Raw genomic sequence first — 124,319 nt, 5'->3', positions numbered from 1 at the left:
CGCCCGGCGGCCGCCGCACAGGCGCACTGCCCGTCCCGCGGCACCTGACTCCGCGCGGCGGGGAGGAGTGGGGCTGGGCGCGGAGGCGGCTGCTTGGTGCCTCTCGGAGGCGGCTCCCGCCCCTCCAGGTGCTGCCACCGCCCCGCCCCGCCGAGCTGGGGGTCCGCGGCGGTGCGGTGCGGGGTGAGGAGCTGCGTGTGTCCTCGGGCGGCCCTGGGTGAGCAGCGCCTTTGTTCGGGTCTGCGGTGCGATCCGCACATAGGTGGCTTCGCGATGGGATTGTGCTTAATTTAAGAAGAAACAGAGAATTGGAGAGACGTCTTTTTATTTCTACACAATCACAGAATGGTTCGGGTTGGAAGGGACCTCAAAGCCCACCCAGCCCCATCCCCTGCCGTGGGCAGGGCTGCCCCCCACCAGCTCAGGCTGCCCAGGGCCCCATCCAACCTGGCCTTGAGCGCCTCCAGGGATGGGGCACCACAGCTTCTCTGGGCAGCTGGGCCAGCGCCTCACCACCCTCTGAGGAAAGACTTCCTTCCTTTCTTCCTAACATCTCACCTAAATCTCCTCTCTTTTAGTTTAAAGCCATTCTCCCTTGTCCCATCACTATCAGACCGTGTAAAAAGCCGCTCTTCTTTCTACTTACAAGCTCCCTTCAAGTACTGGAAGGCCTTTTCTCCTAAATATTTCTGTACTAATGGTCAAAAAGACCTAGAACTTTTAACACACTGCTTACAAATTCATTGCGCTCCTACCATCTCGGCTTTTGGAAACACTGGTTGAAAGCCCTGTTAGAGCCACATTACAGCCAAAGACTGTCCAGCAATTATGTCCCCATCCAGCTGAAAATTCAGACCATAGTCAATAATAGCCGGTGGAGAAAAGAAACATTTTTCTTTCTTCTTCTTCTTCTTCTTCTTCTCTTTTTTTGAAAGCATTTTCTTTGGTATTCCTGCTGTGTCTCGATGTAAATTGCTTTTTCTTACTAATTGCAAATTATTCTGTTGGGATTTGTCCTTCATCTACACGTTCAAGTACTCTTCCCATGTATGGGTGTGCACACCCCACCAGGGAGCTTAACCAGGCAGATGTAGCTTTCGTTGGTGCATATGGCAGTAACTATTCCTAATGATGTCACCTTATCAGTTACATATTTTATTTTTGTTGTATACTAATCTGTCAGATCTTATCTAATTCGACTGGCTACACTTCTATCCGGGAGTTTCCCTTACAGTGATTCTACTTGCCGAGGGATGGCATTGTACCACTTTGCTCACATTACAAAAGAAAATTCTTACATGTCTTATTGTAGGAGTGCCTCCTGTTTTCCATGGCCTCCTTTGGCAGTGCCCTCGGAAAGAAGAAGGACTCTCTGGGAACCTCAGTTTGTCTTCGTGGGAACAGCCAGTACAGCACAAATTGCATGGGTTTGGTATTGTGGGAAAGGAAATAAGATGAGTTTCCAGGACTGGGAATTAGGAAAACGGGATACAGATGCAGGGGATACAAGGGACAGGGATGGAGAAACGTAGCCGTGAGCTGGAGGAGGGGATGTTTGGGCAGGAGCCTGGACTGGACAAGAGGTATGGACAAGGCCACAGGAGAATGTGCCCTGAGGAATGTGAGCAAGCTCATGTTGGTGGCCGACCAGTTGTGAAGCCCTTATGCATGTCCCATGGAGACATAAGTAGTCTCCTACTGCTGTAATGTCTCTGATGGCTGCTCATGACCTGGCCAGCATTCAGCCTGAGAGCTCTGCGATGAAGAAGAGATTTTTAGAGAAAACTTAAGAAAGCTATTGTGAAGAGAATAAAGCAGCAAAGATAAAAAGCTCTTCTTCAGCACTGTAAGTTATGTGATGTGACTCAGTCTTTAAATCACCTTCACTATTTTTTCCCCAAGACTCCCGCCTCATTCAGTGCAAAGGATGGTGTTTAATTAATATATAGTTCTTCAGTGTTTGTCTTCATTTTCATCATGTAAAGTGGAACCTTTCATGTCATCTTTATTGTACATTCTTCAAACCTTGCCTCGAAGGCAGGCTCATTAATTTCCTTGATGGCTTTCCTGCGGTACTCTCATGTCATCATTTTAGCTCCTTCAAGCATTAATGAATTAACTTTATAACATCCTTCTAAGTCGAAGTAGTGCTATTATCATATTTAACACAAGGGGAAGAAATAACAGAAGGCAGTGGATCTGGAGTGCCCGTAGTTGCTTGTTAACTCCTTTATGTACTGGGGCTGACAGGTTGTTGAGCCATCAGCTCCCCACCATGAGTCACACAGCACTGCAGCTGTCCCCAGCATGGCCTATGGGACGCCATGTTGGGCACTCCAGCTGGGAAGGAGCTCCTCGCTCCCTCCTTGACTGAATCTCTGGTAACGCTTGTTCCGGATGGTTTTATTTTAAAGCATTTTTTATTTATTTTAAAGTATGTCATGTTCTTTCTGTTAAAATCAATAAAATGTTGGGTTGCTTTTGTGGAAAACATTTATAAGGTCTCCTTTTATGCATCGTAGCTTTTTTCTTTCTACCTTCAACTTTGTAGTCCAGCTCTTGGATGCCTCTCCTCCCTACTCACAGTCACAAACATGATATCCTCTTTCTGATAACTAATGTGCATGCTTACAGGTGAAAAAAGTGCTGCTGGGGGCAAAACCAGACTCCAATGAAATCCCAAATCCACACAGTCTCTCAGTGACAAAGGAGCTCCGTCTTGAGCCACCTATTTCAGCATGAGGGGAGGACTGATGAAAGTAGATTGGAACAACCTGATTTGAATGTAATAGGTGCAGTCATCTGCCTCTTACATACAGTCTATCTGAGATGGAACTTCCTCCGCTCCTTAGAGTTAATCTTCTTTTGCTGTCTGTCCTGAATCTTCTGACTCTGATGTCTGATGCTGACCTCTATGTATTTTTTTTTTAGAAATTTTCAGAAATTACTGCAAGTTTTCAGCAGGTGCTGTATTTAAACAGGTTTGTCTGGATATTCATACATGAGTTACAAAAGCACAGATGGGTCTTGGGCTGGGAAAATCTCAGAAGTTAATCTGCAGAAAGGTAAAGGAAAGATCTTATAGACGTAGTCTGGTAGGCTGGAAGCAGCTGGCAGGACTGTTAATTTTGCCTCCTTAGCAGACATTAAAGTAAAATCTATCAAAAGAGGTGTTGCTTTTTTTTAGTTTTGTTTTAATATCTTACAGTTGTATCTATGCAGCAAAATCCATCTCCTCCTAGGATTGCTCCTAAGGGAACACAGAATGACGAGCCCTGAGCGAAACAGCCAAATCTCCTACACAACCCCTCTCCCAAGTTTCTGCTCTATTCTGCCATTTTCAATCAACCAGCCTACCATCACTCAAAAGCTGCATGTCAGAGATGTAAAATCCAGTTCTCCAAAGCAGCGTTTGCCAGCTCTAGCTTCAAAATTGTCCTTTCCCTTCTAAAGCTCCCAGAGGACCAGTGCCTCATTGGTAATGCCTCATCTCTTACAACTTCTGAATGAAATTGAGTGCTTGTACCAAAGTCTTATTGCAGATAATACAAATTCACCTGGAGACAATTACTCCTCTTTGTTGGATAAGTTGGTGTCCTCTGAGAAAGTCAAAACACGACTGGAAAGCTGAAAAGAGAGTTGTAACACTCGTATAAGAAACCGAAGACAGGTGACAGGTATAGCTAATTATAGTTATTCCTGACTGTTGAATGATTAATCAACTTAGACGCAGTATGATCATAGAGAATATCTTTTTTTTCCCCAGTCTTTTGAAATCTTTCTATGAAATGTCCTGGTTGTGTCAATCTCAAAGCTACGTATCAACAGGAAAATGGTGTTCTCTTTCAAAAACACACTTTTGAAGAGTGGTATTTCTAAAGGACTTCTGCCTTTGTTTCTGAATGTTTTTAAAAATACAGCTGCATGTGCCCTGGTGAAATGGCTTCTACTTCTGTTTGTCTCTCTGTGCCTGAGAAGCCAAGGGCAGAATACCTGCAGGAATGAAACTGCATTTCAAGTTCCCCAACTTGAGGAGCACGACCAGCGTGTGGCTCAGTCTGGCGAAGCTTGAGCTACATCTGTCTGCTTTATTTTTAAATACTTACATAGCTATGAAGTGTCATTCAATGAATAATGTCAACCTAATGTTAAAATAATTTGTAGGATGAATCATAATGGCTCGCTTTGTATTTGGCATTTGGCTCTATTAAAGTATATTAGTTCTTCTCCACATGAAAATACAGACTTGAAAAAACCTACATTATGCTAAATCAGCGATCTCCTACCCTAATAGCCTATGCTGTATGTGATGTTGTACACTCCCCATGTGCCTTGACACAGGAGCATGCTCTCACTGGCGTCACACATTTATGGCACCTTTTGAAGTTCAGATGAAGCTATTTGACTTGGAAGAGGTTGACGCTACTGGTGCACAAAAATAAGTGAAAGTACAGAGAGATAACTTCTCTCATCACCCTGTCCCGTGTTATTTACTGAGGGCACAGGGATTTTAAGTCATGTACGAACACAGACCTGCCTACGCACACTGCTTTACTGAGCACAGCGGTGGGAGAAACAGCAGTGGAATGCAGCACAAACCTATTTCATACCTGATTTAAATGGAATATTATTTTTTTCATCAGTGTTTCATTAAAAGGATGATACATACAATTCTTCTTGTCCACCCTAAAATAAGCCTGTCCATGTGTACTGCCCAGTACCTGTTCTCCTCCAGATTCAAAACATCATGAGCCATGAACTGCAAGAGCTTTGTTATTAACTGCTTTGCAGATTAGTGTCCAGGTATCATTGGGGGGGCAAACAAGCTAGATTTAGATGCATTTTTGATTACTTTTCATTCTGAGATTGAACTAAAGGCTCCTTTCTGCAGTATTAGGCAAAGAAAAGGCAAACACTCTGCTTGCATTTCATGCTCTAACAGGATGTGACACAGTCATAGCATTTGCTTGGAGAGGCAGGGGAAGATAAGCCACACTGGGGAAGGAAAGAATGTCTGCCCTGCAGCCATAGAAACGCATTTCATATTTTATGTTTCTCTTCACCACCTGCTGAAGTGATTGATATTTGCCTGCAGTTATTTGTAGTATTTTTGTCGAACTGCACCAGCGTGCTTTGCCAGGAAAAAGAGCGCTCTTCCCCCAGCAGTGCATCTATTCATACAGGGAGTGGTTGTGTGTGGACAGGAACCGATCTGCATCTGTGTGACAGTGAGCTGTCCTCAAGGTTATGGAACATCAAATCCTAAGATACTTCTACTCTGATTGAATGCTCAAAATAGCATTAAACTAATTAAGTTTAGTTATCATTGAATAATAATTATACTGCGTTGAATGGCAGACAGTCAGTGAAGAATTTATTTTGTTTTACCTTTGTTATTAAAATAACAAAATAAGATAAATGCTCAAAAGATAAATGCTCATTTGGGCGTTTGGAACAGGTTGCCCGGGGGAGTGGTGAGGTCACCATCCCTGGAGGTCTTTAAGGAAAGGGTAGGTGCAGTACTTAGGGACATGGGTTAGGAGGCAACATTGGCAGTAGGCGGGCAGTTGGACAAGATGATCTTAGAGGTCTTTTCCAAATGTAATGGTTCTATGATTCTAAATGAGTCATCTTGAAGGGAAATCATGACTATGGCAGGGATGCAAACCTCTTGAACACAGAGTAGGTGTGTCCGTGACATATATGCCTGAGCACTACTGGAAACTATTTGCATGCTCCAGGAACGCTTCTCTGCAAACAACAAATAAGGATTTTATTTACTTTCATTATCAATTCTCATTCTTCCTTAGCTTCCACAGCCCAGCACATGTATTCATCCACGTGACCTGGTGCATTAAAACTGCACAACCACAACACCGGTCTCAGTGATTCTGTGGTTGCTTCACAGCATGATAAATCAGAATATGCCTATAGATCCAGTCTGAAGGTCTCCTAGTGATTAAAATGAGATCAATATTTTTGAAGCAAGTGGTATTTGAAAAAAGGTAGCTAAGCCTCAAATCAATGAGTATAGAATATTATACTGAACATTTAAACACCAGAGGGGGAGGGTTTTATTGACAAAACTTGTTCATCAGGAATGAAATGGATCCTCAGGCTGAGCTCTGCTAACTCCAACACGGTTACAACAAATCACACAATCTGTCTCTGAACAGAAGAATCAAATACTTTGGTTTATAATGCATAAACAATCAGCAAAGAAATCTGAACTATATCAGCTAAAAAGGCAAAATAATTTTACATAAGTTTCAGAGAGCTGCATTTAGGTGGTTGTACATTTCAAAATGTGAGTGAACACGAGATGTTAATCAAACATTAACTTACCTCAATTCTACGGGTGAAGGACTGCTCTCACACGACTAAGGACTGGTTTTCTTCCTCGCTACAAACTCAGCAATGCATGGATCGTGCCGCTTCCTCTGGGTTTGAACTATATAGGAGTTATAACTAAGCAAACATAATGAATGCCATCTGTAAATCTTTATGAACACAATTTAAAGCCTCTGTAGCTGACATAAAAGAGATCCAAAGATGAAATAAAAAGATCCAGTAGTTGCCAGTGAGTTAGATCGGAATTACAGATTCTATGGAAAGAACTCAAAGAACTGTGCCAAATCCATAGTGTTTTCTCAGTCACTCAGTGTATTTTCTGAATTCCAGATCTTTGACAATTTAGCCTTTTTTTTTGTCTGCAAATCATATCAAATTACATTTCATCTAAATACCTTGCAATTTGACAGTCTTACTTTTTAATTTTACTTCGTTAGACAGTTCAATGTTTTTTAAATTAATTTGTGATAATGACAAGAGAAGTCATTTACTCTACCTTCAAGCTCAAATTAAAAAAATAATCTGATACAGTTTGCTTAACTGGTTGGACAAATTCTGATCTTAGAGATGAGAATTTCTGTTCAATGGGAATGCTGTCATTTCAGAATTTATTCTCAATCCAATTCAAGCAAATGTAATGGAAATTACTTACTTGTGATAGCAACAAAAACTATTTTGCGTATGCTTCTGGCCATATAACAGAAAGCTTTCGTAGTGCTCTTACATGCATCTTGTTACTGCAGTATAGAGAGGCCTGTGAGCACATCTGGGAATGGGTAGGTCCTCTGGTCCACAGGCTTGACCTCTTCCCAATTAGTACCATTACTTGAGATGTGTCTTTTCTTTTCAAAATGGCATGACAGAGATCTCCATCCCTGCTTAAATCCAACCCTTAGACTCTCTTGTGTGCTGTTAGCTCTCAGTGATTCTTCGGTACAGTATTTTTATTATTGTTTTCTAAGTAATTTTAAGCTTATAGCTTTCTCATGTGAAGTGTGAAATTATGTTTTCAAACTTTAACTGCTGTTTATTGCTTTAAAAGCTCCTTACCTGTTTTAGCTGCAAAGAGGGGTGCTCTTTGCTGAAGCTGATGCATCTGAGAAGATGTCCTGGAGGCTGGGGCTGAATGGAAGGCTGGAAGGTGAGCAGTAGAGTTGAGACCCTGGACTTTGGGGAAGCAAACAGGACCTTGCTCATACATTGCCAGTCTGGATCCTCAGTGGAGCTACCGTGAAGGGGATGGGTGGGCTTCTAAGGGAAGCTTGATGAGAGCTCAGTAACAAACCTTCTTGTCATGCAGGAAGCCTGGGAGTTTCAGGAGCTCCGCATGGCCACCTGAGGAGCTTCTCAGTGAACCAGCACACAAGGAGAGAGCGGAGAAGAGGCAGTAACAAGGGCAGGCAGCAAAACAGGGGTTTAAAAACAGTGTTAGATTCTTAGTGTCAAAATCAGAAAGGCCAAAACCAACCTGGAGCTGAGACTGCTGAGAAGCACTGATGAGAACAAGAGAGATTCTGCAGAATGCTAATTAGAAAAGCAAGTTCAAGGAAAATAGGCTCATGGTGACAATAGGTGACAGTGAGAAAGCTAAATTACTCAATGTCTCTTTTTCTACCACCTTCAGAGCAAAAAGGTACTTCCATAGTGCCTGGATGGGACAAGAAATGGGCAGCCAGCAGGGGAGGAGCAACTTAGACACTGGAGAAATCGCGTCTGTTCAGATCCATTGTGTTTCCCCCCAGGCTGCTGGGAAGCCTTCCTGATCTTGTGGACATGATTGTGATGCCACTGCCAGTCTTTAAAAGAGGCAAGGAGAATGGCTCATGGAACTATAAAATAGTTAGCTTCACCTCAAGCAGTTTAAAGGACATGGAACACATAGTCAGGGGTAGTCAGCCCTGGAAGGTAAGTCTTGTATGACCTGCCTTATAAGATAAAATGGCTGGCTCTATGGGCAAGGGCAGAGTGGTGTAATGCTGGGTATAATGGGTGTAATGTAAAGGGTGTAATGTACCTTGATTACAGTACGCCGTTTGGTACAGCATCCCCCAGCCTTCCCCTCTGGAAACTGAAGAAGGATAGACCAGACAAACAGACTTTTAGACGGGTTGAAAGCTGTGTAGATCATCGGCCTGTAAGGATAGCAGTCAATAGGTCAACATTTGGCTGTTAATTAGCAAAGTTCCCTGGGGTCCGTATTGGCACTCATATTCATGCCTTTATTGACAATGTGACTGCAGTGCAGAATTCATTCCCAGCAGATCTGCAGATAGCACTAAATTAGGGGAAATAGAAAGTTCAGCCCAGAAGGGCTCTGAAAACCTTAAGGATTGAACAGAGATCTTGTGATCCATATAAGAAGTATGAAGTTCTACACCTGGAACAGCTGGAATAATCACCTGATTGGGTACATGCTGGGAAGTGACAGACTGGTCAATAGTCCTGAGGGTTACAGTGTGCTCCAGATTGAATGTGAATGCTCAACGTGCTCTTATAAAAGAAGCCATACACCAGGTTACTTTAGAAGTGTGGCCAGTACATCCAAGGAACTTTGCTGATCATCTCTAGCTGGTACTGGTGAGGCCATACCTGAAACACTGTGTTCAGTTTTGGATACCTCTTGTCAAGAGGGATATGATCGGAGAGTTCAGTGGAGATCTTATAAAAAAGCTATTGAAGAGAGGCTGGAGGAGCTGGACTTAGTCTGGTTAAAGGGAATGTTAGAAGTGATATAACAACAGTTTAAAACCGTTTGAAGGATTATTATAAAAGTGACAGACCCAAACTCTTCCTTGCCGCTATTTATGGTGTGGGAGGCTCAGGCTGGACATCAGGATAAAAAAGAGGGTAGCTGAGCAGTAGAACAGAGGGATGGAGGAACATTTGTCACCTTTTCAAGACTCAGGAAGGGCCTTGAGGAACATAATGCAGTACTGAGCTAATCTAGTTCCAAGATAACCTCAAGAGGTTCCTTCCAACCAGACCTTGCAGCAGGCCTTAGGTCTTCACAGTGTCTTACTACTAAGACCCTATTATTAAAATAAACTGTTTATTAACTTGTTCTATCTCATGAGTGGTGGTAGAAGATTGTCACCTAGCCTGTTTGGAAAGAGACAGTTTTGCAGATGGGAAACACCTTGGTGAGTTGTGTAACTGGGACAACACCTCCCATCAACCCACTTTGTGGAGATGATAGAACTGCAGGAAGAAACTTCAGCTAAGGAAAGGCATTCAAGCCACACATCCCTCATTCCCTTGCCATGGTACCCACTCATCTTTCTGGCTTAGATGACGTAGTCCCATACCTCATTAAAATGTGAAAATAGACTCAGTTGTTCTTCTGCCACAACTGAAACAAAGAGAACCTAAGTTACTAGTTAGTTTGTCTTTGGCCTTCTATTTTCAAAGCATTATCCACCTTCTTTGCTCTGTGGGAAATACTTTGGTATAAGTAGACTGTTTGCTACTGTGTAAGTAGACATTTTGCTGTGAACTACACAGATTCTATAACAACTCAGCCTAGTAGTTTCCCACACTGTGTGATACAGAAAACATGTCTTTTTCTCAACTGCATTATGTTTTTCTTGCTCTGTAATCAGATGTTGAAGATTATTGTTTTCCTCTAAATCCATGGACTGTCATAACTTCTTTATTACTTAGGAATAAAGTGCATAGGAGCAATAATGTTAAATCTCAATAAAAGATATTTTTGAAATTATGATTCTACCCTCGGTAAACGAGTTTTAGATCATCCTCCGAAGCAGAGGAAATTGAAGAAACTAAACCTATGAAGGAACTGTGTTCCTACCTCTTTGAATATTTATGTGGCCACGGACTTCTGTCGTGGTGATACTGGATGGTACAGAAGAGAAATCTTTCAAAAGGGAGTGAGCTGAATTTACCTGCATACTTTGGATCTAAAAAGAGAATTTTTGTTAATACTTGCAAGAGGCAAGTTGCCATGCTAATGAGAGTCCATGATTTCTATAATCTTAGGCAAATGACAATAAGGTCGTTCATAGTCAACAGGATTCACAGGTATCATCACTAGCAGAACTTGTTTTACCATATTCAGGGGAACACTGTAATTTGCTTGTCTTTGTCTAGAGGTGTGGGGTGGTTGTTTTTTTTTTTTTATAAAAACAAACAAACAAACTTCCACAGAGGGTAGTATATATCCATATGTTCTACACATCTGATTTTTTCCTTTTATTTCAGATTCTTCTTTAGATTCAGTATTATAGGTTTCACTGGAGACATAATGTCTCTGGAGGAGAGGATCAGAGCACCTGTGCTACAAGAAACTAGAACCAGATGCCACCTGATGTGATGCACCCAGTACACTCGCATGCACTGAGGCACCTGCCTGGTGTCACTGTGAGGCCACTCTTGCTAATCTCTGAAAGATGACCATGATCAGGGCAGGTTCCTGAGAATTAGGAAAAAAGCAAATGTCACTCCTATTTTCAAGAAGGGCAAAAATGAGGATTCAAGATGCTACAGGGATGGTGGCCTCATGTCAGTTCCTGAGAAGGTGATGTTGCAAATCCTCCTAGAAATGATTTCAAAACATATTAAGACGTTTAGTCAGAATCAACTTACAAAGTGGAGATCATTCCTCCCCTGTGATGAGATGATGTGAGTGGCATGGTGAAAGAAGGGAGGCCAGTAGATGTTTATTTATGTTGGTTTGAGCAAGACTTCCAGTGCACTCTCTCATAGCATCCTCATAGACAAAATGATGAAATACAGACTAGATAAGTGGACAGTAGGGCGGACTGAAAGCTAACCAAACTGCCAGGCTCAAATGGCTGTGATCAGTGGTGTGAGCTCCAGCTGGAGACCAGTCACTAGTAGTGTAACCAGGAGTCAGCACCTCCCAAAGTCTTCATTAATGACCTGGATGATGGGACAGAGTCTTAGCAAATTTGCAGGTGACAATACTGGGAGCAGTCGATACACCAGATGGGTGTGCTGTCATTCAAAGGGACCTCAGCAAGCTGAAGAAATGGGTCAACGGAGTCCTCATGGCGTTCAGCAAATGGAAATGCCAGGTGCTGCACCTGAGGAGTAATAAACTCATGCACGGGTACAGGCTGGGGGCTGACCGGCTTTACGGAAAATGACCTGGAAAATCCTGGTGGACAAGTTGAACATGAATGAGCCATGTGCCTTTGTGGCAAAGAATTCCAACGGCACCTTGAGCTGTACTAGGCAGAGCACTGCCTGCAGGTCAAGAGAGGTGATCCTTCCCCTCAGCACTGGCATGAGACAACTGAAGTGCTGTGTCCAGCTCTGGATTCTCCTGTACAAGGAGGACATGGACATACTGGAGTGAGTCCAATGAGAGGTCACAAAGAAACTAGAGCATCTGATATACAGAGATGCTGAGAGAGTTTGGATTGTTTAGCTTGAAGAAAAGAAGGCTCAAAGGATTTAATCATTGTTTATCAGTATCTGCGGGCAGTAAAGAAGATAGAGCCAGATTCTTCTCAGAGTTATCCAGTGAAAGGATAAGAGGTAACAGGCACAAATTTAAATACAGGAAAACTTATTTAAATAGAAGAATATATATATATATATTGCTCTACTGCTGATTGAACAATGAAACATCCTTCTATGGGCAAACTGAACAGCAGACTCTAATTTAAACAGGGGCGTTGAACTGGATGTTTTCCAGTGGTACTTTCCTGCCTAATTAGTCTGATTCTGTATCTAAAGGAGAGATGCCAAGCAACCACACTGGGAGATTCTAGAAGTGAAGTGCCCTAGGATATACTGGAACACTGGCATAGAATCACGGAATCATAGAATGGTTTGAGTTGGAAGGGACCCTGAAAGGCCATCTGGTCCAACTCTGCTGCAATGAACAGGGACACCGACAGCTAGGTCAGGGTGCTCAGAGCTCTATCCAGCCTCACCTTGAGTCTCTCCAAGGACAGGGCATCCACCATCTCTCTGGGCAACCTGTGCCAGAGCCTCACCACCCTTAGTGTAAAAACCTTCTTCCTTATATCCAACATAAATCTACCTTCTTTTAGTTTGAAACCATTTTCCCTTATCCTGTCACCGCAGACCCTGAGGCCGAAACTAAGCTGAAGACATGAGCGCATGTAATAATGGTCTCCTTGTGGAAGGCTGTTTATTCGTCTCAGGAATGTGAAGTGACAGTCTGGATCTCATTTCTTCTCCTTGCTAAGTTAATGGCCATTAACAAGACCAGTTTCAAAACCGCGGAGCTGAAGTTTTTTCAAAAATGATTCACAGGCAGTCCATGAAACAAGAGGATTGTGGTGTTCCTCCTGGTCCCTTCTCCAAAAAATGTTTTCAGGTCTGTGTATCCATGGATATGAGTAACCAACATCACCATCTGGGGGTGCAGTTTTCACAGGCACATTTGAAGATGAGAGCTAGTCTGGAGAAGAAAAAAAAGAAAGTGAATGTATACACATATTTGGCAGTACCTACCAATTGTGTATATTCACTTCGTAACTTCGTGCAACTCCTGCACTGAGACAGTCACTCGGTCACCATCTCTAACAGGGAATTCATCAGGAATTCTCTGATTCTTGGAGCCAAATTCTAGTCCTGTGACTCAGAGAAAGCAAATGCTGCAGTGGCTCAGTCACAGACAAACCTTCCAGGGAAACCTGAGACTCAACTTCAGAACATAAAGGCAATCTGTACGGAACACCCTGAGCGGGCAGGGGAACAGTGAGTGCTTTAGAAACTTCAGGCAATTCTCAGCCACTACAAATGTAGCTGACTAAAGTTACACTCCCTTCGGTAAAGTGAAGAATTAGATTAATAACATGCTTCAAAGAAGCACATTCATTTTCAAATGATGTTATTGGCATCCAGATTAAATAAGGAACGGTACTGTGGGGAGTGGAGCAGAAAGTTAGGTGCCTTCTAGGTCAGTGGGGAGGTGGAGAGGAAGGTAGAGTTTGGTGTATCTGAATGTGAGATTTATACATAGAAGCCCACCAGTACTTCTGCTCTTGAAAGAGCCTTAGATCTTATGAAGTAAGATGAGAAAAGAGATAGCCATACAGTATGATACCACAATTAAAGGAAGAATAATTACCAGCACTGCTTAAAATCATACACCAGATTCATGTTTCAGGCTTCATGAAGGATATTGTTATGTTGAGACTGAATCTAAACTACAACGCCCATTTTTGCTTATTTCTACTACTTATTTCTCACAAGTCAGCCCAATTTACATGCTTTTAGTTTTTGGATGAGTATCACCTCCTTGTGGCAGATCTTGAGCAGCTTGTAGACTGCTGAGAAAGCACTTTTCCCAACATATTTGTAGCATGCCACTATCTTTTATCTACTTCCACCTTACTTTGGTAGAAGTTAGGATGAAAGGGAATGGCCTCAAGGTGTGCCAGGGGAGGGTGAGGTTGGATATTGGGAAAAACTTCTCAGAAAGAGCGGTGAGGCAGTGGCACAGGCTGCCCAGGGAGGTGGCGAAGTCACCATCCCTGGAGGTGCTCAAGTACTGTGTGGATGTGGCACTGAGGGACATGGTTAGTGGGTAATACTGGTGGCAGATGGATGGTTGAACTGGATGATCTCAGAGGTCTTTTCCAACCTTAACGATTCTGTGATTCTATGAAATAAAGAATGAGCAAGTCCAGCAGAAAATAAACAAGATTTGTGCAGGGACCAGAGCACATGGCACTGACGAGAGGCCCAGAGAATGGGCTGTGTTCAGCCTGTAGAAAAAGAGTGCTGTGGGGAGATCTTACTCCTGTCTGCATCTACATAACTGAGGGGGAGTAGAAAAGAGAGTCAGACTCTTTTCCATAGCGTGCTTGGGAGGAATGAGAGGCAACATGCACAGCTTGGACAACAACAAAAAAATCCTATTTTTTTTAAGGGAAATTACTACTTCTTTTAAACCATGAAAGTGGTGAAGCCTTGGACCATGTTGCCCACAGATATGGTGATACCTCAGTCATTGGAAACATTCAGAAAGCAGCAGGACAGAGCAGAGGCTCTAAGTGGATGTTCTTTGCACAGGACGTTGGATGAGCAGCCGAGGTCCCCTTCCAACCAATACAATTCTTTGACTCAAACAACAATGGCAATGGTTTTTCTCAGCCTTCAGAAGTCATACTGGTTTACAACAGCCTTTCATCATAACCCCATCACTCCTCTTGCCTCACCGTGAACTTCTCCTTCAGCTTGGCTGGCACTAATGCAAAGTGAACAGGGGAAGCGGCCTCACTTAAACACAGATTCCATGGCAAATCCCAGCAGGCAGCTAGCAGGTGAGGCTGACACCCCTGTGTCTCTGTGGAGAGAGCGAAGATGTGAATTCTTCTCAGCTGGGGTGGGGAGCCTCCAGCAGGAGCCTAGAGAGAGGCCTGATTGAGATCTGAAGGTCTATCACTTCCCTAGCACGTGAAGAATTGACCCAAAGGTTTTCTCAGCTCTGAAAGAAGAACATATATTTCCCTTTTGTGACCTACTCTTCTAAAATAGCTCAATATTCTGCTAGCATATACAGTGCTTTCAGTGATTTACAGCCGCTTGTAACAGAAGAACAGATTTCACAGGGAAATCACTTTTTGACTAAAAAAAGACCAAATAAATCTTGTGCTGCCTGAAGCAACAACACTGAAATATGTATTTCTGAACGCTCGAGGCTTATGACCCCAGATTCATGTTAAAGGCCCAGGCCAGATTCCTGACAAGGCCCCGTAGCACACACATGTGCAACCTTGTCACTTGCAGAATCAGAAGCCTCTTACCTGTCTTTTTCAGAGAAAATTCCCTTTCTTACTCCCCATTTCCCTACCTGAAAAGGGAGGAATGTACCATGGCACAGTGAGCTCCAGCTGGGGAATCTCCAAATTGGTAAGCATTGGCAATAGGAGATAATAGAAGAGGAAAGATTTCATTTTATACGGCCTGTTGTCCCCTACATTCTTCTCTGTTTCTGGCAATTTCAGATTCCATGTGGCAGGGCCTGGGTAACCCTTTCAACCTGACACAGATTGGCTCATTTTCATGTTGATGAAGTGCTTAGGTGATGTTCCAAAGCTGAAACATTTCAAGATACCGCAAGAGACACAACACATTTTATTTAGAGACGTACTAAGATTAAAATGGGACTAGTGGGGAAGTGCAATTGAGTACGGTGGAGATGAGAGCCGGAACAAGGGCCAAAACCTTACTCTGCTTCCTCTGGATTTCTGAATCTGAGGTTAGACTTCAATGGAAAAAGATATAGAGTGGTGTGGGTGGAAAATCCATGCACAGTACATTCCAGATCTACTTACTGTGCCAGTGATTTCCCTTAGGCGCACCCTCTCATCACGCACGAGCAATAGGCTGTTACTAGAGGAAAGTTTTCAGTTTAACAGAAGAGTAACTGCAGGCTTTAGTAAATTGTCGAGATAAGGTACCTCAAACAGAATTATAGCTGGTGAGTTATGAGCACTCTTTGATATAGATGCCATACAAATCAATTTTGAAACTATATCTGAACAACATTAAGTTGCCTATGGCTTGACAAAGCATTTTCTAAATATGGTATGCACATTAAGTTATTCTGAAAAATAGTCAATTAGCTGTGGCACACAGCCAGCAATCATTCCTCGATCCTCTGAAATTTCTGGAAGAAGCCAGAAGATGAGCTGAACAGCTTTACCTCCATATGTCTGAGTTCAAATTACACGTATACACCCTCTGATTGAGGAAAGCATGATTTTGATTGACAGAAAAATGGAACATACTTAGAGATCTATTGGAGGGAGTATTGAGCATCATCTACTGTCACCAGGTTGCTGGGAAAACTGGTGACTGATGCTCTTACCATGCTCATCCATGGTGCGTTGAGATAATTTTTACAGGAAGGACACAGGAAGAACAATTATTATGGCATATCAAGCTGTTCGGAACAACAGGCTGTTCCCATGATGACAACACTTCTCATGATATAGATATCGGCAGAAGCCTCTTGGGAAATCTCAACAATAGGGAGAGCCTTACAAGTCTTCTGTTCTGAATTAACATTTGTATACCAGGAAAACGTGTCTTCTTCAAGTCTGTCCATTTCCATCACAAAAGCTGGATGGATAAAAGGTCTGCGTGAAGATTTTTTTTCCCTCTCAGTATTTTCAGACCTACAGGAAGCTACAGTGGGACATCTTTTGAAGAACACGGCAGCCCCAGCTGGGGTGGCTGTAGCACTGCAGGAGTGTTGGAAGAGCCTTCTAGGGGGGATGGAGCAGATACGGACAGAAAACTTCAGCCGCGGATCCAGTACTATGTAACAGAAAGGTGATATCGTCTGTTCTCATCACAGCATAGCTGTCCCTGTGGGAAGATTTTGCTATGACGCTTAACTGGACCTCCAGTCACTGAGTGGGAAATCACGAGTTCAAAAACTTTGCGCCAGAAGAAACGGTTTTTGCAGGAAGATGAAAACACATTTACTTGACCTTATTATGCGGTATGAAGAAAGAATGTAAGACTAAAATAACACTTATATGCTACAATAACGTCATGTGAATGACAAATTCAGGAAAAAATGAATGAAAATTTATCTGGAGCCAATAACAAAGATTATTTTGAAGGATGAAAAACTGAAGATTAAGTCAGAAGATGTCAATCTATACAACATGATCAGAAATAGTCAGGCTTTCTTCTGTCTAATTGAAGGCTACTTGGACTTAAGTTATTTATTCTAATTATTTCTGCATGCTCTAAACCAGACTCACATTTTCAATGTTTTTTTTTTCCCTGTGATTCCCCAACAGATGCATAGGCGACCACTGCTAAATAATCCTCATCTGCCTATGATAACACATCTACATCTACTGTCTTCTTGTATATCATTTTCCGTATCATCCTTTGTTAATTGTCATAGTTGATCTCGACTTCCACAGTCCTAAAAATTACATTTACAATAGTTTTGTTTAAAATCTTTTCCTCTCACAAATCAAGCCGATGTATCAGTAAAGGAACAGACTAGATCAAAACCTGAGATACTTTATGATGTGTGAGATGGCTCTTCCTACCTTTGCAGACAAAATGTACACCAGCAAAGCAATAGAATCAATTCAAGAATTTGTCTTTCCTCTGTAAGAACAGTGACTAAATACAGAAACTGTAAGGACTGTCATCACTGTCTCAAGGATTGTCACAAAGCTGAATCCATTCTGACAGAAGGTACCACTAGTGGTGCAGCATACAACCCAGGCAGGCACGAGTGTTCCACAGGGATCCTGCTCTTTATCTGCTGCTCTTCGCTGTTACTAGAAATCGAGGCAGCAGCACCCATCAAGTGTTTCTCTCACTGGCAGGCTTGCACCTCTGCCCATGCACACATGCTGGAATCAGCTTGTTCTTAAGAAACAGGGCAACCTACTTCAAGAATCCAGAAGAAAACACCTCCAGTGTTTCCATTCCTGGCAGTAGTTATTTGCAGACACCAGGCAGGAACTTCATAATCCCCAAAACTCTGTGACAGAAACTCCTTCTACTGAGGAAGTTGAGGCAATCTGCTCACTCTAATTTGCAAAGGTTGGTTGGTTGGTTTTGTTGTTTTGGTAGCTCATCTGCTCCCTCCAGAGGCCAAACATACAAGGGTATTTTGCCTGTTATCCTCCAGGAATCAAATCAGCCAGCCATGAAGAAGAGTAGGGCTGATAAAGCAGTACAGATACAAGTGACCACAGAACAGACTCCTGCAGCACAACAGCCTAGGCACACAGGTGAGAGGCACTTGCAGTTAAGCTGCCCACTTCTATAATAGGAAAGACTGTACACTTTTACACATTAAGTATTCCAAAAAAGAATTTATTGTTAGGAGAGTATGCAATAATAAGCCCCTGAATTGTTATCAAGCCTCTTTCAGCTTCTGATGAAGTTTTCCTTTCTTGAGCTAACAGCCTGAACATAAATAAAACCACTCTACAACTGTTCTTTCTTTATACAGACACATTTAAGAAAAAGAGAAGAAACGAACTCATAGGACAACTAACACAAAGTGCAAGAGGTCAGGCCTACCACAGCAGTCAATAAAGTGTGCAAACTACTGGAACCATGGTGCTGACATCCTGCACATTGCATAAGCAAGTGAGAACAAGAGACTGGTCGTTCAATTTGTCTCTATCTATAAATGTTATTATTATTATTATTATTTTGGTCACACTAGCCATTGAAAGTCCAAAAATGTAATCGGTGTAATTAAAACAGCTGGATCCCAAAGGTCACCCATGAGCAAATAAGCACTTGAAAGGAGAAACAAATGTTTAGATGCTTCTAGCAGTACTCTACTGCTAGTACTTACTTCCTAGACGGAGTTACATGAAGGTTCTCGCGCTTGCAGTTGGCCTCTGTCTGGTTGAGACTGTGATTATAAAAGGTCAATCTTCAGCATTAAATTTGATGGGCAAGATGCAGCACAAACAACCTCAACTAATCAATAGGAATACTTATGCTTAGTGTGATAAAGAGAGGGAGAAGGAAAGACATCATCCCTGCTCATCTCTCCCCTTTCCCAAAGGGCACGTACACCCAGAGAAATAAATCTTTACCATTCATTTTGTGTCAGAACGAGAAAGCACTGTCAACAATGACCTCCACAAAGGCCCCAAAAAAGGCACGAAGTTTAAAAGGGCAGGTATTTCAGACAGTAATACTTCCCTCTTCCCACAGGCCTTCCAACAATGCTGTGCTTATTTTAACTTTCAAGTCTTCATTTCCACGAAGCAGACAAGCTACCTACACAGCACAGCGTTTACAGGCAAAAAAAACTAGGCTTGAGCTACTGAACCAGGTTAGAGAGGTTCTCAGGTCCCACAGTATTCATGTTCAATAACAGCAAATGATTGGGGTCCAGGCTGACCACTCCTGCTGTTGAGCAAGTTTCAACACTCCATCTCAGCTGGAAACAAGATTTACCTCATAGCCCCGGGGAGAAGCAGTTCCAGCATCAGCTCACAGCTCAGGTAAACCACAGGTCCTATCACCTCATCACGAAGAACATGGTTAGGAACATGGCCAGGTACCACATGGAGCAAACTGTCACCCTGTCCTTTCCACCTGAAGGTGGAAAAACACTAGGGTTGTCCAAGCAAACGCACAGCTGCCACTCTTGAAAGGTGTTGAGACAAAAAAGATTTGGAACAATGAACAAAAAACTGCTTCAAAGTTCTAATCGCAAAACTCTCAGTGGGAAACATCTTAGAGAACACAGAGTTTACTCATCACTTGCAGAAAATGCATCTTTCGATTTCTGTGTTAAATTTCATGCTACAGGTAGAAAAACCAGCAGCAGTTCTCAAAGTCAAGCAAACCTTATTAAAAAAATTGTATAGAAATTATCACCTTTCACAGCGTTAGTCAGCAATCTTGCAATCCTCTACCTGGCAGCTGCTGCCTTCTTTGCATGCAGACACTGAAAAGAGAGCTACTTGTGCAAGCAGTTTTTTCCCCCCAAAGAAAAAAAAAGAGACAATATAAAGCTGCCCAGTTCGTTCTGTGAAAGGGGCTCTGGCAGTGGACAGAGAATGAGGATGTGTATTCAAGAAAGACCAAGTAGCCTAGCATGAAATCAGTGAGATGCTGTTGAGCCAGAGCACTAATAAGAAAATCACACTTGAATACGAATCTTCCCAAAGAGCTTTGCAGAGTTCTGGGTGGGCCAGACAGGAGCCTGTGATCAATAAAGACTGGAAACAATTCTGCAAGGAATAGAATTTCATCTTTGCCCCACAGCTGAAGCATCTTGTTCTACCAGAGAATTCTGGTACAGCAAAGTAAGTCTTGCAACAGCAATGTATTTGTCTCTATTTCTCTTACCGCTGACAATGTACTTCACGTTTTTCCTATATGTGTAAAAGTGTTTTTGGCAAGAATAAATTCCGTACTTGTATCTTTGGTAACCATTCACTGCAATTTAATCATTAACTTTTCTGCTGCCACTACTGCATAGAAATCTTCTGCACTCGGAACCCAAGCCCCGTTTTGAGAGTTTCTAACCCATGTTCAGAGCTGCTCGATGGTCTGTTCCATACGCTGAGGAAACCGGTGAGACAGGGTACGGCTTATAAACCTTGCCCTGAAACTTTACAACTTTTGTGCTGATTCACTATTGAACCTTATAGACATACAAAGACAGAAACTTCACATACTTTAATATCAGGGAAGGAGGTGTGCTACGTTAACAGCACATTTTCCCAGCATCTAGCAAGTTCTTACAATGAGTTTTTAAAATCCATGTAACATTTGGCAAAACTACTCAAGACTAAGAAATAGTTACCCTTGTACGGATATGATCTTCTTTTAGGAATAATAGATGCTATGAAGAAGGAAAAAGATAAAGAGATAAAGACATTTTCTGGGAATTCAAACCTAACACAGAAATCCTCCTTAAAAAAAAAAATAATCCCATAAAGCATGGAGGCCACTTCATATTTAAAGACATTTTGCTTTATCTATTGGGGTAGTCACTTTACATCATACCAAAAAGACTGTATAACGAATACAAGCGTCAAGAATCAGATTTTTATGGCACAAAAGGAAGTTTTCCATTAACCTGCTTTCAGAGTTGTTAAATACATGATTGGAGACAAACAAACTAAGGCTACCACAAAATAATATTTTCATGATGACGTTAGTCTTTATTCAGCTTTAACTGACTCCTCCAGTTTGAAGGTGGAGAAGAATCTTTCCATTACTTTGTTCCAGCGATTCAATCTGGATGAAAAGATTCTTTTCCAACGTTTGACACAAATTTAATTTCTCATTTATATTGTTATTCAAAGTTCACATAAGCTTTAACGTTGTACCTTAGGCTGTATGGAATTCAAGATTAAAATAAAACTCTACTCTTAACATAACCCTTTCTATAATGTAAAAATATTCTACACGTTTAACATACCAAGAATGTTAAGCACTCGCTTTGGGGAAAAACTATTTGAAGTTTTTTTCAGTACAGAACCAACTGTTAATGGTTTGTGTTAATGCATCCCAGTTATGTTGGGTGCCGCCCAGTGTTCACCTTCCACAACTACACCTTAACTACTGAACAGACAGAAGAGCTAAGCGTACAAGACAGTTTTTAACAACTGCAAATTTAAGATGCTGCTTTCGTTTTATCGTTACTTCTCCTCTACCCCTCCGCTGTGGCAAATTTACTTCTTTGAAATTATGAGTGTTCTTAATTATCAAAATCGGTATAAAAATAGCAGCATGCTACGAGACATGAAAAGCAGATTCATGCATTATGAATTAAAATGCAGATTTCTGCCTTCCTTTTATATTATCAAAATCTTTTAAAGTTAACATCAAGGCAAGGGGTATAAGGACAGACACTGCATAGTACATTTTAATACTAATCTGAACTGGGTATTTAATCAAAATTCATGATAATTACAGGGTAAACAATTTTTATTTCAAAATACAAGTTTAACTGGAATTGTAGTGATGAAAGCAGAAGAGGGAAAAACACAGTCCTTTACAGCCCATGTCTCTGTATCTCACTTATATCCGGAGCTAAAAGCTCTAATTGGTGAAGAGAAAAGATTTGTGGCATTTCATTTAACCTTTGTGATAATCCAGCATTATCCATTTCTAAAGAAATATAAATACTTTAAAACAAACATTGAAAATAAATCCTTTTGATGTAACAAACTACACTCTTTACCAAGAATTTTCAGTCTTCTTAAAAGAAAGGTACTTCACCCAAAAAAATAATCAAAATATCAATGTAGAACAATCCTTGGAGGAAGAAAGTTGGAATGTAAACCTCTGTTCCAAATTAGATCTGAAAAGTAAAAAGAAAAATAATTTTATTCACACACATCTTTCATCAGTTCTGTCTTCAAGCTATTTTTACATTTAAACAAGAAACTTCCTGAGCTCGATACAATGATGTTTTTCCCTCAGCGTGTATCCTGCTTTCTTAACACGTAAATAACTACTTTCCTTTTATGCCCTCACTACCAATGTTATGATACTACAGTTATGTAGGGCAACAACTATGCCAATATTCTCACAAGTAGCACAAGCATAAATAAGCCCACAATTCTCAAGAACAGACGCCCAAACTGAGTTTAAGGATAACGTCCCTAGGTACTGAATGTCGAAACAAGTTTAGTGGAAAAAATGAAGTTTTCTAACCATTCTTCTGACATAAGCAACGATGGAAAGGTTCCACCAAGTCTTTTACTTCGATCATGCCTTTCAAAGCCACGCTTCATTCTAGGTAGAGTGGGATGATCCTCGGAGAGATTGCTCTTATTTTGTTTCTTTATGTCTGTTCTTTTCTTACAGCATGACATTTAATATTATATAACATACCTGAAAAACCTGAAAACAATCATAGCTGCTCACTTGCATACATTATCCCACACAGCGATCCATTCGTTTGCAAGCTGTATTCTTGCAATAGTCATATAATGTCCTACAATGGCTGCATTATTAAAAGCAGATAGTACTAGAAAGTGTTTGCAGCTACAGTAAGCTCAACCACTGACAGGTTCAAAGTGCATTTTTCTAAAGTTTGAAGAAAAATGTATCGAGATTTTGGATAGTTTGAAAGAAGCAATTGAAATGGAGAGCCTCGGTGAGGTCAAAATAATGTAAGTGTAAGGAGAATCGTTCATATTACCAACTCAGAGAAACGACTAAAAAGATGAAGACTTAAAGCATAAGACGATCATTTGAATGGTCTATCCAATTAAGTTAACTCACTAGCTCAGTAAGTTACTAATTATCCCCTGAGCCAGCTGACCCTGCACACATTCATCTCTCCACTGCAAAATAAAGTGCATCATCTTAGGAAAGACTTTATAGCAGATTATAATTTGAATTATAGTAAATTTTACTACTATAAGAGTGTACAAAGCTACTATGGGTCAGCGATAAGCAGTAACAAGTGAACACAACAATCTGCAAATTCATGATTACCATTAACTTCAGTACTGCTAAGGTGCAGCTTTTATGATTTTTAAGAAATGCACAACGTGAGACAAATCCAGAGATTTAAGATCTTTTAAAAAAAATTAAAACAACAAAAAAACCCACAAAAATCTTTCAGTTATTTCTTACTAGATTGGCGAGGTTGTTAAAAGTACAGAGAAATCAGAAAGTTGAAGGCCACATTTTTGATGCAATTCCTGTATGAACTATGACCCGTTCCATACATTGTGTCCAATGTAGTTTGCATCCATATAATCCTTGGATCATCCCGCTTCAACTGGACTGGCCAAATCTAGTCTACGTGGCACAGCAGCTGACCCACAAGCCTTTGTGCAGGCTCCCTAGGAAGCCTTTCTAGCCTACACTGCAGGAGATGCCAGGAAATCCTAATAGCCTGCTAAACCTTCCTACATCATCTACTTTGCTTTCCATCATGAGCTTGTTGTAATAAGCTTACAGTCCAGAGAGCAGCACCTGGGGCTGCATTCAGCTCCTTCAATATCCAGCCGCGTCCATATATCTAGTTGGTGACTCTTGTAATTGCAGCTCCTCCCCCATACATCCATGAACACACACACAACTGCTTGGATAGCCAGTGCCACCTAAATCTGTGTCTTTGGGGTCAAACAACTTTGACTGTGAGCACCTTAAAGGAAATGAGAAGACTGCTGTCCATACAAGTTTTAATAGTATGAGACTAAGTACACATGTTTTGCGTAGAGGTCAACTAGAAGAGGACAACAGGACAGAAAAGAGAACAGAAAGCTGGTGTGCTCATGTCCACACCCCTTTCTGAAGCAGTCCCTGGCTCAAACATCTGCCAGGCTTGTCTGAGAAAATGCATTAAACTGCTTTACTCCAAAAAGGATTCCAGGAGCTGAGGAAATGAAGGAACAGGTCCCTGAAGCATGTAGATAGACTGAGCGCCGTAACACTCTTTAAGAATAAAATCCTTGACAAGGTAAGCTGTTCTGAACATTCACGTATAGTTTTACTTTCTCCAAAAAACACTGAAAGACAGTTTATTGTCAAAAGTTTCAAACATATCATACAGAACACATTAGGTCTAATACTTACATCATCAATATCTTCATCATCATCTCCAATATCATCAAACTGGATTTCATCATCATCTCCGGGACCAAATGTGTCTGTTTCATTGATTTTAGCTGAAAAAGCATTCAGAAAGTTAAGGAGAGCACTCCTTCCAAGTCAAGATAGACTGCATATTCTTGTCCAATATGAACTTCCAGTTTGAACCGGAAAGACTCTCACCATGTTCTGGAAGCTCCCCGTATGCTTTCAGACTTCTGGCTTCATCTGCATTATACTTTAGAATAACGTCAGCCTTGTTATCCTAAAGAAGAATTTATTAGAAGGTATTAGTCATTCATGATGGAAAAGAAACTCCCTAATAAATACAGTAAACTAGTAACACCTGTATTAATTATAGAACGGTAAGATCTTTTTCCTTCTTTCCCTCTATTTTTAATTCTGAGGTAAAAAAAGAAGTGCTCATTTGTAGAATGTCTTCACCTCTGCTGGGAGATATTCAATTTTGCTCTAATAGCTGTCACTTGAGAAGTTTGTTTTCATGTCTTTAAAATTAATCTTTCTTCAGAGAACACGCATAGTGAGCTGTTTGGTGGTCAGTAGGAAAATTCATAATTCCTTAGTTTTAAGCAATTTAATACATGCAGTGAACGACAACACACTGGATGTTTTACAACATCTAAGCAGAATTTATCCTTGAACAATTGAGGACAAAATTCTGAAACCCACGAGAAAGCACACAGCCAATGAAAATTTGACAGTCGTTTCCCATTTATCTTTACATCAGGTAAAGTTAAACTTCCAGAAACAGGATAATGTAAGTAGAAACTAATTGGTGATTAACTGGCTGGTCGAGGTAAATGCCTACCACCAAGGAAGCAAAATTCTGATCACTGCAATAAAATGTTTGGTGCTTGGTTCTGTCTTCCTTATTTCACAGGACCCAAGCATCAAACAGCTACACCCGGAAAAAAATAAAAGGTCCAGTGTGATGCTAATAAGGCCAGGGTGACTGCCAACAACATCTCAGGGTGCAATTAAATTTGGAAGAACAAGTTTAACCAGGATTTCTCACCTACTCAAGCCAATCTTTTAATTTCCTTGTGTTACAGAAAATCATGATTTAGCATAACCAAACACCAATTCGAACAAAATTAGATGTGAATTTACTCAGGATACCTGCTGTAACTTCACACTAGACAAAGCTGCTTGTAAGCTATTTCAATGACAAATTGCATCAAATGTTTACCTGGTAGTCTCGTAAGCCAACCAATATAATATCAGATGTATTTATCCAAACCTGAAAGAGTAAGCATATGTTATATTGTAGGAATTCAACTTTTTGTTGTTTAACACAAGACTCAAACACAGCTCATTTAATTTCACTGAGCAACATTAAGCATTTCACTGCAGTTACCATTTTCACTTTCTACCCAATAACCTGGAAATCCTAATTTTCTATTTCCACAGAAAAATCAAGCTCCTAAATACCAGTACAAATATTATTTAGCAAGTTACGGGACTACTATGAAGGTAAATCAGACTTCTTCGAAGAGCTTCTAGCCACCAAGGCGGTTATTAAGTCATTACTTCTCAGAGAACAACAGAAATAATACATCAAGCCGCCCCTCTGAGCAGAGCTCCACAACAGCCAAAAAAGTTGGTGAAAGGAAGGATGAAGAATCAGTCAGGAACCCAAGAAAACAAATGGAGCTGTTCCTAGTAACTGGCTCTAGTAATCCGTCAAACCAAAGCCTTCAGAAACCTGCAGAACAGGATATACTGATATAAACGCACGCAACAGTCCTATCCCACAGTAGCTTGCTTTTTGCAGACGGGGAATGTTTCTGTTTGGATTTTCTTTCGACATGAGGAATGGCTTCTGTAGTGACAAATGAGTTCTGCAGTACCCAGCATTTATCTGTGAACATTCTCCATTAGCTTCAGCAGTTCAAGCAGCAACACATTGCTGGCAGCCTGTGGGGCTCACAGTGATACCAAAATACGTGCAACCACCGGCCTCTGAAAACTAATGGGTACAACAATCCAGAATGAACGCAGCGACTGCCTATTTTTACTGGGAACAGAATGTGAGAGGAACGCCTGCATAGCATGCACCAGCAAAGGACAAAGCTGCAACACCCAGAAAGGGTAAGAGATAGCACCACACCATCCAGAGGTGGTGAAGTTAAGACTGAGAACGCATATACCTCCCTGGTACTAAGGAGCTTTGCAGATCAGCTTTGCATTAAAATATTTTAGGAACTGATGATGCTGACAATGAAGGGATGGCACCTGAGGTGCCTGCAGAAGCTGTAAGCTTGCCCCAAGCCCCCCGTCAGAAATGCTCTCAGATAAGTCCCCCAGTGAGAAGATGATAATAAATACTCAGTTCCTCTCCGGTACAAAGAATAAGAAAAGTATCAAAAGATGATTCAAGTTTCTATAATATGAAAAGTCAGCATTCCATGAGCAGCCCGATATCTCCTGTGAAGTACAAGCATCTACTGAAGGCGGCCCTTGAACTCTGGAGCTGCTCTAAAAAGCCAGAGTGCTTATTTTTGTGCCCAGACAACGCGGATACAAGAAAAAACAGTTTACTATTAAAAACAACATTTAAGGTATTAAGTACCAAATAGAGCTACTATTTCTACTGTAAAGAGCTAATTACTTTTTTGTTTGTTTACAATTACTTATCACTGATAATGCCACTGTCTCAGAATTACCTTTTTTCTTAGTTTCCCTCTGATATGACATAACCTCTTCACACCGTCAAAACACAATGCCTCCAGTCTTCCATTGCCTAACATCTTGATCACCTGGGCATATTCTGAAAGAGAGGGTAAGAGAGAGTAATGCTTCTACATGAAGACACAATGTAACTTCTGTCACAAAACCAAATTCTGAGGTAACATTTTATCAAACACAAACCTGGAGAGGACCTCTCATCAGCCACACTGGCAGATGAAGTTCTTGTATCTCTGTTGACACCAACTTGAAAGCGCTATGACCAATGGCCACACTTGACATTCAAGCTTTGGTTTCCTCTAAATGCTTCCTGAAGATAACTTTTAGAGCTAATGAGTCACATTCAGACTTTATTACAGCAGCACAGCTCCTGTCCTGCCAGAACCCCACTGATGGAATAGGAGGATGTGGCATGTGCTGGGTACTGTCACCACTGCTCCAAATCCTTTCTGAAGAGACTCTATGGATAAAGCTGTTATTCTTAAAAGGATGAATTCTGGTCTCACAATCTGTCCCAAAGGCATCCCTGTACTTACAGGCTTCGACTGCAAGCTGTGTAGTTTCTCTCCAACACACTATTAAAGCTTGCAACATAGCGTACTACCATTTAACACAAAATAACGTAGCTTTTGAGAATGATTACATTACCTGACCATCCCTGCTTCCTGGGAAAACATATATTCTCAGTTAGTCAGAGTTACATTTCAGTATTCTAAAATCTTTCCACAGCACAAGCTGGACAGTCCAACAAACCGCATCATGATGTTACAAACGGAGCAGATCTCATTACACAGATTTTGCTCGGGAGTTGAAAAGGATTTTAAATGTTATAGGTGCATCAAAATCGAGCCCTTTTGGATTGCAACTATCATGGAATATGAGCGACAGAGTAAAGAAACACATTCAGCTGTCACTGTCTTTGCAGCAATTTAAATCAGTGTTTCTCCAGTGCTTCTAATAAACTGTGGTTTACCTGGTCCCAGCACTTAGCTGGTGGCTAGGCACGCACTCAGGTATATGCAAGCCACAGCCACAGCATGACATGCAGGGCAGGGCGAGCCAGAGGGCAGGTGAGATCACTGCCACCAAAAGGCAGAGGACAAGGGAATCCTGGCCACCAACCTCCAGCTGAACACTCCTGTTGCTCACTGCACCTGACAACACCCTAAAAAGGGCTGCACCTCTTGTTCCTGCTCCAGTAGCTGCCAGGTGTCCCATCCCCAGCCGAGCAAGTTAGCGAAGCCAACAAGGGACAGTGAGCAAACACGGATTATGTTTTAGCCAGGTCAGTGACTTCAGAGATCCCACAGAAGACCCCAAGAAACCTTACAGCTGGCATAGAACAGGCAGTGGGACCGTGCATCCAAGGGACAATCAGGAGCTACCGGCAGCACCCGGACCAGCTACACACAGCAACCCAGGGGACAACTATCTTTATTCCCCACTGCCTTTGAGTTCCTCAGACATCCAGGTGCTGTCTTTGTTTATCAACTTCCAATGTGCAGCATCTGTGGTGACAGAACAAGGGGAAATGGTTTCAAGCTGAAAGAGGGTAGATTTAGGTTAGATATAAGGAAAAAGTCTTTTACAGTGAGGGTGGTGAGGTGCTGGAACAGGTTGCCCAAAGATGTGGTTGATGCCCTGACCCTGGAGACTTTCAAGGCCAGGCTGGATCAGGCCCTGGGCAACCTGATCTAGCTGTGGATGCCCCTGTTCATTGCAGAGAGTTGCACTAGATGGCCTTTAAAGGTCACTTCCATCTCTAAGGATTGTATGAATGTATGCCACTCACAGAATCTGACCAAAGCAACAGCACTGATACCATACCCAGAGACTCACCTTGCCCGTCTTCCTTGAACACCAGCTCTCTTTTTTCTGATTCATTCTCATTCTTACCTCGTCGTCTGTTTTTACCTCCTTTCCCTAAATGTTACAAGCAGAGAAAAGAATGCACATGACTACCTGTCAACACAGTTAAGAGACAATCAAGGGGACTTTGGTGCATGCGTTTTCTATACGTCAATCTTGAGCATCCTATTCAGATTTGAACATCTTTGTCTTTCAAGTTGTAAGCGGGTGGCGACACCCATCAGAAGAGCAGAGCTGCGGCTGTTTCAGACGCATCAGTTGCTCTGACAGCGTAGAGCAGGGATGTATTTATAGGGGATGGCAATTCACACACCCTGTGCCGCCCCACGAACAGCACCGGGACAGCCCCGCGCACGGAGCCACCGCTGAACCCAAGAGAATGGAGTGGAGCGGGGCTATCGCAGCACTGAATCCCTGTAACGCCGAGCTGCAAGCCCACGCTCCGTGACGGCGCTATTTAAAAGGCACACACGTGGCTACGGGATCAGGTGGCGTTGGTGGGGATGCAGAGGGGCAGCTCGGTGTTTCCCCCCCCACGTTAGAAGCCCGCCGCTGACGAACAGCGGGGCGGGATGCGGCAGGGATCGCGCGGAGGGGCCCGGCCTTCCCTGCCCGCCGTCCCCTGCGGCCGCCCTGGCCCACAGGCCTCCGGCACGCCGCCGGCCCGGGTCCCCCTGCGGAGCGGGGAGCGGGGCCCGGCCGGGCTGCCCGGGCCCTCCGTGGGGCCCTCAGTGCCCTGGCAGCCCCGCCCGCCGGCACCGAGCCGCGGGTGCCGGCGGCGGGCCGCACGTGAGAGGCGGCGGCGGGCGGCGAGAGAAGCCCCGGCCCGTCAAGCGCGGCCGCACCCGGGCCCGGCTCCCCGAGGCGGCGGCGGCGAGGGGTCGGGGGCAGGCCTCACCTTTATTCTTGGGCATGGCGGCGAGCGCTGCGCCGCACGGGGCTGGGTCGGGGCGGTCGGGCCTTCGGGCGGCTCCGGCGAGGAGGCAGAACCGAGCGGCGGCTGCGCGCGGGTTGAGCGGAGGGGCCGGGGCTACGGCTCGCTCGTGTTTTCCGGCCGCTGGCGCCGAGCTTCCCCCACGGCGCCCCCCGGCGGGCGGGAGGACTTCTGGGGGGGGGCAGGGGGGGCTCGCTGCCGCCTAGCAGAGCCGCTTGCCCCGCTCTGCGCACGCGCCTCGTGGGGCGGGGCGAGAGCGCGTGCCGCTCGCTTCCATCCGGCCCTCACTGTGGCGTAGCGATGGCGGAGCATAAGCTCCATAGGCGGTGCGAAAGGCGGGCGCGGGGCGATTGGCCGGGCGGGCAGCGGCGACCAATCGGAGGCTGCAAGACGCGGCTCTTGGCGGGCGCGGGAAGGCGCGTGCCTCCGCCCCGGGCAACCCAGGGCGCGGCTGTGCGCATAGGGGAGCGCAGGGAGAGCCCGCCCCCGGGAAACTCCCGCTTTTGATTGTGGGACAACGCTGCCACAAGCGATGAGCTGTTACAAAGGCCGAGCTGTGACTGCCCCTAACAGGGTTTTAGATATTTTTATATATAAATTTATATATTTTCATTTAACTGAAATATATATTTATGTAAATATATAAATTTATATATTTATAATTTCTTACATAATATATATGCATATTATATATATGCTCTTGCAGTTAGGGTGCTGCAAGCGTGGGTCAGTATTAGTGATGAACAAGTAACAGCTTACATAATTATTTTAATTAAATTAATTACCCAACAAAGCCATTTTTAATATGTTTGAAAGTTTATTCGCAGTAGAAATCTCGATTTCTTTTGAAGACTACAAAACCTGCCATTGGACAGGAGTACAAGCAATGATCTCTCTCCACAACTGCTCCTAGTTACATCTGGAACAGTTCTAATTACACATTAATAACATGATTGGAACATTTCCTAGATCAGACTCTGAATAAAACAATCATTTTAAGTATTCAGTACTTTTTTTTTTTTTTTTTTTTTACTAGCATTTCAACTCTATTATGACAGCAGTGCCAAGCATCTAACAGATGCTATTGTAATGGTCTCGCATAAGGTACAATACCCCTGACCTCCTGGAATAGTACCTTAGACTCATGTGCCATGCTGAGAAAACTAGTATAAAGTATGATTGTATAGAACTGTAGAAAAATATTTTATCTGTGATTTTGTCATTTTTTAAAAATGTTTTAAGTAGGCTCCCTCCCCCCCCCCTTCCCGGTTGCAAAATAATTACATCCCTCATGAGTACACCTTCCCTTTGATTAGGTCAAGAGTATCAAGATAAAGCTAATTTACATCATTTTTTGTAAGTGAAAATTCAGCTATTACCCATTGCTGCTTACCATGGACCAGCATATATCAAGTCCTTTCCTTCCAATAATAGAAAAGCACAGCTTTAGTTGGTACACCACGTTTACAAAGCAAAACACACACACACACAAACAAACCCAGACATGTAGATCTATTTTCTTATGCCCTTATCTCTTTAGACAAAAGTTTTAAATATTCTCTTGAGCAAAACTCGCAAGGAGTTTTTCAGTGTTACGGTGATTATGAATAAAGAACTTTACCCTTCCTGGATATAGGCGGCATTTAATAACTACTGCAACTGCTCTCTCCCCCGTGTTCTCTCATGCTCTCAAGTACAGTAAGCGGTTATTTCAAACAAAAGATGACCTATGCATAGGAAATCCACCTGTATCTGCAGTTCTCCTTTTTCTATTTCTCCACAGCTTGGTATCCTACAGTCATGTGTTAGCTTTGCACCAAGCAGCAGCCTGGCAGTGAATTCACAGTGTCTCACACACACACTCAAGTTCTAACAGAAAGGTGGTAGGATTCAAAGAAGCATCGCGTGGATTTCTTTGTAGCTTCTAATAACTGCAGCTACAAAACAAAACATGAAAGTTGTGAGCATGGCTCCAAAACCAGAGGTAAGATACTTAAAGCGCATGAGTCAAGCCTGAAAAAGGTATCACCTGTGAAGAAGGGCCATTTCCACGTTGGTTTAGAAAATAACTTAAAATACAGTGGCTCTAGACTTCAACTCACTCAAGTTGTTACGTATTGAACTGTTTTACTGGCATGTAAAGGTCCATCTTGTGCTGCTATATACAGTCTAGACTAAATTATCAGTGTATGTGAGAATTCAGGTATCTAAAATGCAGAAGTCAACATTGCTTGACTGTTTAGCTCATGACCAGTGAGCTTGAGGGCCAGAAAATATTGCTGAAATAAAATGACTGAAGATTCTGTCTTATTTTAAAACAGACATTGCCAATAGAGAAGCATCTTAATACTTCCTTTCAGCCTGTTCTGTGCCAGCTACTTATGCACGTGCACACAGAGAACATGGGAGAAATTCCTTCCTGAGCTGAAATGCCATTATCGATGCATTACAAAGTACTGCCATCCCTTCATTCCAACAGGACCCATTTTAAATAATTTGTTGGCTAGACGTGACAATCTTCAGGTTAACGCTTATTTTAAAACAGCTCCAGAAGGTGCAGTTTCTAGGATATGATATGCCTGACTTACAATCAGTTATAGAACTGAAATACATTTTCTGAAAGGCAAGAAGGTTTTTACTAAATCCCTCTGGAAATGCAGACACTGTCAAACAAAAAAATAAAAATAAAAATCAAGATAGCATTTTTCAGCCTCTGGTTAAAGATGTTTCTTGAACAAAGGGTAGATGCATCCATACAGCTAAAGGAAACTTCAGTGCTAGAGCACCAAGTAAGGGAAAAATACTAATTTCCATGAAGAGCTGTGTGCTTAAATTTCTGAGATCTACAGTATTTTAACTATCGTTGTTCCTAAAAGTGATTCCTCAACAATTACGGGCAATATAAGAATCTGACTGGGACAATTTTTTGTGGTTAATTATAATGACCCTTTCCAACCCCAGACAGATTATGATGATTCTCCTCCCTTTTTTTTTTGGCTATTAAAGTGATCTGAGGAAAAAAAAAAAGAAAAAAGACAACAGAACATTGGAGCCATTGGTTTTGCAATAAGAAATGCAGTCCAAACCTACTTTTTCTGGGCTTACTAGCGGACCTTACGTTTTGCTTTATCTTCAACGCTGCCTTTTTTCTATAATGCCAACATTCATTGAACAAATCCTCTGCAGCTTAAACAAAAGTGACAGAATAGAGCTAAAATATTAATAATGGATTATAAGCATAAACAATATAGAAATGTCCTCTATCAGAAAGTATTTAGCAATGATTCCTGAGTCCAGAAATTAGACGGGGGAAAGTAAAAAGGAGGAGGTGGGAACAAAAGGCAGTGAAATGGAACGAGTTATCTTTTCTCTCGGTTATATCATCTATGTATATATAGTATGGTGAGAGATCCACTGTTTGAATTTTGAATACCATAAACAGCATCCTGATTTTCATAACGTGACATGCAGCGTCAAAAACATGGAAATGTAGAAAAAACACAGGCAAGGAGAAATACATATTCATAGTATTACATTCAATAGCTGTTTAACAGTCAGGCTTCTTTTAGAGCTGTCCAACAATACTGATTAATCCAGGTGAACTGTTTAATCAGACTTAATTGTTAAAATGATTAATAATATCTAAGTAAAACAAGGCATGTATACATTAAAGAAAACAGCACAGAAACGTGCTGCTCATGAACTGTTTACAAAAACATACAAAATGTTGGATGGCACAAAGTATATAGTGCTAATATAAACAGATCGTTTAAGCTAAGTGCTTAACATAAACTGTCCATCTCTACCTGTAACAAAGAATATTTCAGGGGACAAAAATATTCCTTATAAAAATAATGCTATGTGGTGCAGAGTGCTTTATTCAGTGTATTTTTGACAGAGGTGGCATTCGTAATTCTTCTGGTTTATTCAATTGTGGACATGATTGTTTTCATTGCGTTTCCACTTTTCACTCCATTTGAAGCTCCAGTAAGATCAGTAACTTGCCATCAACAGTTTAAAGCGAGAATAGATGAAAGCAGTAGCAGCAGCAGGAGCAGCAGCATTATAGGTACCAGCTGGGACAGAGTGTGCTTGCAGGTATCTGTCAGATATGTGCTACCTGTCGCCATGATTTGTGCTATCATCTTATACCATGGTACCAATATCTGGTTGAGGTCACTTCACAGGGCTGTTGAGGTAATCTTTTTTATACCTCTCCTCTGAGCAAGAGTAGAACGGCCAACTGGCTCCAAAACTGGTGACTGATTACGATTCAAAGCAGAGTAAGTTGCTGCCATTGCACCCTGTTGTGAGAACGTGAGAGGGGAAAAGCAAGAAGAGTTCATTATGTACATCACTCACATTAGAGATCACACAGCATTAAGTGTCAGAAACTGCCAACAAGTTTTAACTTCCACTCTTATTTTCACCTACAAAACAGAAACACGCCGCTGCATTACTCAAATAACAGCAATGTTATGTGCGAGTTTTGTAGTGTAATAAATAATTTTCAGATCAACCCGAAGTGATTACATCCTGATTTAAAAACAAAACAAACAACAAAACCCAGAATGTATAAGAAATACTGGAAAACTAAATTCTCTCTCCATTCTGTATGAGATAGTTAGGGAATGAAATCCCACCAGTGGGTTGTCCCTGCTTGTAATTTACATAATCATTTACATTTTCAACAAAATGTTTAAAAGTCACACACGTTATTCTGCACATTTTTCTGGCTTTTAAAAACTCAAAGTTGTGAGCCATGGGATCAGAACTTGCTCCCCTTTCCACTTGTGATTTTGGATGTCAGGGATTCCTAATAACTTACTCAGAGGGAATGTTAATTATATTTTCCTTTTACGTTGCTTGACAGATTGCTTTTGTTTTTAATGTCAGATCAAAGGTACAGTGGAATACAGAGGAGTAGAATTAAATTATTTTGGTTATAGCTCCTTCAAAGTGAGAAGGTATAACATGATCAAAACCAAATCACGCTTCAGACCATGGAGTATGGAGTAGATACCATAGTAATACTACCATTTTGACTTACCTTCTCTATCTTATACTGTGATTGTGAATTATTTTATTTTCCATTAGTCAATGACAAGCTTCTCTAAAACTTTAGAAGTAGTTAAACCATTTTTTGTAGCTCCCTATATTCCCTATCAACATTTTAACAATCAGAAAAATGATTTCTATCCTCGTTTCTTAAGGAAAATAAGCTGACCAGCTTAAGCATAATAACTTTAAAATCTATGAAAACCAGAAGTCTTTCTCAAGCATTAGATTTATTCACAGCAAATGAGTTATGTTATTATATGTTAAAAGATTACTGTGAAAGCAATCTGTAGTCATAACTTTTAAGAGATACATAAAGAAAAAGTGCTACAATAATTAAAAAAATCCTTTTGTTTACTCTAATTTTGGCCAAACAGTACGATGAACAAATATCTACTTGCCTTCACTAAATGGGGAGCATCCTGCCTGTTCAGCTGGTATTGAGGCAACTGGTCACAGTGAACTATCCAGGGATGGCTAAGAACTTGGGCTGCAGTCAGTCTTTGATGTGGGTCAACATGAAGCATTTTTGAAACAAGGTCCTGTCAATAATATAGAAGGAGTCAATGTAAGTAACACTGCAGCTTTAAAGATGATAACAGTTCTACACTGAAAACTTTTAGTAGCATAAACATTTGTTCATAACATCATTTTGAAGCAGATGGAAAGCTGCCTGACAATGCTAACGCTGTGTCCTTCAGTTATGCAACTTAATGGCCATAAGGCAACACAAGTGAAAAAGAACTGACAGAAAATAGAGATGATCCTTCCCCTTGTATTTCTTACCAGTGTCCAGCAGTCTTTTAACAACTGTGCAAGCTGAAGGTTAAATGTTAGTACTAAAGAGAACAAACTGCTCAAGTCCTAATGAAAGAGTATGAGATGAACTGTCTTGGGTAACTCTGAAGAACTAGCCCAAACAGAAAATTTTTGAATGTCATATTTCCTCATCAAGTCTTATTACAGCATTTCTTGACACAGATGATTGCACATGTATGAAAATATACCATATTTTTAAGGACACTTTTTAGCAACTGAAGTATAAGGCATTCTCCTCCTACATGCAAGTAACTGTTGAAACATGAAAGGATCATAAACGGAAAAAATTCTAAGCATATAAAAATCAGCTCAGTAGTTAAAAAATAATGGATAATATTTATCATATATGATGTGATATATACATTATCAGCAATGTATTTCATTGAAGTCTATTTCTTATCCTTCACAGAACAAAAGAAATATACTTGCCTTAGCTGTATCTGAAACAGTGTTCCAATAGCCACCGCTCAGAGAGAATTTTCCACTACCTATTCGGGCCAAAATCTCCTCTGGAGTATCATCAGGACCATTTGCAAAAGGAGTGTAGCTATATAACAAAACAATTTTTAAAGATATTTAAAGATAGAAAAAGAAAAAGATGAATAGAACAATCCAGCATAAAACAACCTACTTCGCTGCTGTTGCACTTGCTATCTCTTGAACTCATGGAACTATTGTTTAATTAGTTATTTATCATCTTTTATACAAATCATCTCTTTTTCATATATACATGTATTTCTATTGCATTTATTATATTTTAAGTGCATCACTTCAAACTATCCAGTAGCTGAATTTTCTTCACAACTATGCCTTAAAGCACTGCAATTGTACTTGCAATGCATTTCCTACAAAATATATGCTGTTTAATCAGCTATTTTTCAGTCTGGAGAAGAGGAGGCTCAGGGGAGACCTCATCGCTTTCTATAACTACCTGAAGGGAGGTTGTAGTGAGCTGGGGGTCAGCCTCTTCTCTCTTGTAACTAGTGACAGGACGAGGGGGAATGGCTTCAAGTTGCACCAGGGGAGATTTAGGCTGGACATTAGGAAATACTACGTTTCTGAAAGAGTGGTCAGGCACTGTAACGGGCTGCCCAGGGAGGTGGTTGAGTCACCGTCCCTGGAGGTGTTCAAGAAATGTTTAGATATAGCGCTGGGAGACATAGTTTAGTGGGGTTGTTGGTTTTAGGTGGATGGTTGGACTAGGTGATCTTGTAGGTCTTTTCCAACCTAGCTCATTCTATGATTCTAATTCTCTCATGGAAAAAAAAAAGTTTTTACTCCTAAATCACAATAAAGCAGAAGTTAAGCACCTGAAATAGACGAGACGTCAGTTCCCACAAATTGGGATTTTACTAAAGGTGAAGCATATTTAACTTCCCCTGGAGTTGTAACTGAGATTAATCAGTGCCCTGCTAGAAACTTAGTCATAGTGGGCTCACATTCATTATTCTTTTTGTTTGCTATTATAAAGCAAAGGAAGCAAGCAAACAAACAAAAAACCCTTACCCAGTAAGCATAGTATAAAGCAGAACACCAAGACTCCAAATGTCACACGCAGCATCATAACCTTGCCTCTTTAAAACCTGAGGAAGACAAATATTTTTCAAAAAAAAATGCTTAGAAATGCTTTAATTTTGCTAAAAAAACACCAAGATCTCAGATTTTTAAATGCTTTTGCAGTTATTTCACTTGCTGCAGAAGAATGAAACAAACATCTAACTAGGTGTTCCCATCAAAAGTAGTCAAGGCATATAAGCTATCTCAGTATTTACCTCTGGTGCAACAAAATTTGCTGTATAACATGGAGTCATCAGAAGGCCATTTTCTGCTCGTAGTTGTTTTGCAAAGCCAAAATCACAAATTCGAATTGATTCTGGATTACCAGATTCATCCACATAGAGAATATTGCTGGGTTTCAGATCTCTATGGACAACCTAGGAAAAAAAAGCAACACAAAACAAGCCATGACATACAGTAAGCTTAAATCAGGAAAGGTTCTTCTATTATAATTATCTATTCTACTTAATTTCATACCTACCATCAGTAATAATTGTCCAATTTCCAGCTTCTAATATCGACTATGGCATTCTGACTGTGGTATCTGGGGTAGTGAAAATCTGATTTGGAAGCTTCACCTCCCCTTCATTCTACCCCTCAACAAAAAGGAGAACCCACCAAAAACAAACTACACACAGACAGTTCAAGATGACTTGTTTTAATGTTTGCATGCATTTCTTATTTTAAGATGCATACCATGCCTATAAAGCTCCTTAGGTCAGGAACTCTGGCTAGTAATATCTTTTGAAATCGTGGATTTCTGTAGCTACTGAAGCATTACTCGTCACATAACTACATAGCAGTTACTGCTGGAGTAACTTTCTATAATTTAGATTATCTGAATTGAATAATCTCAGTGCAAACACCTACAGCTTGACTGAGGAGGAATTTTAATATAGAATACTATAGTCTCCAAATGGACTAACATTTCATAAAAGCTTATACTGGCTTCTCAATGCCTGCTTTTTATGTATTCAAGATGTAAAACACTTGATAAAAACTGCAAAATCTGCTGAAGTTCTAGAAGAATGAACCCAGTCTTATATGAAGCTATGTTATAATTTGCCTAAATAAAACTCTTGAAGTGCAAGGACAGTCATTGAAATCAGACGGCATGTTATATCCATTCTATCTTCTGCACAAGACGAATTACCTTAAGGTTTCAAGAGACACAGCCCTCTGTATAGAGAGGAGTACATATGGCTCTAAGCCATATAATGGATTTAAACTTCTACTGAGAATTTAAATAAATCTACTAGGAAGGCCTTAATATTTCCGTCTTATTTTTATCTATTTAATTAATATTAAACACAGCTCTCCAAGGTTAAAGTTAAATAGAAGACTTGTCTTGCTCTTGGAAAAGATTGTGGTGAAATTTTAAGAGTATAATCACATTAGAATGAGGAAAAAAAACCAAAATTCCTAGAAGTAAGGACACACAGAATTACAAGCTATATGCTAGCAATGTTTCAGGAAATACAAGATGAAGTAGGAAAAGACTGCAGAGGGTCTGCAGATTGTACAGCCACTAAGCAGAGTTGAGTCTAATTAGAGACTTTTTAAAGTGCGTAAACTTTGAAACTTAAGATTTACGAAAATACTTGAAATTACAGAAATAAGCATCTTCGAAGCTGAAAAATAAAAACTTTAAGAAAGAATTAGAGTTGGCAGACACTCAGGGGAACGTGGCTTGACATGCCAGTGTATGAAAGAACCGACTCCTGACAGCCTCATTTTCTGGAGATCAGAAATCTTTTTCCTCTACCTAATGAACAAAACATCCCTTACTGCTCCAAGAGACAGAAGAAAATAGTTTTGTTCTAGTTGTTCTTGTTTGTTTTTCAAATAAATCCTAAAGAGGAGAAGCGGGCAATAAAGGCAGCCCAGAACTGTGGATTTTACAGACTGTTTTTTTTTTTTTTTAATAAAGGGAAGCAATTAAGTGCAAGAAAGAGTAACAGCCTAGTTTAAATCCAAATCCTACAAATATTCTTTAATATATATATTGCTTTAAAGTACCTTCTTGTACAATGCTGCTTTCCCAAAGGTGAATTTTAAAGAGATGTCACATTGTGTAGATTAACATTTCAACCAGAAATGACATTTTATTTTACAGCAAAAGGCAGCAAAACAATATGAAGGACATTCCAGCATTCCAGTTCTTTATTTCCTAGCATCGTGTTTTTGATTATCAATGTCACTCATTACCAGCATGCAGAATTATTTTGCTCCAAGACACAATACTTCCTGCTTGTGCTTTTCATTATGTCTGTTGTGCCAGCCCTCAGCCATTGTACACAAGCCACAATACTTTTACAATGAGTGAGTTGGTACTATTACTTAACCCGAAGAGGAAGATTTCTTTACTTGCTTAGTTAAGTTTTCAGCTCAAAAGTATCCTTTGCATGTCCATGAGGAGATCCCTCTAGGAAGGGTTGCAGAGACCACACACGGATTCTGAATCTGTTCAGATTACTAATACCATATTCAAATGAGCTCCTCTAGCGTCCACCACAGCTAGAGCTGTGAATTCTCAGTAGCTGAGAATGACTACCAAAGAGCTCACTACTTACATACCTGGCCAATTTTTACATTGAAGTGTCTTTAAAGTAAGGAAATGCAAAAATTTCCAGAAGTTTGAAAGAACATATGATATAATGCAAGTTAAAAATGTCAGTATTTACAAGCATCTGTAGTAAACACAAATGATCAGAAGCCCCTAAAATACCCTCCTTGACATGAAGACACTGGGCCTTTTCTGTCCATGTGTGGTTAGAAGGAACCACACAGAAGGCGTTAGGGTTTACTCACACTTCGCAATGGACACTGCTAGGCAAAGATTCTTAGTGCACATAGGCTCAAAAAACTACTCACAAACAAGTGCTTAAATGAAGTGATGGACTGCACAGTAGGATGGACCAGGTAATTTGGACCATAAATTTTCTGAAATAAGAGCTCCCCAGAAAAGCATGCTGAACTATTACGTGTTTCTTAAAACAATTTAAGTACTATCCATTCTGAAACTTCTTTTCTTGGATAATAACATTAAGTGTTATGAACTTGTCTTTTTCCTCGCAACCTTGCTTTCTGCCTTTTCTCTACCATCCCCCCTTCTTGTTTACTTCAAAAAATGCAACATACCTGGTCATTCTTGCCATGCAATCGCCACACTTGCCTTCTCAATCTCTGAACTACTTCCTCTATTTCCAAATTAATTTCTTTAAGTTTACTACAATTTCCTGACCTTATGGTGGAGGAGTTACAAGTCAAACTTCAGAAACAAAAAATGAAAGAAGCGACAGGAGTAATTGGTAAAAACTGATGGATGTTAAGAGTCTATCACAGCATGGGGTTGGGACTATACTACTAGGTCTAAGCAACAGCACTGGTCCTAGCACCACTTCTTGGCTTACTTCTTATATCCTATTCATCATTTTCTGAATATTCCACAGAATTGCTCAAACTCTGCATGAAGGACAAGAGAAACAATTGCACCATCGCTGCCACCTGGACGCGTACTCAATTGATGAGGAACGTTATAATTTCAACTAAAAAGTCCTGCTGCAATGCTATCATTTACCAGAAGTTACTGAATTACTGCATACGAGAACATATAAAGATATAGGTATATATTACTGCAAGAGAAGAACATTAGAAGGATCTTCTGAGGTGAAAACTTACCCCTTGTGCGTGGAGGTATTCAACAGTTTTTGTTATTGTGAGCAGAACAGCACTAGCTTCTCTTTCTGAGAAAAATTTTTGCCTAAGTATTTTATCCAGCAGTTCCCCTCCTTTCATAAGTTCTGTTACTACATATACGTATTTTCCATCATCATATACCTGGAAAAAGTACATAAAGAAGTAAACTTCTGAAATATTTCTTCTTCGTTATCCTTCCATGAAACACACAGAAATAGAGCAGGAACACTCACAGAACTTTTTCATTTCAATGAAGTCATTTCAATTACTTTTCTCATATCTCTCACTCTACTCACTATTCAGAAAACATTGGTCATCTTCAGAAATAAACATTAATAAACAAAAAAAGGTACTACAGTAATGAAATAACAGAAAAAACAGTCATGCATATATTTCAAGATAAAAAGATATGAATAAACTTGTAGTTCTCCGCCAAATAGTTTTGCTGAAATAAATTAAACAAGATACAGGATAAACCGGGAAAAAAAAGAATCTAATTTGATGAAGCAACACTAGAGCTAATTCTAGAAGCATTTATTGCACTACACTGCAATGAGAAAAAGGCCATTGCAAATAAACAGTGAGATAAAAAAAAATAGAGTACGCTGACTGCTTGAGGCCAGTCTTGACACAAACCTGTTATTTAGAAGCCTACAACTTACACAATGCCCTGCACATAAAGCTAATACCTAAGTATAATCAATATACACATTTTAGTCTATGCTTTTAATTATAGAAAAATTCTTAATTTTTGCCTGGCTTTCATCTTCTTTGGCAATAATTAAAAAATAATTTACAGTATCACCAGGGGGCGCTACAGACTGAACTATTCCAAAACACATTTTAAGCCATGCTTAAGCATTTCATTCCACTTTGCTGGGGTTTTGAATTAACTCAGAAATTGGTTTTTGATGAAATGAAACATTTTACAGACTCCGTTCCCTATCATTACTTCATCCTATTTTTCTTGGTGATGTTGGAATTGTTCTCTTCTGTAAGATGTGTGAAGTAAGAACCAGCTATGTTTAAATAAAAACAATTATCCATGTTGTAGCAAAATACATTTAGGAATAGGTAACAGCTAAATTAAGAAAGTTTTCATTCCGATTTCTTTGTTAAACTGTCTGGTAAATACATGCTAGTTAATACTTGGAATAACTGCAATTTGCTTCCAGTTTGAAAATTGAATTTTTCTTGGCTTAAAAGTTTTTGTTCTCTTTAGTAAAGGATTATTTTCTCATCAATTTAAACAAGAGGAAGAGCATTAGGTAATTCTGCAGCCTTTTACAAGCTTATGACCTTAAGATGACGACATGACTGGTTTTTAAAGTTCTCATTTAATAGTAATCTCCCCCCTATTAAATGTAAGTGACTAATCATCTGAACACGTTTATATGAAAAATTTAAATATTGCACAGGATTAAAACATCGGATGATATAGTTCTAAATACTAAAATGGTGTGTATATATATATTTAATAGGCATGCTCCATTTAAGCCTGGTAAAGCATGAGGACACAAGCTTGTTTCTTTGGTGCTATGAAGCACACTCATCACATCTCAGCACTGCAGAGGGACATCTGAGCAAGTTTGCTTTTGGCTGCTCCAACTGCTAGCCTATTCTAGTTTTATCTGCCTGAAAAAAAAAAATGCGCACCTCAACATCTCTCCTTGCCCTGATATCTCTAACCAGTTTAATCCCAGGAAGCTGTTTGTATTGAATAAATGCTTCTGTGAGGTTTCCTTCACAGTCAGGTGCAAAGTATTATGTTGAGATCATAAACGTGATGGCAGTTTTCAAAATTAACTCTTGGGACACCCCGAAGATGAGTCAGTATATCTTCTCTACCAAGCAAATTGGAAAAAAACATAGTAAAAACAACATGATATAGGCACATGAATAAAATCATTATATCATGGAGAGAGAACAGTTTTCATAAAGTGAAATAAGGTTTCAGAGACATACTTGGAGGTTTTTCTTTTTCTTTTTTTTTTTTTTAAGAAGTCGGGAATAAGCACTTGAGCAGGAAGACTGGATAAGCTGTTTTCAGGTCTTCAAAAAGTTTCTTAAAAGATTCTTCAGCCAATGCTTTAAATAACTCAAAATGGATCAAAAGTTCTGTTACATAATAGTAACTAAAAGGCAAAATAGTGTAAAATATATATAATGGTCTGGCACAGGAAGTTCCTAGGCAATGGACCATTGAAAGCTCTGCGCTTTCTCAGTTCTTACACTCACTACTGGCACTGTCAGAGATAGGATATCAGGTAAGAAGGACATTAATATAGCAAAGTATAGCTCCTTCTTTTGTTTATATGCTGTGTACCTGAAAAAGACCACTAGTAACAAAAAAGAAGGAACACCCTAGAGAAGCCTACATTGAAAAAAAAAATTGGCTTTCTGAGCATCCATTGTTTTAATGCAAATATCTTCACAATTAAATGGCATAAAGGCCAAACAAAAGTGAAAATGTCCATCTTCATTTAAATTCAAATATAACTGCATTTATTCTTGGAAGACAAGAAAAGAAAAAAAAATATTTCTCACAGAATAATTCTTTCCAAGACATGCACTTAAATGCCAAAGTATCTTATTTCAGAGTTTCAAAATAGAAACATTTAAATTTTGGGGTGGAACTGACTGAAAAATTGAGTCAAATCAAAATTATGTTTTGTTTGTATAATAACATACTATGTTCTCAATGAGTTTGAGGTCTGATGGCCAAATATTCCTTATTCTTTCCTCTGAAAGCATACCGCTATAGTTTGGCACATACAAGCAATTTGCACCATGCATTTAATAAGACAATGTTAAATTTTTGCAGTAGCGGACATTACACAAATTCCTAATGCATATGAATCCTATGCCTCTTTCTTTACACTGGACATAATTCCATAGTTTGCCTAAGGAGTTGCTCTGAGGTAGAAATAATTGAAAATTACAGCCAATTTTCTCTTCCTCTGTGGCGTAAGGCTTTTTTGTAGTCACTCCTTGCACTTTGTATATTACTGCTGGTTTGAATGAAAGATGGCTCCTACTGGAAGACGACTGACCGCGATGAAGAATTAATCACAAAGTAGAAAGATTTGGTGTGACAGGCAACTTTTCAAGGCTGCCTGGGATTCTCTCTTCTCAGTAAAAAAATATATATATATTCATCAGATAAGCACCCACAGTAATCCCTGCATTTGTCTTCCTGTCTGAGTAACATAATCTCTCATAAACTAATGCGTGAGCACAGCATACAGCACTAAAAGCAATAAGAACGCTGATGCAGGTTCCATGCTAACACAGAAGCTTTCTGTTAGCGTAACCGTACAACTGTACGAAGCAGAGCAAACAGAACGCGGGGCTGCAACTGCAATATCCAACTTGCAATAAGGTAAGCTCCATGGTGGAGCAGCTTGTGTATGACTTATTTTGTTCTCCCAAGAATGGGCCAAAACGCACAATATCAAAAAAAGTGGAGAAAAATTACTGTAGATAAACTTTATGCAGAGTTCTCTAGTACTCATCTCCATAATATTTATAGGCTACTGTTTTAAAGACTTCAAAATACCTGAGAATCTGCTTTCAGCTGAGCTTAGCTTTCTGGAAATGGTTAGCTCTGTTCTGCTTGAGGTTTGTCTTTTTAGGACCAGAATATTTTTAAATTTTTAAATTCTTTAATGCATCATTAAAGAGAAATCCAATTTTCTTTTTCTCTTAGATCATCAGAATCTAGTGCTCACTATGAAATAACTCTACCTCTCAAGTTCTGTTATTCGTGTTTTGTAGTTGAAGCATTTCCATAGCCACAAATATAATACAGGAAAAAATAGCTTGACACACGCCTCTATATAAAGACTAAGTAAAGATGCTTGGTAAACAAAAGTGATAACCACAGATATGAGGAGATTTTGCCCTACACTAGATAATACTTATTACTGTTCAGGAAAACAGCTGAGTATTATGCTCTCTCAAACATCAAGTCCTCTGTACTAGGATTTTTCAGGGATGAACTGTTTGACGGCTTAAGATTACACTCTATAAAAATACAAACTTCTTTAAAAGATGACAGCGAGCAATTCCAGTAGAAACTGAATTCTGTTGAGTAAGTTGTATTATAACAATTTGATTCTTAAATCAAATTAAACCTTAAATTTGAGTTACTGAAAATCAATAAGCCTAAAACATGTAGTTTGTCATCTCTCAAGTTAAAAAGTTGCATGCTATTATAGTGCACTAAACAATGTCTTCAAAACAACACTTACATCTTTTAAGGTAATAATATTTGGATGCTGTCCATAGCGCAGCAGGATTTCAATCTCCTCTGTTGGATCTCTTTTACTCTTGTCAATGATCTGTAAGAACAAATAGATATGTAAGCGTCTTTTTGTGAATATTATATAGTGCAACACTGGTGTGCTTATTATCAGAAACACATAAGCAATATTTATCACTGTTGACAAAGGGTATGGAACGAAAAAAACCAAAGTTAAATTGGAACAGCAAGATACAGCAAGGAATGCTGATCCCTCAGACTGTAATAAATTAAACAAGGCAGTTCGGTGGATGGGACATTAGTCATCCATCATTTAATAAAATAGGAAGTTCCTAACTTGACATGAGATGCCCGTTTGATGATGCTAATGAACTGATTTTCCAAAAGCTGATCTGAAACAAATATTTAGTGCAGCAAAAGAAAGGAGCGTTAAGGAATCAAAAATAAGAAAAAAAAGATTTCCAAGTTAATTCAGACAAGTGTTCTATGAAAGTTCTTAATGAACTTCTGAAGGCTTGCTATCAGGCTCTGAAGTGTTCCGTGCGCAAACAAACAAAACATTATTTGGCTCTATTTACTAAGTATTCTTTTTCATATACTTATAAAAGTCCTTCTCCTTTCTTCTCCTTCTGAACTGTGGAATTTCCCTCTCATGTCTTCTTTATCTCACTCCTCCTTCCTCTTGGCATCCTAATGCTCTTCTGCTACCATCATCCTAACAGACTGGATGCTATTTTTTTTTTCTTCTTTTTTTCCACATGATTCTTTGAGGGAAAAAAGCCACAACAGAGGCACCAGAAAAGCAAAGCAATCTTCACAATAAATATTACAGCTTTAGAAAATTGATGCCAGTGCTTTTCTTCCAGTTTCATGAACTTACTCTAAATTGCAAGAACAGAAGTAATAGCTGTTCTTGGCTAGAACCAGGATAATTACAAGTACGTAACTACCAAATTGAGTTTGGAGACTTTCCAGTAGAGAAATTAAGTGCAAGGATACAGCAAAACATACTGAATTCATCTTTGCATTTTATACGCAAGTAGTGAATTGTTCAACAATTCAAGAAAATAATTACTTCGTAGCATGGGATTAGCATTTTTTTTCCCCTCTGCTTTTGAAGTCTGCTGATCCACGTCTGTTTAGTAACTATCCAGTTCCACAGCGTTACGTAGAAAGACAATATAAACAGACTTCTTATTGCCCTTCTGTGATTCTGTTGATTACAGCAATTAAGAAGCTAACGTCTTCAAAGAACTACTACAAAGCCTGATAGAATTATGTATCTAACAATTTATCAATCTGCTTTAGAAGCAAAAAACCTCCGTATATACTTATTTTTAAATAAAAGCAATCTACTATAGCTTTTTAAATGATGGAAAGAAACGTTACCTTTTCCACGTATATTTTCTACTAAAAGTAATCATGTAGCTCCCATGAATTTTATTGTAATTACACACATTTCAAGGACTGAAGATTGCTTTTCACCACCCAAATCAGCATACAGATAACAAAACTATAACAATATAGTTATATGTAAATATAGTCTATATAAAAATTTGCTAGTAATTATTCTGCTTGCTTGAGTAGTACAATTCATATTTACATTTAAAATCTTTATTAAGAAAATTATTTTAATATTATATGTTCTCTATGGTAAATAAATCTACGATGCTCTATATTTATGACACTAAATCCTAAAAAGATTGTTTTATAACAGAGCAGTTACCTTTACAGCATATTCCATGTTTGAAGCTTTATGAACACATCTCTTGCAGATAGAGTAAGACCCAACTCCAATATCTTCTTTTACTTCATATCCATCAGTAAACTGGATGCTGTTCCTGTGCAACTGCTACCAAAATAACATTATCAATTGATCAATATTCTAAACGTATAACTGATATTTACGTTAAGTTTTTGAATTCCTAGTCATTTGCTTCAAATTTTAAACTGATGGCTATACTAGGTTAAAGTGTTTTCAATAGACAATACCTTCTGTTTGATGTTAGTATAAGATCAATTATAGATTAGATACATCGTAAATGATGCCCACTGTACTTTCCAAACCGAAAATGCAATGTTTTTCTGGTCGCGGATTCATTTATTTATGGATAGAATATCTCAGACAAAAGAAGATCAGAGGGCTACAGTTAGTGATAAAAAAGCGTTGTTTCTATCATCTAAATAGATGAGTGTTAAAGTTTTCTTTAAATGTGAAATGTCAGCTAGAAATTTCAGGTGTTATTCAAGATGATTAGATTAGCTGCAAATTTCATGGAACAACAATCAAAAATCCTTTTACAGAAATTAAGAGCATAAAGGAGAAGTGTTCCAATTTTGTAAGGGAAGGAAATGGCTTTCTGGTATAAGGAGTTTGTGCAAAGGATGCAAAGCATTTGCAGGAAACCATCTGGGTATCCTGCCGCAGAGAAAAGAGGAAATATAAGTGAGGAAGTGGCTGAGGGGCACAGAGGAAAAGCACCAGAGAGAGACTTTTACAAGAGAAGGAAACCATGTACAAAGAGAAAGAACGTCATCCACAAAAGTATGTGGGAAAGAAAGAGCACGGTGAAGCTTTTGGTAACTTAGCAAGACCTCTGGACCAGAAGTCATACTGACACGCATACCAAATCAAACAGCTTCTTAGAATAAAAGAGGATCTAAGAACCCTTGAAATTTAACATTTTGTTACAAGTGAAACAGGTAATGTGCACAAGCAAGCATGTTACAACTACTCTAGACACAGTAAAAAGACTGAAGAAATAAAAGCTACCCAGCCACAAGACATCCCTGCAGTGAAAATATAAGAAAACCTGATCACACCACATACCATTTTATTCCTACTTAAACACCAGTAAGAAGTTTTCACCACAGCTTAGGCCACCAGTTAGTTTTCCTCAGTGATTTTTTTTTTCCTGTACATGCATCTGCTTGCATCCTGCTGACTGCAAACTGCCCAGTGCATGCTTTTAGAATGACCTCAGTCTTACAAGGAGGCAAGGCGCTCCTCTCCCCCATTCAAGCATGAAGCTCTCTTTCTTGTTTCACACAGGACTGCACCTAGCCAAAGCTTTGTTGTCCAAAAATAAGCAGTACCGGAAGTAGGAGAACGTATAAAAATAGCAGCCGCTTTAGGCTACTAAAATTAACAACCTCACAATTACGAATGTAGGAGACACTATTGGAGTCATTCTAAAACCAGCAGGAAGCCAAAGCTTGTGTGTACTGCAACACTGAACTATAAGATAAACAAACAGCCACCAAGTGTCACAGCGTACCACATCTAATTTAAACTGGTTTGGGAGAGGCTGAATATATTCCTAGTGCTAAAATACACAGCAGTCCACAACATCTAGGCAGAATTTACAATTGTATTCCAGTGCTTCCTACCGGCACCACAGGAATCAATATTTTGGGCCACAGGACAAAACAATGAAGCTGCCTATATTCCTCTTCACCACATAATCATGGCTCGCTATTAAAGAATAACTACAGTTCAGAGGATAGAATGTTTTCATTTATGGGTTGAAGCCTGCTCACACTCATGGATGCTCAGAAATGAAAAAGGTCCTGCACTTTCACAGATCTTACTTGAATGAAATAATCCGATCCTTACTTTTATTGTATAAAGCTGATAATGACATTGTCACAGTACCTCATTTTACAATGAAAGAAACCAAGCAAGGATAATGCTACATAATTGACTTTTTTTCCCCCCCTGTTATGTAGAAGTACTCACCTGGACAATTGAATGCACCCCAACTGTCTGCATTGATTGGCTTTCATCATCTGATGCAATAGCTACAAAACTAAATCCACGAAAAAGTTGATGTGCATTAGCACTAGGTGGAATACCAGGCGAATCTGAAAAACATGTCATCTACTTACAAAGCATAGTTTTTAAAATGAAGAGGTGCAGTTAGGCCTACACTGAAGAGCAAAACATAACTTTATTCTGTAAAGCACAAGCTACAATTTGTATAAAGTATTTTTCAGTACTAAAGTACAAGTACTGGATTATTTCCACATACTAATTATAGCCACAATAGATATTCAAATGCTACAAAGATCGTATTACTGTCAGATAATATTTCATAATATAAAAACAGTACTCTGCAAAAAAATATTTCCATACAGCAGCATATTTAGGGAGAAAGAGTACTTAAATTTGGTAACTCTCTAAATTTCTAAAGACATGATAGAAATTCTTACTCTGAATGGGTCTTTGTCAAACTATGCAGAATCAGACTGCTCCGAGACAGCAACTTTACTACCCAAAGTCTGAAATTACTAAGTTTCCATATATACGTAGTATGTAAGGTCACCATCAAAAATTAAATGAAACTATAGGGTATTGGTTTCAAGAGACAGACATGAATAATCTTTAAATTAACAGTGATTATTTGGGTTTAGATAGGAAAATTGAATTTATCTGTATGTTTTGTTGGTAAGGATTCCTTTAATTTTTACATAGGACAACTCAATAGTCCCTCACGTTATATTAGTACTCAAGAGCACAAAAACTTTTATGAACTACGGAATATTAATCGTTGAGTATCCATTTAGCCCAGCAAAACCTGCAAGAACAAGATACAGTCAACAGGAACAGTATTTCTAATTTTTAAGTACACAAACTGTTGAATTCTTCTCTTTTTACCTTTTGGAGTTTTTGCTGTGAATTCAGGATCGAAATAAAATGTATCTTCAGGTCTGCCGGTTGCAGGTTTAAAAGGGGGATGAATTTCTCTTCTGTACAATTTCTAAAGAGAAAGGTAGGTCAGTGCGGATTAAAAAGTTTCATGACACCAAGAAATACTTCTTAATTAAGAAGTCTATTAATATATATATTTAATTAGATACTCACATTCCAATCTATTTTGGAAAAGAATGGATGTCTCTTAATTTCTTCTACTCCATCTGGACCTGCTCCTTTTTTAAAGGAAGAATTATTTTCTTGGTCAAAAAGACTAGTAAAATTATATTTCTTGTTACTACTGCATTGTTTTTAGAAATGCAAATAACATAAGTGACATTTTGCTGATCATCAGAAAAGCAAACAGGCAAGCTACGTTTTTGCTTCAAAGCTTATTTTAAACAAGAAGCTGCAAACGTATTTAATCAATATAATTATTGTTTGTGTTACCGATTTTATGATCCAATTTAAAATATTCCATTAAACACTTTACCTAATCTGTTAGCTGGGTTTCTTTTGAAGAGCATTCGCAGAAGACTCTGCGCTTCAGGACTCAAGAACTGGGGCATTCCAAGTTTGGCCCTATAAAACAAAAATAATTAATAGCATACAAACATATTAAGGTAAGAATCAATTTTGCACTTCCCCTGCCCTTTACAATTCAGCAAACCCATATCACACAAAATAGCTTCACTGAGAAATTGCCTCCATACATCAGAAACATAGCAAAAATGCTGTCAGTCATGTAAACCTGTAATTTCAACTTGTCCTGTTTTGTGTAGTGTAATATATTCAGTAATGACTCAGTAACTTAGGTAGAGGATGCAAAAGTGTTAAAAAAGATGTAAAATAAAGTAGAAAATAAGTAAGGATAACAACTTATAAACTGTTGTAATCTGTTTTGATCCACCCTTTAGCAACGTTTTGAACAAATGACATCAAGCAAGAAGATCCATTCTGCTAGTAAGATAAAATACATTCTAGGAGGTGTAAGAAAAAAACCATATATGACATACGCTGAGAACACTCATGCAAAAGAACAGAAAAGTATATAATAAATTGAATAAAAGTAGGACAGATCTTGCAAGATTAGCAGGTAAAAAGAGAAAGATTACTCTCCTCTTTTTGCCCTTCTCACTCCCCATTTCATTTCAAATACTACTTTGCACCTTACCACTCATGAAGTTTTAGACTTTAGTTTTTGTCGTTGCTATTTCATTTCGTTTTGAAGTCCTCACCTCTTTTTCCTCCACCCCATGTAATGTTGAACATCCGTTGGCAATCTTCTCACTGTTACTAGGTTTCTTTTTTTTTTTTTTTCTCCTTTTAACTGTTGTAGCAGTCGGTGTAGATCTAATTCCCTCCCATCTATCTCTTGTTCAACCTGTAGTACTTGTGTCTGTAACAATCCACAACACAAGCTTCCTCTGTGTTTCAAGCAGAAGACATGATTTGCCTTGCATTCTGGCTACTTGTTAATGTCCATCTCTCTGTCACTTCAGTAACCACCATCATCGATTCACTACTCATTGCTTTAAAACTAGAATTTAATAAATTTGCCATTCCTTTCTGGATGAAATAAGTTGGGGAAAAAAAAAACAAAAAACCTTTATCTCCTTTGGACCCTTCAGTAATGTACTACAAGCAGATCAGGACCACCAGTATAACAGTGGAAGCCATTCACTGTTTCCCTGATTATCACGCTTATTTAGCAGGTGAATTCTTATGCATTTTATATGCAGTTATTTCCTTGCACTTTCACTTTATATCAAGTCTGGTCACTGAGCTATACTGTAAGATGCAAGCAAGAACACACATGCAGAAGCTCAACAGGATCATTTTAAGTAAAACAATGTTACTGAAGAACAGAGAACAGATAAATATGACAAAAATCTGTAGTGTGAGGTGGGTGGAAATCTTTGCTCTGCTACTGTAATGTCAAACAGCTCCAGCTCTAGGGACATCATCTGAGAGGTCAACTGCTTAGAAAAAAAAAATATATCTAAAACTTGGCTGAAAACATAACCACAATTAATCTTCCAAAGTGACTCAGTAAACTAAGGCAGAACATTTAGAAGAGCTGCTGGATGACTGGTATGTACTGCAGTCCACAGCAGTGAGTAAGAGGACATTAACATAAAGCACAAAGACTACCAATGCATTCTTTCTGTCATGAAGGAGCACCTTCCACAAAATCCGTTAGTGGCCACTTGACACAGTAGAAAGAACAAAATCACCATGTCCTGAGATTTCCTATAAAATTTTCCATTTCCTATTTTTTGTAAACTACATGAGTGACAGCAATTTTTTTTTCTGACATTCCTGATGGATGAAGACAAAATTTTATATGAAGGCATACCACGTCAGTAAAGGAGAAAATTTTAAAAGTTAGCTTTATTGCTACAAACTATGGTTTCTTCAAATTGCAGTGTTTCTCAGTTACAGGTAAAACACACTAAAATAAAAACTTGTCTCAGCAAGAAATAAGGAGCCTGGTAAAACACACGTAGTAAGATGAAGGCATTCTTTTTTCACAGGTTTTTCAAGAACAGAAAGTAAGAGAAGTGCTGCATCTTAGTGATGATACACTATGAAAAGATGAATTCAGATGCACACTTGTTCATTTTAAACAGTTAAGAAAACAATAAGGAGAAATGCAGTCTATTTACTACTATATGCAAAATAAAAAGAAAACATACTGCCATTCACCAATGTTTATGGGGCCAGACAAAAAATGTGAACTTATAAAAAACCTTCATATTTTGTATTTTCTTTTTTAGCTGTTCATATTATCAACAACAAAACAGATTTGTATGTATGTTTGAGTGAAGCTCTGAAAGTAATGCCTCCTATTTTATTACGTAAGCCCACGACATCAGAGGTGGATGCAGGTGGTGTGGCAGTAGAGGTTGAACTTTCCCACCAACATTTCTTCATGTGTTGTTGCCGTGTGACAGACGGCAGCAGAGGGGCATTCTGACAAATGATGTGTGACATGGAAGTGCATATGGAGCAAAAGCACGGAATTGAATTCCTTCATGCAGAAAAAAATTGCACCCACTGACATTCAGCATGCTTGCTGAATGTTTATGGAGACCAAACAATGGATGCGAGCACAGTGAGGCAGTGGGTGGTGCATTGCAGCAGTGGTGACAGCATGTCACCTCTGCTGGTACTGTTTTTTTTTTTTTTTTAAATGAGTGAGGCATGCAGGCTCTTCGTCATTGGAAAAATGTATAGCTAATGTTGTTAACTATGTTGAAAATGAATGTTTTGTAGCTGAGAATTTGCACAGTCAAATAGTGTTATTGTGCTCTTTGAATTTGTTGTAGTTTCCATGGAAATAAACAGGAGGCATTACTTTAGGAGTGACCTACATAACATACGTACAGAATTGATGTACTGAACATTAAAACAGAGCTAAAAGTTCTTTACTTTACACCACATTTTTTGTACAGCTTTCTGAAACAAGTAGCAGTTATAAGGACTAGAAGCTGAGGGAAGCTGGAAAGGGAATTAGAGATGCATGCTCAGATGAAATCTGAAAGTAATTATGAACATCAGTTAACTTGCAAGGAGGATATTCCACATGCCAGCTAACACAAGATTTTTGAAGCACCAGTGGAAAGACTGCTGAGTAACAAAGTGAAGTCACATGCAGACAGGTAGATAAAGAAGAGAAATACATGATTTGAAGCATGCAAAAAAGCATGGCTGCTAACATAAGTGTGAGTGCAGCAGAACAGTCTCAGACTACTTGTAAATAAGGTGGGCAGAACAAGTTTATACTTGCAGTGAATAGATAAAGCCTTTTAGTTAAAGACATTCAATAATCATGACATGAAGATGTGAATCAGCATGGTGTTGAGACAGCAGTAGAAATTAGCACCACTAAATATACCTACAAATGCAGAAAGAAAAGCGGGGGCAAAGAACAACTACGTATATGCACTACAAACGCAAATGCCAGGAAAAGAAACTAGTACGCTTTCTAGCAGTCTTCACATGCAAATTTCTTAGAAAAATAAGAAATAATTTAATATATTTATTTTTAAAAGCAGGCTGTTGGTGCAAAAGTAATGCTGGTTTTGATATTTAGTGGTATCGGGACAAAGGATGCTAATAAACAATGTAAGAAGAAACAAATGAGAAAATTGAAACAGTCCTATGAGCTCCCAGGAAAAAAACTAATTGTGTTAGTAAAAAATGCCTGGACACAGAAGTGAAACAATGACATGATTAAACAGAATAGTTTGCACAGAGTTGGATTACAGTCTTGAACATGGGACTATTACATCATAAGTTGTATTAGATCAAAAAAGATGTAGGGCAACAGTAAAGAAAAAAAGCAGGCCTTAATAGCAAAACCAAGTACGTTAACTGCATGAAGAAAAGCAATTTCCACAACATAGCTAATGCAAAACCTATACTGCAAAGAGGAAAACTGGAGCTTGGATAAGTCACAGGAGAATATGTAAGGGAAGTTTTGGGGAAGCAAGCTGTTGGCAGCAGTAGTAATATAAAGTAGTAGGGTGAGAAGCTGGTAAGAAAGAGAAGGAAAAGGAGAGAAAATACTTTCTCAAAAGAAAAAAGCAACAAAACAACAAGGAAAAAATGTATAGGATATCAAAAAGGATAGGAAGGTTAAAATATTATGGAAATAAGATGGGAAAGATAATATGGTTGAAGAAGTTGTTATTATAGATTAAAGAGCTGCTATGAAATTCTTTGTACCTGGTATGGGGGAGGAATAGAAAGGCAAATTAGATAGATGGCAAAGGGAATTAATAGGGAGTGAGGATTTACCAGTACCTTTGGAAATGAGGGAAGAGTAGAAATTAGATATTGCAGCCCGGAGGGCATCCCTGTAGAATACCTGATGAGATATATAAATAAGAGTGTACTCACTTGAGAATCATAGTCATGGTTTCTTTTCTGTCTTTCCCTTGGAAAGGTAGAGTACCAGTGAGCATTTCAAACTGTATAGAGTAAAACTTTCATCAATTACATTACCTGGACAAGAATCTAATTTTTGACAAAACTACTCAGCATCTTAACCTTCCAAAATTCATGCATATTAACAATCAAATCTGTGCAAAACAACTTCTCATTGTACAGTTTAAATTACTACAAGCAGCCTCTGCAATTTTAACGCTGCAAAAATATCTTCCTAGATTGATACCTTGCTTTGCATGCTTTCATCTGAACAATTTAACTATATCGTTTTGTGTACCACTTCCGTCTTAAGAGTTTATTTTTTAGAAAATTTGAGCTACACAACTATATTTTAGTTTTCAAGAGGGCAGAAGTAGGGAGAAAGGTTCCCCTTTCAAAAGTTAGTGACAATTTGTCCTCACGCAGAGATATTTAAAAATAGCAAAATGTTTTAAATCAGTACGTACATAGTCTTTATTGGAAGAGGGAAAAAGGTTAGTTGACTGACAAAGACATGCATGATGAAAAAGTGGTTACTGTATGTATACAGTGGAAATAAAGTCTGAAAGAACACGTAGGAGCTACACAGTACATGCATGCACGTTCTACAGTGCCTGGCAGAAGGCAATAGACACTGTTAAAATACTGATCTGTTCTGAAAGCGACCAAGTAAAAATAGATAAATATAAGGGAACTTCTATTATGCTGCAGTATTTCTGCAGGAATACCAGATCTAACTGAGGTACTGAAAGCCATCTGGCAGCAGACAAAGCAGCCAGCACTGAGGCAGGAGTCTTGATTTTTGGTTTAAGAATTGCAAAACAATTTAGTCTAATGAAATTTAATGTCATACATTTAAAGTCATCAAAATTGAAGTAATTACAAAAGAACTCTCTGGGTAGTTTATGCAAGGTTAAGTCATCCTAAATACAAGATGTCCTCTAATCTGTTATGATCCAACATGATCCATTGATTCAATCTTTAAGTATTAAAAATGTACAGTGATAACTTCAGTGAACAATGTAAAACTGTAGTATTCTTAAATCTGAAATGCGTTTTATTAAAATTTACTTTAAATTTCTTACTATCCTAAAAAATACTCTCAGTCAGAGCTGCTAGATACTTTGTACTCCTAATTTTTACATGTATACTTATATATAAAATCTTGAAGTTAATATACAGCCAACACAAAAAAGCACTACTTTCAACTTCAACTGTTTTTACATAATTGCCAGGAAGGTGTGCAAGAATTAAAGCAAAATTATCAAAATCTCTTTTTTAAGTTTAGAATGATCTGCATCATCAACTACACTTAGCAAAATTTTTTTAAGAGCAAATTTGTGTTGTTACATGTCAAACATAATTTGCGTACTTGAAATGCTCTAGATTAATAATAAAAAGTTCCTTTAGCAAGCTCGCATTTGTTACAAGCATACCCATTTGTACAAACAGCTCAACAGGTATTATTTGTTCCACTCCAACCCTTCCTCACAAAAAACACTGTAGTCCAATGCCTACAGCCCAATAGTGCCTTAAGTCAACATTTGCCTTCCCTAGTTACCATTTGTTATTTCAGCAGGAGAGTACCTCTACAAACTGGTAATGCTTCTGAAACCTTTAAATGAACATTTTCAGATGTCTGGCATCCTGAAAACATCCACTGTTTTAAGGACATATTAAAAGTTACCGCTCAATGATGGTTTACGTATACTTCATGTCCTACAGCAAGAGACAGGGTGAAAAACGATTTATTACCTCCCTAGTCTCCATTTCTATGCTATAGCTTCTGTTCAGTCTAGACAGCGTACTCATATTACACCACCAACACCTAGATTCTTCTCAAATCACCACAGATTTGAATTAAGGATGGATAGATACAGGCTGCCTATGAAAATTAGCATCCAAACCAGAGATGTGCAAGAAAAATACGTTCCAGAAAATTGCACTGCATTCTGTGTACTAATTTAAAGGATCTGCTTCATAAGGTCATATTTTCATATTCAAAATTGAAGCTGAGGTGTTTAAAATGCAGTGCATTTAGACTGAAAACTACACCAGTCACATCTAACATATTTCGGCAATTTTCAACATTAACATGCACTTCATTAGCACAAAATTGCATTTTTCAGCTCTATTAAGTAAAGTTGGAGTTTAACTATGTTTGTGTTATCATCAATCAGAAATATTTTGCCACTACTTTGTAATTTTCCTCTAACTGACTGCATGCGGAAAGCCTACAGTAAAGATTTAATGCGTTCTTAATGATAAAATGAGCAGTTTTGAGAGTGTGTGTCTGTGCTTGTCTGCCTGGAGAGAGTTTAGTCATCAGGTGCTACTTTTACATAGTCAGTTTTCAGATCACAACAGCATTCTAGATGATTAAAATGCGATATGACGACATTTTCAGACACAAAAGTCCTTCCTGTACTACAAAGCACACATATTGTACTGTTACAGTTGTGGATGTACTATAGAAGCAGTAAAAAAAATCCTTTAAAAATACTTATGTTTAATTTCAAAGCAAAAATGCACACAAAAATTATATACCTTAAAGGCCACTAAGCATTCCTAAAATACTGTTTTTTTTTTTTCCTCCAAAGCCATATTCGAAACACATATTTCCCCTGACCCTACAATTCAACAGAAATTAGCTCCTTGCCAAAACACTGTAAGGTGGGTCCTCCTGAGCATCCCTATCAGCTCAGCATCATTTAGATTTAGTTTTGATATGCACAAGCAACCGCTGTCATTATTCTAACAAGTCGTAGTTACCCTGGAGACTTATCAGGAAGTTATTGCTCAGTTTTTTTCCTTGAGAATAAATTTATATTTAAAATGTGCATCTAAAACGTCCTCCTCAAGTTGGAAGATGCGGTATTTGTCTTGTATATTTTTGTACTCCTGTTAGTATCCATAATATTCAAACCACAATACATGCGTAGTATTCCAATTCAACAATTACAAAGGGATGGCAAATTGTTGGTGTTGATATGAGACCTAGTCCACAATCTTGATCCAGACACTGTTGTATTGCTATTCATTTCCAAGTACCTTACATTTTCAGGTAGTTACAATTCATTTAAAAGGTCACCCTACGAATTTATTATTTATTTCAACAAACCTTGTAAAGCAGTTTTGTTATTATTGCATTTACCAGAAACCTACCATTAAAACACCAAAAGACCACCAGTCTGCACTCTGTGTATGGCCTCGTCGATTAACGACTTCTGGTGCCATATATTCTACCGTCCCACAGAAAGAGTAGGCTTTTTTTTCATGATCAATCGATTCCTTACTTAAGCCAAAATCTGCAAGAAAATACAATAGTTCAAAATGCCTTTATTTACTTTGAATCAGCAATGGGTAATACCTTTACCATAATGCGATGCTTTTATCAGTCATAAATGTACATGCCTAAATATACATACAGGAATTAGAAATTTCTCTGCCCACAACTCCCACTCCCAAAGCATTATTATAGGCTCATAATGTCAGATATACTTTTAAAACAATATAATACATATTTTATCTACTCCAAATTAATTATGCTATCTACTCCACAGCAGAACCTACTAGTTAAAAGTGCTGATTTTACTGCATTGCTCTACCAAAAAAAGAGGGAAATTCAAAGATTTTATTATGAACAGAAAAAATCCATGTTTTGCAATTGCCTTTTTTCACCTGTTAATTTGATATGTCCTTCCTCATCAAGCAGGATGCTAAAAAGAAAAAAAAACAATCTTAACTATTGTTTCAAACAGTGTATTGACAACATCTGAGAATCAACAGAACAGAACAAAGACATGCAGAGGTAAGCACATGAAAATGCATCATTAGGAGGAGATACTTTGAAAGTACACATTTTCTTATCCTTCAGTTCTTTCTTATTAAAGTTTATGAAACAGATTCAGCGTATCAGATTTTTATTTATCTATTTGGTTAAATTCAGCAAGGAATGTAGTAAGCTTGAACTTCCAGTTTTGGCCACCTTTAGCATGCGTATTTTTTTTTTAATCAATTGTGGTAATGAGAGATACATTTCTATTACTCCTAAAGTGAGAACTGTTATGTCCGCGTACGTAAGCAAAATGTGTATTAATTTGTAATCATGGTTTCAAAGAAGTTAACCACTTTCAATAACATTAATAAATATTCTCATGTTATACCAAAGGACTTACATTCAGTAGGCCCCATAGTTATCAGCCTGTTTATTACAATCACCAGAATAAGGGGCCACACTTCAGAGACACCAGCTCTCCTTAACAACCAGAGACACCAACTCTCCTTAACAACCACTGCATTTAATTGCAATGAGAGACAAATGAGATGTATACCACCCTTTTCCTCCTTCCAGTTTCCAGAGTGGGAAACTTTGTCTCACAGAACAGTCTGTGAGAATTACTGCTCTCTCTTCCAATTTCAACTTTTGTAAAGATTTTGCGTCAGATACATGCAAGGCATAAAACTAAGGTTCTTCCATTGGTACAGACACTTTTTAATTTTTAATGCTATGTTTGAGGCAGCAGTTATTTTGACTTTTTACAATTACGATTTCACTCTTTTCCCCTTGATACTAACTGTCAGCAAATTTCCGATTTGAGAATGAATCCTTCCCCTTCTTGTCAGATACGGCATAACATTTTCAAGTTTGTGTTTTATTTCCAAAAGATGCACAAAAGAACAAGCTGTACTAATGGAAGTCCTATGTAACAGCCAAGTTCTGTAATACTTGTTACTCATTTTTGTTCTTTTCTGCTAATACTTGGCACGAGACAATTATCTCACAAAGACTTTTTAGGTTCTCCACACAGCCATAACAGAGAAGTGGGATCATCAAGGACAGCAGGACTTCAGACTTATTACAGATGTCCTGGCAATGAGGCACAGTGTATTAATGACCTTATCAAGCACAAGAGAGGAGAAGCACACACTGTATTTTCATGTAGACTCCTCTCCAAGTAGAGAGCAGTACTACAGCATACATTAAAATGCTTCCATTTTTATCTGAAATGTTTTAAAATTTTACAGATGATATCACTGAAGATGTAAAGAAGAAAATGCCAAACACTGAAAAAGTTATGGAAGACATAGTACAGGGGACAGAATTCAATCCTTTGAGTGAGACAGATATAACTCATTTATTGAAGGGCAACACTACATTGGAGTTTTTAGCTCTAAGCTTAATTTAGATTTTCAGTGTAATTTCTTGATTGTCAATAGATTAAATAACCACTTAACATACTATTTTTGTCTTTTTCTTTTAAATTTAAATTCAATTCTGCTCTTATTCCAGCATATTTTAAACATCAGCTTTAGAAAAAATGCTTATTTTTAAGCTTTCAAGTGCAATTCAGCAGTGAGAAAAAAGGCTGAAAAGATGTTTTCTCCATTATAAAGGTACACACATTTCAGTACACTCTCTACTCACAGCAACATAGATTATAGCCCCTTGCATACCACTCAAACTAGATGCTCCTTTTTGAGTAGAAATGAAATGCAACCTTTTTAATCCAACAACTCTACAAATTTCCCCTATCTCCGCTCCTGTTCAGTTTATATAATACATTAATATAGAAAATTTAAATTTAACAGCTGGAAAGAGAAGAGCATTGGTCGAAGTGCTATACAAATTAAATTAGTACACTTCATTTGCTGCAGTGGATTCTTACTTTTCTGGTTTTAGGTCCCGGTATATTATTCCAAGACTATGGAGATGGTCTAAAGCAAGCGCTAATTCTGCCAGGTAGAATTTAACATCATCTTCTGTGAACATCACCTGAAAAAAGTAGAACTATTATTTTACATATGCAAAATCTCTAAAGCTCACATTAGCACCAAGTAAACAATCCAGAATTTGATTGACAGTAGACAATCTGGTGTTGCAGAATAGTTCTTCATAATACTCACTTTCCTTATTTATTAAAAAATAACTAGAAATTCGATGTTTGGTTATACAAGATCTAGAATTTTATAATCAATACTGTTTCACAGTACATACTTCTGAAGGCAGCGCTATATTATACTTCCTGCAAAACTGGGGTTACTTCCTCCTGATTGGTCAAGAGAACAAAAAGATACATGGCAGCAGAACTGAAAAATGTCAGAAGCATTTAAAGAATGAGACTACCTCTTCATTGGATGGGAACATTTCGTTCCCAGTCAAAGAGACTGAAGTCCAAATACCTGAATTTCTCCAAGACTATCAAAAAGAACTTACAATTATGATAAAAACCCCAAGATGTAGCCTGAGATTTAATTGTAGAAGAGGAATAACAAAGACTGAACTAAGAAAATGGCCTGTGTAAGTACTAAAGATAGCATATATATTTACTTTGATAGATTTAAAGATGTGATCCCAAAGCTCGTACAAAAAGTACTTGCTGATGCTACCTCTACAAAAAGGCCAATATTTAGTGCAAGCACATTTGGGAAGAGAAATCTCTACAAGAAACTGAAAGTTTCTTAAAGTCCATGCTTCATATAAATTCATGTTCTTTCTGAGTCATCAAATTGTGGCAACAGTAGGAGAAGAAAATCGAAGGCGTAAAAAGCAGTACAGAGAGCACAATGTAAATTACCAACAGCATTCTCATGAAATGACAACTGGTGTGAAAAATCAAATGAAACAGAAACACAACTGGTTAAAAAAGATATTTACCATTTTGTTCAATGAATGTTGCCTTATAAAGAGTAAACCTTCCTAATATAGGCAATTTATAGCCAAATTTTACTAATAATTATTTTCACATAAATAAAGATTACCTCTTTGGATAAACGTGTAAACAAGTCTCCTCCCCTGAGAAAATCCAGAATAAGATATAGTTTCCCTTCTGTTTGAAAAGCTGAAAAGATCAATTACAAGCATTAAACATTATCTAATTCTACCCATGATTAGAAGAATAATATACTCAATAATTCACTGTGATTTTCTTTGTCCTTCTTAATATTTACTCTCCTTTTAATTTATAAAAATTAATTATTCTTTTTTCCTTGTGGAAAAAAAGTTTAAAATTATTAAATGCTTTCCCATCATTAACAAAGCAACTCTCATGCCATGTAAATGTAAAGCATATCACCAACATAATGCCTAAAGAAAAACAAAAAACACTATACTTTTGTACTGCAGCATTTGAAAGTAACAAAGTCTACACTTAGAAGAGCAAATCAGTAACAAAAGTATGTATTCTAAAACTTCAGGAAACTCAGCTTAGCAGGGAGATTTAGTCTAGTTTGCAAAAGAGTGACAAGTAGACAGTGAAAGCCAGTGTTATTTAAGCCCTGTTAGAGTTACAGAGAGCTGAGATTTGAACTGCAGGAAAAAATGGATCCCAAAAGGAAGCATATGAATTGAACAATAGAAAATTAGGTATTTGTCTATGTTATCTTCTTTTCAGTTTACTTTCTGCATGATATTTAAAGAGCATTAACTTCCTATCTTTGACATAATATATTTTTATGGATGTCCGTGCAATTAAAGTTAAAATGAATTTTTCCATCGATTTTCATAGAATAGAATCATAGAATCCTTAGAGTTGTACTAGGTGACCTTTAAAGGTCCCTTCCAACTTCCCTGCAATGGACAGGGATGTTCACAGCTAGATCAGGTTGCCCATGGCCTGATCAAGCACTTCTTTGAAAGTTTCCACAGATGGGCATCAACCACATCTCTGGGCAACGTGTTCCAGTGCCTCACCACTCGCACCGCAAATGGTTTTTTCCTTATATCCAAGCTAAATCTACCCTCCTCAAGCTTGAAACCATTTCCCCTTTTTCTATCAGCACAGGCCCTGTTAAAGAGTCTGTTCCCTTCTTTCCTGTAGCTTCCCTTTAGATATTGAAAGGCTGCTATCAGGTCACCTCGCAGCCTTCTCTTCTCCAGGCTGAACAGCCCCAGCTCTTTCAGCCTGTCCTCACAGGAGAAGTGTTCCAAGCCCTTGGATCATTTTTGTGGCCCTCCTCTGGACACGCTTCAACAAGTCCATGTCTCTCCTGTACTGAGGACTCCACATCTGGACACAGTACTCCAGGTGAGGCCTCACCAGTGCAAAGCAGAGGGACAGGATCACCTCCCTTGCCCTGCTGGCCATGCTTCCTTTGATGCAGCCCAAGATACAGTTGGCTTTCTGGGTTGTGAGGGCACATTGCTGGCTCACGTCCAGCTTCCCATCCACCAGTACCCCCAGATCTTTTTCGGCAGGGCCGTACTCAATCCTTTCATCTCCCAGTTTGTGTTGGTAATGACGGTTGCCTCAACACCGGTGTAGGATCTTCCATTTGGATTTGCTGAAGCTCATGAGGTTCCCCTGGGCCCACAGCTCAAGCCTGCCTAGGTCCCTCTGGATGGCATCCCTATGGTGTGCTGATCACACCACACAGCTTGGTGTCATCAGCAAACTTGCTGAGGGCGGATTCAACCCCACTGTCAATGACATTGATGAAGATAATAATTTTATTGAATCTGGGAAGTGATGCCATTGCATATTTTCTACAGAGCAAAGCAAGAATAAGAAATCAATTAAAATAGTGAATGATATACAAAAGATGTAAATAGATAACTGTCTTTTTTTTAATAAAACAGAGGGCTAGACACTCAATTTTATAAAGGAAGATTTAAGACTATGCATGAAGTTAACCACGTACTTACAGCGTGTGAGAGTTACTAAATAGCAAGCCTTTGCATGATCAAGATTTAGATAGCACATGCTTTTCTGTGATTCTTTGGACTGCAGTTAACGTTAGGTAGTAACTTGACAGACACTCATTCGTAAGATATAGACAGGTATTTTTCATATTTCTTCCGCAAACTCACCATAATGTAACTTGACGATAAAAGGATGGTTAACTTCTACTAAGATATCACGTTCCATTTTTGTCCGAACTCTATCTCGAACTACAATAGAACATAAGCAAGATTAAGAAAACCAAATTCACATTATGAGTTAACATTTCTCATGCATTTCCTGATATGCTTAAAATCATATACAATAGTATTACAAACGTCTGTAGGTCACTGTTTAAGCTTTCATTGAGAGCAACAGTATCACGAAATAGACTTGAAAGAACTATGGAATCTTGGGCAAATCAAGTAATACAGTATACTATTTAAAATTACAACATTAGATCTCAAAGGAAGCTGCAATTATAGAAAAAGTGTTATTTCTTTCCAATTAGTTTTATATTAAGATTTTAGCAGTAACCTTCATTCGCATGAAACTTTGCTCTTCTTAAAACACAAAGCAAATGATGCTCAAGAACATCTGAAAATTCAGATACAAAGTGTGAAAAGCGTGATATCCTGTTAGCGTCACCTTTCTGCTCAAGACTTTTGCATCCTCGAATGCTTAGTGCCCCAAAGCATCTATTTTTCAAATGCTAGCTTCAGTATTTATCTGTTTCTCCATGTGCAGGCAAAACTAGATCCACAGTTTGTACTGTACTTTTTATACATAAGATTAAGCCACCATTAAAAAGCAGTGGAGACAGGCTCTCAAACATATGAAAAAAGCAACTGCTAAATGATCTTTGACTTCTAAGCTATTAACAGTCTTGGGAATGAAAGGCTATTGAAGATATCAAAGGATTTTAAATGAGTAGAAATCAATTTCATAAAAATAGGAAATAAATAATAAGTGCCACAGAGTGATCAGAATATAGTTCAAAAACACTCACACCCTCTCTAACATGTTTAAATGATTGTGAAGTATAATAAGATTTGAGATGGACATTTGGCACTAGATCTGAAGCAGAAAAAATTCACATTCAACATTTTAACTGAGGTTCAGTGTAAATGTGAAGCTTCTGTTTACAAGTCATTCTATGAATATTTTCCAATTTAAAAAGATATGTTAAAGCTGCAAATCAGGTTTATATCAGTAACAGAGGTATTCCATATGTTGTCAGAGCTATTTCAAAATTATTTCAATTGCAGTGCAGTCATGACTTAGAGCTATAAATAGACTGAAATATTAACAATGACATAAAACAATAAATACACATTCGGGTTGAGGGATTAGTGTGAGAGATTACTTTCGTTTTCATTGACAGTTAAAAAAGGACTCATTTTACAAGTCATTTTTGCTCATTTCACTTAGATAGCTAACTTAAATTTTCATCAAATATATATATCTCCAAGAGCAAGTGCTAAAAGTTTTGAGAAAAGATACTGTATACTTCTGATATTTAAAGAAATAATACAGACTTGAACTCCAGTGTTTAGAACTTTTAAAATAAAACACGTGGCACAATGCACTTCTAAATATCATAACAAATATAAAGTGGGCAAATAGTTTTAACTGTTATCTTCTGTGATGCACATCAAATGAAATAAGGAAGGATAATAAGTTTCAGATAACAGCTCAGGAGCAAGTCAGGCAGCAGATGTAACAACCACTCTTTTAAGCCACCATCAGTGAGAAAGATCTAACACTTAACATGGTAGAGAACTAAACCTACTTCCTTCTGTAATTCTATCAATGTTGTACTGATCACTAAATCCTTTCGGCTTTACAATATAAATCACTGTATTCTGCTATTCGATGCTTAACAGAAGCAGCTCTAAGATACATACAATCTGTAGAATACTCGTGTGTGTAAAGATCTCTTTGTAACAATGCTGATGGTTTCCCTATCTCCTTGCTCCAAATGGTGCTTACCTTTTAATGTGGCCTTTTTCAATACCTTCATTGCATAAAGCTGCCTGGCATCTGACCCTGAGATTTTTTTGACAAGAAATACCTGCATAGGAAATTAAAAAGAATTCTTAAAAGAAAATAAAGGCAAGTCAGATGAATATAATCTGCTATGAAATTTGACTAATTAGTATTCCAATGAAACTCATCCTTGTTCTACTACTAGCTGCATCTTTCTTTGACAGTTCTCTTTAAATTCTTCCAAACACAAACAGAAATTTCCTTGCATTTTTACATACTACTTTTTCATTTCATAATCTAAAAGCTTCAAGGTAAGCAATCTACCAAACTCATTCTGCTTTAAGTTAATTAATTTCAGAGAGTAAAAGGAAAGATGAATTTGGATTCTCTTAAAAGAAAATGTGAAACACAAAACTGAACTTTATAATCAAACAAAACTTTTTGATATTTATCTTTAAGTAGCTCTGTCTTAATACAATTTAAGAGATAGTGGAGCAAACATGCTAATGAAAAAGTTGTCTGATATGAAAATAAATGTGTACAAAGGTTGATCCAGAAAATTACAGAAATCAAAGTTCAACATAATTGTTCATTTTAACATACCAAATAGTGAGAACCAACCTTGTGTCAAAGCATAGCTGTTATGACATGCTTTGGTTGAGTTATGTTAATAATAATACATATATTAATACAGTACAATCGGCCTCACCTTAGGTGGACACTGGACTAGATGATCTTAGAGGTCTTTTCCAACCTTAAATGACTATAATTCTATGATTCTTTTTCAGTGTAAAAGGCTTTCTTAAGTGGGATTATTTTTTTTTAAATGTCCCTAATAAAATACGTAAAGACAATTTTCAGATTTAGAAATGAGGAAGGAAAATTAAAGTATCTGCCACAGGTTTTCTGGTTATTTATAAAAAAGCACAGAGACATGTAATGATAAATGAGAACACTAAACATGCTGTATGAGATTAATCTCAGTGTATTATTATTTTAATTTGTATCCAATTCCCTCTTAAGTTAACATTCCTTGAAAAGCATACAAATTAGTCTTTATAAACTAAAACTCCTTTATAAACAGGAGTGGTAGTGTCTTCTTCCCAAGTTTTTATAAAAAAAGATATGGGGTTTTGTAACAAGAATCCATTTTTTCGCATAAATACTAAAAAACTGAGGAGATTATATACATTTTTACAATGTTACAAGCCAATCTGGTAACTGGAATTACTATTCCAATAACATGACTAACAACAGTGCCTTCCTTCCACTTAGACAAAGTAGATTATTTTATTTTTTCCTAATATCTAACATAGTTTTAACATTATATATTAGAACTCATTATTACCTTTAGAACTTCAATTAAGTTTGAAAATTGATTAAAAGGCTCTGGTGTCCTATATTGCATATTGCATTCTCTCTCAAAGATCTGTCACAAAAAGTTAATGTTTCGTTTTTAAGCTGGATTTGGACAATTAAAGTTATGGATCATTTACACCTTTTGAGATCTTGGTGTAGACAATACTCATTGAAGTGCCAGAAATGTTGAGCCTATAACAGAATACTTGACTCCATAGAAGTTTGATTACCAACCTTTCCAAAGGATCCTTGTCCAAGCACTTTCAGAAGTTCAAATTGTGAAGGGTCTGCTTTCTCATGTCCTTCCTTTACATGATGAGTTATTGCAATTTCTTTGATTTCCTCTTCCTAACATAGGAAAAGAAGAGAATAAGTTTACATTAGCGGTGCAACTTCCCAAGATGTTTATAGTTTCACAATACATTGAAAAATAACAGCGCCACTGAGCATATAACTAACTACACGCTCCCAAATGTAAGCAAAACATTGAGCAATACTACTCCCATAATTTAGACATCAATGGACAAAAATTGTGTGTTACAAAAGGCAGTACTAGTTTAGTGATTATGCGGCTTAACTTTTAGAGATGCATTAGAACCCAGACAATAACAGAGTTGACAAGAACAAGTCAGTGGTTCCCAAGCTTTTGTGCTTAGGCCCATGTTGTTTGGTTCATTATCTCCACTCCAAATTCACAATCTAGGAGTGGAAATCAATTTTCCTAACCATTTAGTTTTCTTAAGGCACACCTAGTTATACATCAAGTGGACCAAATCTCTTTGGAAATTACTATTTGTAACACTAGAATGAAGATGACTGAGGCAGCGGACCTTCTAATTATTTTCCGCTCTCCACTTAATTTTGTATTTTTCTAAACAAAATTTGAAAACCCTCTGAAAACAACACTCCTTGCCCCACAAGGAAAGAACCTCAAAACTTATCAGTCATTGTTCTAAAGAAGTTAGAAACTGCACTCATATCAGTGTCATCTGAAGAACTACCTAGGCATTACATACAACCCAACCTAAGCAGCACTGACTGTAAGTAAACTTCAGTGAGTGAACAAATAAATCTAAGAATTCTTTTCCTCTATTCAGTGAGGAACTCTCAGATTTATTTCACTGAATCACAGGGCAGTTGATGTTGAAAGGCAGCTCTGTTCATGTTAAAAGACCCTGCTTAAGCAGAGTCACCAAGAGCAGAGTGCCCAGAGCCATGTCCAGGGGCTTTCAGAGATCTCTAAGGAAGAGACTCCAAAGCCCTTCTGGGCAGTCAGTGCCAGTTCTCCGTCACTAACATGGTTAAAAACAAAAAAAAAAAGTGTTTTCTGATGATTGGTTGGATATTAGGTAGGATATTAGGAAAAGCCTCTTCTCAGAAAGAGTGTTGAGCCATCAGAACAGGCTGCCCAGGGAGGTGGTGGAAAAAAACCTCCATCCCTGGAGATTTTCATGAAACACATAGATGTGGCACCGAGGCACACTGGTAGTGAGTGTGATGGTGATAGGTTGATGGTTGGACTAGATGAACCTAGTGGTCTTTTCCAACCTTAATGATTCTATGGTCAGAGGGAATCTCCAGTGTTCTAATTTGTGCCCATTGCCTCTTGTCCTGCCACCGGGCACTGCTGAGGAGAGCCTAGCTCCATAGCTCTTTGCACAATCCCTTCAATTACATCCATTTATGAGATCCCTCCGGACCCTTCTATTTTCAAGGCTGAACAGTCTCAGCTCTCTCAACCTGTTCTCACATGACAGATGCTCCACACTCTTGAACACCTTAGCATACTGTTACAGCACTCTCTCCAGTAGCTCTGTATCAGTTGTACTGGGGAGCCTAGACGTGGCACTTGGCACAGAGCAGAGGGGAAGAAACCTCCCTTCTACTTGCTAGCAATGCCTTCCCTAATGCAGCCCAAGGAGCCATGGCCTCCCTTGCCATAAGGAGGCGTTGCTGGCTCACATTTACCCTGGTGTTCAGCATCTTCAGGTCCTTCTCTACAAAGATATTTTTTCCACCTGGTGGCTGGCTCACTGCTGATGCATGGAGTTATTCCTCCCCAGGTGCAGCTTTGCACCATCCACATCACACTCTGTTAATCCAGCCCATATTTCATCAGCACCAGCTCACAGAAGGATCTTACAGGAGATGGTGTCTTCATTCTTACTGAAATCAAGGCAGACAGTATCCACTACTCTTCTCTTGCTAACCGTTTCTCTGAAGAAGGTTATCACATTGGTCAGCCATGATTTCACATTTGTGAATCTGTATCTACTAATCCCTATCACCTTCTTTTCTTTCATGTACATGGAAATGGTTTCCAGGATTAGCTGTTTCTTTGCTTCCCTCGGAACTAAGGTGAGGATGACTAGCCTGTTTCCTTCTCTTCCTTCTTGCCCCTTTTTGAAAACAGGAGCAACACATACTTTCCTCCAGTCCTTTGACACCTCTCCCAGTTACCGCAATCATTAGAAGACAATCAAAAGCAACCTCACAATGAGGACATTCAGGTCCCCCCAGCACTCTTGCGTTCATCCCATCATGGTATGAACTTATGTATGCCCAGTTTGCTTAAGTATCATCTAAACCATCCCTCTTGAACCAAGAGGGAGTCTTCCTTGCTTCAGACCTTTCTTTCACCTATATACACAAAAATACACACTAAAAATTTCTTGAGATGTGGGAGTAGAGGCAGCATTCTAAATGTCTGCTTCCATAGCATTCATATTTTCAAGTATTCAGTAGAAAAATGCGTGAATTATTGCTGAAAGTGTAGTTCTGGACATAGTCATTTTAACACCACATACAAGGGAACTGTCCACACATGTTCCTGTGCCCAAATATGTACTTCTCCTAGACCAAGATTTGAAAAGGATCTTCTGAAAGACAAATGAATAGCAACCAAACTTAGAAACGAATTGCACATAATGCACCCTGAGCACGTATGCTATTTGTTGACCCATATGAAAATAATTCCAAAGTATACTTTTCAAGAAGTCATAGACCATCCAGACAAGTTTTTGAGGAAAACTGAAAAAACTTTAATGAAAGGAACTTGGATTATTTAAAACTAAAAAGACCAATAAAGTCAAGTGCCAATTTCTGCTTTAAGACAACCAAAACTTAGCATGTGCATGCATGTATATAAACTGTGTACTAATCCTAATCCATCCCCAAACCTTCTTCGTTTCAAGATAAAGTTATGAATCTACTATCATTGACTCAAGCCTGAATCTTCAGAGGGTGTAAGAGAAATATTGATTCCTTCTGACAAAGGACTTATTTGCTAGTGGATATCAGTATTTTCATCTTTTAAATCAGTGTGAAGAATCCCAGGGGAAGAATAGCACAAGAGAACAGATTACCAGGTATGTATTACTTTCAACACCTTGACTGATTACTGCTGAACAGTTTTTCCAATTAGCACCCCTGCAGCCTTGAGGAAGTAAAACAATGTCAAATCTTCCTGTTATCTACTCAGATTCAGGGGCAGAAAGTGATCAGTTTTAAAAGCTTTGCAAGAAAGAAAGAAGGAAATATATTAACCCACTCTCTAAACACACCAAAACATAATTTTCAAATCCAACACAGTTATTACATAACAAGCTTACCAGTGGTTATTTTGAGTGCTCTCTTAAAAAAAAAAACATCAGTTCACATTCCTGACACTAAGTGAATACTCCAAGTCTTCACAATTTCTCAGGGTTCAGATACTTCTCAATACTTATAAGGCAGACCTAACAGAACTCTGCTTTAATCAAAATGGAACTCGGATCATATTCTACTTCAGTAGCTTGTCCGTAACACAGCCTTTGGAGCAAGATTTATGACAAACAGATAGCCACAGATTTGCTTTCTTCCTACATAATTTCTGAACATTTGTTATTTTACGCTAAACAGTATTTTTCAAATACACAGAAGTTCAGCCTTTTACAGAAATGAGAATTATATGCAGAAGTAATTAACCCTCACTGTACCCGCTATCTACCTGAATTAAAATACAAACCTTTCACTCTACAAAAATGAGAAAGCTATTTCTCAACCAACAGCACTAAAGATATTGGTTGATAGGTGCTATCATACAGTAAGCCTGAAGAGAAGCCATTCATTCAGTGTGGTACTGAATTTTCCTTAAGCTTCATTTCTGATCGTTCCCTGACATCTGGAAAAAACAGTATCTGTCCCATATGATGAACTCAAACTAAATGGAACGAGGTACAGGGTGCCGAAAGCCTCTACTCCTCCTTTCTTTCATTCCCTAACAACTTTCATATTACTACAGACAACCATCAACCAGTGATCTGGCCACTGCAATGAGAAACTCTTCCTCCCAGTTATAACTACAACATACAGCCCATGTTTTATTTCTGTTATAAATAACCTTGGAAAGCTCCATTTTCTCATGCCTGATACTGCAGTAACATCTAAATAAAAGTTCAAAGAGAATTTTTTTTTCTAGCTACTCAGTTCTTAAGGCTTTCTTCACACTATAAACTGTCACACACAAAAAAATACATGTGGTATGCTAGTCAACTTAAAGCGGTTGCTACTGGCTTTTGCTATTGTGAAACTAAATATAGAATACCAGGAAACAAACAGAAGGTAACATTACACAGTGTTTCCTTAACATTTCCTTAACAGTATAATAGTGTTAAGTCAACACTGTCCTAGAAGGGAAATCAGTAAAAAACAAGTTTGAGTATGAATTTGAAACATCACTGGTTTAGAATAACTTCCTGCATTGATACCACTTGCAGCTCAGAACTTTGGTCAAGTATTTCAGTAGAGGAAAGTTAGTAACGTACCTCACAATTTCTATCTATCCATGGGAATACAAACATAGGAAAGAACACCAAATGGGTAATATTCCAAAGACAAATCAAATCTAAAAGTGAAAAGCTAAAAGAAAACAAAGAAGGATTTATCAGCCACAGGAGTGACTCATTTTTCTCTTCAGGAATCAGGTGCAAATTAGAATAGGAAATATGCCTGTCAGAAAAGAAAAAAAAAGATACGCACCTTCTAGGCGAGCAGTGAAAAGCTACTTAACCATTCTTAGGCTATAAAAATTATAGCCTGATGATATTGCTGGAAAAAATCCACATTTTAAGTACATATTGAACAGTAAATGCTTATTTTTGTTCTAGTATTTGAATTTCTATGAATTTCCTATATTAACTAGCCCTGCTGTAATACACAGCACTTGTATTTGTTTCTGAGATCTTATTACAGGAACAGCTACTAGATAACATATTAAAAGGAAACTGGACTTCAAACTCAAGAGGAAGTAGAAAAAAAAAGTCTCACTAGTTAAACATTTCTCAGTAGCAATGGAAAAGCCCAGAGAAGCAAGGGAAAAATTATTTTGTTTATACACACAATCTCCCATAACTTATCTTTCACCCGAATTTTCAAGCAGGAGATCTGAAAATGGTTCTGTTTTCAAAGAAGTGACCCATGCAAAGCTGGATGTCATAACATGCTGCTTGCATGATACAGATCGCTTTATCTGTAGACGTGGCTCTAAAAAAAAAAAACTCCTCAGAAATACTGAAACAAAATTAAGATTGTCTACTGCTGGTCTATAATATTGTTCCTATCATTCTTACAGGTTTGTAATCTCCACTTTTCTTACTACTCTGAATAATTTTGACATTTTTTCAGAGTTTACTTTCTAATTAATACTGCAGCAAAAAGAAGCACATAACTCATTTCTACTCTCAGTTCCTCACTGTAAATGCCTCAGAGAACAAATGAAGCTGTGGATAATGCAAGAGTAGTGTGAAAGAAGAAACAAGTAAAAGGGATCCATGAACAGAATTAAGAGCACTGAGAACTCCTATGCCATTTAAACTTGATAAATTTAGAAAATGCAATGAGCACTAACTAGAATTTAAACTACTTAAAAAAAAATAGAAGCACTTTGACCCTGAGGTTTACTTAAAAAAAAAAAACAGAAACAAGTAACTACAAATTAAAATAATTTAGAAAAATATTTAAGTGTATGCTCTGTCGCTGACAGAGTCATCTGCAAAGAAAAAGCTCTGAATCACCCAAATAGATGGCACAGGAATGGATTCATCCCCTTACTCATATTAGGAAAAGGAAAGCTAACAGGAGTAAGGAACATTAACACATGGAAATACCATAGGCATCCATCCTGCTCTGTCTAACGTTACTAGTTTCAGATTCTTGAATAAATGCATAAGCACAGTGTGAACACGGAGAGTGACAAACACTTGGCAGAAGTTCCAAAACACTGCAATGTAATCCAGAAACGTAGCAAGAAAGTTACCTTACTCTGTAAGCTGGGTAAGAATTAGATGCAAATTTAATTTAAAAAGAACAAAGAATAAGCTCTTGTGGCACTTGGGGAACATTTACTTAGAAAAGGTATCCCTGCAAGACAGATTTCTCCTTTTCTGGATACTCAAAATTGTGTGAATATGAGTAGGAATATTTTAAACACAATTAGTTCATTACCTTCACAATGAGTGAAGGTAATGAGTAAGACCTGAATACATACTTATACTGGAAGTGCAAGTTAAAATTATGATGTATACCCTACGCTAAAAGGGAAAAGCAGCAACTATCTCAGAAATGTAAAGTTTTACAGCCATAGTACAATAGAACAGTTTATTTCTATTGCTCCTACACATACATATAGGTAACTTTTAATGGCTGTAAAGTCATTAAGCGATACCAATCTGGAAAGGCAAGAAAAATTACAGGGAAACATTTACAGCTTAAGACACCAAACACACTGAGGTCAAACAGAATGTGACTCAAAGCAAATTGGCCCCACCCTGAGCAGAAGGGCTGACTGCAGTGTCTCTTCTCAGCTTCAGTGAAATTACACTGAAATCAAAAGGAAATACAGAAAGCCAATCAAAACCAAGCCTATCCAAACACTGCACCTCTAACAAAGATACACACGTACAAAGAGATTGAGGTGAGGGGAGGGTGGGGGTGGTTAATTTCACTGTAACAGTGTGGGTGTTTTAAAAATGTATTTGTTGCAGAAGAATAACTTTTTTTTTAATAATACCTAGAGCAAAGACATGTATATGCAGCATGTGTATGAGGAGTGCCTATAGATAAGAGTTTTTGAAAGAACATTTCATTTATATTTAGCATGCTTAGCCGTTCAGTTTCAGAAGAAATAACATTACATTTTTTAATGGTTCTGAGGTCTGTTATTGTAGAAAATGGGTGTTCTAGTTAAAAAAAAAAGGGAGAATAACAGCCGCTGAAGGCTAAAAGAAAGAAAGCTCTGTTACTGTACCCCAAATTTACCAGTGTTCTCCTATCAAACTCAGACTTCCAAAAATTTCTCCTCACTAAAAAAATATTCAGATATGGATTTAGAGAACTCCACATGTTGAGAAATACAGATGAATAACTGTATCGTATCTTGAGTTCTTTGCATCGGAAAGGGAATATTAAAGATAACATGCAACATCCGTATTTGGTTAAGAAAAGGGACAGCAGTGTCTGCAAAACATGGCTACGTGTTTGTTTGCTCTCCCAGGAAACTAATACTGCTTAGATGTAGGTGAAAATCTCCTCAGAGCTGCAGTGAATTTCAGCTGGCAGGCAGCTAAGCACTGATCAAATAATCTCCCTTCTGCATGCTTGCTGACTGTACAAAACACATGAATACACCAAACTCGTAAAACTTATTCAGATTATATTCATAACTGTAACATTTCCTCAGATAAATGATTTCATGGTGAGAGGAAGTAAAAGGCCACATCCCCTTCTGTATCTATTAGAGATAGAAGTTATGAGATAACTGGCATAAAGGAACAAGGATAAGATATTAATCCTTGCACTTACTTTAAATAAATTGAAATATTTGAACTTTACCATGATTTCTGGACAAAAAAAAAAAAACCATGCTAGATTTGGTTTTGGAATTCAGAAGCAATTTCCCTGTCAGTAAGGATTTTCTGAATAAACTGCACGGCTATACATACTCAAGTTCACCAAAACCGAAAGGGAGGGAAACCTGGCATACAGAAAAATCCTTTGAAAGGTCCCACATACATAGAGATCTAACTGCACAGCAGATGTTGCTGACATGCTGACCAAACATTGCTGACATGCTGACCAAAACCTGCAAAAATTGGGTTAAGATTTTGACTGAAGATTAATATTAGATTAATATATTAATCTTTTTACCTCAAGGAATGATTAAAATCTACATGCATCTGTCATTCTGCATAATACCCATATTTTCACACAATGCCTCCAATATCCCTACAGTTTTCTTTTTTTTATTATTTTAAAAATATAAATCTGTTCCTTATATCAAAGATTTTAATCAAAAAAGAATCCAGAATATGTAAGAATATGGTAAGTAACTATTGGAGAAACTCATTTCATTGCTGGCACTTCTGCTTCCAACAGATCCAGGATTCACTTTTACCTGTTAATTCTGTTCTGCTCTTTTAATTTAAGAAGGTACAATTAGAAGTATCCTCTGTATACGATTACAGACTTTGTTACAACTTAACTTGCCGCTTATGAAAATAAAGGTTAATTTAGCTCCTAGTCTTGCAATTGTATTTCCCTGAACCATGGGTTTTGTCATTGGTGGTATTTTTTTTCCTCCATAAGCTTAGTTGTTCATGTTATTTGGAAGCCCCTGCATCACAGCTAGACACAATAACAACGGACTGGCTTTATGCTACATATTGAGCCATAGCCTCACACTACCCCAAGCCAGCATCTTCCGGCTTGGACCTACAGGAACTGTGGATACCAAGGCCCTGCCCTAATCAAGAGGCTGTATTCAGCTGAGTGGTAAGCTGTACTGCTGTCAGGTCCCAGCTGGTCATCACTTTCCAAAGTAGCTGTATTGCCCCCCATCCTCCCAACTTATGCAAAACTCTTCGTTCCTAACACAGTTCAGCACTTAACAGTGCCAGTATTGGTACTTTTAACACTCCTTCTAGAAGGACACTATTAATACAGGAAGAACTGCTGGTGAGATTCCAAACCCTTTTCAGGAACTCCTTCATTAATATTTTCAATTCAAAATGATACTTTAAAATTGATTACAATTCATTTCATACAATATGTTTATTTTGTATAATTTGTGGTTATTTACGCAAGTGAAAGAGCCAGAATCGCCATTAAGAAAGTTCGTGCTTCTGGAATCACGTCTTCCATACAGCCAAGAGTCAGAATGAGAAGAAAATGTTTCTGCTAGCTTCAGCCACAATTAAGTCAGGTTGATATTGCCAGTGTTCATGAATATCCCCTCAAACATCGGCCATATTTTCAGATAAAACAGTCTTAAAAGAAATTTCAAATGTAAGCTACTGAAATAAAGATAAAAATATTCCAACAGTATTAGAGTACTACATTTTTTCCAGTATGATAAAAAACAACCACATCTAACAACGTAAATGGCAGTTTAAAGTGTACTTGGCTGTAACACTGTTCAGTTAATGTATTTGACTGCACTTAAATTTTAACTGACAAAAAAAAAATCACCGTTGTATTGGTTTATATTACTGACTACTCAATTTCCAAGAAAGCAAATCCAATCAGTAAAGGGCTAATGGCAGACTTCTCCACTTCAAAGTTGAGCAGCAGCAAGAAGACTGCTTTTGGCAGCTCTCACTTGTACTAGCTATGTAAGATACACAGATTTTTCCATCTTCCCTATAGAAGTAGCAACTTTCTTTTCACTTCCTCAATCTTTTTCAGGAAAGTTTTGCTTCTTCTAGACATAGGACTGTTTTTGAAGCGTATGTATATCCAGTGGGGATGAACACACACACAAAAAAGATTTCCCAGCAAGTTACTGAACACTACTTCAACCACTGCTGAAAGTTTCTTTCTACTACCTTGTTAACCTTCATTGTTCTTACCAGCATTCAGCCAACATGATGATATTTGGCAATACATTTTTCTGATTGTCACAGGCAAAATAGCGCTGACTGTTGTAATCAAATACTCAGTATTTCAGAAACGGTTCCTATGATATTAAACCTTGATTCTAAAGTTACATAGAGCTGTTCAGTAAGGACAGCAAGCTTTTTGGATATCAAGTGATTTTAAAAGGATGACTCAACGTTGGCCCAGTTCCCCAGCTCATATACATAACTTCCTTTTCCTCCCCTCCCTTGAGTCAGGAAATGTCCTAGATACACTTACTTTCCAAACTTGTTTTGGATGTAGGATGAATTTTCAGTGTTATCTGAAGAAATATGAATTACACATTTGGAAGGAAAAAATGGACCAGCAAACTGAAAACTAAACCATTTTTTACCTTCTGTATTAAAACTTATGGAAATCTATGCTAAGTTAAAAACAGGGAAGAGTGCACCGTGCTAGTTATTTTAAAAATTTCAGACACATTCTACATACATTCACACATTCTATACTCGTTATATTCCTACCTCTAACTCCCAAACTACCCTTCCAGAAAATATTCCATGTCCAACAACTATTTCACAATCTCCCATCACCACAGTGAACATCACTGAGGTAAGCCAATGCATAAAAACTTTTCTTATATTTGTGACTAATATTCAAAACTGAAGTAACTTAACAAGTAATTGTCATTTAAATGCTTGTAAGTGTACAATTGCTCAAAAAAGTTGGTTAAAGTTGCTGCTACTGAAGGAGTAATTACTCTAATACATGAAAAGGCAAAACATTGCCCTGCTTAAAATTAAATTAAGCTGACTTAGGCATATAGTGTATACATTTTCTCTTACACCAGTACCCAGGAAAAACAAGAGTGAGGTAAGTTGTAGTTAACATGAACATTTGAAGTCAGAAGCACAGCTTTCCCCACAATTTTTGTCTGCGCTTCTTTAAGGCAGAAAAACTCTTTCACAATATTAGAAAATGCAATTTCAGCTGACAGCAGATTACTTGTTGCAGATGACATTATTTTACCTGACAGAAAATATGATTTTCTAAAAGTAAACTATGTTAGCAGATGTTTAGCTTCACATTTTTTTAATTTTTTTTTTTTTTTGAAGTGCTAGGTCTCCAAGATAAAAAAAACAAGGCATGGAGATAATAAAATTACTGTAGTTGTGCATTTAGTCTTCTATACCTTGTGTTCTTTTCCATCCCTGTTTTCCTGTGTACTACAATAATTTTACAGTCTCAGAGGATGTCTACATCCACATTTGTTCCAGGTAGCCAACTCATTTGTCGAATGAAAACCACAGACCTGGTTTCTAAGATCAAACTCCTCCTGTTCTTTTGGTGTTACAGATGAAACAAGATAGGAATCTGAAGAACGAGTCGCACCTCAGAGCACTGAACCAACGGACAGATGAGAAAACCCTTTGGATACTCTGGTATACTCTGGTAATGCTTTTCCTCCTTGGAACGAAACTACAAAGGCTAGGACAGAAGGAAGGATTGTACTCCTTCCTCCCCAGAGGAACTGTGAGCAGTTCAGCAGGTAAAGCCATAGAGATGAGGAATTTCTGTAATCAAAAGCCTGATGCTGGCCACCAAAAACAATTTTGTAATGTAATTCTTTTTTGATCAAACACCACAGAATTATCTCATGAACCAGACTGTGAATGTCAGCATTGGAAAAAAATACTCATTGGGTGGAACTTTCATTTCCCAGTAACTTTGATACAAGTTTTGTTCCTACTTTGTAAGCATTAGCATTTAAGAGCACTGCAATTAAAAAAGTTTTAAAGTCATCTATTTTTAAAAAGCCATGAACATATTTAGCACTAAACTACAAGAACTGTGAATCTTGTTTTTATTCAACAGTATATTCTAAAATCTATGTTGTCGGAATATCCTTAGACTGTCCAGCATTTTAAAATCAACAGTTTTAGAGACAATATAGCTGAGAAGATGTAAGTGGATAAAATTTTCAAAAGGAAGAACATTTCTCAGAGACTTCTAAGAAATACCTTTGAACAAGAACATCGGAAAGAACAACACTTCAAGTTGATAAAAGTATATTTTTCAGGGTTTTCTTTTAAAAAGCTGTATATACGGTATCCTATATTGTTGTTTTACAAGTCACGTCCTGTTTCAGTTACAGCTAGGAAATTAAATTTCAGTTTCTAACACTTATTGCAAAGCATAAACCAGTACATAGGCTAGTAAATGCTGAATTACTATCCCTTTGATTCACTAATTAGTACATCTACGTTGGTTAAGGTATTACGACACTATACAAGAATGTTCTACATTGACAAGTATTCGTAGATTTACAGGAGGATAAAAGTGAAAATTGATTTAAATTTCAGAGATAAAATGCTCAAACACACTGCATGTTTCCATGTATCGTTAAATAACTATGAAAGTGTACAGGATAACGGTTCTGCACTAGAGATTTTCTTAAAACATGTTTTATGTTTAAATGTATGCTAAGCAAGACAAACTGCACAAATTCAATGTCTGCTATGACTAAATTATCATTTAAAGTCAAAATAACCATAATAACAACAAAAGCGCCTATTCTTAACTCTATTGTAAGAAGTAAATTAAGATACTAATGGGCCTCACTCAACAAATAATGAGCTCATACAGTTAAAAGTATCACATAAAATGTAAAAATTTAAATAATCACTAAGCTTTAATTAAAAAACTAAAAAAAATATACGAGCATTTTAAATAAAACCAGACTACCAGTGAGAAAGCTTAACACATAGCTAAACTCAAATACCCCTGGAAAAAACAGTAAGTTTCATAACGTTTTCATGGGGGGTAAAAACTTCCCAATAAAGTTAAATCATCAGCAGGTACCTTAGAAACTTCTACAAAATATGAACAGAACACTAGTTCCTTCCTGCTCCCCCCTCCCCTTTTCTTTTTTTAAAGGAAAAGAGTATACAAAGGCTTTGTATACAAACAGCGCTGATCCCAAAGCCACGAAGCACTGAAACTACATTGATATTAGAAGCTTAAACTCTAACTTATACGCTAATATATTTTCCCCCTTTAAAAAAAGGAACTAAGCTCACCCGAATAGAACGAGCACGCAGAGCCAGAAACTTAAACATGACTAAGAAACCATGATGTTTAGGTTTTCTGACTGAGCGATCATAAGTCTAGCAGGGAAGACCAACCCTAGCGTTTTTGCTGTGACCAGCTGTTCCGGCAATTAGAAAATTTCCTGTCAGGCAAGTCAGCCACAGATGGGGGGTGGGGCGAGAGAGGGGGGGAAAAAAAGGTCAAAAAAAGAGAAATTGATTTTTCCTCCTCTGGTAAAGAAAAGCGGGGCAGCAGGGGTACTCATGTTGCTGATGCTGTAGAGATCAGAACAGGAAACTTAAGCAGATTGTCTGATAGCAACATGTTGTTGCAGATGTTATTTATTCCTCGTTCCCAGGAAAGAACAAGAAAGATCAGCATCTATTTCAGAAACCGAGCTACTAAGCCATGTATCACTAGTTAAGCAGAGTCGCAACTATTTTAAGAACCGCACATGATTTTTAGGAGTTTTTGTTCAATTGCACAAATAGCTCTCTTATAGATATCAGTGCAAAGAACATGGTAGGCTTTTGCTTCGTGACTACATTTACTCGAATTGTTAGGGCACCAATCTGACTTTATGCATAGCCCTTTGAAATCCTGCGCACAGAAAACCCAAACGGACTACAGAAATTAATTGAACTGGATCGCCCAGCTCGAGTGTCTGACTTGAGCACCAATATTACAGTGCTCTGTAGAAAGTAAGTTCTTCAAAGCAACAAAAATACCTACACTTTCTTTCAGTGTTTGCAGGAAAAAAAAATCCTTTGAATGTTTCTAGAAATCAGAATCTAAGTGCATTCAATAGTTACAGACCAATTTCTAGCTGGATCTTTCTCTACATTTAGTACCTAAGTTACTGTTCTGCATACTGACAACTTAAGTATCTTCAGCACTGACCTTTAATAAAAGGAATGAATTAGAATATGGAGCAAGGCTACTTTTCCTCAAGCAATAAATACATAAATGCAAGTAATGACATTTAAGCAGCAGCAAATACAAGTGCTCAAGCCATAAGCAGAGCCAGGTGATTCCATTTAGTGAATCCATACCAACGGAAACAAAGCAAAATACTGTACTCCTTCCTGCCAGGAACATTGAAACAAATGGACCTCCAAACTACCTTCCTTGATTGGGTTCTAACGGAATCACTGCAATTTTTTTTTTTTTAATTAAAGATTTTAATTCCACTTCAAAAGACAAAATAAGTAAATCGCTGGCTTTAAGTGAAAGAACACGCTGCTTGCCAGTCTATACCACATCCTGGTATCAGTTTCTTGCTTTGCCTTTAAACCTGGATTATATATACTTACTCCAGCATGACAGAAAATCCTATCGCCCATATACAGAGAGAGACAAAATAAAGACTCCTCATTCCTGGCTTTATCAGGACCCCACAAGCAAAAAATGTGCTTTTTTTTTTTTTTTAAATGTTCTCTTGTACTTCTCTGGATCTTCATTTACACTGCATCCACAAGGACAACTGTGATTGTAAATTACAGAAATATTCAGTAACCACTTCTTCACCTTGAGTCCTCCATTACAGCGTGCTTTTTACAAACCCGTGTATCAGAGCCTGTCTGGAATAAACAGCTTCTACTACAAGAGCAGTAACGCAGCACGAAAAATGATTCAATCTCTGCTTTGGGATAAACAAGACTCCTTGAACACCAGGAGGTTACACGAGGATTTCAAGTATTTCATAAATGGTACAAAAATTACCTGAAGCTTTCCTCTCAGCTTTAAATCCCCAGTGATTTCCCCCTCAAAGCTGTAGTATGTGAGGAATTGCAGATTAATAGCAGGGTGGATATTTACACTTTGAAGACTAAAAAGGTTACTTCAAGCTCCCTCTGCCTTGCCCTGTCAAACGTGAATGCACTAACAGCAGTCACCACGGGTCTCCTTCTGATCACTAAATTTAAGTTCACGGTAGCATGGATTGCTTAAAAGCAGAAATGGAGAGTAAGCGGAGAGACTTACCCTAACTACAAAGTTCTTTAAAGCTGAGAACGCAGCATGAGTATATAATCATTTTCTTTTCTAGCAAGGGTATAAGTGTACGGCACCGCAGATAGGCTGTATCTGCTAAGGGTGACAGGAATAGGGCATTTCAGCTGCAACTCTCCTACAATTACTGACTACTGCTCCCCAAACCTTTTATCTGACCTCCCAGTGAAGCACAAAGCACAGTGCCCAGGGGTCAGTGGGGTTACTTCACAACAATAGTTCTCCTATAACTGGTACGGGTCTGGAGCAGGTGGAAGAAATGTCTTATTTTCTGGGAGAATAAAGCCTGTGTGGTTCCCAAAGAGTACTACCAGCCGATCAGAAACATTAAGATATATTCTACATAATTCATTTTGAGAATCCCTGAGAAGAGAGCTTGTCCTCTTAAATTTTCCTTCATATGGGGAGACAGGTTAGAGTGCAGCAGTCGCCAACAGGGAAGTTTGTGATAACAAGTATAAATTGCTCCAGCAAATTGCTCCCGTAACCTTGAAGTCTTGATAAGCTTTTCTATATAGCATATACATGTGCTTAATCAAGAAACATACATGTCCCCAAATCAAAAGGAATTTGTTATGTCTATCAGTGACAGCTGAATTCAGTTGCAGGTAAGATTAAAGAAAATGCACAGAACTCACTCACACAAAGCATTTCATCTTCCAGAACAGAAACGTAAAGTGGCATTTTTCTCCTCCCCTTCTGCATTTTCAATTTGGATGCTCTGAACTTAGAAAAACGAAGAGAAACTGTCCTAAGACTTGCCCTCCAAACACTCAGGAATAAGAGGCTCCCAGCTTCCACAGAGAGTGGGAGAGCTGAAAGATCCTGGAGTAACTCTGCACAGTATGGAAGTTCAACAGTTTTATCAAAACAAGTGTGCACGCTACAGTTGGACATCCACTTTTACGCATAACCAGAAAAACCTGAAATGTTTCATCTAAGTAGAATAATTCATTAGGTGAATCAACCATCTTCCTATATCCTCAGTCTGAGAAGCATAAATACATATACTGTTTTTATAATAATAGACAAGCAAGAGTCTACAGTATGGATTGCCTTCAACTACCTGAAGAAAAAATAATGAATGAAAAATCCTCACTTGGAGAAGGTTAGCAGATGAGGTACGGACAGCTACTTCCCTGAGTTTTCAGAAGCTGAATAATATACTTCTCTTCATAACAAACACATTTGTACAGCCAAAGAAGCAATATTAGACAAATCAGAGGGTGTGGCAGTCTCCATCTGCTAGTTTACAGGCTTTTCAGGGCTGCCATCTGTTTCGTCTCCCTGTAAGAAGTGGATTGACTTTTAACGTTGCTTACAGGCTCAAATCATTCAATTTTCTGATCAAGACCCAGAAATCATGCTGCCCCTAAGACACCAAGTGTAAAGAAATGCCACTCTCACTGATGCTTTCTAGTGGCTGTATTCTCAACATCCTTAGGGAAAAAAAATACGTCGAGGTGCTTCTCTGTATAGGTTTGACATATAAATTAACCTTTCAGATTAAGAGCTTTGGACCATTTACAAGGATGCAGTAACCTGCGTAAGGTCCTCTAAATCTGTTCTTATATTGATATGGTGCATGCACTTCAATGTAAGAATCTAGCACAAAAAAAAACCCCAACATCTCTGACTTTACAAAGGAAAATTTGAATGTGGAGAAGGTAATAATTGGACTTGATTTTTTTTTTTAACAGACTATATGAAAGAATAACTTCATTCTATAACTCTTCTCTCAGGAAAACTAAAAAAAAAATATTTAAATGTCACTGTATTACCACTGATAACATATTCAAGTAATTGTTTCAGCTAATATCAACTATTGGTTGGGTCTATAGAAATTGAGAAATCCCAACCACAATGGTCTACACACACCTGTGAGCTCAAATGCTTTCAAATCTGTCAGTTCAGTTATTCTTTTTTTTTCCCCTGTATTACTTCACTTTAATGTTCTTACCTTTTGTTATTTCAATTGCTGATGACAATAAATGAGATTTCCCCAGATTACTCTGGTTTTCACATTACTGCTTGAGTAATGGGAAGCACGGGAAAATCACACACAATTATGGAAATTTTCTGAGTAGATTTTTATTTGTTCATGAGTTTCCAGTGTTTTCTACAAGGCTTCTCTGATTCTAGCCTCAATCCTTCCCCCAAGGTCTAAGATGTTTCAAATGCAATATATTTGTTTTCAAAATTGTCCTACTTTAAAAAAAGTTGACCTGGTAAATTGTATAGTATATGTGTATGCACAATAGACAGTCTCCGTATTATTTCTACGTATAATGGACTGATCAAGTTCAGTAATTAGATAAACTACTGTGCCCATGTACATTTTTTTAATGAACCTTTAAGCTTTTTCTAAGACCTTATTATCCTCATAGCCTTTTCTGTTAAAACAGATACACAAAGATCATCACTTCCATCTCTCCTGACCTAATTTGTTTAAATCCAATTTAAAAATATAATATTTTTTTTTTTCCAACTACTGACTTCTCTCTGCAGGAATAGCTTACATTACTTGTTGACTAAAATACTAGTTATTTTAGTTGTATGTTTTTAGTAAGAGGATAACAGCTAATGAGATTTAGCTTTTCATCACTCAGATCAGCATGTTTTAAAACCTGTTTCATGCTTCACTTCCATTTAATTTTACATATATTTTATAATTATAATTTAACAGTAGGGTTTTGTTTAAAGTTATACCAAAACATAGAAGGAAAAAGTCAAGTGAATTATTGCCCAGCTACCACCATCGGACACAGTGTTTACTTTTTCATCCCAGTTGTTTGTGCCTGAATTACTTCCACTCTGGACTGTACTAAGAACACAAAAACAGCAAAACCAAACCAGTTATCTTCAGTCCCAGCAAGCTATCATGCAGAAATGTATGTCAGCTTTTCCTGCAGCTTACAAAGCATTACTGAAAATGATTTTTCACTAGTTTTTGGATCCTAATATTCCTGTATTTTCAGTAATTATACTTAAGCTAGTAGAGTGCAATGATACTGTATTAGTTCTAGCAGAGTATTTCAACCACAACCAAATTGAAACTAGATTTAAAAAGTAGTAAAGAACGCATTTTGATGGAAAGAACTCAAAACATTTAAATTGCTGAACTAATTTACTTAATCTCTGTGGATATAGAAATAAAGAAAGTAACAGCAGACAGCACACGAGTGAGAAAGGTAGCAAGTAAAAGGCTTTAAATTGCTTCCCTTCTTTCAGTAGTCTCCACACCAGGTCAAACTTTAGCCAGTTTTTTATTTGTTCTTCCATTTATTTCCTGCTGAACCTAGGTTACTTCTGACATCATCAGATAAAAAATGTTGACAAGTTATAAAGCCAGATATAACCAGGACAGCATACTACCAGCATACAATCCAAACACTTAACACAGCAAAAGGATGCAGTACTTTCAAATTTTCACCCTCTTCTCTCTTTGCAGAATGGCGGCAACTCTCTGTCTTGCAAACATGTACACATTGAACGACCATGAGTATATTTTGTCTTCTGATGTGGTGTACAATTATACACCAGGCCTGTCAAGCTACTGTCCTCAGCATACCCGCTGCAAGCAGAGAAGTTTCAGGAATTGTCACTAATCACAAAAGTACTCCATTTTGATGCAAGGTTAAACAGAATTTAAATGAGTTTCAGTGGTAATATAAAATTAGTCTTCATTTTACACCAAAACAGATAGAATCACAAAGAACCTTTCACATCTCCACTGAGGCAGTATTTTAATAGCTGACAGCTAAAGACTAGCTTCTAGCTATAACTAAGCAGTGGAAAAAAAACCACCAAACATTATTGGTTTTTTTTTTTTTTAATCACTACTGATAATAATTTATTCACCATAATCTAGAAATAAAAGCAAAAAAAAAATACTGGTCTAAGGGATTAAACTGCTAAATCAATCTTAAATACCTTGAGTATCACAGAAAGAATATTAGATAAATATTTTTTAGTGGTCACTATTATGTTTAAATAGTTTGCTCTTTCCTAAAAAGCATCAATTTGAAAATGTTCAAAGAAAATACAGGAAATTACCTGTAAGTAATTCTGCAGTTACCAAAGCCTGAAAGAGAAATCTGGTAGTTGAGGTGGGTTAACCTTGGCTGATTGTTTGATACCCACTAAGCCGTGCTCTCACTTCCTCAACAGGAGGAGAGAAGAAAATGAGATGTGAAAAAGCTCACGAGTTGAGATAAAGGCAAGGAAATCACCAACCGCTGTCATGGGCAAAACACACTCTGCCTGGGGAAGATATATTTATTGCCAGTTAAAAATACAGTAGGATAAGAAGAAATAAAGACAAAACTAAAACCACTCTCCTCCACTCCCACTTCTTCCCAGGCTTAGCGTTACTCCATGTCTTCCCCTGGCCCCCAAACAGCATAGGGGGAGAAGGAATGGGAGTTGTGTCAGTTTTTAAACATTTCATCTTTGCCTGTCCTTCCTCACACTTTTCTCCTTCTCCACTGTGGTGACCCTCTCATGAAATACAGCCCTTCACAAACTGCCCCAGCATGGGTCTTCTCATGGGGAGCACAGCATGCGTATCTGCTCTGGTGCAGGGTCCTCTCCAGGGCCTGCAGGGCGGTATCTGCTCCAACATGGTCCTCCATGGGCTGCAGGGAGGACAATTTGCTAATTTGATTCACAATGGGCTTTACCGTTATTCCTTTCAGCCCATGGGGAAAATCTCTACTCTAGAACCTGGACCACGTCCTCCTCTTGCTTCTTCACTGATCTTTATATCTGCACAACATTTCTACCCGTTTGTAAATATGTCATCACAAACGTACCACCTGCATCACTGACAGGCTCAGCAATAGCGGCTGTGGGTCTGCTTTGGTGCCAGCTGGAATTAGCTCTGACATGAGGGCAACAGTTTTTCCTACAGAGGCTACCCCCTTCACTACCTAAACCTTGTTACATAAACCCAGTATACTACAGAGTATACCACTTAGCATATAGACACACAAAAGAAGTTTTATAGGTAGAAGGTGAAGCTACAAATTCAAAGTAAGTAAAATTTTATCAGGCAGTGGCAACAGTCAGAATATATTAATAAGTATTTCAGTTCATTCATTACTGTTACCAAGTTTTCAACCAAAACCAAACACTTTCCCCAAAAGAGGTATTCTAGTTCATATAAGAATTAAAGTAAGCACTATAGTCTTAGTTATAGTTATAACACAATGCAGAATATTAGGAACAAATGATCTCCTTCTGATGTTGCCTACAAACACTGTTCCCTCTTTACTCTGCACAATGTACAATATCACCTTATGAACCCTGATATATCGTACTTCAACCACATTCGGAGTTCCAAAAATTGTGTTTTATTGGTAAGGACCATTTATCAATAAAATCTAATGGTCAGCTAGCACTGTCTGACACAAAACTACAGGTAATACTAGAGTTGCCTTAACAGCTGAGAAAGTCACAGGAATCACATGAAGAAACCTGTAGTTACTGGTATCTTCACATTATTTTGTAAAATTTTGTAAATTGAAAGTTTAACTTCTATTGATTACAGATGAACCATCTGGACTGCAATCTTTTCTTCAGTGGTCACTCCCATTTTCAAAAAGACTGGGTTAAGAAAAGTTAACGCCTCTCCATAACAGCAGCAATGGAAGCTGCACTTCCACAGTCCTTCCTTACCCTTGTACTTCCCTTGAAAGAGTACTGAAACCTGAAAGTAGAGAGGACTATGAGGCATGGGCTTTTTTAATTCATAGATAATGGAAATTAAAAAAAAAGTTATGGGGAAAGAAGAAAAGAGAGATAGGCATCTTGCGTGTTAATTTGCCATTTCCAACTTAGGGACCACTTTGCTACTGTAAGTATTTCAGAACATGTTAGTTCAAAACTAAGTACTGTAAACCGCTGTCTTCTGTTCAGATCTGATTTACAGTGAACACTCGAGATCTATATTAATAGGTCAGCCTCAGTTTCTTTGGCTATTTCACCACTATGAAAGTTTCCATTAAGTACATTTCAGCTTTTAGCATCTCATCCAAGGGAGGAATGGATCTTAAGCCACCAGCTAAATTGATACTCACAGCTTTAATCTTTGAGTATTTCCTCTTTTATGAAGCCCATGGATTTCTTAACTCTGAACCAATAAACAGAAGTTGTCTCCTACTCCAACTGGCAAGAACAGCATCACAAGAGCAAAACTGGAATCCACATCAGCAGAGAAAAGACTTAACAAACCATTGTGCCTCAAATGACAAGCTTTATTATTCTTGAATGCACTTCAAGGAGACACATCTAGGAAGAGAATCCAAAACATTGCATCTTGGGTTTGGTACTATCCTAATAATCTGTGTAGAAAGGAAATAGAAACAATCTTACAGTTTAATGTAAGATTTATCGATTTATTACGAAAATACTCCCGTTCCACATAGATCAAGAAGGACAATAAGAAGACTAACACTGGCAATGAAAGAGCATAGACAGGTACTGCCAAGCAATCTCGTGACCATACAGAAAACCTAAAGACGATAGCTGCTGCTACACTTTACATACCAAACTAGGAAGGGAAAAGCTACAGTGTGTGGCAGCCTGAGAGAATCAGATTTCATACAGTAAGCACACACGCGTCTGCAATGGAATCTATGTTGAATTTAACCATGACAGAATCATTTGTTGTGACATGATCACAACCGAAACCTTAACTGTTAACAAAGTACACTCCGGAACTCATAGATGTAAAATATTTCTATGCATGCACTGATAAGACTAACAGAAGCCAATGGAATTGCTTTGCTCACTGGTACTAGGAAAAGCAGACAGCAAAAAAAAGAACAACCAGTTTTAAGGTTTGTTGTGATACGAAAAGAGGAGCCCAACTGCCCCTCCTGTTCAGGAATGATCTAAACAGCCACATTTTACTATCAAGTTTTCTCACTCCCCAGTCCAATTATAATTTCTACAGTACTCAGCTGTGTGTCCTCCAACAGCAAAGCCTAACTTGTATTAAAAATAGAGTAGAAAGTATAAACATTCATCAGAACAAACAGTAGGATACCAAACCAGACAAGAAAAAGAGAAAAAAACTCTCTGAAAAATATCAGGATCCTAGATTGCATCACACATCAAGTAAACCTAAACAAAAAGGCATAATTGGCAACCTGCACATAGATTCCATGCCATCAGTGCACCACAATATAGTACTATCTTTGTTACAATTTACTTACATTTTGTGGGTTGATATCATCTTCTCCCATAGGTTCATCCACAATTTGCTGTCCATTCTGTTAAAAAAGAAAAAAGACCCAGGAAGTTACTAGAGTTGTTGAATCCAACTACAGAAATAAACATATTGCCAATGGGCTTTGATGGCATGCTCCTCTACAGGATCAAGAGATCTTTTCTTTTCTAGAACAAACAAAAAATCAACCAACCTAACAAAAAATCATTGGAAGTCAGGACAAAGAAAGCTGCTGTCTGTCTATGGCACATGATGCCACTCTCACGCTGATCCTCATGTACTATCAAACTGGATGATAGTCACAGTAAGAAATGTGAAACAACTCTGTATTTTAAGTCTTACTACTACAGAGCTTTATTTTTCATTACTACAACTTCTGCAAAAAGCTAAATCAGATGAAGAATGTGCAGCAAAAAGCCACAAAAACAAACATATATTCTTTCTAAAATCAAGTTCTTGTGTAGAAAGTCAGTCCTTACTGTCATGAGTACTAGAAGAACATTTATAACTACAGTAAATAATTGTTAAAAATTATAAATGTTTACGGTTGCTGGCTAATTAGATAGACAATGTAGTGCTTTTTTTTTTTTTTTGAACTTTCCTAGGGATCATTCTACAAAGTTTTTGATGCAAAATTCTGTCACACAATAAGAAAAAGCCTAAATGCCTTCTTGGTTAACAAATGCTTTATTTTCCTCATCAGTGGTACTATACTTGGTGAATATCCAAGTGGCATTTTTCCCAGACTTACAACAACATTGCTTACACAACAGAGGTATATACTAGCAAGTAATAAGGAAAAATATATCCCTCCCATGGTACAGTAAGAGGTATCACCTGTGTCTTTAATTATTCATTTGCTCTTAAAGTTTTACAGGCTCTTAAGATTCTTTTCAAAATAGATTTTTAAGAATTACCAAAAATGGTTGTGTCCTCTAGTACTAGTGGATTGTTTCCTTAGAGAACTCAAGTCCTAATTAGTCTATTTTTGCAGAATTTAATTTACTTAAAATAAAGTTACATGCATATATGGATACGTATTTTCTAGATGTCAGAAAGTTAAGGGAAGCTGCGAGGCAGCATTCAGAGATTTTAGCTTCATTCTACAAGTTCCTTCCCACCGCTCCATTTTCCAGCACATTTGTTGGGTGGAACCTTCCTAGCATTTTCTGCAGCTGATAGGTGTAGTCAGCTTGCAAGCGTCTAGCAGAGACTCTTTTGTATGAAAGGACAGATTAAGCTCTAACAACTTAGAAATTCTAATTTTTCAATTATGCCAAATCAAATGTTTAATCTTAGATGATTACAAGCTCCCTACCAAGTTTTCCCCTCTGCATTTGTGGTATAAGATACTAATGGATAAGACTAGGATATGGGAACTATGCATCACCCAAATACAACTCAGGCTTTTTTTCCCCCTCTTAAAATAGGGGCAAAGGGAAAGGCTCAGCTCCTGATTCTGTTGCCAGTGCAGAGCTGTGACACAGGATAACAGTGCTGTTTTCTCATATTAACAGACTTCAGGGAAATACTGGAGACTTCTGGTGAGAAGGCATGTTTCCCTGCAGAAGGACTAGTAAGAAACCAGCTAGGCTACTAGAGGTGAATATCATTTTTATAAGATGTCTCAGTTAAGGGTTGTCAGCATTGTACCTTCTAATTGTACAGCTAAGAGTTATTTGATGATGTTCCAAAAGCCTCACCTTCCCTCACTGTAGCTGGCATCTTTTACTAAGAGTACTGACAGCAGATACTGTACTATTCTTCCTTAGGATACACAACAATTCAAATTAGCAAATAGAAGACCATAAAAATACTAGCTCAGCTAAGTTAAGAAATTAATGTTTTTAACGAAGCTTGCTCACAAGGAAACTTAACTGTTTATATTGTTCATACACATACCACCTCTATCAAGGCTACATGTCACAATTTCCCTTCCCTCAAATCTACGGCATGCATTTAAGCAAACACGAATTTAACTACACGTCCCTATACTCTATTCACGCCACAAGATAGCTTGCAAAATATCTCATCAGTAGGAAAAAATTAGCAGAAAAAACATCAGAACAAGTAAGACAATTGACTTCAGCCTGAAAGGAGGAGTCTGTAATGTCCTGACAGCTAATGATGGCTAAACTCTGGGGCCTAAAACAGGGCAATTTATGTATCGAAGCCACGTGCTCTAAACTGACTCCACATGCAGATTTTCAGAAACAGTGATTCCTGCTACAGCAATAATTACACTGAAGAATAACATTAGAAGCAGATTCTTCTTAATCTACTGGATAATAAACCTCAAGATCCCACTTTTACTACTTTAAGGCAACTATGATACTATTAAAAATGAAACAGTTCCAGAAATCTCTTTGAAAAGGACTGAGATCAAATTTTCTTTTTAAGAAGGCCCCAATCTTTAACATCCAGTCTTAACTTCATTGGCTTTAACATTATTCTACTAGAAAAACAAAAACAAAAAGAAGAACAACCAAACAAAACACACAGCAGATTTCTGCATCACAAATGAGCAGTTTTGTACAATCTGGTTTTCCTGTTTAATCTTCCATTGCTTTCATTTGCATTCAAGAAATGGATTCCAAGCACATTTACTGGAACGATGAACAAACTCAAGACATCAGCATGTATGCCATGCAACTGTATCTGAGCCAGGACACTGGATTAGCAAGATCTTTTTAAACAGGTCTACCCATGCAATGATTATGCTAAAGGAATCACTGCATGGCAGAACCAGTTCTGCTCAGAACAGTGGAAGCCACGTAAGGCAAACAAGAATATGTATATATGATTTATGGTTTGTTGGTATGAGATGCAATTAAATAGAAAGCAGTTGTGTATCCAGAAAGTCTGCAATGCGTACCGGATATCTTATAAGTTTAGATGTAAAGCCAGAAAGTACATAATGGAAGTGACAACATTTAAACCACTGTAGAGCGAGTAAATCAGCAGAATGCTTAAGAGGTGCATCTAGCCCTTTTGTTAGACTAAATTTGCTGTAGTATTTAACAAGAACCAAGGACATGTCTCAGTGAGGTAACACACTGCAACTAGATGTAATTATCTGATGAATATAAAATAAGAGAGGCCTAAATGCATCTTTTACATGAACAGATTGGTCTAATTCAAATGATAGAGATTGTAGACCTAGATTATTTTTCAGTTGTACAGCTCCTGCAGTAGGGATGTCAAACAAGTAGAATGGATCAAAGATGTGGTTACTTCCAGTACTAGGACGGCAAAAGCAGTAGTACCAAGCATTCTCAGATGACAGCACAAGAGAATCATAAGAAAAACAGAGAACATCTACAGAAAGCTTCTACTTACCCCCTCAACACATCAGCAGTCAAATTACACCAAGAAATGAAGGTGCGTGTCCCTTATGGAGGTAATGTATAAAACGCTCTTCTAAGCCACTCAAAATACCATTTCCTACTCCAATTTACAGTGGCAGCCATGTTGTTAGCAACAAACTAAACTCTCAAAAACTTTAAAACGCATTGCCACATTTCACTAAGTTGGTAGAAACGAATACTTAAAGACAGTTAGGTTTCAGTAGTTTTACTAAAGGCACATGCACGGGCAGAAACACGAAGAAGATCCTGCAGGTTCCTTGCTCAAGCTAATAGCAGACACATATCAGAGAACCTGCATCAGCTGTAAGAGCTTATAGAACCTGTGACATAACAGTCAATCAATTAAACTCTTCCTGTGAAGCAGGGGACATCCTGCACTCTACGCTACAACTATGTATTGATCTGTAGTCCTCACGTTACTTTCCTCTTTCAAATTATGGTTTTGGCATCTGCTGCAACAGATCAAATTCACCTCAGAAGCCTGTCAAAATGGTACAGTGTTCTGCACTCACACAATAAACCCAGCACACTGAACTGACCGGCACTGGACTCTTGTAATCTTGTATGTACAATACCTGACACAGCATCTGCAATAGCAACTTGGTGCAGAATATTTTAATAATACTGTCAAGAACCCATCCTTGCTGTTACCCAGTTATTTATAAGCATCTAAATCATAAACTGAAATATTAAGTCAACAAACTATTTATGTGTCTTGCAACACTCACTTTTTCTTATTTTTACTGATAGTTTCATCAATATTGAAATAGATAGTACTCACTTGATGTTTGTAGATTTAGTTTAGTATCTGCAGCCTCACATCACCTTTGCAAATCAAAGTCCTGCTAACATAGATGTACTTCGCTGAACTGGTATTCTTTCTTGCAGCTTTAACACACTTTATTTTTTCCTGAAGGATGCAGGTTTGACCATGAAGCTTCTTCAATACTGCACACTGCCTTATGCCTCCTCCCTCCCCTAGAACATCTCTGTTTTGTGTTTAGCTTGTTGCTAGATTATTTTTGGATGTTTAAGAAGCCTCACAGCCAAGTATTTTAACTTTTTCTACCCAAGTATAATTGCCAGTTGTTTTAAAATCCCTTGTAAAAGTGATAGGAATTATAGTTTTTGATACAATTCTTCAAATAATCTTAAGGTACCCTACTGATATATACTGGGTTCGAGCGTACAACACAGTAACCAGTTTTCATACTATTAGTGGAGTTCAGTATATTATACAGCCACCGAATTTTCCATGTAACTGGCGCCTTTTAGCAGAACTATACCCACTAATTAAGATATAATAAAAAAAAGTGTGGTATTCTCAGAGTTTACAAGTGGACAAATCACGAGTTTTGAACTGTTTATCAATGCAGACTGACATTCTGAGTACATAAATAAGCAGATAAAATAAGAGGTCTGAATCACACCATATAAAAATTAGTATTTAGAATTTATAAAAGGCCAATGACTAACACAGATAATGGTTTCACTAGCTTTCGAATGGTAATTTAAACAAATTACCTGAATGTCTGAAGTTTCTCCCAGGTAACTCCTAGTTTTCTCCTAACAAAACTTTCAGTTACCCAACAAGTTTCCAACAGTTACAGAATTTAATAAAAACCTTTTATTTCCTTTAAACACCTTGAAAATAATGTTTAGACTACAAAAGTAAAGATTTCAAGAAGTACAAGAGCTCTCTTCATTATTTATTATTTGGTCAACAAAAACATTGACCTTATGTAGAGCCAAGCACCTCACTCGGGTGTTTTCCAGGGACTCCAACTAACTGATACAGTTCAAGAACCATGAAAACTTTGAACTGAATGAAGCTGTAACAATGCTTCTGGCTTGTTACATAGCAGCACAGAATACAGTATTCCTAGTGAAACATTTGTAACAAATTTGCTGCTAGTAAAAGGCAGAGCCGTCTGGAACCACGCACAGTAAAAGTTTTTGGCCTGTAAATGCTCAAATTTGCTATTCTACAGTAGTGAGCTACTCTGAGGAAAAAAATCATGGGTCCACAGAAAACTAGTTGAAAATAGACTGCGTTCCCCTTGACAAGTCTTCCAGCCTATCCCAAGGAATGATCAGCTATTCATACAATGTCACTCAAGACATTTATCTCTAACTCCTTCTAAATCCTCAGTAATGGAGTTTTCACAAGCTACTCCAATGCCCAGCTAAAATATAAGGCTTTAATAGGATCTGAATTAATGACTTATATCCTAACTCCGCAGCTATGAAGCCACATATATCCAAAGCACTTACCTAAATCCTGATCTGATTAAGGCTTATTATATGCAAGTAGTAGAAGTGGATGATCATCTTAGATTTTCTTCAGTTGTTATCTCTTAGAATATATTCAATATATTTTACATATAAAGATAGCACAAACAAGTACAAAAACCTCCTTTAATTTTCAGGAAAATAAAATCAGATAAAACGTAAAAGGGATAAGTATTTATTTATATAAAACCCTTACTAATTCAATTAATAATCTTGCTTCAAAGATGTATTGACTAAGGTGTCAGATTTTTAAAAGATGCAAGACATCAAAACTTGTCTTTCTGTAGACAAGCAACCTCAGATATAAGCCATTAACATACAGGTTATTATGAACATACAAAATGAAGCTTCTTCAAGCTATGACACCAGGACAACTGTAACCCAAAGTCAAATCTACTTTCCAGTGCCTCCTTCTTCTCACCTAATATGACATAAGAGTACAGTTTAACACAGCCTAGTTGCCACAGAAAAGCAGTCCTCCTTCCTCCACTGTTATGCCGTCCTTGGCACTGGCATTTAGCCAGCCTTGTGTCAAGACAGGTCAGAAAACAACAACACAAAGAGAAGCCTGCAGCTATTTCTGAGTTTAATTTGCTGAATTAACTCGGCTTCAAGCAGTACAAGTGCCATGGCACTGTTTCAAATGTCAAAGATATAGCATCATAGAATTTTTGTCTAGGTCAGCTATTACCTGCAGCTAAAAAAGCTCCAAATCACGTACATTCAGTTGCTTTGAAGAATTTTCATTTAGTTCCCTACCTGCATGGGTGGCAAAGTATTACCCTTAACACATAAGCTCAGTAGCCTTAGTAGGTGTTGTGTATTTTACTATCTGTTCAATTCCTACAGATAGGAAGAACTAAGCATGCAGAAATCACATTGTTCAATATACTCAGGCCACTTCCCACACATGGGAAAATAAAAGAAATTCCTTCTCCACTGCACACGTTACCATAACAGTGATCCTAGCACCTGACAGTACCCAAGTCTCCTTACCAAGACTGTACTTGCATGAGAAGGTGGTGATGCTTCACTTCACCACCCGTTGCAGACTCAAGCCCACTGAACATCCTGTGCCTGCCTGGGCTCCTTCCAAAGGGGAGTGAGGAGCCACAAGGGAGCAGCACCAGGTCCTCACCCCATGAGCAACAAGGCTGCCTGCTCTCATTCCTTACAATGCAGAACATATGAGTTAGTCTCTTATAATCTCTTCTCAGGATAAATGATAGAGGTTGACATTTAATGTTGATGTCAACTAAAGCATTACCTATTTCCACTCATTTTGTCATTTAGCCACTCAAACGTTCAGTGGAACAACTTGTTCCGGATGCCATCTCAAAGCAATTGGAAGAGAAGAAGGTTATCAGGAGTAGTCAACATGGATTCACCAAGGGGAAATTGTGCTTGACCAACCTGGTAGTTTTCTATGATGTCATTGCTGGCTGGGTAGATGGGGGGAGAGCAGTGGATGTTGTGTACCTTGACTTCAGCAAGGCATATGACACTGTCTCCCACAGCATCCTTTTAATGAAGCTTAGAAAGTGTGGGACAGATGAGCGGACACTGAAGTGGGCTAAGAACTGCCTGACTGGCAGAGCTCAGAGGGTTGTGATTGGTGGCAGAGAGACTAGTTGGAGGGCTGTAACTAGCAGTGTACCCTGAATGGTGGGATAGAGTTCACCCTCAGCAAGTTTGCTGATGATATGAAGCTGGGAGGAATGGCTGACATGCCAGTCGGCTGTGCTACCATTCAACAGGACCCAGAGAACACTGGAGAGTTGGGCAGAGAGAAACCTGATGAGGTTCAACAAGGGCAAGTGCAGAGTCCTACACATGGAGAGGAGCTCTGCAGATGTCCAAGTGGACAACAGGTTGGCCACGAGCCAGCAGTGTGCCCTTGTGGCCAAGAAGGCGAATTGTATCCTGGTGTGAATTAAAAAGAGAGTGGCCAGCAGGTCGAGGGAGGTGATCCTTCCCCTTTACTCTGCCCTGGTGAAGCCACATTTGGAGTGCTGTGTCCAGTTTTGGGCTGCCCTGTTCCAAAAAGACAGGGATCTCCAAGAAAGAGTCCAGTGGAGGGCAACAGAGATGATAGAGGGCCTGGAGCAAGCACAAGGAAAGCCTGAAAGACCTCTGTCTGTTCAGCCCAGGGCAGAAAAGACTGAGAGGGGATTTAATCAATATTTATAAATATCTAAACTGTGGGAGGCAACTGCATGAGGCCAGACTCTTTTCAGTGCTGTGTAGCGATAGGACAAGGAGTAATGCCCCAAAACTGGAACATACTGAGTTCCACACAAATGTACAGAAGAACTTCCTTACTGTGAGGTTGACAGAGCCCTGGAACAGACTGTCCAGAGAGCTTGTAAAGTCTCCTTCCTTGGAGATATTCAAGACTCATTTAGATGCCTTCCTGTATGACCTGCTGTCAGGTACCTGCTTTAGCAGGGGGTTGGACTCAATGATCTCTAGAGGTCCTCCTGCAATTCTGTGATTACATGAATAGACTCGACTGAAAAGATAGGCTGAGATATGGAACAACTTTACTATTTCCTAAATTATAGGATTTCGAAGATGACTACGGAACACATGTTGACTGGTGTGGAAGACTCCTCATTAAGTAAAAAATAAAAATAAAAAAAAAAAAATTGACCTGCATGCTTAAGCTCTAACAGTAATTAATGTTGGCAATCTTGTTATGTAAGAAATAATGCATCTAATTATATCAAGAAACCAACAACTTTTGAGCCTTCAGAACAAAATTGCCTGGCTTTAAGAAGGGAAAAGAAAAGCATTTTTCAAAACTATGACAAGCTGGACATCTTCGAACTGTTCCAACAAATTAATGGCTGAAATTAAAGGTTAATAACAGACCTGGAACCATCACACTTCTGTGAGAAAAGAGATGATAACAATGTCTTTATGGAGACACATTCTTCTTTTTACACAATCCAGTCATTTCACTCAAAGAAAAAAAAAAGAACATTTCCTCCAAAAACAGTTCAGTGGAGCTTTGGCGTACCACAGGGGGTTCCTTGCATCAAAAGAAGCATATGGTAACTGTTACTGATAAGAATGAGGGAGCAGTAACTTTGTGGTTAAGCCACTGGAGTAAGCCCCTGGAAATCAGCATTCATCTCCCAGACCTAGAACAGATCCCATGCGTTATGCTAGATGGAGCCACTAAGATGCTGAACCTTAATTTCCCATCTGTTAAACAGAACCGTTTTCCCCTTCTGTTTCCAATGGGCGAGGAATTTTATTTTATTCCAGAGAATAAGAAGAGAATAAGTACCATGATATCACGCATGCAAGTAGATAGCACAACGCTTGCAATAATTAACCACTTTAATGTGTCTAAACTCAAAAATTCCCTGAAGAGATTCTAATTTCTACAGTTTTACTTATTAAATTATTCCCCCTCAGAAGTCACTAAGACTGAAACAAACAGCTACAAGGCTTTCCTGTTGCCTGAAGAACTGCATAAAGGTTTCACTATTGGAATACTGCAATGAATTATAGTTGAAAACAAAATCAGTATATATCAGAGCTCATGTTTTTGATATACAGAAATAACTAAACACCCACCTTAGTCTATGTCTCACCATGAATCTAAGTCAAGCATTTCAAATAGAAAACAACTACAATTAGTGTGACAGATCACAATCAACTCAAAGAGAGCAGACATTCCTTTAAACATGTCTGTCAGCTTACATCTACTGTGTGCTAGGGACTAGCTGCGGCAAGAAGTACTACAGACACTTTAATGAACAAAACAACTTTAAGAAAAGAACTGCCAATATCATAAGAAAGCTTATGGAACAGTTCAAGAAATCAAACTCAAATCTTCCACGAGGGAACCAACAATCAAAGAGCACGCACAGCGCTGTGTGAAGGTGCTGAGGCAAGCTGAGTAGAACACCTGCCCCCACTTATCCACCAACAGCAAGGAATCAGCACCATGTCACATTCAGTAAGATGTTAAACTGAAAAACACTCTACAGGTAAAACCATACCACTAAGAATCTGAAAGGTTAAAAACGCAACAACAACAAAAAAACAAGACAACACTTAAAACATTTTCCATGCAGAGGGTATGTTTTTCAAGTCAATATTTACATATATATACACACATATTCCTGTTTTTTAACCTTCAACCTATATATATATATAAACACCTGCTATCTGTCTCTCTATCACAGAACTTTGCTGAATAGAGGGCATACTACTTCTTTAGGTGAGAGTTAAATTGCCCATAGCCACTTGCAACACAGGGAAAGAACATTTCGTTTGACAAAGTTGAACAAAAACCACCCAAACTTCAGAATGCACCGTACTGTACTGATTACAGATATTCCTCCAAGTGATAGCTGAGTGCTGTAGAGGCACTGCTGAGAATTCTAGCTATAATGGAGAGGTGATGAATAGCCTTTGAAATCCAGACAAAACAGCCCATTTAGGTGATTCTCCTTCAGCATTCCAGCTAAGTCACTACAAATCTAGCTTTGTTACCGTGGAACACAGGTCTAACGCTGATTACACAAACGAGAACAGAGTGCACAGAGGTGATAGCAACCGGCACCTCTTGGCTTCAGGTGGCAAGAAATCTGATAAACTTCAGATTCCATGCCAGAAGTATACACTGACTTAAAGAATGTCACACTGACATCAGAATTGAATTACAAACCTCCAAATTACATTGTATAGGGTTCTTTTGAGAATCAACGTGACTGTTAAATGATAGCACCCATTGTTTCACGCGAGGTTCATATAATTCTGGATAGAGAAGACAGAACAAGGAATTCAAGAAAGGGAATTCACACCATCTATTTAGGTACCTAAATAGGTGGTGATAAATCCCCTATCAAGGGCAGCGGAAAAACCTGAACTTTCTCCGCAGCCAATTTAGAGCACCTAAATTAAAACTTCTAAAGATAGACGGCATGAATGCTTCCCTGGATGCCTAGCAAATGATCTCTCCTTATAGCCAGCTCTTTCAACGTACTGGTGTCCGAAACTTGGCTGCCGTAATTGTACGCGTTCTGCTCCATTCAACATTAATATGCATAGCTGGGAGTACAGATCAGAGGATCGGGGTAGTTATTCAGGCATCCAGATACAAATTCAAATCAATACTTAATTTGCTTGAAAGCAGATGGCTTGAAATAACGGGCACATTTTCACCATGAAAAACAAACCTATGCTTGTTATAGATCTTGAGTCAGACCCTGAGTCAATAAAAGATAGTGTAGTTCCATAAGCTTTCAAGTTGTTCTAATTTAAAACATGAAGCATTTAAAAAACAACAAAAGATGCACCATTAAAGATAATATATTTAAAGTACTTTGTCCAACAAGTTTACACATTGAAAATGCTGCACTGTAGATCACTGAACTAGTTGTAACTGTAGGAACAGAAATCCTGCAACAACCGTTCTCTCAAAACTACAAATCCGTATCTTATCTAAAAAAACCTGTTTGCATTATTTCTTAAAAAGGATCATGTTCTGCAGATCTGCTGTCCTGTACACATAAGTTACAGCAGCTGCTGATGGTTAACTAAGCTATGTTCCAAATTAGTACTAGTTAAAGGCATTGTACTTCTACTGAATTTGTTCACCTATCACAGCAAATCACTCCTTCACTGGTATAGCGTAGAACTGAATATGGGACTTCACTGGAAACAAAAAAATTAATCCAATATTAAACCTAGAGTGATAAGACAGTGTCTGAGCTGCATTTAAAGCTCAATAATTCATAACTCTGTGTGGATAACAGTGTTACAAGAACCGCATGAGCAAACCTGAGATGTTAACAGAAACTCTCTACCTCACTACTACAGCTAAAGACACTGCTACTATCAAACTATGACTGAAATAACAGTGAGGTTTCAGAAGGATGAAAAAACGTTTATGCCCAAGGATACTCTTGCAGGATAGGGTCTGTAATTAGGAGACTGCTATGCTATGGATAAACACAACTCATGCAAATTGAAAGTCTAAGTTAAGTATTTAGGTCATTTGTTTACGTATTTGACAAACATCTATTTTCACTGAAACATCTCCTCTTAAAAACCCATTTTAAGTAAGTGATCTTTCTAAGCCTGTTCATCTGAAACAGTTTTATAGGAGCAGTCTGGTCATTTTCTAGACCTGAGTGTTTATTCTTGAATAAGGTCTTAAGGTGCATACCTGATCAGTTGCTACTCCATGCTTTGTTAGTGGTCCTAGGGAATTTTAAGGTGCCTCATGAAACACTGACATGTGTTTACAGTAGTTTAAGTGCTTTCTTCTTTTCTTCTTCTTCTTCTTTTTTTTTTTTTTAAAGAGGTGAAAGACTTTTTTCAAGAAGTTTATGACAGTAGTTTAAAAACAACTCCTGTCTGAAGTACACTAACATAAGCAAGTAGCAAAGTACAATCAATCATGCACATACACACATTTCAAATAAAGCACTCTATTTTGCTACATTTCTAGTATATATACTCTACTATTATTCAAGCTGCATTGAAGACATATGGTAAGCATGAAAGTCTAAAGTAACAGTTAGGATCTTTTCTCAAAATCATTAGTCTAAGCGCTAAGCGGTCCTTCAGAAAAATTTCTCCTAACACCTTCCCTTCAAACATTACCCTACTATTGCAGTTACTTTCCATTAAAAAAAATTAAAAATCTTATAAGATCACCACTTCAGAACTCAGTGATGGAACTGACGGCAACTGGCAAGAATTTAAAAGACTGCTCTGTCAGATGAGAACTGCGGATGCTTCTGATCCTCAGAGGTGCAGTCACTTTAAGCAGCAGGAATACACAAAGCATCAAAAGGACAAATGCTTCTGATGTTGTGGGAACTTTACAGTAGTGTCTCTCTCTGCTCACCTATGGAATACATCCTAACCTTGAGAGTAACAGCTCTGGGTTGGCCAGAGTCCATACCGTTCAAGATCAGCACTGTGTGAAGTAGACTGGCTGCCTATCAGCTGGAGCAGATTCAGGCAGAAGCTGTGCTTTCAGAGGAAGCCGCTTCTTTTCAGATGGGGTCGGGGTGTGCTGCGGACTACAAGGGAAGCATGGAGCAAGCACAACTGAATGGGTAGGTGTACGGTTTACAGAGATCCAAACCCAAAGCTGTTCCAGAATGCACACACACACACACAAAAAAAAAGAAAATAACTGAAGGCATCCGTGCCTGTAGATGCGAGTAAATCTAACCATCGGCACGATCCCGGGAGAGGAAAGCAACCTCGCGAACCCTGCCTGCCAAGCGCAGGACACGTCCCCACTGTCAGCAGCAGGAAGCGGCACGGCGCTGCAGCTCAGGGATGTCCCCCACCAACGCCGCCGAGCACGAAGCTACACCACCGTATGACGGCCGTGAGGTTTCCCAAACGCTTGCGAAACCGCGGACGCAACCGCGTCCCGTCCGGACGGGGGGCAGCGGCGGCCGGCGGGGCTGTCCTTCGCCTCGAGGGCACGGGGCGAGGTAGGGGCAGGCCGCGGCCCTCCTGCCCCCGGCGCCGGGCGGAGACGGCGGGGCCGCCCCGGGAAGGGAAACTCTCCGTGACAGTAACCAGACACCGCGCCGGAACAAAGCGCCCGGCTCGGCCGCAGGTTACTCCCTGCCGGGGAAGGCAGGGGGCGGAAGGGGAGGTGCGGGCCGGTCCCGTGTTACACGCCCCGAGCCCCGGTGCGGGGGTGCCCGGCCGGCCGCGGCCGTGAGTCAGTGCCCCGGCAGGAAGCGGAGCGCAGGGGCCGCCCGGAGGGAGGGAGGGCAGGGGCCGCCCGGAGGGAGGGAGGGCAGGGGCCGCCCGGAGGGAGGGAGGGCAGGGGCCGCCCGGAGGGAGGGAGGGCGGGCCCCGCGGGGACACGCTGCTGCAGCAGGCTCCGCTGCCCGCCCCGAGCGCCCTCGGGGAGAAACTGAGAGCGGCGGTGGCGGGGTCCCGTCCGTCTTCGCCTTACACAACTCTCCCTCGGCGCCCCTCGCCCCGACCGCCCTCGCCCTCGCCCCACCGGGACCCGCGGGCTCAGAGATCGACCTCCCGCCGTTTCCCCCCCGGACCCTGCCCGTACCTCCGTACTGCTCTCGGCCGCGCTCTCCACAGCCATCTTCTGCCAAGGGTCCGCCAACTGCGCCAGGGGCATCTTCCCCGCCCGGCTCCCGCAGCTCCGCGCTCCGCTTTCTCGCTCCCCCGACGGCGGGGCAGGAGCGGCGAGGCAGACGACGAGCCCTCGGGGGGGCCGCGGGACGCCCCGGCCGGATGAGAACGACGGCGGCAGCTCCAGCGGCGACTGCTGCCCGCTGCCGCCGTCCCTCCTCCCGCCCCCTCCCCGCTGCCAGGCGGGGCCGCGCTTCCGCCCTCCCACCGGCCCGCCGCTCGGGCACGGCTTCCGCTCACAACATGGCGCCCGGCCCTTACCTGCCCGCTCAACAGCGCCTGCGCGCGGCTGCGGGGCGGGAGAGTTAGTGCCCCCAGCCGCTGGGCTGCGGGGCTGGCGGGAGGCCGCGGGGGTCCCTCGGGCAGCGGAGGGAGGACCGTTTGTACCTCAGTGCGCGGCTTTGCCCAGTGCTGCGTTGCTGTCCTCGTCGCAGCACCTGAGCTGGTTTTGCCTCCTCTGGTACCGTTGCTTGGTGCAGTTAAACCAAGCCGTGAGTTACAGGGCTGTCAGAAAGCCCAGCCGAGGGCTGGCACTGCTCAGGAAAATGAATTGGAAGCAGGGGGGAGGCTTAAAGTTTGTTTGTGTAAGCTGAGGAGTAGCTGGAGGCGAGGGAGGAAAGGGAGGGAGCCGTGGTTCTGTGCAGTGTCATTAGGCAAAGAGGGAAAAGCTACATTAAGATGCAGGAATTTGTTTTTAAAGCAGTGCCGCTTAAGTAGTGGTTGGGCTGCGTGAGTAAGAGCTGCCCGGAGCAGGAAAGTTATACCTGTGCGGGCTGAGGGGCGGGAGATGGAGCTGTCAAGTGCCTCACAGGTTCTGAGAGGAGCACTTATTTTACTCTTTCTTATACTTAGCTGTTAGCTAGTGCACAAACAGCTGACTTCAAAGTATCGTAGAATCATTAAGGTTCTACGAGTAAGGGAGAATCATAGAATGGCTTAGGTTGAGGAGAACTTAAAACCCACTGAGTCCCAACCCCTGCTGTGAGCAGGGCTGCCCCCCACCAGCTCAGGCTGCCCAGGGCCCCATCCAACCAGGGAAGGGACACCGCAGCTTCTCTGGGCAGCCTGTGCTACAGCCTCACTGCTCTCAGAATAAAGAATTTCTTCCTAACATCTCACCTAAATCTACCCTCTTTCAGTTTAAAGTCATTTTCCCTTGTCCTATCACTATCTACCTGTGTAAAAAGTCAGTCCCCATCCTGCTTGCGAGCTCCTTTCAAGTGCTGGAAAGCCTTGATGAGGTCTCCTCGCAGCCTTCTCTTCTTCAAGCTGAACAAGCCCAGCTCCCTCAGCCTGTCTTCACAGAAGCGGTTCTCCAGCCCTCTGATCATCTTCATGTCTTCCTCTGGACCCACTCCAAAAGCTTGACGCCTTTCCTGTACTGGGGACCCTAGACTTGGACATAGTACTCCAAGTAGAGCCTGATGAGAGCAGAGAAGAGAGAGACAATCACCTCCCTCTCCCTGATGTCAGCCCTCTTTTGATGCTAGCCCACAATACTGGTGGCCTTCTGGACTCCTGTCCAGCTTTTTGTCCATCAGAACCCAAAGTCCTTCTCTCCAGGGCTACTCTCAGTAAGTGAATGTCCCAGCCTGTACTCGTGTCTGGGATTCCCTCGACCCAAGTGCAACACCTTGCAGTTGGCTTTGTTAAACCTCATTAGGTACTTGTGTGGCCACTTTTCAAGCCTCTAGGATCATCTAGTCCAACCACTAACCTGTCACCACTGTGCCCACCTCAGTGCCACATCTCCATGTTTCTTGAATGCCCCCTGGAATGGTGACTCCACCACCTCCCTGGGCAGCCTGTTCCAATAATATACCAAGATCCTGAAATGTATGCACTCTTACACACTTCTCTTAAAATGTTAAGCACTGTAATAAACACCCATCCTTCCGCAACATCAGATGGTTTGGCTGACGTGGTAGAATCCCTGAAACATGAGACAAGCAGCTGAAGATAGGTATGGTGTCACACCTCTAATTCCAGAAGCCAGGTTTTTCAGAGCAATGTCTGAGACTTTGTTTTCAACATCCCCCACTGTCCCAAAGCATTTATAGGTTTTTACAGATCAGGTTCTTTCTTCCATCTTTGATAACTTTTAACTTCTTTCAATGTTAGGTTTTTAATTTTTTTTTAATTTATTTATTTGGGAGGGGGGAATGATGAGTGTTGGTAATTAAAAGCGTGTGTGTTTGTGTGTACACAAATGCATGTGCATGCACACGTCACTGTGGTGAACACAGGCTGCTTATGTTTCTGCGTGGTGGTATTTTTTAAATCCCATTTTACATTCGTGTAAGCATTAATATCAATCTACAAAGAGGTATAAAGACACAGGCAGGCTCTTGCTCATGGTGAATCAGACTTCAACTGAGAGACTTCCATGTCTGAAATAAAAGGTCATAGTTGAATGATCCCTTTAAGCCATTTGCTCCTGGCAGGAGGAGCAGCCGTGCCCTCCCTCCTCTTGCTCACTGCCTGCTCGCTTGCATCACCCTGTCTTTTGAAGTGGTGCAATTGCTTGTGCTGCCACGTGGTGAGTTGGACGGGGGAGCCGGGCTTGGTAAAAACTACCCCGGATCTTTTTTGCTCTCTGCCACCCTCAACAAACAAACAACATACAAAAAAAAAAAACAAACAAACAAACAAAAAAACCCCGATCAATTAAAAAAAAAACGAAAACAAAACCAAAAAACAAGCAACACAAACACAGCTCTATCGAATTTTGAGTTAAAAGTCAGAGAGAATTCAGGATGCTTCTCTCAAAAACATGGGAAATTTTTAGAACTCTGACCAGTTATTTATATAAAGTGTAGAGCAAGGTAACAGAAAACAGATAATGCAGTAGCTGTTGGCAGCTTTCGTACTTAGTTCAATAGCAAGGAACGATTACTTCTGATAGTTTTGCTAGCACCAAGTCACTTCAGTCTGATACTGGTGGCTGGAAAATTGAACAGAAAGCTAATGTTTGCAGCAGTCTAATGTTGCCTCTGACACACAAATCAGGACTTCTGTATCTGAGTTCATGTAAAAGTCCATGAAAAATAAAAGTTTCCTCGCATCCTTCTGGAGATATCATTTTTTTTTCACAGGCATAAGTCACGTTACATCATCAAAACTCATTAATTTGTAGCTGCATCAACTACACAGTCAGTGCATACGCCTGAGACTTGCTATTAGGGAAATGAGCCCGATCAGCTGAAAGGTGGCAACCACAGCAGGAAAATATATTACCAAAACTTTCATCTCAACATAGTTAAAAAAATCCTTCTTTAAATGATAAGACTTCCTTCCTCTAAATAAAAATTTCCACAATCTCTTCCTTTCATATTTGTCTAGTTCTTTCCTGTCATAGGTAGGTACCTGTTCTGAATTACGTTTGAATTTGAAACCCTTTTTTTTGAGAAGGAGAGTCAGCGTCACATTTCTGCTAATGCCTCTAAATTTTATATGCTGCTTGTCTTTTAAAGGCCCCCCCTTTAAACAATCTGTGAATCCAGAAAAAACAAGGACAGAGATCTTATGCATTAGCATGTAAGAGGGCTGCAAGCAGTAGAAATCTGACCTTTTCTCAGGCACAGAGGTACACAGGGTAGGCAGAAGTATGCTGTTTCATTGTTCAGGGGCTTGAGTATTATGACATCACATTTTTAAATTTTATAAGGCAAAAAGCTGCATTAGAATTTTAATAGGAGCTACCTTACAAGAACAGACCTCAGGGCAAGAAAATCATCTGGAAATTTTCTCCATAGGGAAGACAAACTCACCAGTTAATCTCTGAGAGCTGTGGGGCATTCTGACCTTCAGATCCCGCTAAGCTCAAGAGTTGGATTGTCCTCAGAGTGAGACGTATGATGCTGAAGATATTCTGCCTCAAGACAGCAGCTCTTGTTTCCCACTCCTTCTGTCTCAGACCAAAGTAAAATCATTGTTTCACCCATGGCAGCAGATCTTTCCTTTTACAGCTGTCACTGCTTGTATCCAGTCACTACTAATAACTCTGTCACCAGACTAAAGGGAATTGATTTCACCTTTGCATAAGTGGTTGCAACCATTTTACATCCACACAGATGTTGCGCATACATTGCACCAGAAAAAGTGATCAGGTTCATTAGGAAAAGGGTAGCATATGGAACAGCAATGACAGCGTTATATAAAAATCTTGTTAACTCGTCATTGTATGAATTAGGTGAGCTTCCCAAGGTGCACCATTTTTTTTTTTTTAATATCACTTCTAACAAATCTAACTAAAATGTCACCATACTGAAAGGGGAGATGTTAATTTAACAGGGCTTGGCAGCCTTTCCCCCACAGAAGTCACACTGATGTGTGAGCAGTAAGAACTGGGGAAGCTTGCTAGTGGCTGTTGGTATCTAATGCTTTGCCCAGTTTTCAGGTAGTATTTAAGGCAAAATTCTTACCAAAGTCAGTTAATCACCATAGAGCTATCCCCACAAACAAATTAATAAGCATAAAACAGGGTTTGTTTGCTAGTATTACTAGAAGAATGCTACTTGGAATCTCGAACTTGCATTTTTTAAATACAAATGAAAGGGGGGAAAACAAAAGCAAAGAGTATTTACGGTAACACAAACCACAATTTCTACACTCATGTAGAAAGTGTAGTACTGTATTAGGTATGAATTATAGTGTAGTATCTTCTTATTAAAATGAATAGAATATGAAAAAGTAAATGCACTCCAATGGTGCAAATTGAAATTCGTTTTCAAGGATTATGACCATAGTACTGAGATATATAATTTGAATTTGGTGAACAAGAAAATACATGGACATTACTGTTCAAATTTGGACAGAAAAAACCTCCAGGGAGTTAAATTAAAAAATAAAAAAAAATCAACGTGATTGGTTTGTTTAGCTAGCAGATGAAAAGCTTCATTCTCTCAGGACACCTGAGTTCAGTTTCTAGCAGATTACAAAGACGACTGTTTAATTTGGTAAGTCACTTAATATAGATGAGATTCAGCTAAGCACGCTTAGTCTTCCTTAATGATGTTTTCAAAAGCGTGAAGAGGCCTTGATTGGGGAAGTGTAAATACATCCTGCCAGAATAGAATAAGGAAGCTTAGTGGTAATTAGAACTGGTTGCTCTGTGCTTTGGATACAAATATAAAGAATGTCTCCTTAACCTCATTGGGATATTGAAAGCATGGTTTCATTGATGTCTGGAAAGCTGACGAACACCAGCGAGAGAGACAAAGTGCTGAAAGAAGTTCCCAGCTGGTGCGAGTTGTTGTAGCAGAGGCACCACAAGTTGTGCCGTCTGCCCCCAGATGTATGGAATTGGCTGTGCGAACCAGGGTTACAGAGCTGTAACCAATAATTAAAAAGGGAAAAACTGATGTGAAGGACTATTGTGGATAAAGACTCAACCTGGCCTTGCAAACAACATCTGCTGAAGGGTGCTTTCACTGTTACAGGCCCCTGCATGATGGAATTGTACTGGAATGCAAACATTTCCTACAATTTCCTCTGGCAGTCTCTTCTTTGAAGTCCCAATCCTGCAAACATAGTAGAAGATGCAATAATGACCGTAAGAATACTTTTAAATCCAATGTATATGAAATGCGGTGCCTGACTCACCACTTATGACTCTGACTTTTCTGTACATTTATGTATACATGTATGTTTATATAAAATTGCACTGGTATTGCAAGAGTAAAGCGTAATGGATAAGACTCTGTGGTATTACCGATCCGCGTCTTATCTGTGGTTACAATACTAGCAGGAAATATTGTGCCTGTGGTTTCCATATCCTGAGTGGAAATGTGGAATTCAATAAAATATTGTCTCATTACCTGTCTCCAACACATGTTCTCACTTTAGTGCTTCTCTACATATGGATAGCTCAGATTTATCGACTGGGTGACAACGCTTACTCTGTTCACCGCTGTTTGAGAAACTTTTGCTGAGCTTTGGTATCTTAATGGAAACCTACTATCAAGTTCTGGATACAAGTTATCACCCTGGTATGATGGATCATTGAGAATCATACCTTGAATTCAGATTCTAGCATTTTGAGACAAAAAGGAAACAGTACACTATCAACAGGAATCAGTCTCTGAGGGTGAGGGTTCTGTTGGGTTACATATTACACAGGCTAGCTAGATACAAAGTTGATGGAAGGAGAATGTGTGACTGTGCTCTATTTATACAAGAGGAGTATAGCAATAACAAACTTGTCAGCCCCGCAAGCCACTGCTATAAAACACACCAGGTCCAGAGGAGGCTATAGCTTTGTGCATACCCTGTCTATCTCCTCCCCAGAGCTAACAGCTAAGGATCACACACCATTCTGTTATTGTTATCAGATTAGGTCTAACTTAAAGAATCCTCCGACAAGAAAAGCAGAGTTTATCCAGCTTTTCTGCGTTGTAATGTTAATACCTCCATTTCTTTATCGGCCTTTCTCAGTTAAATCGTATTAATATCCTCCCCAACATTGGTGCTCTCCAAAAGCTCCCCACCTAATCAGATACTCTAACAACCTAACTCTTCACTTCCTTTTGTAGATTACCCAGTGTCTCTTAGCCAGGAATCATTTTTAAATTCAGAAAGCTTTACCTTCTCTTGCCTGCCCCTTAATCATACACAAAAGGATTCTCCTGACTGAGCTAATGGCTATCTTTTATCACACTGAAGAGCACTTGATCCTCATTCCCAGCAGTTTGCCAATCTTTTCTGGAATATCTGCTGTTAAAGTGATCAGACCTACATATACATTTTGCTACCCTGATGCTTTGAAATGGAAAAATGTCCATGTGTTTTTTCAAGATGGCTCATTCGCTGTTTCACCAGCGTCTCACATTTGTGCCTTATCCTTCCCCCAGCAGAGAACCAAGAAGTGCCTTTCTGAGGTGGGAGTTGGGGGGTTGGCAGGTTTATGGCCAGCCACCATGTCCATACATTTTCTCCAGTGGTCAATAAAACCTGTAGCATCAACAAAAGTAAATCATATGGGGTTGTTATTGTGCACGCTGTACGTTGGCCAGTATGAAGCATTTTCCCCGTCTTCTTGTATGATACCTCCTGTCCCACTGCAGCTGAGAGCTCATCTTGTGAGCCCTGGACTCTCATAATTCAATGTGTGACTTTACTCCCATATTGCTATTTGATTTACTCCCAATATTGTTAATATATGACTTCTAATGTGGCATTGAAGGACATGGTTAATGGGCATGGAAGTGATGAGTTGATGGTTGGATGAGATGATCTTAGAAGTCTTTTCCAACCTTAATGATTCTATGATTCTGTGAATAAGGAACTTCAGTGATGACTGACTTACATGGAAGTGTTTTTTTTTCACCACTCACTATGAATTGGGGGTTGACAAACTCCAAACCATACTGGCACCCTTCCTTCCAACAGGATTATGTGCTCAATGGCTAATTTACAGGTGTAAAGGATGGGCGCCGCCTACTTGGAATATGAACATTTTAGAATCCCAGAACTTGTTCCAGGATCTTGTGGTAGTGCAGTCCCACAGCAAATGCTGATTTTTGTTATCCTAAAACAGCACTTAATGAAGAGGATGCACAAACGTTAAGAACACCAGCTCAATATCTGAAAGGAGTGAAGAAAAACACATTAGCTGAAATGGTCCTGTCATCCTTGTGGGTACCACGCTTTGTCCTTGCTGCTTACCTGCCTTGTTCTTTCTGATGGAGGGAAGTCTTGCTCCGGAGTCACTACCTTGGCAAAAGGAGTAGCAAGATGAGCTACTTTTATACAGTATTGCAGAGCAAGCAATGGCTGGTGTTCAGCTGTGGTCCCTTATTTGGAGCTTCATTGCTGTAAGCAACAGATTAGTCAGAAACTATAAAGTCTTTGCTGTTGGAGCTGTAAAAGCTTCTAAGCTAAATTGTTCTTAGTGTAGTAAGTGATATGGACTTTGATATATTGCTGGATCACACAAAATACTTCAGGTGGAGGAGAGGAGGTTGTGGAATACTTTTGGCTTAGTGATCATTCTCCAGGAAGTGAAAAGGAAGGTAAAGCAAGTTGTGGGAGGAAATAGAAAGGGGAGTCTGAGAATAGGTGCGATAAACAGGAAAGAGGAAAAGGCACAAAATTATTACAGAGAGCTTGTAAGAAGCAGTTGTGCCTTGAAAATGAATAGCTCTGTAATTCTATATAAGGATTTTTGTGTCAGTATTTAGTGAATCACAGGAAATTGGAAACTCTGATTTGTTAACAGTGATAAACTGTAGAGATTTTCTAAGCGGTTGTAGAGATGTGCCAATATTTTCTTTTTTAGAGTCACTTGATGCAAGGTTAATGAAACAAACAGCCATTCGGTGTCACATTAAATCAATTACAACCAGATAAAATTTCCAGTACCTTCAGCTAATGTTTGCAGTAAGAAGCAAATTTTCATCCATGAGTGGGCCTACAAGTTAATAGTGTCTTTGGTATTAAATCATCATAGACAGCAGAAGAGATTAAGCGCATTGTCGGGATCGTATTCCTCCCTTACTGATTCACTTGTAGCAAAAATGAAACTTTGCCTGGCTTCAAAGAAGCTATTTTAAAAATCACAATTTTCAGGAAGGGATGACGTTATTTTGCCTGCTTTAGCCGAATGAATGCCTCTATGCTGTGCACAAATGAGCTGCTTGCCCTAGTTGAACAAAAACTACGATGAGGGCTTTGATCAGTGCTGACAGTGTTCCTGCAGTATTTCAGTGTCTCATTCCTTTGTGCTTTCTAGAACCACTACTAATGACGTTGCTTAAGAGAGTGTAAATTGCAATAAGATGTCCACCCCCAGAGAGTGCTGAATTAGTCTGTTGCAAGGGTTCCTTAATTATTGATGTCATTGCTGCAGATTTTTTTGTTGTTGTTTTAATAGTTTCTCAAGACAAAGAGATCCTTTTATGAGCTCCTTAAAGAACTACTCATCTCTATTACAAAATTTGTCCACTTTAGTCCACAGAAACTCCTTTTATATTAGTGACACACCAGTGCTCTTGTTTAAAGGGTTACATTCCACACTGGGTTTATTTTTCCTTGGAGACAAGCAGGAAATCTGTCACTAATTTCCTACCAGCCAGCTCTGACTGCCTTTTCTCAGTCTTCTCAATCCTCTGCAAATTTCTTCCATTTTGTCTTCTGAGTACTGTTCTGGTTCTCTTAGCTTCACTCTTGTCTTTCTTTTAAGGCATTCTTCACCCCTCATGGGCAGCCTCAAGTTGGCACTTGGCAGAAGAAGCAGGTCACTTGCTCTCCCTACAATATATCAGGGAGATCTGAGGTGTTCACCCACCTTGTGTACAACTATTTCCTCATTCCTCTATCCTGCCCAGTTGTCTTTATTTTCATTTATCTCCTCATTGCATGCAGTGTGTCCAAAACTTTGCTTCTCCTTTTCACACCCAACTCGTTTTTCTCTTAATAACTTCCCACTTGACATACAAGAAACCACTCTAATCCTCACTGTCATCAGCTTCTCATCAAATTGTGCACCTTCATGAGCTGTGTATTTGCAATTCAGCATTTTCTGCTTATTGCCACTGCCAGAAATTGCAGTCCTGTTGTTGTAGTGCTCTCACCACCTCTCATCACTCATTGTCCAAGCCAGGCTCCTCCAATCTCTCTTGCCATTTCTTCACCTTCACTTTTTTCTGCTTTGTGTTCAAATTCAGCTCCATGGCCCAGCAGAACTCTGTCCTGGCTTTCTGCATTTGACTCAATTTAATTTTTACCCTTTTCATGGTTCCCTATCCTTCTGCAACTTCTTTCCTACTTTGTCTCTTTTGTTGCTGAGCCTCATGCATTTTTTATGCCATTCTGTGCTTCAGGCCTCTCAGCAGAAAGCCCCACTTTTCTGCAAATTCCCTTGAGTGTTCTTGTATCCACATTAACAGTTGTCTTTCAACTGCTGTCCCAGAAATTGTATTTTTTCCAATAGACAATAAACTCTTCAAAGATTTAGCAGAACGTTTTCCACCTCCGCTCTAAAAGCAAGGAATGCACTTTGGAGAGATTTTTCAGAAGTGGAACCACGTTCTGTGCTGTCCTTCAGGGCTCACATGTTGGACATCTGAAGACTGTCAGACACATCCAAAGACTGTCAGACCCTAAGTAAGATCAGTTTTGAACATTTTGGCAAATGGTTTAAATTCATCCCTATTTTATTTAGGAGAAATTCCAAAATATTTGAAAGAGATTTTCCCACTTAATACAAGACTATAATTGCTGTAAACCTTAGGTATCAGTAGATCCCCAAGGTAAAAATAAATACACAAATAAAAAGGGGTTATTCAGTTGCAAGCCTTTGAAAATCGCACATAACAGCAATCACAAAAATACCAAATTTGAGGGAGAGAGTGCACAAAACAATATATTAGGAGCAGGCACAAGAGAAAGTTAAGCTTCCCTTTCTCTTTTTTGTGCTTCTCCTCTACTACTGCTGTGGAGACTGAAATAACTCCTCTCCTAGTGATGGCGTCACCGTTAGAGGTACACTGTCATCTAAATTTGTTTTCTGATTTCAGAGGGGGGAATGTGCTCTGACTGCTGACTCATTTGTTAGGTCTGAAGTGAAGCTGTTACATTTATTTCATTGTTTGGCCATGAAATTGGTGTTTAAATATCCACTGCCTATGTAGCAGATACAGGTAGCTCATATCCAGGAAGGAGGAGGAAATAAACATTCTGAAGTAGCTCACTTTGTTGTCATAGTGCAGATGTGGCACAAAGTAGGAATATGTGAGATTTCTGCAGAGTTGAATAGTTTTCCTTTTTCGTTCTGGACTGTAGCACAGAGATGTCCTTAACCTCAGTGGTTAAGATGAATACTGGCAGTGTCAGTGAGAGATGGTCTGGCTGCAGATCCATCATTCATGTTTTTATTTTTTTTCTCTTGGCCTGCCCCCTAATGTCTCTTCAAGCTAAAGTGGAAAAGCCTTGTGGAAAACTGGTGCACAAATGAACCTGTTTCGGCCATGAGATTACTCTGATTTAATCAGCCTTTGTTTCCCATGTGTCTGTGAGGTTGAAGCAGAACTTCTAATGCCAACAAAAAATATTGTTTGATGTCTACATATTTTACATACATTTGAAAAAAAAAGATTGCAGTTTAGTCTGGGCTGGCAAAGTAGCAGCAAGTGGAGACTTCTTCTCAGAGCGTATCGTTCTTTTTGACTCTCCTTCCCGAGGGTACATTTCTCTGCTGGTGGAAGATGAGAGAGGCTCCAGCTTTTTTTAACCACTTTGCATCTTCGGGCTTTTAAACCATTGATTACCACTGACTTTCCTAAGGAAAATGGAGTTTTGGTTGTAATAATAGTAATAAAAAAGGCATATTTGAAAGAACTGAATGGCTCTAAAGGTTTATAGCAAGGGAGAACACATATAAGAAATATAATAAAAAAGGTACCCATAGTTTCAGCCATATGGTTTTCCTCAGGATGCTTAAGTAGTATTGCCTTAGTTTCATTTATTTTTCTGAAATCCTTAGAACTTATTTAATATCAGATCTAATCTTATTTTCTGCCTTTTAACTTGTTTGTTTTTAGATCATCCTTTTAGAATGTCAGTAGAGAGCTTCTTCTTGCTGAGTTTTATATTTTTTGTTAGGCTGCAGAACAATGCAGTTGAATAGACTTGATGATGTATTTCTAAATTCTCATGGACTCAGTGTTTTTTTTTAACTTTTATTTGTCACACTTTTAATCAGGTGCATACATTTTAATAACAGAGTTGTGTATTTCTGTAGGAAAAAAAAAATGAAAACAACTAAACACCCCAAAGAACTGTAGAAATGAATGTTGCAACATTTGCAGTATTCATTTATTACTCCCTCCCCTACACGTGAGAATGTGTCTTCTTATAGACAGCTAAAACTAATGGCAAACTGTCATTTAAATACAAGGTACTCGGTAAAGTAGTGTACTAGTGCATTAAAACAATGAATACGGTAATTTTCCCATAGAAACTATGGGCATAATTCAAATAAATATCTACAGCAGCAAAGCTCAATCTAAATTATTAACTCTTGTTTTAAATTGGCAATGTTCATCCAGATGTAGAAGACTGCTGCATGGTATCCTTCGATTTAGGAGCTTTGCGATAGCTAGCAACATAATTGACTGGTGTAATATCATAAAGAAACTCTATCTAAAGTCAGCATCAGATGCTGGTTCTGTGGACATTTTTAGGGTGGTGTGGGCAAGACTTTCATCCTAATGCTGTAGACCACAGTAGTCTATTTTAATCCTGTTTTAGGAATCCCCAAAGATTCAGGACAGGATGAACGCATGGCTGGATTATTTTTGTTCTAAATACTGTACTGGGTCATCCAAAGGAGTGAGGAAAGGCATTAGGTGAATGGAGAAGTGTTTGTGGCTTAAATGGACACCAACACACAAAGTTTCTGTGAAAATGTCCAGATGTTTCTTTTCCAGCCTGCAGCAGTTAAGTATTAATACTTCCTTTCGCTTATGGACTGGTAAAGAACTTCACCTTAGAGAATCAAAATTTCCATGTACCAAAGGCTGTGTGTCATCAACAAAACAAGGAGAGGCTTTGACCTCCATCCCACACTGGCATCTCAGAGGTTCATCCTTAGCTTTGCTTCTTAACTGCAAACTATTTGGTGAGCTCTTCACATTATCTGCTCTGCATCCTACAAAATGGCCTAAACTTGGGGTTTTCTAAAGGCAAAGACCACTGAAAACTCATGGGAAACTCTACATCATTTTGTCAGATGAAGAACCAAATAAACCTTAATTAGAAACCTCAGGATTTAGCCCAGAGAAAACTTGGGTAAATTGTTCTTCTATACGACTACTTGCAGTTACTTAATTGGGTAAACGAGATAAAGATTTCAGTTAAAGAAGCATTGTCAAAGGGAGTCAAAACAAATTGTGAGGAATAGGGATTCAGCCTTCCTGAGGAACAGATGACTTTAAAGCTGTTCAAAAAGACATGCTTTAGTACTTGGTCTATCATAATATTATTCTATTTCATATTTGTAATGTTTAGAAAACTCTAATAACTGGATTAAGGTGCATGTCTCATTGATTTTCTACATCTAAAGATTGGAGGAGCATAAGGGACAAGTAAACCACTTCCGCTTTTGGTACTGAACACATTAGTTAAACATTCACACAAAACATAACATGTGAAGAATCTATGGAAGAAAAATTCCTCTTGCCTTATGGGAATGTAATTTTGCCTTACAAAATAGAGTAAGGCTCAGGTTATTTACTGTGAATGCATCAGATCTGGCCTCAAAGTAAACTGTTTCACCTATAGATTCCTGACCCATCTACTGATCTGTTCTGCTGTTTCACTCTCATGGGCTAACCATTTATATGAAAAATATTCAAAATTATACCTGGACAGCACCTGACTTGTATGCTTTATGCTTGTCAACAGAGCAAAAGAGATACAAAACTCAACAAAAGTTCAGCAAAAGGTAGTTCAGCTTGACTTTTTTAGCTGGAGGAAGAAGCTAATACTGGTGTTAATTGCAAGCCTTTAAAAATGCAAATCTTCATCACAGTTATTGTTCTCAGCTCAAAATCAGTTAGATTTACTGTCTATCACAATTCCTAGCTGCAGTTTTTAAGCACTAGGAGCTGCCTCCGTACAAAAGGCTGCAATCAAGGACTTGCCAAAATTAAATAGATGCAAGCATCAAAATGCTCATCATAGCACTTATGATATAATTGTGCCAGGTGGATGCATGGACCACGACAGAATAAAAATTACAGAGCTATCCCAGTTTTATGAGCTTTTATTATTTTGTAAAAAAAAAAAAAATCTAATGCCGTCATTTTAGAGGCATTGAGACAAAATGCTTTCAAAAATTCTTCTCTAGGATGAAGAGTCAGGGTTTATTATGGTTGGGAAGTACTGTTTTTTCTAGGACATCTTTAGCACATTTTGATGATAAAGTATGTCAGCGCTCTGAAAGTAATGCCTCCTGCTTATTTCCATGGAAACTACAGCAGCTGAGAAGAGCACAATAACACTATTCGATAGAGTAAATTCTCAGCTACAAAACACTATTTCTCAACATAGTCACCATCATTAGCTATGCATTTCCCCCAGCAATAAACAAGAGCCTGCACGCTGTGTTTGTAAAAATCTGCACCAGTGGATGTCACCCGGTGTTTCACAACTGCTATGATGGCATAACTGCTAGGAAAATGCTGCCCATGCAGTCCATCTTTCATCAGACAGAACATATGGTAATCAGAAGGTGCCAAATCTGGACTGTACAATGCATGTGGTAGAACAGTCTGGCCAAGATTGGCAATGTACCTCATGGTTTTCATATTCATATGGAGCCTAGTATTATTGCATTTCAAAGAAAGGTTGTCTTCTCCTCTGGCCTGACTCTGGAAGTTTGAGCCTTCAGATTAGTCAGCATCATGACGTAGAGGTCAGAGTTGATGGTCTGTCCGGGTTCCAGGAAATCCAGAGAGATTACCCCTTCCCTATCCCAAAACACAGTGCACATCACTTGACCCACCCAGGGCTGAGTCTTGAACTTCTTCTTCGATTGTCAGTTCACATGCCACCACTCTGTGGACTGCTGTTCTGACTCCAGCTTGTAGTGGTGACATCATGTCTCATCACTGGTAATGATGCGATCCAGGAAACTGTCACCTTCAGACTTGCATTGGTTCCATATGTCCTGACAAACTTTCATACAGTGTTCTTTCCGCTCCTGTGTGAGCATTCATGGGACTTTATGATATTCCAGTGTTACCATCATCTTTTCCAGTGCATTGAAGCTGATATTCAACTCTGTACACAGTTCCCTGCTTGTAACACACTCATTCATTTGGATGAGCTGATCGAGACGCTCTTCATTTTATGGTGTGACAGCTGTGCATGCCCTTCTGGAATGTGTCTTGTCTTTCACATCACTGTTGCCACTGCTGAAATGTACCACCCACTGCCTCACTGTGCTCACATCCAATCTTCGCTCTCCATAAATTTTCAGCAAGCACCAATGAATGTCAGTGGGTGTCGTTTTTTTCTGCATGGAGGAATTAAATTCCACCCCTTTGCTTCATCCGCACTTCTATGTCAGATGCCATTGTATCAGACTGCCCCTTTGCTGCTGTCTGTCACATGGCAACAAAATACAATGGAATATTTGTGGGAAAGTTCAATAGCTACTTCCATACCACCAACATTCACCTCTGATGTAATGGGGCCAAAATAATAAAATAGGAGGCACTATTTTTGGAGCAACCCTCACAACTAACCATCACCATATGAATGAAAATTGTAAAGTAGAATGTGGCTCTTATCATTGACAGCTTTCTTATATTGAGATGTGTGAAAGCATTAAAAGTGTGAATACAGGTGTAGATTATACATGGGTGTCTGTCGTATCACTGACGAGTCATCCCAAAATCTGCGCTCTCAGAGTGCAGAGTAGTTTACCAAACTTTAAAGCCATCTAGGTCCATCTATATTTTGGGCCCAGTTTTGGGCCTCTCACTGCAAGAAAGACACTGAGGCCCTGGAGCATGTTCAGAGGAGAGCAATGAAGCTGGTGAGGGGTCTGGAGCACAGGCCTTATGAGGAGCGGCTGAGGGAGCTGGGGTTGCTCAGTCTGGAGAAGAGGAGGCTCAGGGGAGACCTTATCGCTCTCTATAACTACCTGAAGGGAGGTTGTAGTGAGCTGAGGGTCAGCCTCTTCTCTCTTGTAACTAGTGACAGGACGAGGGGGAATGGCTTCAAGTTGTGGCAGGGGAGATTTAGGCTGGACATTAGGAAATTATTCTTTTCTGAAAGAGTGGTCAGGCGCTGGAATGGGCTGCCCAGGGAGGTGGTTGAGTCACCATCCCTGGAGGTGTTCAAGAAATGTTTAGACTTTGTGTTGAGAGACATGGTTTAGTGGGGTTATTGATAGTAGGTGGATGGTTGGACTGGATGATCTTGTAGGTCTTTTCCAACCTAGATAATTCTATGATTCTATGATTCTATGATATGTTTGTTCCAGGACCAGAAAAATAAATGGTGACTGTACTTATCTATTCCCCATCTTTTTCCCAATATCGCTTTCAATTCCTATTGCTGCTGTCTTTCAGTTCATCCTTCTCTAGTCCAGTTTAACATCTGGACTAAGTAATTTGTATAGTTTCTGCGAGAACACAGTGTGGGGTAATTCAAGGCCAAGGAGGTTCATGTTTACTTAGTGTGGATAAGCCTGACTGACAGAGTGGGAGCTTTGGTTTTTACTTGTTTGGGTTGGCTGAGGATGATGTAAGCTCAGAGAGAACTGAGGAGAGAGTGGACAGAAATGGAACTTGGAGGGATAGCATGAGACAGACAAGTGGCTCCACAGTCATTCGTGGTCATCCTAGGCAAAGGATGGATATTTACATGGGAATATGGCCCACACACACCCCGGAGACTGCATGACCTTTGGTTTTAGACACACGTTAAGTACAGAGAGTCACTGCAGATGAATAGGATGAACATGTCAGATCGGATGAATTACAGAGTGGGATTTATCTGCCTAAATTGCCTTAGACAGCTAATTTAAAGTCTGGCTACTAAAATTCAGATGGCTAAAATTCTAGGAATGAAACTGTTACTTGCAGAAATGTGTTGTAGAAGTGCCAAGTGGGAAAGATGGAGAGGATAAAGTGCTTTTTGGGTTTATCAGTAGATCAGAGTTGGACTGTAAACCCATTGTGAGAAGCTTCGTGAAGTGCAGTACTTAGATGTGACAACTGAGGTGATTTTAGTGAAAATGAGACATGCTCTTGCAGGTGTGTGTGGCTGTCAATACTTATCTGGAGTATTGTATGTGCTTCTGAGCATCAGTGACTGGAAGAGAGCATTCAGACTGAAACAGGTGCAGAGAAGTGATGAGAGCAATGAAAAGAGTTTTAGACAAAAAAAGCTTGCTCAGCTTATAAATTCAAAGGTGGATAGAGGTTTGTGGTTATTCTCTGTGAATGCATATCAGGTAAAACACCTGGAACAGTGGAAGCCACTTATGCTAAAGAACAATACTGGCACAGGAACAAATGAGTATATATTGACTGTGAATAAATGCAGATTGATGGCTAGGAGGTTTATAACCACTAGATCAGTAAAGTTTTTGGCTGTTTTAAAACAGCCATGGAAATAAAGGAAGACAGATTCTAAAAAGTTTTAAAAGAAAACTTGACTGGTTCATGAAAAAGATGACCCAGGTTATTTCCCTGTAATACCAGCTAGGTAGAACTTGATACACTGGGAAATTCCACTCTGTCCATTGCTTCTGGATTAGATTCTAGCCTTTCAATTTGCACAGACATACTGAGTGTCAATAACAGATGAAACCAAAGCAACACTAAAATTGAGATTTTAGTGGCTTGCTGTGAGAGGTGGGTAAATATGTAGAAGACAGTATGTCCCTGTAGGTACTAGAATCAAGCTCCTGCTGGCAGAATTCAGGTGTTGATACATGAATGCCAGCATATGAACCTATTAGATAAAGACAGCTAGGGGATGGTAGGGAATAAAAAATAATGCCTTGTAAACAGAGATTGCATTACAGAGGCAGCATGGCAAAAACCATTTACCTAGAACCTTGAAAGCAAAGGAGTAAGAATTTTGGGAACAAATCTATTAATTCCTAAACAACACTTAAAACTTGCAGTACTCAGACTCTGTCCCTTCTGGGTGGAGTCACCAACCCTGGAGGTGTTCAAGGAACGTTTAGACGTTGTGTTGAGGGACACAGTTTAGTGAGAACTATTGATGATAGGTGGACAGTTGGACTGGATGACATTGTAAGTCTTCTCCAACCCTGATGATTCTATGATTCAATGATTTTGTGATTCTGCAACAGACAGCAAAGCACCACACAACTTCTGAGCTCCAAAAGAAAACATTACTGGTGGCTATACCTGTGGCTGGAATAGGGTATATTGGACTAGACACGCCAAAGCTGTCAATTTCTATATGTATCTGATTGTTATTTCTGATAACTATTGACAATTCTATACCATCTTCACTTGAATGTATTCTACATTGCCTAATTTTCAGCTGGGATGGAATTGTTTTTTTAGAGTGTCTGGTCTGATGCTATGTTTTGGTTCTAGGAGAAAAACAGCATTGATAACACAGCAATGTTTATAGGTGTATTGCTATGCAGTGAGGTACAGAGCCAAGGCCATTCTCAGTAAAGGGCACAGGGAGCTGGGAGGGAACAGAATTAGGACAGCTGACTTAAACTTCCCAAAGGGATTTTCCATACTGTATGCCATCAAGCAGAAGGAGTTTTGAAGGGGTGGGAGTTCATCATGACCAGGAGTTCTTCTGCTGCTCAGGGGCTAGCTGGGCATTGGTTGGGGGGCAGTGAACAATTGCTTGAGCATCAATTGCTATATAAATTCATATTCGTATATATAGTCATAACTATTATCCTTTTCCTTTTCTCTTTCTTAGTAAATAGTTTTATCTCAACCCATGAGTTCTAATTTTTTTTCCCCCTGATTCTCTCCCCTATCCCTCTGGGAACTGGGGGAGTGAGCAAACAACTGTGTGGTGCTCAGCCACCTGCTGGGTTAAACCTCAATATCCTCAGGAAAAAGGATCTCTGATTCTAAAAATAGAGTTCCTGGTAGAGAAATTCTGCAGAGTGTGGATGTAAAGGATCAAAAAGAATGGTATAGAAAGAGAAGAATATAGATGGTAGCATTAAAATTCAGCACTCTCCACATTTTTTTTTTTTTTGACAGAACATACACTGTGTACCACGCTCAGTAGCTCTGTGCTTAGTACAGGGATCTCTTTTCTTCCTGTGGAAAAAGGATTCTTAAAGGCTTTCGAAGAAGAACAATCTCAAACATAACCACTCTTTCATTGTGCCCCATATTTCTGGATCTCAATTTCAGCTCTGAAGATTTCAGATGCTATAAAAACATTAATGCAGTGCAACATGATATTAAGGCCATGTCTCACTGATGCAGATTGTACTGGTTTAGCCGCCCAGCCTGACAAACAGTGGCTAGTGCAAGCTGGTGTATTTTTTTCCCCATAATTATACCATTTTTATCCCTGAGTGAGATTTCTCAGACGTGCTATTGTTGTCAGGGACATACAGCTCCATTACCACTAGGCTGAAAACTCTTCCCTGCCTCCACAATGCATTCAAATGGGTCTTAGCTTTCACTAAACAACATTTTCATAAATATGGAATGAACAAAGTGTAGTTGTACTTAATAGAAATGTCATAGTACAGGCGTTGTCGTTTTCCTATATAACTCCAAAAAATATCTCAGTACAATACCTTTTTTTTTTAATCTCCCAAGACCTAGATGCTGTATCAAAGTCAAAAAGAAAGAAGTCTTTGAAAGGAGTGAGGTAAGATCTCTGAGTGTCATGCCAGAAGGTGAGCAGCAGAGCTGAGACCATAGGCTTTGGGGAACTGCACGGGGTCTTGTTCAGGAATTTCCAGGCAGGACCCTTGTGGGGAGCTGCCATGAAGGGGAAGGGTGCTCAAGTGAGTGGGTGGGTTTCTAAAGGAAGATGGTGGGAGCTTAGAGGTGAATTGTTCTGCCACTCAGGAAGCCTGGGAGTTTCAGAAGGTCTTCATGGCTACCTGCGGAGCTTCTCAGTGAACCAGCACACAAGGAGAGACCAGAGAAGTGGCAGAAACAAGGACAGGCAGCAAAATAAGGGTATAAAAGCAGTATTAGGTACTTAGCATCAAAATCAGGGAGGTCAAAGTCCAGCTGGAACTGAGGCTGCTGAGAAGTACTGATGGGAACAAGAGAGATTCTGTGGAACACTAATTGGAAAAGCAAGTTTATGAAGGACATTGACCCACTGATGGGGGGAGAAGAAACCCTTGTTACTGATGCAGCAGAAAAGGCTGAAGTGCTCAATGACTTTTTTGCCTCAGTCTTCACAAGCAAAACATTACTCTGATGATGACATGATTTGAGGTGGAGAGGGTCAGCTGACACTGAGGAGGGGATGAAAAAGTTACAGACTTAAGAGAAGCTGTATGTATTGAGACCCAGGATTTACCTGAAGTTTCTGGAGGAGATGGCCAGTGTGATTGTGAGGCTATTATACTATGAAAACATTTTTAGATTTAGCCTTTTTAAGTAGAAAATCGGCTGGGAAGAAAAAAAAATGGAATATGCATGTGAGTAACTTTAGCTGTAGCTGAGCTACATTAGCTGCACTGGCTATTACAGAGGAAAGAAATTCCCCAAAGTGAGCAGGCCATGGGACTTGATTTTCTTATTTTGTGTCCTACTTTTATATTTATAAATCATAATAGACAGCAGCTTTCATTTTTAAGATCTGGGATTTGATGTATCGTATTTCTGAAACAAAAATGAAAGTCTTGGTTAAATTAATGCTGAGGGAAGATGCAAGAACGAGTGAAATGATATTTTCTGAAGCAGGACTTGCTTTGAGCTTTCACAGGTGCTCTGGGTGAGATAAGCTGGTGGCCTGGTGAAAAACACGTTTGACATCTGGGGAGGAATTGCTGAAAGGAAGTGAGATCTTGCTTAGTTTTAGCTCAGCCAAATGCTCATATAATTCAGCAGAATTTTATCTACAGACCTTAGACCTGCACAAGGACTGCATGAGTCATGATCAAGCTCAGCGTCCCCTCCTCCATCCCTCAAATTATAGACCATTCAGTTTGTGAGTGTTAAGATGTGAATTTTAATTTCCACAGTCAGGCATATGATCTATCTAAGCCTCCTATTGCACCCACCTTGGCTCTTGTGTCTCTGTGTTCTTTAATACGCAGCTCCCAACCTCACAGTCTGAGTTTCCCTCCCGTGTTTCCTAAGCACCACCTTGGCAAGAGGGCTCAAGGGCTGGCTCTGAGCCCCTCACCGACAAGCATGGGGAGTAGTGACCTATCTCACACTGCTATCTTTCCCTTAGAAGGGTGACTGATTCAGCCTTCTTTTCTTTTGTCTGCTGTTTCACCCAGATTTGTAGCAATCTAATCTCTTGGAGATCAGTAGCTCTCTCAAGCTAAGGTAGATTTACTCAGAAAGTTTGAAAGTCAATGTGGAAGTGAAGGCGGGCAGATGAACAGTGGTCAGATAAGCCTTGTCTCATTCAGAAACCAAGTGAAACATGTAGTGAATCTAAGAAGGAAGAGAAAAAAGGAACATAAGGCTGGGAATGAGAGACACAACTCATTTTTCCTTTCATTTGCGTCACTTGGAATTCTGCTAATAGTTTTGAATAAGAACTGAACTGGACACCTGTGTGTAGTTCAAAGAAACACATTTAAATTACGGAGTGAATACTGAGATTGTAATTTAAAAAGAAGAAAAAGGAGACATTATTAAAAAATGCTTTTTCCTT

The 124,319-nt window shown here is 39.1% G+C and overlaps 2 protein-coding genes across 5 annotated transcripts; both read right to left on the bottom strand.

The window, feature by feature from the left end:
* On the bottom strand, window positions 20,500-30,058 carry EIF1AX (eukaryotic translation initiation factor 1A, X-linked). Its single transcript, XM_021409042.1, has 7 exons — window positions 29,873-30,058; window positions 28,945-29,028; window positions 27,084-27,187; window positions 25,607-25,657; window positions 24,580-24,661; window positions 24,382-24,473; window positions 20,500-22,147 (listed from the first exon to the last, which is right to left on the bottom strand). The coding sequence occupies exons 1-7, from the start codon at window positions 29,886-29,888 to the stop codon at window positions 22,142-22,144; spliced, it is 435 nt and encodes a 144-aa protein (XP_021264717.1). The 5' UTR covers window positions 29,889-30,058; the 3' UTR covers window positions 20,500-22,141.
* On the bottom strand, window positions 30,706-103,174 carry RPS6KA3 (ribosomal protein S6 kinase A3). Of its 4 annotated transcripts, none has more exons than XM_021409030.1 (22): window positions 102,895-103,174; window positions 89,153-89,209; window positions 67,176-67,289; window positions 65,586-65,667; window positions 63,743-63,823; window positions 61,696-61,775; window positions 60,603-60,709; window positions 58,615-58,652; window positions 58,099-58,241; window positions 54,907-54,977; window positions 50,492-50,580; window positions 50,170-50,234; window positions 49,963-50,065; window positions 49,045-49,169; window positions 47,032-47,157; window positions 45,295-45,384; window positions 41,024-41,182; window positions 37,558-37,719; window positions 37,292-37,368; window positions 36,215-36,332; window positions 35,368-35,508; window positions 30,706-34,212 (listed from the first exon to the last, which is right to left on the bottom strand). In XM_021409030.1, the coding sequence occupies exons 1-22, from the start codon at window positions 102,964-102,966 to the stop codon at window positions 34,090-34,092; spliced, it is 2,223 nt and encodes a 740-aa protein (XP_021264705.1). In that variant the 5' UTR covers window positions 102,967-103,174; the 3' UTR covers window positions 30,706-34,089. The 4 variants fall into 4 exon arrangements, with proteins under 4 accessions (XP_021264705.1, XP_021264713.1, XP_021264700.1 ...); XM_021409038.1 differs by having other exon boundaries at window positions 47,032-47,154; XM_021409025.1 differs by lacking the exon at window positions 102,895-103,174 and adding an exon at window positions 101,017-101,933.

The sequence above is a fragment of the Numida meleagris genome, chromosome 1, assembly GCF_002078875.1.
Source record: "Numida meleagris isolate 19003 breed g44 Domestic line chromosome 1, NumMel1.0, whole genome shotgun sequence".
NCBI classification, from domain to species: Eukaryota; Metazoa; Chordata; class Aves; order Galliformes; family Numididae; genus Numida; species Numida meleagris.
This window is presented reverse-complemented; position numbering and strand designations above follow the sequence as displayed.

What these genes read in the sequence shown, in the direction of transcription:
- EIF1AX (XM_021409042.1), bottom strand. An exon ending in GAGGGAAACTAAGAAAAAAG is followed by an intron (nt 25,658 to 27,083) that starts GTAATTCTGAGA and finishes TTACTCTTTCAG; the next exon opens with GTTTGGATAAATACATCTGA. An exon ending in CGGGGAGCTTCCAGAACATG is followed by an intron (nt 24,474 to 24,579) that starts GTGAGAGTCTTT and finishes ATGCTTTTTCAG; the next exon opens with CTAAAATCAATGAAACAGAC.
- RPS6KA3 (XM_021409030.1), bottom strand. Translation starts at nt 102,966, where the DNA reads ATGCCCCTGGCGCAGTTGGCGGACCCTTGGCAGAAGATGGCTGTGGAG. An exon ending in ATGATATCAACCCACAAAAT is followed by an intron (nt 67,290 to 89,152) that starts GTAAGTAAATTG and finishes TTCCTATGTTAG; the next exon opens with GAAGAGGAAATCAAAGAAAT. An exon ending in CTTTATACTATGCTTACTGG is followed by an intron (nt 36,333 to 37,291) that starts GTAAGGGTTTTT and finishes TTTGTTATATAG; the next exon opens with CTACACTCCTTTTGCAAATG.